The sequence below is a fragment of the Vulpes vulpes genome, unplaced genomic scaffold (assembly GCF_048418805.1).
Source record: "Vulpes vulpes isolate BD-2025 unplaced genomic scaffold, VulVul3 Bu000000624, whole genome shotgun sequence".
In the NCBI taxonomy this organism is placed as follows: Eukaryota; Metazoa; Chordata; class Mammalia; order Carnivora; family Canidae; genus Vulpes; species Vulpes vulpes.
The window spans coordinates 1-120,666 of NW_027325676.1; the positions used below are offsets into that span (position 1 = coordinate 1).

Genomic DNA, 120,666 nt, shown 5'->3' on the forward strand with positions numbered 1-120,666 from the left:
TAAGAACATTTTGTCATATTATTCGGGCCCCTAACTACACTGAAGTCCACAAATTCTGAGTTGGGCTGGGCTTGGAAGTCAGCATGCTGATGAGGACAGAATGGGAAAAATTAGGATTTGTTTCTAAAACAAAGGATGGATTTATATAGAGAGAACCAGTTCTGAGATTTCTGAGACCTATTATCTGGCCCATGAATGATAAATGAACTCATTTGAGGCACTGCAGATTAACTTTAGAGGGCCAGGAAAAAAGTTTCCTGTTTTCCAATCCATTTATCTCTTTGCCACTCTAGTCATTTGCAGTGACTTTGAATCCTGTTGCTCTTACTGGACTCTGTTTAACATCCTTCCAATGTCTAAATGGCTTAATTACTGGAATTAAGATTTTGAAGAATCCATTAAGAGTATCTTCTGGAGATAGGATACCCAATTAGGAAGCACTGAGAAGGCAGCTACTCTGCTCCCAGCATCCTTCATCTCAGTCCTAATGGAATTCTGCTTTTCCCTCCCAAATAAGAGTAAGTCTTTTGATCTCTGTGAAAGAAGCAAAGGTCAAGCTGATCCTCTGAATGAATATCCTCCTTCCTCTACTTCTTCAAAGATGTAGTTAAGTGTGAGTTGTACTTATTTTTTAAAAATGTTTTCCAATGCAATTACCAGACACAAAAGAAAATTACTTCATTATCATAACACAAAACACCATTTCTTTTTTCTTCTAGTTTTTTTATGTTACATTTTAAATCAATGAGAGTCTTGTAAATTTAATTTTTTTCTCTGACAGTTCACAGTAAGAGACTTTCATGGTAATGCCACAAATAGTTGCTTTTTTTTTTCTTGTGTAAGAACTGTTACCTCTAACACAAGTCGTTCGGAGCTGTTGGTTCATAATTTACTTTGGAAACATAATGATTTTTATTTCCCAGAACAGCAATTGAGAATGTTTAACAGACGAGATGATATAGTGGATAAAGCTGTGATCTACTTCTGACCCAGTATTTGCTATTTGTTTTCCGCAAGTGAAATCTGAATTCTGAGCCCCCAGTTTCATATCTGTCGAACAATATTTGTCCATGGTGCTATTTGGAGGAAGAATCAAATGTGGAAATACATATGTGCTGTTTTTAAACTGCCAAGGCTGCTACGATTAAGTTTTATTATTACCACGGTGCTAGAAGAAAAACGTGAAAGGGCTCATGAAGCATAGCAATAGTTAATCTCACGTTTTAGTGCTTACTTTATGCAGCTACTTGCATTCATTTGAATGCTTTCAAATGTCATTTCGAGAGTTTGAAATGCCCCTGATGCTGTATCAGTTCTGCTCTAAAAAAAATCCAGGAGATGACTGCTGAGATTCCAAATACAGAATGAAAGAGCAGCTCAGATCCACCCTTACCTAGCGACTCTCCATCAGTCTTGACATATGTATCAGGGTACAGGTTTAAAGACTTCAAGAAAATTTACTTCGAGCAATAATGACACAAATGATACACCATCCATGATGTGAATTCAGTGGCAAATGTGTATTAACATTTTGAGATCAGCCTGCCTCATAGACATTTGCTTTTTTCACTCATTGTCTCTTCCACCAAACCTACCATGCAGGAAAACCTCTGATACACAAAGCTGTTGGGAATTTGGTCTTTGTGGCTGTGTCATCTAGAGAGCTCTTTGAACTCCTGATTAGTTCAGAGGTTTTAGGTCTGTAGCAGATTGGAGACCCTTACAAAGCTGAAATCATATTGCATTTTATTTGGTGGAGTAAGGTGAAATGAAGTAGAGCTGAGTGAGGAAAAGAGGTAGAAAACAGAGCCTAATAGACAATGACACACCGTGATGGTTAATTTTATGTGTTATTGTGGTTATGCTATGGTGCCCAATAGTTTGGTCAAGAACTAGTGTAGACGTTACTGTGAATATATTAGATGTGAATAAGATTTAAATTAGTAGGCTTTGAGTAAAGCAGATTACATTCCGTAGTGTGTGTGTGTCGGTGGGGGGCATCATCCAAACAGTTGAAGGCCTTAAGAGCAAAGACCAGTTTCCAATAGAAGAAGGAATTCAGCCTCAAGACTGTGCCATAGAAACCTTGCCTGAATGTCTCATTTGCCTGTGCAATTTGGGCTCAAGACTATAACATCAATTCTTACCTGAATTTCTAGCCTGCAAGCTTGCCCTATAGATTTGAGACTTGCCAGACTCCACAATTGTGTGAGCCCATTTCCTCTTTTGAAATAAAGATTTTATTGAATGATTGATTGATTGATTGATTGAGAGCATGCAGGAGAAGGGGCAGAGGGAGAAGATAAAAAGTTTCTAGATAAAAATTGTGGTTGTTTTTCCCTCCAAATTCTAATCTTCTCTTAAGGATAATACTTTCTTCTTAAATTATAGCCATTTACAGATTTTCTTAACACCCATTAATGTGCTTTGGAAAGAAATCTAAAAGTTGCTGTCTGCAAAGAACCATTAATGCTATAAAATTTGTGTTCATTCTGGGAGGCCTGAGGCACCATTTTTTAAAGAAAATGTTAGAAGGGAACTAACATTTAGGAGATTGGCACAGAGATGTTTGAAAGATTAAGAGGAGTGATGACTATGGATGTAGTCTGCATGTTTGCACACAAACCAATCAAGAATAAGCTGACCCAATTATCTAGACATAACTGTGCCAGTCTCTTTGGGAGCAGAAGCCTGTGTTCTCCTAAGAGAGACAAAGCTAAAACATACTACACATTTATACCAATATTTTTGGGTTCACAAAACTTTTTGCTCAGATCCAAAAATGAAGTAATAAAGCAAAAAGTATAAAAAAAGAGTTGAGCTGCTTGTTCAAGGCTGTGGAGTGACCAGAGCAAGGCTCCACTGGTTTGCTTAAATTTCCCACTGCTCTAGCCCTGCTCTTGTACGTGCCATGTAGAACCACCTGAGAACCATTCAGCAGTCACATTTTCTATTTCCTCATATTCTAGAACCCGTGGATTACATATGTGTTATCCATAAAAAGCATTTGATGGGTAAACAGAGAATTGCTGAAAAAGATATAGATATACACACAGACAAGAGAGTAAAATTGAAATTTCAATTTCAGAAAATGTAAAATTACAAAATGAAACGTGCCTTAAAGACTACATGTCACAAAAATCACAGGAAAATGATTATAAGGTTACAGAAATTCACAAGAGAAAATGCCAACATGACTGAACAAATCAAGACAGACTTTGTTGGGAAGCTGACTCTATAGGTCGGACATGGATGGGAAGAGGACAAGAAGGGAACTGTCTAGGGATAGCAAGAGCATGAGCACAAGTGCTAGAGCAGAAATGACAAACTGAGAAATTAGGAAACTTGAGAATTTTCCACATCTTTGAGTCCTGACTTCTTTTTGCTTAATACCTTCATCAACTCATTTCTCTCTTCTTGCATTTTAGTATAAGCAGTCAGGAAGAAACAAGCTCCTTTAAAACTTTCCTGAGCAATCTACTCAGATAAATCTCTGATTTTATTGCTTCCAAGTTCAAACTTCCACAAAATACTAGAACACTCGTTAAGCCAAGTTTCTGCCATTTCATGACAAGGTTCTCCTTGTTTATGGTTTCCAATAACACGTTCCTTATTTCCATCTGAGATCTCACAGAAAGATCTTCAACATCCATGTTTTGAACAATCTGTTTCTGATTAGTTATGTATTCTCTAAAAGATACAGTCTATCCCTGAAGCTCTTGATTTTATTTCTGAACTCTTACCAGAATCGCCTTCAACATCTATTATTTCTACCAATAGTTCCTTCACAGCAATGGGGCTTTTCCCAGTGTGGCCCTCCAAACTTCTACAGCCTTCCCCCTTACCCAGTTCTAAAGCTGCTTTGGCATTTTTAGGTATTTGTCACAGTAAGACCTACTTCTTGGTACCAAAATCAGAGGGGAAAATGAATGAAATGAACTTTTTAAAGATTTTCATTTAATTAAGAGAGAGCACATGAGCAAGAGAGAGCAGGGAAGGAGAGAAGAAGAGAAGGTATCTCAAGCAGACTCCCCGCCCAGTGAGGAGCCCCATGTGGGGGCTCCATCTCATGACCTGAGCCAAAATCAAGAATTGTATACTCAACTGACTGAGCTACTCACATGCCCCTGAAATGATCTTTACTGAAAAAATATAAAATTGTATGAATAGGAAAAAGATCTGATTAGTAATCCCAGAAAACATATAGGTGTGGAGAAAAGAAAAAATAGGAAAGTAAAAGAATAAACTCTAGAATGACCAAGGTTAAGGAATTAATAAACTGGAAAAAAGAACTGAGAATTTTACCCAGGATGCAGTACAAAGAGAAAAAGTGAAAAGGTTGTTCGTATCGAGTGTTCTTTGAGAATCATTGTTTCAGAAAATTTTAATGGATTCTTGTAAAAGATAATAGAGGAATATTGGAACAAAGTGGTCAAAGACATAATAGCTGAGAAATTCTAATATAAATAAAAATTGACACAGAGGATACAAAAATATGATTTATGAATCTAACAAAACTTAGGAAAGAAGAAAAAAAGAACCAGGAGGAATCTTCAATGAAAAAGAAACACAAAATACGGTTTGTCAGTATAACTCGAAATACACTATAATGACAATAAATGTAATAGATTAAATCGCTTTAATAAACATCAGAAATTATCAGTGTGGGGATCCCTGGGTGGCGAAGTGGCTTGGCGCCTGCCTTTGGCCCAGGGCGCGGTCCTGGAGACCTGGGATCGAATCCCACATCGGGTTCCCGGTGCATGGAGCCTGCTTCTCTCTCTGCCTGTGTCTCTGCCTCTCTCTCTCTCTGTGACTATCATAAATAAAAAAAAAATAAATTATCAGTGTGGATATAAAAAAATCAGTTATATGCTGCTTACAGGAGACACTGCTACACACACAACCTAAAACAGAAAATATAAAAAGGGAAAAAAAGAAATAGACTAAGCATATATGAACCAAAAAAAAAAAAACAACAAAAAAAAAACGCTAGTGCAACAGTATCTGTCAAAGTCGAATATGAAGTTGAAGCATTAATGTGAATAAACCAAATAAGCTATAATATATAATTCATGAAAAGGCTATAGAAATTATAAATTTGTATGTGCCTAATAATATAGACTTAAACCATAAAACACCAAAAGCCAGCAACTACGACAACTCAGAATTACAAAATAAAAGTGAAAAGCTCAGAGAAGCATAGTGGCAAAATTTAACACCTCTCTCAGAAACTGCACATTCGGAGAATATATAGAGAATTTGAGTAACACGTATGACATAATTGTGAGTTTACATATCCCTGCACTCAAAAGAGGATACAACAGAGAATAGACATTCTCCTAAAGCATGCATGCAACATTTTAAATATTTATAAAATCAACTGTACACTCTCAGTCACAAAGAGTCATAGTTATTCAAACCATATTATCTGATTACAGTGCAGTTTAATTAGAAATGAACTATTACAACTAGTAATTAAAATCCTACAGGTTAGAAAATCTGAAAAAAAAAAAACCCAAATGCTTAAATAATGACTAGGTTAAAAAAGACTTCACAAGGAAAATCATAAACTGTAATGGCTTTATCAACAAACTAAAATATGAAAAATAAATTTGTGAGGTATAGCTAAAGCAATACTTAGAAGTTCTGAATAGTCTTAAATATATTTACTACAATCAGCTAGCATTTAATCCAAGAAGCTAGATGAAGAAATCAAAAGAGTAAGAAAGTTGAAGCAACAGAATTATAAAAACAAAACACAAAGAGCCTAGGAAAAACATTTATGGAGATGATTTAAAAAATCAATTTCTTTGAAAGCTAATAAACTAGGTAAGCCTCTAGAAAGTTTGACTAGATGTGCCCACACATAAATGTATCATCATATAATGGAATACTACTGTTCAGCCACTTGGACTGAGTGAACCAGATCATCAATACAGAGGAATCACAGACAAAATTGCTGAATGATCAGAAATTCTGTTTTTTAGGGACCTCTGGGTGACTCAGCGATTGAGCATCTGCCTGCCTTTGGCTCAGGGTGTGATCCTGGTCTGGGGATCGAGTCCCGCATCTGGCTGCCTGTGAGGAGCCTGCTTCTCCCTCTGTCTGTGTCTCTGCCTCTCTATCGGTCTCTTATGAATAAATACAAAATCTTAAAATTTCTGTCGTTTATTTACTTATTCATTAAACAGTATTTTGTATGTTTACATATACAATTCAATGTGTGCGTTTGTGTGTGCATGGGTATGTGGTAGATATTTATATGATCAAGTTACCTACAACATGTTCTTCATTAGTATGAAGCACATGGTGAAGTGTAAGCATTTTGAAATCTTCCAAGAATTTAAATTGATGTATGTGTGCTTGGAGTTTCTTTCTTTCTCCTTTCTCCTAATCCTGGTCTTTCCTTGCCCAGAGATAATTATTATCCTGAGGATGATGTTGCTTTGTTATGTTTTTTTTTTCCCCAACTAGTTTTACACTTTTACATTTTGGAAAACCTCCCATTCTTATAAAGCAGTTTCTCTTTATCCACTTTAAGAAATTACAATTTTCCTTTGGCAATTTGGTTTTTCTACTTGTTTCTTTTATTTGACAAAGGAATGACTTCATTCTTTAAAAGAGCAAGCCAACTAAATTAATACTGACATTGAGGCCCAAGACTACGAAGAAACCAATTTGTTCGTAGCACCAGTTATGCTATGGGTAAGTAAAACAAAACAAAACTGGAAAAGACTCACCATCCACTATAAATCTTCAGAGTATTTATTGGCCCATTCGACTAGCATAGAAAGAATTACAGAAAAATATAAAAGGCATTGTTCAGTGCTCTCTGAAAAAAAAAGCTGGTTTCTTGTACTGATATATATTCCATTCACCAAATTCTTACATGTTCCTCGTATGAATAAAAACTGAGTCTTATTAGAGAGAGAGAGAGAGAGAGAGAGAGAGAGAGAGAGAGATTCATCATGGTAATTGATCCACCAATTATGAGAATTAGCTTTCTTATACTGGTAGCCTGTGAGTAACTTTCTTTCTGGAATAAAGTCAGATAGTCATTCTAAGTACCTTTGTTTTACTTTTAGACATGTTAAACCTTAACTGTATCACTAAGTGCATATTAACTAATGATTACACACACCTTACTCCCAGGTATGGTAAAGGCCAATGGGGAACACCTAATTGCCTGTCATTCATTCTAGATTATGCAATTATCCTTTTACAGTTTATCAGTATTCTCAGGATCTTCTCTTCAAAATTAAGAAATGAATTGCTCAGTCCAAGTTAACTCTGTCCCCAGAATTTAGTTTCTGCTTTAGGATTCTGCATGATTTTATATTGGCTGATTTTTTGAAGATGCCTCTGTGACTGTCATTTAACATATTCTGTTAGGATTCATGGATTCATATTTGGCACAGGATGTGTCTTTAGTCTTAGGTAAGATGTTTTCAGTTGTTAGATTAGGTAGACTCAGTTGAAAGAGACTGGAGACTACTGTGAGTTCAGAAGGCAATGGGAAAATGTGAAGATGATTCATGCACAGAGTCCATTTTGACTGATCTGAACAGGCCTACGTGGGTCTCTGGAAAAAAGTGGAATGGACAAAAAGTTGTCCTGCTGTATTGGCCTCATGACTCTGCAATAGATAAATCAAATGACACTACCAAAGCTTCTCAGCCACAGCCAGGGGCTGTCTATAGGTTTCCCCATTTGGGGTAAGTTTGCATGAGAACACTTGGCCTCTCCGAGGTCCCCCTCCTCAGGAAGGCAATAAAAGACCAAACTGAGACCTACCAGAATTGGGAAGGGCAAGTTGTCATTACTACAGATATCCATGAGAGGGAACTCCAAAGCGCTGTCTGGGATCTGCAGAAGGCTCAGGTGTGCACTTGTTGTTGCAGCAAGTAGCACCGCAGCACCAAGAGGCTAACCTTCTGAAAAGACTTCTTTTAATGGTCTTCTGGCCTGAATCTAAGGAAGAAGGGAGGTTAGTGTATTTTCATTCACTTAGCCTTATTTTCACCATTGCCATTCTAGAGCGTGTTCATTGTAGTGGCTAGAGGAGGGAAACGGAGTCATTTGTTGGGTACAACTCTCCACGTTGTGCTGTTGGCTAATACCATCGTTATGGTGTTGAAGAGTTCTTCCTCATATCCTTCAGACTGATGGTTAAACCTAGAGACTCGATCAGATTGAAGGTCAGTATTTCCTGTGCCATCAGTTACTGTCTTTGCAATGCAACAGGAGACACTGAGCCTGGAGATGTTTGTTTTCTACTGGAGTGATCAGTGGGTTCAGGTGTCAGATCTGATTTTAAAGGCTAGAAGGATTTGGTACGAAGTCAAACTGAGTGTGGTGATCCTCTGCTTTCACAGCCAGTCTCCCCTCAGCCTCAGATTTCCTCTTTGGCTTTCTGAGTGCTCAAGTTCTACCATCCAAAGGATCTGCCTCTCTGGAAACAAACAAACTTGCTGACCCTACTTCTCTGTTCCTCTGCTCTGGGCCATCTTCAAGGATGACTTTCTGCAGTCAGGGTCCTTGGGAAGTAGTCATTACATGCTGGCTATGTGGTGGCTGTGTTCCCTTGTGATACCACTCCAACCCACCCAGAGATGATGTTTTCAGTTAAATAGGTTTAACATTTACTGAAAAGAGCCTAAACCACAATGAAGTGTGGAAACACTTCCTCACACACACACTCAAACATACATGTATATATACACCTACACACAAGCACAAGGCTTGAAAGAGAACATAGAATAAGGAAAATAAGGTATCCTGACTTTATGAATGCATTTATTGACCAACAGCTTCCAGAGATGATTTTTAATTACTCAACATTCCCTATTGAAGGAAGAACTTTCCAAAGAAAAGGTGATCAGCTGTGAGAAGCTGAGTTCAAAGTTTCTACTGCTCAGCTGTGAATGTTTCACTTTGAAGATACCTTAACATTGCTTAAATAACTGAATTCTTTAAGAGTCAGCAGATGAGCCAAGGTGTCAAAGGATAAACAGATGAGGAACATTTCACCAAATAACCATAAACACCTGGCCACTACTATGCACAAGGTAATAAATGTTCCCAGGATGATTAATTAAAGGGGTCACTTCAAAAGGGTGGAATAATGTCAAATATATGTGGAAGAAAACTGGGGCATTTGACTTCCAAAAGGAAAGTAAGAATTTCCTAGACCTGTTTAACAAGGGAACCGTTCCTGGGAAAGGGAAAACAACGCATGGATCATATATTCTATATGCACTGATGGCAATCTCCGTCTATACACTGGCATGACTCAGAAATGTACAGTTCTGTAGCTCTAAATAGCTCACTTGATGACTAGTTTGATTCTCTGTTCCAAGACTGATAGTGATTTAGGTTTTCTTAATTGCCCCCATGAGTGTGTCTATGTTCCGGAGTCTTCTGGTGCAGGACAGGTTGTAAAATGGTGAGGTGCCACTTATCTGGTTGCTCTGTGTCATTGATGTACACTAATAGCCGCTGAGGTGTCCAAACAGCTCTCTGGTCCTGGGAAATTGGTGTGTACTCCTGTTGCTGAGGCATGTCTCTCACACCCAGTGGCTTTCGATTTCTTCCAAGTATTCTGGGACTGATGGAGATACTTTTACTAACTGATCTGTTCCATGTTGAGGTATAAGAAACTGCATGGACATAGAGTGCCCCATCTTTCTTAGACATGTCAGCTTGCTATTCTGTGAGGAATTTCTGCTTCCTTTTGGTATCTATCCAGGGAAAGATGCAGATATCCCATATACCAACCTTGTGGTTTTGGCTTGTCCCATGAGATTGCCACCTAAATCTTCTACTCTATGCCACAAATCATTTTTGTTTCCTAGAAAGCTAAATCTGTAAATCTCATAAGCAACATGGGGATCCCTTTTCCCCATATTCTCCTCTTGCCTGTATGCCCTGAGGAGGTGATTCAGTTGCCTCTTAAGTCAGCTTAAGACAAGAAGAAGGATGAGGGAAGGAATACCTGAGGTAAAAAAATTAGTTAGTATTTCAAAGGTTCTTCTGACCCTACTTGGAATACCCCTTAGGAAATGCTGGTGCACAGAACTGAGAATGAGAAGCCAGTGAAGAAAAGGATATGTGTGGTAGTGGTGATGCCATGAGTTTTATGATGTGTGGTCTCAAGAAATAATGACCTCTCGACTTGTAAACCAACACCTTTGGCGTGGTCCTTTGCACAGTCCTCTCGCACATTAACTCTTGAAAAGTCCCTCTTGCTTCTGGGAACTCTTCCTCCACCATATGAAAGGAGAAGAAGCTACCTTATGGAAGACATGGGGACCAATTGAGAGCCAGCGCCAATACACAGACACCTAGGTTAGGTCGACAGGAGCTGCAGGCTACCTGCAAGTGCACAGGTGACCACACCTGAAACCAGAACTGTTCAAATGAGCTTCCACTGAAGTGTTATGTGAATCATAAACAAAGAAATGGTTGTCTAACCTACTGAGCTATGGAATGATTTTTATTATCCATATAAAAGTATACAACACAACACAGTACACTACAATTCAAAAAGTAGGTCATAGGATATGGTAGGCATTGAAGATAGAGGAGATAAATTGTGGGAAGATTTCTCCAATATGAATATATGGGACCAAGGAAAAAACTTTAAATGGAAATAGCTGGGTCTTGGAAGGGGTTCATTTCTCATTCATTGGAAAAACAGATAAAGAGGAAGTGTCAAGGGTCATTATGGAGTCCAGTCTTCAGTGCCTTACTAAACTGTAGACATGTAGGTGGATGGACCACATGGGGACTTGGTAGCATTCTGCAGTTGTGCTCTTCTGGAAATCACTATCACTCTCACTGGCTTGGATTCAACAGTTTGATTTTCTGTCACTGACGACATGAAAAACAAACACTTGTCTTGCACCAGCATATTCTCAGACATGGTACTAGACTCATCTTAATTCCTGATGACACGGATTATCCAAAAGCTTCCCTCAACACAATGAGGTATATGTCGTAAAACGAAGACATGTCAAAAGTATGGAGGGATTGATGATATGTGTTTCCAGGTTCTGAATCTAAACTTCATTTACAAAAAATGGGGTGATACCAGTGAGCTGTGATTTGCTAGGCTCCAATAATACTCGCACTAGTCTCAGGGGAACTTCTCCTAGTTCTATTAATTACGTTTTAGAAATGTGTTTTACACCCTTTATCTTATTGAAACTTGACAACATTTCTAAGATTTAGACATTATTTTTATCCACATTTTAGGCATGAATAAAGTGATACGGAGCTAGAGTAATTGGCCAAAGGTCCTATAGCTGATAAATGGGGGCACTGGAATTTGTACCGTGGGGAGGTTGTTTGACATCAAGTCAAGTCCTTTTCTCTCAATGATGCTGGTTCTTTTCAACTTATTTTAAAGAGCACTGGAATCCTGTGGTGCCTCAAGAGCCACTGATCATAAAGAGGATGGAGCAGGAATAAAAGTCCCGTGCTATGGTTTCAACTAGAGCACATTTATATATTATTACTAGAAATAAAGAATTATGCATTATATGCTTACCTACATATATAATACAATATAGATGTGGGATCCATTTAAAATTGTGTTTTAAAAAATCCCCAAACACTGTATCATACCATGCTATCTCCTAATACTGCCAAAAACGTCTTGGAGTTTCTATGCTTTCGTGGGTCTCCAGTGTGTGAAACCTCCCTTGACCTGCTAGCCAGCCTTCAGAAGAAGGAGCAGCTGGGAATCATTGCCCTGGGGATGCTCTGGGCTCCAGAACAGGGTTAAGTATCTGCCATGACCCATGGCAACCTTGCTGTCTGTGTCTCCCTAAAGCTTATTAAATTATCCACAGTACCTGCAGCCTTCTCATTGTAATGACAACTCTTTGAATTATCTCCCATGAGAGAAGTGATGTCTTCACCCAATATCGTCAGACAATTTTCATACAAAAATTGTATCAGAGAAGCCTGTAATGCAAAAAGAACACAATGGGGTGCTATTTTTCATATGGAAGAGTTATAAGTCACATTTTGTTTATAAACCTTGGATCTAACCAAAACTGTGAAAGACTTCTATGAAAAATTCAGAGTTGATAAAAATATATAGAAACCCAATTTCTCTAATAAAATAACATAGAGTGATACTTTCCATTGTTCTTTGAGTACAGATTTTAAAATACTACTAGTCAGTGGGCTAAAGTGCTAATTTGTGGCATAATTTAATAGCTAATATTGTGATACCAATGGTTACACCTTAAAACTAGGATAGCTTTCAAAGTAATCTACCTTCTGAAAGTTTACTTATTTTGTAAATATTTGCTTCCAGAAAATATTGGGATGTAACTTAGTATAATATATGATTAAAATGTATAGGGCAGAGACAAATTCCTATGAAATCCATTTCTTAAATAGGGCAGAATATTTTTTGGAAAGTGCATAGTCCTGTGGATTTTTTTTCTATGTTTTCTTTTGTTTTGTTTTTGAGTAAAACCTCACAGGGCTGGGGAGAAAACATGTCTGTCTCTCTAACCGAAGTCCCTTCTCATGTCTCGCTTTGCCTAAAGCTGGCTCTTGGCATGAGCTTGAGGAAAAGCTGTCATCTTATTAGGCATGTGTGGCTTCATTAGGATGTTCTGGAATATCTCTCTAGTTTCTGTCTGATGTAGCGGAGGCAAAACAGTAGCCAAGTATTTTTCTAAATGAGCCAAGACTTGCAGAGCAAAGCCAATGTGTTTGGAGCCATGGGTGCTCATAGTGCCCGAGGCACCTAGGATGTGCCAGTAAGGACCACGGAAGCCTGGGGTTGTTATCATTGTGTCATGAAGAAACCATGGCTTTGCCCAAGGTTACAAGCTCCCGCCTCAAGGATAAGGCTGAGATCTGACCTTGGCTTGTCAAACTCTGGAGCCCAGGTCTTTTCTACCATATTACATCATTCTTCTCTCTCTTTTGTTTAGTCAGTCTAGTATTGAATCTCCTGGATGGGAAAGAAGCAACTCAACTGCCCTGCGTTTCCCACTTTAACAACACCCCTTCCCAGATTCCACCAGAGAAGGATAACAAACTCTGCAATTCCAAGGAAGCATATGAAGATGTGCACTTCTCAGAACTGATCCATCCAATTGACTACTACACATTTCAGGTTCAAAGCATGGATTCTAAACCTCAGGGGACACATATGAGAGCTCTCCCTACCTTTTTTATGAAGTTCTCTTCCAATTCCAAGCTGCCACAATTAGGTGGACAAAGAATGCTTGGGGCTATACACACTGATAAATCATAAGCTGATATCTGGTTGGGTGAGGATTCTTGCTCAATGTTGCGTAGCACTCCGAAAAGGTATCGCAAGACAACAACATTCACATTTGGCAGCTGAGCTAGAAGCCTAAAGTCAGAAAGATGTACTTTTGAATAAGGCAAGTCATTGCACTTAGCAGCTGGAAGTATAGAGATGGAGAGCACAGAACATCTTTCTAGATCTAGTACACAGCCTGCTGTAGCAGAGTTCCAGGCATGAACGTATACAAAAATGTTTTACCGAATTCAATTTCTGAGATAACCCACTCTGTTTAAATCATTGACAAACTGAAGGTTATACCACAGACTGTTGATGCTCTGGCATCTCTTTTAGGCCACTGACTTTTGTTTACCAGTTTCATATATACAGAAGTTGTATAATGGCTAAGGAGTCCACCACGTTAATAAGGTCTGGAGAAGAGCAATAATAGCCATAAGGCATGCCTGTATTCTGAAACTGGCCTCCATGTGTGTGAAGAATTGAAACTATTTGGCATTGAATATTGTTTTAGTGGTCAAAGAGGCCAGAAGGAAGCCAATATTTTCCTAATAGTATATTGGCTGTATTTCTGAGCCATGACCAGAGTACAGTACTTATTGCATCATTACCTCTGGGCTGCATTTATTTTCTCCTCCTCGGTCATTTCGTCAAGAACACCAAGCCATTTTTCGTAGAGTTCCGATGAAAGTAAACTTCCTTCAATATTTTCAAGAAAATCCTTATGTGGATAGAAAAATAAATCAATACATGCAAACAGACACACTCACACAGACGCAGACACACACACACACACACAAATATATAGGTATATATGATACAAAATATATATTGGAAATATCACAGAGAAAACACTTAGTTCAAAACTTCAGTTCAGTCCCTAATTTCTTCCTAGATACCCGAACTGTGACCCACACGGAGTTCACCTCATACTCTCCATTGACTTGCACGTGCAAAAGCAGGTTGTGGATTTTCTCCAACAAAAACGAAAGCATCAAAGCAGAGCCTACGCTTCAGTGGAAAGGAAGACAAAGCTCCCTTCTATCATATGGCACTTACTCTCTTGTGTGCTTTTTTGCAAACTACTACAAAAGCTACTCTCATAATTGCTTCATTCTTCCTTTCCTTAACTATACAAAAGTAGATGGTCTAATGGCAAACTCATGATGTTCCTGTGGATGTATTCATTTCTAGTGTAGACCAATTCTCCAGATAGTTTGACATCATACTATTCAGGCCAAGGTTGCAGAGTCTGTTCCTCCACAAAGATTAGTCAACTTTAAGTAGGGAAAGCTTCAGAAATGTCTAAGAACTCTATGCACACGTGGTCACCATCCTCCTAGGCTGTGCCTATAACACGGAAATAGAAAAGACCCTACTAAACCTTGCTAGAAACATCAATTGCAGGTGTGCACCTTCAAGAGGGCAACACTTATCATGCTATTCGAGTACCTAATGTATCATCATTCTTTCTCCTGTGTCTTGATGCCTATATTTACTGGTGTGTTTTACTGTAGCCCGGTGTAGTAGTGGTCAGGGACTTTTGCTATTTATCATATAGTTGGACAGTAATGGGGGACAAGGAAAGACCACTTGTGACAAGGAAGGACCACATATGACCTTGGTTCTAAGAGTGCCATCATTACTGCCTTCACGTAGTTTTGTTCAGAGCTGTTAGCAAGTGCCAAGCTAGATGGATTAAATTCTTTGTTCTAGTTCTCACTTCTTTTTCCATTACCATTTTAGCAATAGAATGGGATATCTGTGATGTAGCTGTATAATTTCCAAATTAATCTAGTTCTTGAGGCATTCTACTGAATTTTCAGAATACCAAAGTACTTTTGTCTCCTGCACCTACTCCAAAAGTTAGATTTATCAAAAGAGGCATGTAGCTAGAGCTGGTTACCATGTCATTATAACCTTGGATGGTGGGCTAGACATCACAAATATTAACAAAAGGATACCTAAGATCTGGTGAAAGGAGACACAAATGGCGAAATCCTTCCTCCATGACTTATAAAGTAAAAGGCACTAAGAAACAGGAGACAATGATGGCTAAGAATGATTTGGTCGCCTCACTGAGCCTTTTTGTATTCCTCATAAAGTAAACTTTTGCTTACTATTGTGAACTTCTAGATCTATTCTCAAATTTTTCATGTGATTTTTCTTTTGGAAACTGCCTTCATTAGGAGTGTGGTGAGGTAATCATCAGGAACAGGATGTTTTCTTTGGTAAATGTTATGTGTCAATGTATATTTTGAAATTTCTTATTATTATAGTAGTCACATTAGTACTAGTATTTTGCATGGAGTCACCTGGTGGGAGGTGTGTGGTGAAAACAGAAAGTATCTCTAATGAAAGGGGCTTTTTCCTTCTACAGTATCTTCCTTAAATTTTTATTTCATGAAGTGTTTTCCATCTGACCAGTTCTTAATCAGTTATGCCTATGTTGGTTCTTGGGCAATCATAATGAAAGACACCATCACAGCTTGAGTAACTAATATGTGGAAAAAGCTAGAACTTTCCCCACCTTTAAAACACATGCTACCAGAAGATCAGATTCACTGTTCAAGTTCACTCTGTGCCTAGAATTTAGTTTCTCTTTTAGGATTCTGCATGATTTTATACTGGCTGATTGTCTGAAGATGCCTTCCATGAGTGGTCCTTTTTTTTTTTTTTTAATTAATTTTTATTGGTGTTCAATTTACCAACATACAGAAAAACACCCAGTGCTCATCCCGTCAAGTGTCCACCTCAGTGCCCGTCACCCATTCCCCTCCAACACCCGCCCTCCTCCCCCTCCACCACCCCTAGTTCGTTTCCCCGAGTTAGGAGTCTTTATGTTCTGTCTCCCTTCCTGATATTTCCCAACATTTCTTCTCCCTTCCTTTATATTCCCTTTCACTATTATTCATATTCCCCAAATGAATGAGAACATACACTGTTTGATTGATAAAGGAAAGCATATAATGTAGGAAAAAAAGAAGAGTATATGGCATTTCATATCTCAAGCCCAGAGCAAAAGCTTGCTTCCTTTTTGAAAGAGCTAGGCTATTGGATGGTATACAGTTTTAGAGCTGCAGAAGTAAAGTCAATTTAGATTCTTTAGTCAATGTGTCTCTATAGTTTCTACCCAAAATCCACGTTGCAGTCATACACTGAAACTTTTTAATCACTTATTTAAATCAGATTTTTTCATTGAATTTACTTTTAAATCAAGCTTCCGTGATTCAAGGTCTTGTGGAATCCTCACCGGTCTCCTACTTTATCAGTCTTTTTTCATTATTCCCTTCCATAGACGCACTTCCCCATATATGGAAATCTTTTCTATACTCATTTCCCATTAGTTGATTCATCTTTAAGTGATTGTATCCTCCAATCCTACTATCTCTATTTCCCTTCCTCTTTAAAAGAAAAGCTCAAATGCTCTCTTATTCTCTGATTACATTCCCTTCATGAGTCTTTCAACCGTCCTTTGCTCTATCTTCATGCCCTCTCCCTGCAGTGTAGAAAGATAATAAGGGCTGGAGTCAGATGGACCAAGGGTTCAGAAACCTACTCTGCTTCTGATCTATTGTGTGACCTGGGGCACATGCGAACTGTACTGAAAACTTTCTAATCCATTTATAATGTGTGGAGGATGACAGTTATAGCTACCCCCTAAAATTGCTGTGATGCAAGGACTGGGGTAGTAGCAAGCATGGAACTAACGTGGTTAATTTCTTCACACCTAGGATAACATTCCCAAATCTAGTGCAGGGTTGCAGAGGTCCTGGATACTCCGCAGTTTCCATACCGACAATTCAGTATACCGATTTCAGATAACACAGGCCAAACTCTGTGGCTGTCATTTAACATGCTCTTTTAGAATTAGCAGATTCATATATGCCTCAGGGTGAGTCTTTATGCTTAGGTAAGATGTTTTCAGTTGTTAGATTAAGTAGACTCCATTGAAGGAGACCTGAGACTACTGTGAGTTCAGGAAGACAACAGCAGAATGTGAAGATGATTCATGCACACAGAGTCCATTTTGACTGATCTGAACAGGCCTACATGGGTCTCTGTGGAAAGAAGTGGAATGGACAAAACGTCGTTCTGTGTATTGGCCTCATGACTCTGTAGGAGGTAAATCAAATGACACTAGCAAAGGTTCTCAGCCAAAGCCAGGTGCTGTCTAATGATTTCTCCATTTGTGGGTAGGTTTGCATGAGGACACTTGGCCTCGCCGAGGTCTCTCTCCTCAGGAAGGCAATAAAAGACCATACTGAGACCTACCAGTATTGGGAAGGGGAAGTTGTCCTTATGAAAGATATCCGTGAGGGAAACTCCAAAGAGCTGTCCTGGTTTTTCAGACAGTGCAGCTCTGCACTGGTTGTTCTGGCAAGTGCCAGCACAGTGGCAAAATGCCGAGTTCGTGAAAGCACTGCTTTCCTTGGTGTTCTGGTCTGAATCTAAGGAAGAAGGGAGATTAGTGTTTTTTTAATTCACTTAGACATATTTTCACCATTGCCATTATACAGCATGTTCATTGTATAGGCTAGAAGAGGGAAACTGAGTCATTTCTTGTGCAGAGCTCTCCACGTTCTGATATTGGCTAACAGCATCCTCATGGCATTGGTGAGTTCTTGCCAATAACATTCAGACTGATGGGTAAACCTGGGACTTGATCAGACTCAGGGTGATTATTTCCTTGGCCATCAGTTACTGCCATTACACTGATCTGGAGGCGCTGAAACTGTAGATGTTTGCTTTCTACTGGTGTGATCAGTGGGTTCAGGTATCAGACCTGATTTTATTTTTTTATTTTTTATTTTTTTCTGATTTTAAAAGCTATAAGTTTTTGGTATGCAAATCAAGCTGAGTTTGGTAATCCTGTGCTTTCACAGCCAGGCTCCCCTCAGCCTCAGATTCTCTCCTTGGCTTTCTGAGTGCTCAAGTTTCTACCATCCAAAGGAATTGCCTCTCAGGACACAATCTGCCTGACCCCTACTTCTCTGGTTCCTCTGCTCTGGGCCATCTTCAAGGACGACTTTCTGCAGTCAGGGTCCTTGGGAAGTAGTCATCACATGCTGGCTATGTGGTGGCTGTGTTCTCTTGTCATACCCCACCAACCCACCCATAGATGATGTTTTTGGTTAAATAGGTTTAACATTTACTGAAAAGAGCCTAAGCCACAATGAAGTGTGGAAACACACTTCCTCACACACACACTCAAACATACATGTATATATACACCTACACACAAGTACAAGGCTTGAAAGAAAACATAGAAAATGCAAAACAATAAGAGGTTAGGAATGCATTTATAGACCACCAGTTTCCAGAGATGATTTTCAACTACTCAACATTCCCTATTGAAGGAAGAACTTTCCAAAGAAAAGGAGATCAGCAGTGAAAAGCAGAGTTCAAATTTCTACTGCTCAGCAGTGAATGTTTCCCTTTGAAGATACCTTAACATTGCTTAAATAACCGATTGCTTTAAGAGTCAACAGATGAGCCAAGCTGTCGAAGGATAAAAAGATGAGGAACATTTCAACAAATAACCTTAAACACCGGGCAACTTGGCTTTTCTGGGATGTAGTACGTGCATCAGCACCTCCACTCATGTGGGGCCAGCACTGCACCAGAAGCATCCTGGTTCTGCCACTTAGCAAGCTCAGCATTTTAAAGCTTTGGTTTGCTCAACTTTAACGTAAATGATGCTGTCTACACCAAGTTAAACTAAATATATAAGATACTATTCGGCACAAGGCAATAAATGTTCCCAGGATCATTAAGGAATGGGGTCGCTTCAAAAGGGTCGAATAATGTGAAATATATGTGGAAGAAAACTGGGGCATTTGACTTCCAAAAGGAAAGTAAGAATTTCCTAGACCTATTTCACAAGGGAACCTTTCCTGGGAAAGGGAAAACAATGCATGGATCCTATATTCTATATGCACTGATAGCAATCTCCGTCTACACGCTGGCATGATTCAGAAATGTACAGTTCTGTAGTTCTAAATAGCTCACTTGATGCCTAGTTTGATTCTCTGTTCTGAGACTGGTAGTGATTTAGGTTTTCTTAATTGTCCCCATGAGTGTGTCTATGTTCCGGAGTCTTCTGGTGCAGGACAAGTTGTAAAATGGTGAAGTGCCACTTATCTAATTGCTCTGTGTCATTGATGTATATAAATAGGTGCTGAGGTGTCCAAACTGCTCTCTGGTCCTGGGAAAATGGCCTGTGCTCCTATTGCTGAGGCATGTCTTTCACACCCAGTGGCTTTTTATTTCTTCCATACTATTCTGGGACTGATGGAGATACATGTTCCATGTTGAGGTATTAGAAACTCTGCATGGACATAGAGGGCCCCATAGTTCTTAGACATGTCAGCTCACTATTCTGTGAGGATTTTCTGCTTCCATTTGGTTTCCATGCAGGAAATGGTGCAGATATCCCATGTACCTACCAAAGGTTTTAGGCTTTTTTCCCGTGAGATTGCCACCCAAATCTTCTACTCTATGCCATGAATCATTTCTGTTTCCTAGAAAGCTAACACTGTAAAACTCATAAGCAACATGAAGATCCCTTTTCCTCATATTCTCCTCTTGCTTCTATGCCGGGAGGAGGTGATTTAATTGTCTCTTAAGGCAGCTTAAGGTAGGAAGCAGGATGAGGGAAGGAATATCTCAGGTAAAAAAAAAAGTATTTCAAAGATTCTTACTACCCTACTTGGAATACCCTTTTGGAAATGCTGGTGTACAGAACTGAGGATGAAATCCCAGTGAAGGAAAGGATATGTGTTGTAGTGGTGCTGATGTGAATTTTATGATGTGTGGTCTCAAGAAATAATGCCTCCTTCTCTAGAAAACCACATCCTTTGGCGTGGTCCTTTGCACAGTCCTCTCCCACATTAACTCTTGAAAAGTCTCTCTTGCCTCTGGGAACTCTTCCTCCACCATATGAAAGGAGGAGAAGCTACCTTATGGAAGACATGGGGACCAATTGAGAGCCAGCGCCAATACACAGACACCTAGGTTAGCTCGATAGGAGCTGCAGGCTACCTGCAAGTGCACAGGTGACCTCAGCTGAAACCAGAACTGATCAAATGAACTTCCACTGAAGTGTTATGTGAATCATAAACAAAGAAATGGTTGTCTAACCTACTGAGTTATGGAATTATTTTTATTATCCATATAAAAGTATACAACACAACACAGTACACTACAATTCAAAAAGTAGGTCATAGGATATGGTAGGCATTGAAGATAGAGGAGATAAATTGTGGGAAGATTTCTCCAATATCAATATATGGGACCAAGGAAAAAACTTTAAATGGAAATAGCTGGGTCTTGGAAGGGGTTCATTTCTCATTCATTGGAAAAACAGATAAAGAGGAAGTGTCAAGGGTCATTATGGAGTCCAGTCTTCAGTGCCTTACTAAACTGTAGACATGTAGGTGGATGGACCACATGGGGACTTGGTAGCATTCTGCAGTTGTGCTCTTCTGGAAATCACTATCACTCTCACTGGCTTGGATTCAACAGTTTGATATTCTGTCACTGACGACATGAAAAACAAACACTTGTCTTGCACCAGCATATTATCAGACATGGTACTAGACTCATCTTAACTCCTGATGACACGGATTATCCAAAAGCTTCCCTAAACACAATGAGGTTTATGTCGTAAAACGAAGACATGTCAAAAGTATGGAGGGATTGATGATATGTGTCTCCAGGTTCTGAATCTAAACTCCATTTTACAAAAAATGGGGTGTTACCAGTGAGCTGTGATTTGCTAGGCGCCAATACTACTCGCACTAGTCTCAGGGGAACTTCTCCTAGTTCTATGAATTACGTTTTAGAAATGTGTTTTACACCCTTTGTGTTATTCAATCTTGACAAGATTTCTAAGATTTAGACATTATTTTTATCCACATTTTAGGCATGAATAAAGTGATACAGAGCTAGAGTAATTGGCCAAAGGTCCTATAGCTGATAAATGGGGGCACTGGAGTTTGTACTATGGAGAGGTTGTGTGACATCAAGTCAAGTCCTTTTCTCTCAATGATGCTGGTTCTTTTCAACTTATTTTAAAGAGCACTGGAATCCTGTGGTGCCTCAAGAGCCACTGATCATAAAGAGGATGGAGCAGGAATAAAAGTCCCATGCTATGGTTTCAACCAGAGCACATTTATATATTATTAGTAGAAATAAATAATTATGCATTATATGCTTACCTACATATATAATACAATATAGATGTGGGATCCATTTAAAATTGTGTTTAAAAAAATCCCCAAACACTGTATCATACCATGCTATCTCCTAATACTGCCAAAAACGTCTTGAAGTTTCTAAGCTTTCGTGGGTCTCCAACAGTGTGAAACCTCCCTTGACCTGCTAGCCAGCCTTTAGAAGAAGGAGCAGCTGGGAATCATTACCCTGGGGATGCTCTGGGCTCCAGAACAGGGCTAAGTATCTGCCATCACCCCTGGCAACCTTGCTGTCTGTGTCTCCCTAAAGCCTATTAAATTATCCACAGTACCTGCAGCCTTCCAATTGTAATGACAACTCTTTGAATTATCTCCCATGAGAGAACTGATGTCTTCGCCAAATATCTTCAGGCAATTTTCATACAAAAATTGTATAAGAGAAGCCTGTAATGCAAAAAGAACACAATGGGGTGCTCTTTTTCATATGGAAGAGTTATAAGTCACATTTTGTTTATAAACCTTGGATCTAACCAAAACTGTGAAAGACTTCTATGAAAAATTCAGAGTTGATAAAAATATATAGAAACCCAATTTCTCTAATAAAATAACATAGAGTGATACTATCCATTGTACTTTGAATACAGATTTTAAAATACTACTAGTCAGTGGGCTAAAGTCCTAATTTGTGGCATAATTTAATAGCTAATATTGTGATACCAAAGGTTACACCTTAAAACTAGGATAGCTTTCAAAGTAATCTACCTTCTGAAAGTTTACTTATTTTGTAAATATTTGCTTCCAGAAAATATTGGGATGTAACTTAGTATAATATATGATTAAAATGTATAAAGCAGAGACAAATTCCTATGAAATCCATTTCTTAAATAGGGCAGAATATTTTTTGGAAAGTGCATATTCCTGTGGATTTTTTTTTCTATGTTTTCTTTTGTTTTGTTTTTGAGTAAAACCTCACAGGGCTGGGGAGAAAACATGTCTGTCTCTCTAACTGAATTCCCTTCTCATGTCTCGCTTTGCCTAAAGCTGGCTCGTGGCATGAGCTTGGGGAAAAGCTGTCATCTTATTAGGCATGTGTGGTTTATTTAGGATGTTCTGGAATATCTCTCTAGTTTCTGTCTGATGTAGCGGAGGCAAAACAGTAGCCAAGTATTTTTCTAAATGAGCCACAACTTGCAGAGCAAAGTCAATGTGTTTGGAGCCATGGGTGCTCATAGAGCCTGAGGCACCTAGGATGTGCCAGTAAGGACCACGGAAGCTGGGGGTTGTTATCATTGTGTCATGAAGAAACCATGGCTTTGCCCAAGGTTACAAGCTCCCGCCTCAAGGATAAGGCTGACATCTGACCTTGGCTTGTCAAATTCTGGAGCCCAGGTCTTTTCTACCATATTACATCATTCTTCTCTCTCTTTTGTTTAGTCAGTCTAGTATTGAATCTCCTGGATGGGAAAGAAGCAACTCAACTGCCCTGCGTTTCCCACTTTAACAACACCCCTTCCCAGATTCCACCAGAGAAGGATAACAAACTCTGCAATTCCAAGGAAGCCTATGAAGATGTGCACTTCTCAGAACTGATCCATCCAATTGACTACTACACATTTCAGGTTCAAAGCATGGATTCTAAACCTCAGGGGACACATATGAGAGCTCTCCCTACCTTTTTTATGAAGTTCTCTTCCAATTCCAAGCTGCCACAATTAGGTGGACAAAGAATGCTTGGGGCTATACACACTGATAAATCATAAGCTGATATCTGGTTGGGTGAGGATTCTTGCTCAATGTTGCGTAGCACTCCGAAAAGGTATCGCAAGACAACCACATTCACATTTGGCAGCTGAGCTAGAAGCCTAAAGTCAGAAAGATGTACTTTTGAATAAGGCAAGTCATTGCACTTAGCAGCTGGAAGTATAGAGATGGAGAGCACAGAACATCTTTCTAGATCTAGTACACAGCCTGCTGTAGCAGAGTTCCAGGCATGAACGTATACAAAAATGTTTTACCGAATTCAATTTCTGAGATAACCCACTCTGTTTAAATCATTGACAAACTGAAGGTTATACCACAGACTGTTGATGCTCTGGCATCTCTTTTAGGCCACTGACTTTTGTTTACCAGTTTCATATATACAGAAGTTGTATAATGGCTAAGGAGTCCACCACGTTAATAAGGTCTGGAGAAGAGCAATAATAGCCATAAGGCATGCCTGTATTCTGAAACTGGCCTCCATGTGTGTGAAGAATTGAAACTATTTGGCATTGAATATTGTTTTAGTGGTCAAAGAGGCCAGAAGGAAGCCAATATTTTCCTAATAGTATATTGGCTGTATTTCTGAGCCATGACCAGAGTACAGTACTTATTGCATCATTACCTCTGGGCTGCATTTATTTTCTCCTCCTCGGTCATTTCGTCAAGAACACCAAGCCATTTTTCGTAGAGTTCCGATGAAAGTAAACTTCCTTCAATATTTTCAAGAAAATCCTTATGTGGATAGAAAAATAAATCAATACATGCAAACAGACACACTCACACAGACGCAGACACACACACACACACACAAATATATAGGTATATATGATACAAAATATATATTGGAAATATCACAGAGAAAACACTTAGTTCAAAACTTCAGTTCAGTCCCTAATTTCTTCCTAGATACCCGAACTGTGACCCACACGGAGTTCACCTCATACTCTCCATTGACTTGCACGTGCAAAAGCAGGTTGTGGATTTTCTCCAACAAAAACGAAAGCATCAAAGCAGAGCCTACGCTTCAGTGGAAAGGAAGACAAAGCTCCCTTCTATCATATGGCACTTACTCTCTTGTGTGCTTTTTTGCAAACTACTACAAAAGCTACTCTCATAATTGCTTCATTCTTCCTTTCCTTAACTATACAAAAGTAGATGGTCTAATGGCAAACTCATGATGTTCCTGTGGATGTATTCATTTCTAGTGTAGACCAATTCTCCAGATAGTTTGACATCATACTATTCAGGCCAAGGTTGCAGAGTCTGTTCCTCCACAAAGATTAGTCAACTTTAAGTAGGGAAAGCTTCAGAAATGTCTAAGAACTCTATGCACACGTGGTCACCATCCTCCTAGGCTGTGCCTATAACACGGAAATAGAAAAGACCCTACTAAACCTTGCTAGAAACATCAATTGCAGGTGTGCACCTTCAAGAGGGCAACACTTATCATGCTATTCGAGTACCTAATGTATCATCATTCTTTCTCCTGTGTCTTGATGCCTATATTTACTGGTGTGTTTTACTGTAGCCCGGTGTAGTAGTGGTCAGGGACTTTTGCTATTTATCATATAGTTGGACAGTAATGGGGGACAAGGAAAGACCACTTGTGACAAGGAAGGACCACATATGACCTTGGTTCTAAGAGTGCCATCATTACTGCCTTCACGTAGTTTTGTTCAGAGCTGTTAGCAAGTGCCAAGCTAGATGGATTAAATTCTTTGTTCTAGTTCTCACTTCTTTTTCCATTACCATTTTAGCAATAGAATGGGATATCTGTGATGTAGCTGTATAATTTCCAAATTAATCTAGTTCTTGAGGCATTCTACTGAATTTTCAGAATACCAAAGTACTTTTGTCTCCTGCACCTACTCCAAAAGTTAGATTTATCAAAAGAGGCATGTAGCTAGAGCTGGTTACCGTGTCATTATAACCTTGGATGGTGGCCTAGACATCACAAATATTAACAAAAGGATACCTAAGATCTGGTGAAAGGAGACACAAATGGCGAAATCCTTCCTCCATGACTTATAAAGTAAAAGGCACTAAGAAACAGGAGACAATGATGGCTAAGAATGATTTGGTCGCCTCACTGAGCCTTTTTGTATTCCTCATAAAGTAAACTTTTGCTTACTATTGTGAACTTCTAGATCTATTCTCAAATTTTTCATGTGATTTTTCTTTTGGAAACTGCCTTCATTAGGAGTGTGGTGAGGTAATCATCAGGAACAGGATGTTTTCTTTGGTAAACGTTATGTGTCAATGTATATTTTGAAATTTCTTATTATTATAGTAGTCACATTAGTACTAGTATTTTGCATGGAGTCACCCGGTGGGAGGTGTGTGGTGAAAACAGAAAGTATCTCTAATGAAAGGGGCTTTTTCCTTCTACAGTATCTTCCTTAAATTTTTATTTCATGAAGTGTTTTCCATCTGACCAGTTCTTAATCAGTTATGCCTATGTTGGTTCTTGGGCAATCATAATGAAAGACACCATCACAGCTTGAGTAACTCATATGTGGATAAAGCTAGAACTTTCCCCACCTTTAAAACACATGCTACCAGAAGATCAGATTCACTGTTCAAGTTCACTCTGTGCCTAGAATTTAGTTTCTCTTTTAGGATTCTGCATGATTTTATACTGGCTGATTGTCTGAAGATGCCTTCCATGAGTGGTCCTTTTTGATTGATAAAGGAAAGGATATAATGTAGGAAAAAAAGAAGAGTATATGGCATTTCATATCTCAACCCCAGAGCAAAAGCTTGCTTCCTTTTTGAAAGAGCTAGGCTATTGGATGGTATACAGTTTTAGAGCTGCAGAAGTAAAGTCAATTTAGATTCTTTAGTCAATGTGTCTCTATAGTTTCTACCCAAAATCCACGTTGCAGTCATACACTGAAACTTTTTAATCACTTATTTAAATCAGATTTTTTCATTGAATTTACTTTTAAATCAAGCTTCCGTGATTCAAGGTCTTGTGGAATCCTCACTGGTCTCCTACTTTATCAGTCTTTTTTCTTTATTCCCTTCCATAGACGCACTTCCCCATATCTGGAAATCTTTTCTATACTCATTTCCCATTAGTTGATTCATCTTTAAGTGATTGTATCCTCCAATCCTACTATCTCTATTTCCCTTCCTCTTTAAAAGAAAAGCTCAAATGCTCTCTTATTCTCTGATTACATTCCCTTCATGAGTCTTTCAACCGTCCTTTGCTCTATCTTCATGCCCTCTCCCTGCAGTGTAGAAAGATAATAAGGGCTGGAGTCAGATGGACCAAGGGTTCAGAAACCTACTCTGCTTCTGATCTATTGTGTGACCTGGGGCACATGCGAACTGTACTGAAAACTTTCTAATCCATTTATAATGTGTGGAGGATGACAGTTATAGCTACCCCCTAAAATTGCTGTGATGCAAGGACTGGGGTAGTAGCAAGCATGGAACTAACATGGTTAATTTCTTCACACCTAGGATAACATTCCCAAATCTAGTGCAGGGTTGCAGAGGTCCTGGATACTCCGCAGTTTCCATACCGACAATTCAGTATACCGATTTCAGATAACACAGGCCAAACTCTGTGGCTGTCATTTAACATGCTCTTTTAGAATTAGCAGATTCATATATGCCTCAGGGTGAGTCTTTATGCTTAGGTAAGATGTTTTCAGTTGTTAGATTAAATAGACTCCATTGAAGGAGACCTGAGACTAAGGTGAGTTCAGGAAGACAAGAGCAGAATGTGAAGATGATTCATGCACACAGAGTCCATTTTGACTGATCTGAACAGGCCTACATGGGTCTCTGTGGAAAGAAGTGGAATGGACAAAACGTCGTTCTGTGTATTGGCCTCATGACTCTGTAGGAGGTAAATCAAATGACACTAGCAAAGGTTCTCAGCCAAAGCCAGGTGCTGTCTAATGATTTCTCCATTTGTGGGTAGGTTTGCATGAGGACACTTGGCCTCTCCGAGGTCTCTCTCCTCAGGAAGGCAATAAAAGACCATACTGAGACCTACCAGTATTGGGAAGGGGAAGTTGTCCTTATGAAAGATATCCGTGAGGGAAACTCCAAAGAGCAGTCCTGGTTTTTCAGACAGTGCAGCTCTGCACTGGTTGTTCTGGCAAGTGCCAGCACAGTGGCAAAATGCCAAGTTCGTAAAAGCACGGCTTTCCTTGGTGTTCTGGTCTGAATCTAAGGAAGAAGGGAGATTAGTGTTTTTTTAATTCACTTAGACATATTTTCACCATTGCCATTATACAGCATGTTCATTGTATAGGCTAGAAGAGGGAAACTGAGTCATTTCTTGTGCAGAGCTCTCCACGTTCTGATATTGGCTAACAGCATCCTCATGGCATTGGTGAGTTCTTGCCAATAACATTCAGACTGATGGGTAAACCTGGGACTTGATCAGACTCAAGGTGATTATTTCCTTGGCCATCAGTTACTGCCATTACACTGATGTGGAGGCACTGAAACTGTAGATGTTTGCTTTCTACTGGTGTGATCAGTGGGTTCAGGTATCAGACCTGATTTTATTTTTTTATTTTTTATTTTTTTCTGATTTTAAAAGCTATAAGTTTTTGGTATGCAAATCAAGCTGAGTTTGGTAATCCTGTGCTTTCACAGCCAGGCTCCCCTCAGCCTCAGATTCTCTCCTTGGCTTTCTGAGTGCTCAAGTTTCTACCATCCAAAGGAATTGCCTCTCAGGACACAATCTGCCTGACCCCTACTTCTCTGGTTCCTCTGCTCTGGGCCATCTTCAAGGACGACTTTCTGCAGTCAGGGTCCTTGGGAAGTAGTCATCACATGCTGGCTATGTGGTGGCTGTGTTCTCTTGTCATACCCCACCAACCCACCCATAGATGATGTTTTTGGTTAAATAGGTTTAACATTTACTGCAAAGAGCCTAAGCCACAATGAAGTGTGGAAACACACTTCCTCACACACACACTCAAACATACATGTATATATACACCTACACACAAGTACAAGGCTTGAAAGAAAACATAGAAAATGCAAAACAATAAGAGGTTAGGAATGCATTTATAGACCACCAGTTTCCAGAGATGATTTTCAACTACTCAACATTCCCTATTGAAGGAAGAACTTTCCAAAGAAAAGGAGATCAGCAGTGAAAAGCAGAGTTCAAATTTCTACTGCTCAGCAGTGAATGTTTCCCTTTGAAGATACCTTAACATTGCTTAAATAACCGATTGCTTTAAGAGTCAACAGATGAGCCAAGCTGGGAATCATGGCACTGGGCATGCTCTGGGCTCCAGAACAGGGCTAAGTATCTGCCATGACCCCTGGCAACCTTGCTGCCTGTGTCTCCCTAAAGCCTATTAAATTATCCACAGTACCTGCAGCCTTCTCATTGTAATGACAATTCTTTGAATTCTCTCCCAAGAGAGAAGTGATGTCTTCGCCAAATATCTTCAGACAATTTTCAATCAAAAACTGTATGAGAGAAGCCTGTAATGCAAAAAGAACACAGTGGGGTGCTCTTTTTCATATGGAAGAGTTATAGGTCACATTTTGTTTATAAACCTTGGATCTAACCAAAACTGTGAAAGACTTCTATGAAAAATTCAGAGTTGATAAAAATATATAGAAACCCAAGTTCTCTAATAAGATAACTTAGAGTGATACTTTCCATTGTACTTTGGGTACAGATTTTAAAATACTAGTAGTCAGTGGACTAAACTCCTACTTTGTGGCCTAGTTTAATACCTAACATTGTGATACCAATGGTTTCATCGTTAAAACTAGGACAGCTTTCAAAGTAACCTGCCTTCTTAAACTTTACTTATTGTGTAAAATTTTGCTTCTAGAAAATATTGGGTTGTAACTTAGGATAATATCTCATTAAAATGTGTAAAACATACATGAAATCCTATGAAATCCATTTCTAAAATAGGGAAGAATGTTTTTTGGAAAGTGGATATTCCTGTGGATTTTTCTTTTTTGATGTTTTCTTTTGCTTGGTTTTTGAGTAAAAATCACAGGTCTGGAGAGAAAACATGTCTGTCTGTCTAACCACAGTCCCTACTCATGTCTTGCTTTGCCGAATGCTAGCTCTCAGCATGAGCTTGGGGAAAAGCTGTCATCTTATTAGGTATGTGTGGCTTCATTAGGATGTTTTGGAATATCTCACTAGTTTCTGTCGGATGTAGCAGAGGCAAAACTGTAGCCAAGTATTTTTCTAAAAGAGCCACAACTTGCAGAGCAAGGCCAATGTGTTTGGAGCCATGGGCACTCATAGTGCCCAAGTCACCTAGGATGTGCCAGTAAGAACCACAGGAGCTGGGGTTTGTTACCATGGTGTCATGAGGAAGCCATGGCTTTGCCCAAAGTTCCAATCTCTCTCCTCAAGGATCAGGCTGAGAGTTGAACCTTGGCTTGTCAAACTCCGGAGCCCAGGTCTTTTCTATCATATTATGCCACTCTTCTCTCTCTTTTGTTTAGTCAGTCTAGTATTGAATCTCTTGGATGGGAAAGAAGCAACTCAACTGCTCTGCATTTCGCAATTTAACAACACCCCTTCCCATATTCCACCAGAGTAGGATAAAGAAGTCTGCCATTCCAAGGAAGGCAATGAAGATGTGCACTTTTCAGAACTGTTCCTTCGAATTTACTACTACATATTTCAGACTCAAAGCATGGATTCTAAACCACAGGGGACACATATGAGAGATCTCTCTACCTTCTTAATCAAGTTGTCTTCCAATTCCAAGCTGCAGGAAACGGGTGGACAAAGCAGACTTGGAGCTATACACATTGATAAATCATAAGCTGTCATCTGATTGGATGAGGATTGTTGCTCAATGTTGTAGAGCACGCCGAAAAGGTATCGCAAGAGGACAACATTCGCTTTTGGCAGCTGTGTTAGAAGCCTAAATCAGAAAGATGCACTTTTGAATAAGGCAAGTCATTGCACTTAGCAGCTTGAAGTATAGAGACGGAGAGCAGAGAACATCTCTCTAGATCCAGTATACAACCTGCTGTAGCAGAGTTCCAGGCATTAACGTATAGAAATATGTTTTACCAAATTCAATTTCTGAGCTAACTCTCTCTGGTTAAATGTTTGACAAACTGAAGGTTATACCACAGGCTGTTGATGCTCTGGCATCTCTCTTAGGCCACTGACTTTTGTCTACCAGTTTCATATATAAGAGAAGTTGTACAATGGCTAAGGAGTCTACTTAATAAGGTCAGGAGAAGTACAATAATAGCCATAAGGCATGCCTGTATTCTGAAACTGGCCTCCATGGGTGAGAAGAATTGAAACCATTTGGCATTGTATGTTCTCATTGATTTGGGGAATATAAATAATAGTGAAAGGGAATATAAGGGAAGGTAGAAGAAATGTGTGGGAAATATCAGAAAGGGAGATAGAACATAAAGACTCTTAACTCTGGGAAATGAACTAGGGGTGATGGAAGGGGAGGAGGGTGGGGGGTAGGGGTGAATGGGTGACGGGCACTGAGGGGGGCACTTGATGGGATGAGCACTGGGTGTTATTCTGTATGTTGGCAAATTGAACACAAATAAATAACAATTAAATATATTATTAAAAAAAGAAACCATTTGGCATTGAATGTTATTTTAGTGGTCAAAGTGGCAAGAAGGAAGCCAATATTTTCCTAATAGTATATTGGCTGTATTTCTGAGCCATGACCAGAGTAGAGTAATTATTGCATCATTACCTCCGGGCTGCATTTATTTTTTCCTTCTCAGTGACTTCGTCAAGAACACAAAGCCATTTTTCGTAGAGGTCCGATGAAAGTAAACTTCCTTCGATATTTTCAAGAAAATCCTTATGTGGATAAAAAAACACACACACACACACAAATATACACAGAAACACACACACACACACATATGTATATTTAATACAAAATATATATTGGAAATATCACAGAGAAAACACTTAGGTGAAAACTTCAGTTGATTCCTACTTCCTTCATAGATACCCAAACTGTGACCCACATGGGGCTCAGCTCTGACTCTCCATTGACTTGCACGTGCAAAAGCAGGTGTGTGGCTTTTCTCTGACAAAAATGAAAGCATCAAAGCAGAGCATAGCCTTCAGTGGAAAGGAAGACAAAGCTCCCTTCTATCATAGGGCACTTGCTCTTTTGTGTGCTTTTCTGCAAACTACTACAAAAGCTACTCTCATAATTGCATCATTCTTCCTTTCCTGAACTATACAAAAGTAGAGAATCTAATGGCAAACTCATGATGTATTCATTTCTAGTGTAGGATGTATCCATTTCTAGTGTAGGTCAATTCTCCAGATAGTTTGACATGATACTATTCAGGCCAAGGTTGCAGATTCTGTTCCTCCACAAAGATTAGTCAACTTTAGGTAGGGAAAGCTTCAGAAATGTCTAAGAACTCTATGCACACGTGGTCACCATCTTCCTAGCCTGTGCCTATAACACGGGAATAGAAAAGACCCTACTAAGTCTTGCTAGAAACATCAATTCCATGTGTGCACCTTCAAGAGGGCAACACTTACCATGGTATTCAAGTACCTAATGGATTATCATTCTTTTCCTTGTGTCTTGAAGCCTATATATATATTTGCTGTGTGTTTTACTCTAGCCCAGTGTAGTAGTGGTCAGAGACTATTGGTATCTTTTGTGTAGTTAAACAGTAATGGGGGATAAGGAAAGACCAAATGTGGCAAGGAAGGACCACATATGACCTTGATTCTAAGAGTGTCATCATTACTGCCTTCACATAGTTTTGTTCAGAGCTGTTAGCAAGTGCCAAGCTAGATGGATTAAATTCTTTGTTCTAGTTCTCACTTCTTTCTCCATTCCCATTTTAGCAATAGAATGGGATATCTGTGATGTAGCTGTATAATTTCCAAATTAATCTAGTTCTTGAGTCCTTCTACTGAATTTTCAGAATACAAAAGTACTTTTGTCTCTTGCACCTACTCCAAAAGTTAGATTTATCAAAACAGGCATGTATCTAGAGCTGGTTACCATGTCGTTATAACCTTGGATGGTGGGATAGACATCTCAGACATTAACTAAAGGATGCCTAGGATGTGGTGAAAGGAGACACAAATGGCGAAATCCTTCCTCCATGACTTATAAAGTAAAAGGCACTAAGAAACAGGAGACAATGCGACAATGATAGTTAAGAATGATTGGTTGCCTCACTGAGCCTTTTTTAGATTCCTCATAAAATAAACATTTGCTTACTATTGTGAACTTCCATACCTATCTTCAAATGTTTAATATGATTTTTCTTTTGGAAACTGCCTTCATTAGGAGTGTGGTGAAGAAGTCATCAAAAGCAGGATGTTTGCTTTGGTAAACATTATGTATGTATCAGTGTATATTTTGAAATTTCTTATTATTACTAGTAATCATATTAGTATTAGTATTTTGCATGGAGTCTTCAGGGGCGTGGTGTGTGGTGAAAACAGAAAGTATTTCTAATGTATTGGGCTTTTAACTCCTACAGTAGATTCCTTAAATTTTGAATTCATGAAGTGTTTTCCGAATTGAGAAGTTCTCAATCAGTTCTGCCCATGTCGCTCCTTGGGCAATCATAATGAAAGACACCAATCACAGCTTGACTTACTCATGTGCGGATAAAGTTAGAACTTTCCCCACCTTTAAAACAAATGCTACCACATGAACAGATTTGCTGTAATGCCTCACTCTGTCTCCAGAATTTAGTTTCTTCCTTAGGATTCTGCATGCCTTTATACTACCTGGTTTTCTGAATATGCCTTCCGTGAGTGGTCCTTTCTCATTGATAAAGGACAGCATATCCTGAGAGAAAAAAAGAAGAGTATATGGCATTTCATATCCCAAGCCCAGAGTAAAAGCTTGCTACCTTTTTGAAAGAGCTAGGCGATGTGATGGTATACGGTGTTAGAGCTGGAAGGACTAAAGTCAATTTAGATTCTTTAATCAATGTCTCCCTATAGTTTCTACCCAAAATCCACCTGACAGTCATACGCTGAAACATTGTAATCACTTATTTTAATCAGATTTTTTTCTCATTGAATTTACCCTTTTAAATCGAACTCCCGTGTTTCAAGGCCTTGTGGAATCCTCGCCTGATTCCTTGTGGAATCAGTCTTGATTCCTTATTCCCTTACATAGATGCACTTCCCCAAGTATGGAAATCCTTTTGCCATACTCATTTCCCATTTGTTGTTTCTTCTTTAAGTGATTGTATCCTCCATTGCAACTATCTCTATTTCCCTTCTTCCTTAAAAAAAAAAAAAGCTCAAATGCTCTCTTCTTATTAACTGATTACATTTCCTTCATGAGTCTTTCACTGTCCTTTGCTCTATCTTCATGTCCTCTCCCTGCAGTGTAGAAAGATAATAAGGGCTAGAGTCTGATAGACCAAGGGATTGGAAACGTATTATGCTTCTGATCATTTGTGTGACCTGGGGCAAATGTGAACTGTACTGAAAGCTTTCAAATTCATTTGTAAAGTGTGGAGGATGATAGTTCTAGCTACCCCCTAAAATGGATGTGATGCAAGGACTGGGGTAGTAGCAAGCATGGAACTAACGTGGTCAATTTCTTCACACCTAGGATAACATTCCCAAATCTAGTGCAGGGTTGCAGAGGTCCTGGGTACTCAGGAAATTTCCACACTGACAATTCAGTACACCGATTTGAGATAACAAGGGCAAACTCTGTGGCTGTCATTTAACATCCTCTTTTAGAATTAGCAGATTCTTATATGCCTCAGGATGAGTCTTTATGCTTAGGTAAGATGTTTTCAGTTGTTAGATTAAGTAGACTCCGTTGAAGGAGACCTGAGACTACTGTGAGTTCAGGAAGACAACAGCAGAATGTGAAGATGATTCATGCACACAGAGTCCATTTTGACTGATCTGAACAGGCCTACATGGGTCTCAGTGGAAACAAGTGGAAGGGACAAAACGTTGTTCTGCTGTATTGGCCAAATGACTCTGCAGTAGGTAAATCAAATGACACTAGCAAAGCTTCTCAGCCAAAGCGAAGGACTGTCTAATGATTTATCCATTTGAGGGTTGGTTTGCATGAGAACACTTGGCCCCTCCGAGGTCCTTCTCCTCAGGAAGGTAAAAAAAAAAAAAAAAAAAAAGACCAAACTGAGACCTACCAGTATGGGTAAGGGCAAGATGTCCTTATCAAAGATATCCGTAAGGGAAACTCCAAAGAGCTGTCCTGGTTTTTCAGACAGCACAGCTGTGCACTGGTTGTTCTGGGATGGGCCAATGTGCTGGCAAGGGGCCGACTCTCTGAAAGCAGTGCTTTTCATCGTCTTCTGGTCTGAATCTAAGGAAGAATGGAGATTAGTGTGTTTTAATTCACTTAGCCTTATTTTCACCATTGCCATTATACAGCATGTTCATTGTAGGGGCTAGAAGAGGGAAACTGAGTCATTTATTGTGTAAAACTCTCCATGTTCTAATGTGGCTAAGAGGGTCCTCATGGCATTGATGAGTTCTTGCTCCTATCGTTCAGACTGATGGTTCAACCTTGGGACTTGATCAGATTGAAGGTCAGAATTTCCTGCCATCAGTTACTGTCTTTGCAATGCAACAGGAGACACTGAACATGTAGACGTTTGTTTTCTACTGGAGTGATCAGTGGGTTCAGCTGTCAGATATGATTTTAAAAGCCAGAAGGATTTGTATGCAAATCAGGCTGAGATTAGTAATCCTCTGGTTTCAAATCCAGTCTGAGACCAGAACTGCTCAGATGAGTCTCCACTGAAGTGTTATGTGAATCGTAACCAAAGAAATGGTTGTCTAACCTACTGAGCAATGGAATGATTTTTATTATCCATATAAAAGTATACAACACAACACAGTACAATACAATTCAAAAAGTAGGTCATAGGATATGGTAGGCAGTGAAAAGGGGAGATAATTTGTGGAAGATTCCTCAATATGAATATATGGGACCAAGGAAAAAACTTTAAATGGAAATAGCTGGGTCTTGGAAGGGGTTCATTCCTCATTCATTGGAAAAACAGAAAAAGAAGTGTCAAGGGTCATTATGGAGATTCCAGTCTTCAGTGCCTTACTAAACTGTAGACATGTAGGTGGATGGACCACATGGGGACTTGGTAGCATTCTGCAGTTGTGCTCTTCTGGAAATCACTATCACTCTCACTGGCTTGGATTCAACAGTTTGATTTTCTGTCACTGACGACATGAAAAACAAACACTTGTCTTGCACCAGCATATTCTCAGACATGGTACTAGACTCATCTTAATTCCTGATGACACGGATTATCCAAAAGCTTCCCTCAACACAATGAGGTATATGTCGTAAAACGAAGACATGTCAAAAGTATGGAGGGATTGATGATATGTGTCTCCAGGTTCTGAATCTAAACTCCAATTTACAAAAAATGGGGTGTTGCCAGGGAGCTGTGATTTGCTAGGCTCCAATAATACTTGCACTAGGCTCAGAGGAACTTCTCCTAGTTCTATTAATTGTGTTTTAGAAACGTTTTTACATCCTTTATGTTATTGAATCTTGACAACACTTCTAAGATTTAGGCATTATTTTTATACACATTTTAGGCATGAATAAAGTGATACCGAGCTAGAGTAATTGGTCAAAGGTCATGTAGATGATAAATGGGGGCACTGGAGTTTGTACTCTGGAGAGGTTGTTTGACATCAAGTCCAGTCCTTTTCTCTCAATGATGCTGGTTATTTTCAACTCATTTTAAAGAGCACTGGAATCCTGTGGTGCCTCAAGAGCCATTGATCAAAAAGAGAATGGAGCAGGAATTAAAGCCCCGTGCTATGGTTTCAACCAGAGCACATTTATATATTATAAGTAGAAATAAATAATTATGCATTATATGCTTACCCACATATAAAATATAATATAGATGCGGGATCCATTTAAAATTGTGTTTAAAAATATCCCCAAACACTGTATCATACCATGCTATCTCCTAATACTGCCAAAACGTCTTGAAGTTTCTATGCTTTCGTGGGTCTCCAACAGTGTGAAACCTCCCTTGACCTGCTAGCCAGCCTTCAGAAGAAGGAGCAGCTGGGAATCATTGCCCTGGGCATGCTCTGGGCTCCAGAACAGGGCTAAGTATCTGCCATGACCCCTGGCAACCTTGCTGCCTGTGTCTCCCTAAAGCCTATTAAATTATCCACAGTACCTGCAGCCTTCCCATTGTTATGACAACTCTTTGAATTCTCTCCCAAGAGAGAAGTGATGTCTTCGCCAAATATCTTCAGGCAATTTTCGATCAAAAACTGTATGAGAGAAGCCTGTAATGCAAAAAGAACACAGTGGGGTGCTCTTTTTCATATGGAAGAGTTATAGGTCACATTTTGTTTATAAACCTTGGATCTAACCAAAACTGTGAAAGACTTCTATGAAAAATTCAGAGTTGATAAAAATATATAGAAACCCAAGTTCTCTAATAAATAACATAGAGTGATGCTTTCCATTGTACTTTGAGTACAGATTTTAAAATACTACTAGACAGAGGGCTAAACTCCTACTTTGTGGCCTAATTTAATACCTAACATTGTGATACCAAAGGTTACATCTTTAAAACTAGGATAGTTTTCAAAGTAACCCACTTTCTAAAAGTTTACTTATTTTCTAAAATTTTGCTTCCAGAAAATATTGGGTTGTAACTTAGGAAAATAACTGATTTAGATGTATAAAGCAGTGACAAAATCCTATGATATCCATTTCTTAAATATGGACAAATATTTTTTGGAAAGTGGATATTCCTGTGGATTTTTTTTGAAGTTTTCTTTTGTTTTGTTTTTGAGTAAAAACTCACAGGGCTGGGGAGAAAACATGTTTGTCTAGCCGCAGTCCCTTCTCATGTCTTACTTTGAATAATGCTGGCTCTTGGCATGAGCTTGGGGAAGCTGTCATCTTATTAGGTATGTGTGGCTTCATCAGGATGTTTTGGAATATCTCACTAGTTTCTGTCTGATGTAGCGGAGGCAAAAGAGTAGTCAAGTGTTTTTCTAAATGAGCCACAACTTGCAGAGCAAAGCTATGTGTTTGGAGCCATGGGTGCTCTTAGTGCCCAAGCCACCTAGGATGTGCCAGTAACGACCACAGGAACTGGGGGTTGTTACCATTGTGTCATGAGGAAACCATGTCTTTGCACAAGGTTACAAGCTCTCCCTCAAGGATCAGGCTGAGATTTGAACCTTGGCTTGTCAAACTCTGGAGCCCAGGTCTTTTCTACCATATTACATCACTCCTCTCTCTTTTGTTTAGTCAGTCTAGTATTGAATCTCCTGGATGGGAAATAAGTGACTCAACTGCTCTGCGTTTCCCACGTTAAGACCCCTTCCCATATTCCACCAGAGAAGCATAACAAACCTGCCATTCCAAGAAAGCCTAGGAAGATGTGCACTTTTCAGAACTGATCCATCCAATTTACTACTACACATTTCAGATTCAAAGCCTGGATTATAAACCCGAGGGGACACATATGAGAGCTCTCCCTACCTTTTTTTTGAAGTTCTCTTCCAATTCCAACCTGCAGGAATTAGGTGGACAAAGAAGGCTTGGGGCTATACACACTGATAATTCATAAGCTGTCATCTGATTGGATGAGGATTGTTGCTCAATGTTGTAGAGCACTCCGAAAAGGTATCGCAAGAGAACAACGTTCACTTTTGGCAGCTGGGCTAGAAGCCTGAAGTCAGAAAGATGCACTTTTAAATAAGGCAAGTCACTGCACTTAGCAGCTGGAAGTATAGAGATGGAGAGCAGAGAACATCTTTCTAGATCTAGTATACAGCCTGCTGTAGCAGAGTTCCAGGCATGAACGTATACAAAAATGTTTTACCGAATTCAATTTCTGAGCTAACCCACTCCGTTTAAATGTTTGACAAACTTTAGGTTATGCCACTGGCTGTTGATGCACTGGCATCTCTTTGGCCACTGACTTTTGTCTACCAGTTTCATATATTCAGAAGTTATACAATGACTAATGAGTCAATGTTAATAAGGTCAGGAGAAGTACAATAATAGCCATAAGGCATGTCTGTATTCTGAAACTGCCCTCCATGGGTGACAAGAATTGAAACTATGTGGCATTGAATGTTATTTTAGTGGTCAAAGTGGCAAGAAGTAAACCAATATATTCCTAATAGTATATTGGCTGTATTTCTGAGCCATGACCAGAGTAGAGTAATTATTGCATCATTACCTCTGGGCTGCATTTATTTTTTTCTTCTCTGTCACTTCGTCAAGAACACGAAGCCATTTTTCATAGAGGTCCGATGAAAGTAAACTGCCTTCAATATTTTCAAGAAAATCCTTATGTGGATAAAAGAAAAATACACACAGACACACTCACATATACAAAATATATATTGGAAATATTACAGAGAAAACACTTAGTTGCAAACTTCAGTTCAGTCTTACTTCCGTCATAGATACCCAAACTGTGACCCACATGGAACTCTGCTCTGATTCTCCATTGACTTGTACGTGCAAAAGCAGGTGTGTGGATTTTCTCCAACAAACATGAAAGCATCAAAGCAGAGCCTAGGCTTCAGTGTAAATGAGGACAAAGCTCCCTTGTATCATATAGCACTTACTCTTTTGTGTGCTTTTCTGCAAACTACTACATAAGCTACTCTCATAATTGTATCATTCTTCCTTTCCTGAACTATACAAAAGTAGAGAGTCTAATGGCAAACTCGTGATGGTCCTGAGGATGTATTCATTTCTAGTGTAGGCCAATTCTCCAGATAGTTTGGCATGATACTATTCAGGCCAAGGTTGCAGAGTCTGATTCTCCACAAAGATTAGTCAACTTTAAGTAGGGAAAGCTTCAGGAATGTCTAAGAACTCTATGCACACGTGGTCACCATCTTCCTAGTCTGTGCCTATAACACGGGAATAGAAAAGACCCTATTAAACCTTGCTAGAAACATCAATTCCATGTGTGCACCTTCAAGAGGGCAACACTTATCATGCTATTCGAGTACCTAATGTATCATCATTCTTTCCCCTGTCTCTTGATGCCTATATATATATTTAGTGGTGTGTTTTACTGGACCTCAGTGTAGTAGTGGTCAGGGACTATTGGTATCTTTCATATAGTTGAACAGAAATGAGGGACAAGAAAAGACCAAATGTGACAAGGAAGGACCACATATGACCTTGATTGTAAGAGTGTCATCATTACTGCCTTAACTTAGTTTTGTTGAGAGCTGATAGCAAGTGCCAAGGTAGATGGATTAAATTCTCTATTCTAGTTCTCACTTCTTTCTCCATTCCCATTTTAGCAATAGAATGGGATATCTGTGATGTAGCTTCATAATTTCCAAATTAATATAGTTCTTGAGTTGATCTATTGAATTTTCAGAATTCCAATCTACTTTTGTCTGTTGCACCTACTCCAAAAGTTAGGTTTATCAAAACTGGCATGTAGCAAGAGCTGGCTAACATGTCGTTATAACCTTGGATGGTGGGCTAGACATCACAAATATTAACTAAAGGATGCCTAGGATGTGGTGAAAGGAGACACAAATGGCAAAATCATTCCTCCATGACTTATAAAGTAAAAGGCATCAAGAAACAGGAGACAATGCGACAATGATGGTTAAGAATGATTTGGTCACCTCACTGAGCCTTTTTGGATTCCTCATAAAGGAAACATTTGCTTACTATTGTGAAATTCCCTACCTATTCTCAAATTTTTCGTATGATTTTTCTTTTGGAAACTGCCTTCATTAGGATCGTGGTGAGGATGTCATCCAAAGCAGGATGTTTGCTTTGGTAAATATTATGTATGTGTGAGTGTATATTTTGAAATTTCTTAGTATTAATAGTATCATATTAGTATTAGTATTTTGCATGGAGTCCTCAGGTAGGCTGTTTGTGGTGAAAACAGAAAGTATTTCTAATGTATGGGGCTTTTAACTCCTACAGTAGCTTCCTTAAATTTGATTTCATGAAGTGTTTTCCAGTTTGACAAGTTCTTAATCAGTTATGCCTATGTTGGTTCCTGGGCAATCATAATGAAAGACACCATCACAGCTTCAGTTACCCATGTGTGGTAAAGCTAGAACTTTCCCCACCTTTAAAACACATGCTACCACATGAACAGATTTGCTGTAACAGTTAACTCTGTCCCCAGAATTTAGTTTCTCTTTTAGGATTCTGCAGGATTTTATACAGGCTGATTTTCTGAAGATGCCTTCCAGGAGTGGTCCTTTCCGATTGATCACGGAAAGCATATCCTGTAGGAAAAAAAGAAGAGCATATACATTTTGTATCCCAAGCCCAGAGCAGAAGCTTGCTTCCTTTTAGAAAGAGCTAGGCTATTGGATGGTGTACGGTTTTAGAGCTGGAAGGACTAAAGTCAATTTAGATTCTTTAGTCAATGTCTCTCTATAGTTTCTACCCAAAAATCCACTGTACAGTCATACACTGAAACATTGTAATCACTTATTTTAATCAGCTTTTTCATTGAATTTGCCCTTTTAAATCAAACTTCTGTGTTTCAAGGCCTTTGTGGAATCCTCGCCTGTCTCCTACTTTACCAGTCTTGGCTCCTTATTCTCTTACATAGATGCTCTTCCCCCAGTATGGAAATCTTTTTGCCATACTCATTTCCCATTTGTTGATTCCTCTTTAAGTGATTGTATCCTCCATTCCAACTGTCTCTATTTCCCTTCTTCCTTAAAAAAAAAAAAAAGCTCAAAAGCTCTCTTCTTATTATCTGATTACATTTCCTTCATGAGTCTTTCACTGTCCTTTGCTCTATCTTCATGTCCCCTCCCTGCAGTGTAGAAAGATAATAAGGGCTGGAGTGCAATAGACCAAGGGATCGGAAACCTATTATGCTTCTGATCATTTGTGTGACCTGGGGCAAATGTGAACTATACTGAAAGCTTATTCATTTGTAAAGTATGGAGGATGATAGTTCTAGCTACCCCCTAAAATTTATGTGATGCAAGGACGGGGTAGTAGCAAGCATGGAACTAACGTGGTTAATTTCTTCACACCTAGGATAACATTCCCAAATCTAGTGTAGGGTTGCAGAGGTCCTGGGTACTCAGGAAATTTCCACACTGACAATTCAGTACACCGATTTGAGATAACAAGGGCAAACTCTGTGGCTGTCATTTAACATCCTCTTTTAGAATTAGCAGATTCATATATGCCTCAGGATGAGTCTTTATGCTTAGGTAAGATGTTTTCAGTTGTTAGATTAAGTAGACTCCGTTGAAGGAGACCTGAGACTACTGTGAGTTCAGGAAGACAACAGCAGAATGTGAAGATGATTCATGCACACAGAGTCCATTTTGACTGATCTGAACAGGCCTACATGGGTCTCGGTGGAAACAAGTGGAATAGGCAAAACGTTGTTCTGCTGTATTGGCCAAATGACTCTTCAGTAGGTAAATCAAATGACACTAGCAAAGCTTCTCAGCCAAAGCCAGGGACTGTCTAATGATTTCTCCATTTGAGGGTAGGTTTGCATGAGAACACTTTGCCTCTCCAAGGTCCCTCTCCTCAGGAAGGTAAAAAAAAGACCAAACTGAGACCTACCAGTATTGGGAAGGGCAAGTTGTCCTTATCACATATATTTGTGAGTGAAACCCCAAAGAGCTGTTGTGGTATTGCCGATGGTGCAACTCTGCACTGGTTTTTCTGGCAAGTGCCAGAGCGCCGCCAAAAGGCCCAGTCTCTGAAAGCAGTGCTTTTCATGGTCTGGCCTGAATCTAAGGAAGAAGGGAGATTAGTGTATTTTAATTCACTTAGCATTATTTTCACCATTGCCATTTTGCAGCGTGTTCGTTGTAGTGGCTAGAAGAGTGAAACTGAGTCATTTGTTGTGTAGAACTCTCCACGTCCTGATGTTGGCTAACAGCATCCTCATGGCATTGATAAGTTCTTGGTCATATCCTTCAGACTGATGGTTAAACCTAGAGACTGGATCAGACTCAAGGTGAGTACTCCCTGTGTCATCAGTTACTGCCAGTTACAAGGCATCAGGAGGCACTGAACCTGTAGATGTGTTTTCTACTGGAGTGATCAGTGGGTTCAGGTGTCAGATCTGATTTTAAAAGCTAGAAGGATTTGGTATGCAAATCAGGCTGAGTTTGGTAATCCTCTGCTTTCACAGCCAGTCTCCCCTCAGCCCCAGATTTCCTCTTTGGTTTCTGAGTGCTCAAGTTTCTACCATCCAAAGGATCTGCTTCTCAGGACACAATCTGCCTGAGCCCTACTTCTATGTTCCTCTGCTCTGGGCCATCTTCAAGGATGACTTGCTGCAGTCAGGGTCCTTGGGATGTTGTCATTACATGCTGGCTATGTGGTGGCTGTGTTTTCTTGTCATATCCCACTAACCCACCCAGAGATGATGTTTTTGGTTAAATAGGTTTAACATTTACTGAAAGGAGCCTAAACCACAATGAAGTGTGGAAACCTACTTCCTCACACACACACTCAAACATATATGTAAATATACATCTACACACAAGTCCCAGGCTTGAAAGAAATCATAGAAGCGAAAAAAACAATGAGAGGTTATGAATGCACTTATAGAGGTTATGAATGCATATATATATTATATATATATACGAAGGCACCAGTTTCCAGAGATGATTTTTAATTACTCAACATTCCCTATGAAGGAAGAGCTTTCCAAAGAAAAGGTGACCAGCAGTGAAAAGCTGAGTTCAAAGTTTCTAGTGCTCAGCTGTGAATGTTTTCCTTTGAAGATTCCTTAACATTGCTTAAATAACTGATTTTTGAAGAGTCCAGAGATGAGCCAAGGTTTCGAAGGATAAGCACATGAGGAACATTTCACCAAATAACCTTGAACACCCGGCCACTTGGCTTTTCTGGGATGTAGTGAGTGCATCACCACCTCCACTCATGTGGGTGCCAGCACTGCACCAGAAGCATCCTGGTCCTGCCACTTATGAAGCTCAGCATTTTAAAGCTTCGGTTTGCTCAACTTTAACATAAATGATGCTACCTACAACTCGTTAAACTAAATATATGATATACTACTCAGCACAAGGCATGGCTCAGGGCAGCCTTGAAAGTGCTCTGAGGGTATAGAGAAAGACAGGAGTTAAAGGTCTTCCCAAAAGATTTAAAACAAGGAAACAACCTTCATAGAAATGAGTTGGGTCTTGATGTCAGACTTTTGAATTTTTCTAAGCTTGATTTTGGGTAGTTTTTGCATTCTTTCCTATACTGTTCCTCCTCATTGATGACAATAAGCTCACCCAGAAAGAATAAACTGTGTGTCTGAATTGTGTTTAAGCATGGAGACATGAGCCAAGGGAAGGCACTTGAAGAAAAGCAAGCGGCTCACCTCTCCCTTGCTTGTTCTGGGCTGGGTGCCTGGGCTTCAGTATGAAATGGATTTGCATCTCTGTGATCTTCTGCTCCAGAAGGAGGGACTCCTGAGTTGGGGAAGGAGAGATGGAGTCCTCTGCTTCCTTTGGCAGTGCTTTAGTAGATGGAAGATGGCTCATTTTAATTCCATAGGGATGTTCATGTCCTGTATGGAAAGAAACCTGAATATTTAGGATGATGGTGATGGCTGTCATCAAACTACCTGAGTGTAAGCATCACCCTATTTGTATATGTTGGTATTCTTGTCATCAAGAAAAAATTTGTATATGTTGGTATTTTTGTCATCAAACCAAACCTGAGTGTAAGCATCACCCTATTTGTATATGTTGGTATTTTTCTGGGACTTCTAGATAAAGAAGGCTGTGCCTCCTCAGTGAGCATCATATGCACCCTTGTGGGAACACCTTACAGAAAGCGTGTGCCCAAGGGAAAGATTTTAAGAAGAGAAAACAATTTAAAGCATGTTACTTTGCTTGAAATACATATATTCATGAGTGCAATAAACAATGCTGACTTTTGCTGGGTAACTATCTGAGAATGTTGAAGGTTTTCTAGTTTGTGCCTTGACACTAACTACATCTATACATCTTAGGCAAATTACTTGACCCCGTCGAGCCTTACACTAATTCTTTGAAATGCTTGTCCACACACAAACTTATCAGAGTGAATATATTAATAAGCATTGGTGGTTAATATTCTTATTTTTTACTTTTATTTTTTGGTTAATAAATTTTTAAATATTTGGAGTATATATATAAAGAATTGCTATCTTCACTATTCTCTCCAACAGAATGTCAGTCGAACAGATTTTGTGTTCATTTCCTTTTGTCAATTCTCCAGCCAGAGCTACTCTAGAGTAGTGGGATGGGTTGCCCTTATGCTTTATGGTTCCCTTCCACTGCTGCCCTCCCTCTATGGGGTGTCCTGCCAGGCAATGATCAGAAGGAAGGGTGTGCAGAGTGGGAAACCCAGAAGCAAACTGTAAAACGATGGTTAGAGAATAGAAAACCACACCCAGAGCTATCCAGAATTGCCTGCCAAGTGATTTGTTTTGCTCTTTTATGCTTTAAATTGTTTTTCCTCTCTAGAGAATTCTCAAAGACCCTATGAAATGATATGGATTTCATTTTTTAAGAATAGAATGAAAATTCTCATTCTGTCATTCCAGATTTATTACTGAATGTACCTAAAGGAGCTTTTGCTGTTCTTTTCATCCGTCATGAATGCAATGTTCACAAGAATCACAGGGACGTCGCTCCATTAAGGAAAAAGAAGCTTCTATGACAGCAATACAACCAAACCAAGATAACCAGGAGTTAATCCACAATTGAGAATTGAGAGTATGTTTTAAAAAATGCATTTTTGAATGCTGTAATGGATCATCATGAACGACAGGCTCTTCAGATTCCTTAGAGCTGCGTTCGTGTGTGAAGCTATTCAAATTCTCAAAAGTTACCATCTACATCATTTTATCTAAATTAATGCACTTTATTGAAACATATATAAGTATTTAACTTTTTTCCTTTTTACTGCTAACCAACTATTTTTTTAGATTTTATTTATTTATTCATGAGAAACAGAGAGAGAGAAAGAGGCAGAGACACAGGCAGAGGGAGAAGCAGGCTCCATGCAGGGAGCCCAACGTGGGAGTCGATCCCAGCTCTCCAGGATCCCACCCTGGGCTGAAGGCAGCGCTGAACCACTGAGCCGCCAGGGCTGCCCCTGTCCAACTTTTACAAAGATGTCAACATTAATTCAAAACAGGAAGTGGTACTGAGGGGTTTTGTTCTCAGTGATGAGCTTTGTGACTCTATAGTCTAAGACTGGGAATATATATTTTGCAGAAAGAAATTGGTTGTTTTTTAAAAAAAGGAAATTGGTTGTTTAGATTTCCAGATTATTTGAAAAAGAGTTATAGCTTCACAGGTTTATTAAAAGGATAAAAAAATTTCATGTAAGAAGGAATGCTTTAAGATTTCTAGAAGAGATTATTGTCACCATTACCATCCATTACTATACTTCAAGGCCTGCTACCAATCCTGTCTTCTTTTTCTTTTTTTTTAAACCCTTCCATTACTGGAAACATTAAACAATTTTGCTAATCCAAAGATTTTTTTTTCAGAGAACTTGTGCTAATAACTATTTTAGAAGAGGTGCAATCTGTTTATCAATAACCTTAAGAACAATGATGGAAAAAACCTGAGAAACAGCAAAGTGCAGGCGATTTCATCAGTGAAGATGAGAGGAGTTTAAATGTGATTATCTCATTTTCCTTATGATGCAGAGAAAACTGGGCACAGGGCAGGGGTGTTAAATACATATCTGTACCTGGATTCAGAGACATAACTGGATTTTAGAGAATTCTCACAAATAGAGGCTTCTTAGCAGTTAGGAACTAGAATTCAAAATTGACATATGAAAAATAAATGTATGGGAAAAATTCCAATCCATTTTGCTTTCATACCTAATGAGTAAATAAGTAAGTAAATAGTAAATAATCACACTTTTTCAAGACAGCTCTGTTTGTCAGGTAAAAAGAAGTAGAAACAAAAATTTACATTTCTCTCCCTCACTAAATCATAGCTGCTGAATGAAGAGATGTTATCAATGCCTGGGCAACAGTACCTGGTAATTCTTTATTAAACATGTGAGTGAATATTGCATGTGATTTTCACTTTTAAGGATTTTGAAGCTTAAGAAAGAACAACCATTATTTTGAAACTTAGAGTTACAATTTTGAACCTAATCAATCCCATCTTAGATTTTTCCCTGACACTTACCAATTAGTGGAAGTTTTTCCTTGCCAGAACTCGCCCACAGCTGGAAGTCGTTCTCAGAGCCCTTGGAAACAAAAAGAACTAGGTGTCAAAACATATCTTTCACAGTACTTGAAGAACACATTTCCTTAGCATATCTGTGTTTCCAAAAAGAAAGAATTGGGGCCAGGATAAATGGTATTTGGTCCATGGAGGTAGCTATAGTAGTTGTTAACTAGTTCCCCTCACAGCTTCCAATAGACTGTCCCAGATTCTTGTAATTTTTGATAAAGACCGGGAAACCACAGTACAGCCAGCCCCTCACTTTGTGGGTGGCCCATGGTGTAAGAAATGAGATTTGTGTCCCTTTACTATGGAGTAAAAGTCTCATCTCAGAGTCCTCTCTTCTGCTGTCTCTAGACTCCTTGGATAGCGTTGGCCTTTGTCTCCAAATGTCCCTGCCCAGAGATGCATGTTGTCCAGAGAGCCATATACTCTGCTATGACTAATCCTGAGCAAAGTAACTTGAGAGGCATCAATAGCTCAGCAGCCCTGAGCCAAAGGAGACAAATGCCCAAGAGACATTGAGGAGATAGTGGACGGAAGTCTGCCACTGGCTTTGGGGCAGGCAAACTCCACTTTAGGGAGAGAAAGGATGAGGACTCTAGGCAGCATGTCAGATGCAGAAAATGATTACTCCCAGCACAATTATTGCCCAGTAATACTGAAAATCCCAATTGTTTGAAACAAACAATTCTAAATTATAAAGATTGCTGAACTATTTTAAAGAGTCTTCCTGGAGACGAAAGCAAAAAAACGTTTGAAATGGAATTATTGGTAATAGTTATCATGTGCCCTTGACTCCTGATTAAAAATCATGGCCTTCACCTTATGAAGGAATGTCATAGGTATGGGCACAGACACAGATACACACACACACACACACACACACACACACACAGCTAAATCTGCTCAAGATTGTGTTGCAAATAAGAAGTAAGAGCTAATAAGGTAGGGTAGGGTTTGGAAATGCCATGCTGGAATCCTTTAAATCAGGTATACATAAAGCCAAATAAGCCCAGTTCTTCATTAAAATAGAAATTCTTTGCCTAGTGACATTGATCGCTTTAAGTAAAGAAAATCACAAACATGAAATAAAATGAGTTAAATCATTAGTCAATCTCCCCACCTTCATCCCTCAAACCACTCACTCTCTTTTCCAGGATTTAATTCTTACTTAGGGTTTCTATATCATACAGGTTAGAAACGTATGTAAAGATGTGCTTTAGTCAGTACATATAAATTCAATTTTATTTTGGATGTATTATTAAATGTTGTTTGTACAGAAATCATTGATTTCTTCTGCCAAATTCTCGTTGCTCTGAAATTTTAAAGGCCTTTATTATACCATTGGCTCAGATAGAATTTACAAACAATCTTATGATTATGTCACATCACATTTACAGAGGATTTTGGATAAGAAGCTGTGCTTTCCCAGTGCTCCCTTTGGTTCTCTCCATCTATCACTGTCCCTCTTTTTTCCCTTATAAAACCTCATCCTCAAATATCTTTCTCTTTCATAAAAAGAGATCAGCCCCAGATCCATGGTCTTATTCAGAACTTGTCTTTGTCTTTACCAGTTGCTAAAGGGTATGAGCTGCTTCATCCTCAGGATCTGCATCAAAAGGAGGTAGCTTGTAGCCATGTAGTCTTTATGTCAAAATGTACAACAGAACATGTAATTTAGGATTCATTAAACGGATTGAGTCCTTCCTTGTGTGATAACTAGGGTCAATAGGGATGGAGACGTATCAGAATTGAAAACACAGAAAGAAGAGTCCAATAGAGGAGGAAATATTTAGAAATTTAGAAACAACAATAAAAAAGAAACTTAGAAACATCTTTATTGTCTGTATTTAAAATATATACAGTAAACTGCATATTGTTATTAGCACTCTAAAATTATAGTCCAATTTTAGGCTATAACTTTGAATTTGCAGAAAATTTCAAATGGGAATATAAGAATAGCACTCATGTATAAGCTAATACTATAGCTTCGCTGCCTTCAATTTCTAAAGTTGGAAGGAAAAATATGAGTATGTTATCCACAATAATCAGCTGTCTTATGATGGGAGGTGCACAACACCTACACACACACACACACACACACACACACTCACAAAACTCAAAAGTCAAAGTTGGTTCGTAAACTAAAAATAGATAGTAGGCAACTTACGGTTATTCCCAGCATTGTTAGTAACATGTTGATAGTGTCATTTGCTGTGTCGGAATTTGTCACTGTTACAGTTACGGACTGTAAAAAATAAATAAGAAAAATTGCTACAATTTTTTTAAAATTTAAAGCATGTGACCAAATAATTGTCAAATTATTATCCATACTCCAAAAGTAAAGCTTGTTTCCAGGTAATGACAAAGTAAAGCACGTGTAGAACACGAACCCTTAATTATAATTTCATTTTTTTATATAACATGAAGCTAGTAGGAAACATGTCAGTAAAACATATATTTCCCTCCAAGAATTTGTGGCATACAAAATACAGCAGCTGAAGCAAGGAAGAGAAAAATTGAGAATTCTAAGAGGGCACATGGGGTGACCCTCAACTCCATAAGGCTATTTCCAAAATGGTGGGAGGGGGATAGTATTAAAGGAAGGCACTAGATACTTTCCTCTCTTACTGAGTTGTGTTTGTATAGTATGGCTTAGTTCCTTTGTTTGTTTGTTTCTGGTTTTTTTTTTTTTTTTGGCTTAGTTCCTTTGTAATTACATAGTCGGTTTCAGTAAAATCAGATAAGAACTGGCTATGAAAGACACTTTTTAAAAACTACTATTTAGTCCATATTTTCTTTGTCAGGCATCATGGTTAACTAAGACTTCCATTGTTGCAATCTCTTAAGACTGATGAATCTAGGAAATGAGACTGGAAATGTTAGAAGTTGATGTTCCATTCACAACTCTGCCAGCGAGTAGGTACTTCTAATAGCTCTCTATCAGACCATACATTGAGAAACTGCTCCATACAACTAGGAAAAGTTTAAAGAAAATTTTCTGAAAGGGGTTAATAGCAATCTGAGATGGATCTATAAGACTATCTGAATTACAAACTATCTATCTGAATTACAAAAATTACGAAAGTCATATAAGAGAATATGTAACCAGAACATTTACTATGCATACAGTTTTTATAACATGTTTAGGCAATGGGGCCTGTGTCCTTCGGGAAACAGTGCATAAAGAAGAAACAGCACAAGTGGACACCCACAGGCCTTGAAAATATTAAAAGCAAAGTTAAAAGAAACTCTTTCATAAATCACTCCTTGTCCTTTCATTGTATTTTTCTTCTTATGAATTGAATGCAATTGCTTGATATCACAGATGGTCCCAAAGTAATTCAATAATCATTCAAATAGCAATTCAAATAGTAATTTAAGGGATGTATGTATATTTTCCTGCATGTTGTAGGTTCTCCCAACAGACAAATTCCATTAGATAGAACTCTCTCTAAACAAATAACTTCAGAAAAATAAACTATTTTTTGAAATAATTCAAAAGAAAAAGAAAACTTAGGTTATGTTCATGAGTCAAAACTGTTACTTAATATATGAAGAACCAGGAAAATGAGATCAATTTTCAAGAGCTGAAGCCACACCTGAGATGATCTCGATGCTTAGACTATTAGCCAAACACAGCTATTACAATAATGCTCAATGATACAAATGAAAATATGTTCACGTTAAACAAAAATAGAGGCATCATAGTATAGAAATAAGAAGTATTAATGACTTTTCCTTATTTGAGAGGAAAAATATTTAACATAGAAATTTTTATCGGAAAAATATTTTTATTTATTTATTTTTTTTGAAAAATATTTTTAAAAAATTTATTGACTAGGCTACATTGCATAATGGAGATGATGAAAAGAAGTCAGTGATTTGAAAATAGATACTAGAAATTATCCAGTGTGAAGAAGAAAAGGGGGGAAAAGATTGAAAAAAAATTACAGAGCCTGAGGGATCTCTGAACAATGTGAAAGTGTCTGATATGGAAAGAATGGAACTGTCAGGAGGAGAGAAAGAGAAATAATGAGGAAGGAAATATTTGATGAAATAATGATTAAAATTTCCCAAATTTGGTGAAGACATAAATTTACAAATTCAAGAAATTCAGAATATGTCAAATAGGACAGATTCAAAGACAACCATGCTTAGGAACTTCATAGCCACTCTGCTAAAAACCAAAAATAAAGAGAAAACTTGAAAGCAGCTAGAGAAAAAAATGAGAAATCACCTACTGAGGATTAATGTTTAATCACAGACTACTCATCAGAAAGCATCAAGACCAAAAGACTGGAACATCTCTAAAGGACTAAAAGGAAAAAAATTTGCAAACAAAATTCTACACCCCCAAAAATATCCTTCAAGAGTCAGTGTGAAATAAAGCCATATTCAGATAAAAGAAATTAAGTAAATCTGTTTGCAGCAGTTCTGCACAGGGAATGCTAAGAATCATCTTTCTAGGATGAAGTGAAACAGTGCAGTGGGAAACTTGGATCTTTAAGAATGGGTGAAGAACATCAGAAATGTTTATTTCACCAAAACTATACCTCAATAAAGTTGATTTTTAAAAATCTCAAGGTAATTTTCCAAGGAAAGTTCTGAATGTAAACCACTGCCACAATTGATATCAAAGGCAGAGACAAGAATGTGCTCTGCTGCTAGAGAATTCTCTCTCCTTCATGCAGTGCATCTAGCTGGCACTTAACAACAGATCAAACTATTTGCATGGCTTTTGCTTTAGCCAGGAATACCTTTTTTGTTCCACCTTCAAATGCTGTTTTGTGTGATCTAGAGCTACTTCGAACTATAACAACAACCACAAAAAATACCATTTAAAGATACCCAAAGTATCTTGTTCATCACTGTAAATGTCTTGGTTACTGTACTACAATTTCAGAAATCAAATTTTACACACAAAACTGGGCCAATTGGTTTGATTTTTTCCTCCCCACAGTATAAAGAAATTGAAATAGAAATATGCTGATCCCTTAAAAGTGTCATCCCTCTTAGTTCAATTCAATCCTGATATTCCTTGGAACAAAAGACTTTTTGAAACTCCTCTGCATTTGACATAACTACTCAATAAAACACCTGATCCTTAAGTGGATCCTGTACTAGAAAGGAGACATTATTGAGGTCAACTGACAAAATGAGAATGGGAATGGCAGAGTAAAGTATTACGCCAAGGTTAAATTCACTAAAGGTGATAACTGTAGAATATCTTTATTCTTAAGAAATACTTAGGTTTAAGGAAAAAGGGCTATAGTATATGTATGACCCTCAAACATATGTATACACATACATGTAATAGACACAGAGAAAGAAAATAAATGATAAAGCAAATGGAATAAAGTGTTACCAATAGATGAATCTGGATAAAGAGTATACGGGGTGTTTTTTGTATTACTTTTATATTTACAACTTTTCTCTGAGTTTATAGTTATACTAAATAAAATATCTGGAGGGGAAAAAGGACTGTGGAGACAATCCAGACCATTCTGTATGTAAGTGGTGGCCCTTGGAAAAAATGATGGTTCCTTCTAAATCACTGTATTACAAGCCACTATAAGCAATTAGAAGGATCCAGAGAAATGTCATAGACACATAACATCCAATACTCTTTCCTTGCTTAAGCACTGTAGTATGTATTCCTCTTGCTTCATGTTACCTAGGACACAGTTTTTAGGTCTATAAAGAAGTACATGGAGAGGGGGAAAATACATTTTTCCTCATGGCACTTTTCTAAATATTCTCTCTCTCTTCCTACCTTTTGCTCTCTCCTTCCTCTCTCCCCAACTCACTGCTTCCTCCCTCTCTGTGTCTCCACCTCTATCCCATTTTTTCATTCAGTCAGAATTAGGAACTCAGAATTTAATTGTTGGTCTTAAAAATACTTACACAGGCACAGTTCTTGATGTTCTCAGTGAAGATTTTGAGGGGAATGCTTTTTGGCTGCTCCTTCTCTTTGGCTAGCATGATGTACCTAATCCAATTCGATAGTAACCCAAAAGAGAGTAGGATAAATTACCTTACTTTCAAATCAATTTATGTTGATCATATTTTCAACATACTTCGTTATTTTTAAATGCATATAAATAAGCTCAGCAAAAAAAAAAATTGGGGGTTGGAAGGAAACATGCAAAAATATTTCAGGAAAATAAGCTGTGACTAGGAAAACAATAGATCACTCTTGTCATGTGAGATTTGACCAGCAGATCCAGGCACCAAAGCTTTCCTGCCTAGACCGGAGGGCATACTAGCACCTTCAAATGTAGGAATGAGAAGTTGCTTTGAGCATTACTTGGTAGGGTAAACTGCACTTATGGAAATTTAATATATGTTTTGAGAATAATGTTAGCTATAATCATGAGGTTGGAAAGTGGGGGAAGATGAGAGTAATAACCAGAATTTCATAAAAAAAAATAAGCAATATATGGATGTAAAGGAGAGCAGGTTATTTGTAGTAATGGGCAGGGTACAATTAAATAAGAAATCATTGGAGGATAGTGTAACAATTCGTACTAAGGGGAGGGAACATAGTTTGGGGGCACTGCTTTGAAGAGATCTACATTTTTTTCATCATGGGTTAAAGACTTATAATATTACACTGACAAAATACCTTTGAAGGTAAGAACGCCATTTTTCCTTTTGTTCTGAAGAGCTGCAATTTAAAAAATGAGAAGAAAAAAATTGAGGAACGTACGATACTCCTACTAACATATTAAGATCACCACTCCAGACTAAAAATATGAGCAGCCAGTTGTTAAGGGATGTGGATGTGTAAATTGTACTCCCCTTAGAGTGGTTTTGATGGACTCCACTCTTCTGTGAGTGGTATTAAAGCAATGGGAAGTAGATCCTAAAGAGGGAGAAAAGTTTATTTCAAATCTGAAAACTTAATTGTGACTATGTGATGCAAGCTATGAGATCACGGGCATGTTGTTAACCACTCTGATATTTAGTTTCCAGAACTGGAAAGGGGTTAAATTATAGCTCAGAGTGTTCCTGCAGCTGCAAGGGCTATTCAGATATAAAGAATATTACCATTCAAATTAAATCACATTTAAGAAATTTAGCAATTTGATGGAACTGTCTTGGCTCAGAAACAAGAATATCTTTTTTGGAAAAAAACACCTGTTATAGTTTTATTTCCTTATGCATATGGCAGATTGTAATATGTTAAATTAGTTCCTAAAAACCTTATTCTTCATCACTGTGATCTTCTGAGAAAGATCAATCCCCTGACGCAAAATTACTAAAGATTAATATTTTCTCTGCTAAAATTTTCACAGCATTTAATATCCAAAGTTGCAAATGTCTTAAGGCTCATTCACACGTGGACTTATCACTTACCAGCATTCTTTTTTATTGTGGTAAATTACACATAAAAGAAAATTGACCATTAGTGACCTTTACTATATTCATCGTTCTGTGCAACGATCGTGACTGAACATGTTTATCACCCCAAAGCAAACATGTGTCTATTAAGCAGTCACTCTCCATTCCCTCCTGTCCCTAGCTCCTGTACCACATTTTGTATATTGTTGATAAAAACTTGGTTTCTTCTTTCTTTCTTTCTTTCTTTCTTTCTTTCTTTCTTTCTTTCTTTCTTTCTTTCTTTTGGGACAACTACAACAGAGTGAGGTTCAAGGTCTCCTCTCCAAGATCCTGCCCTCTGATTCCCAGGAGGTATCTGCATGTTTAAATCACCGGAATAGATTTCTTGAGCAAGTACTATTAAAGGGTCCCATTAAATTTGAGAAATTGCTTTTACACTCCCAAGTTAATTCCCTTAACAACAGTATGTAATTATACAAATAAATTGATCATGCCATTGAATACTAGGTTGCCTGAATTGCTGTGTACAGATTATCTTAGTTGGTAACGATCTGAAACAAAATATGATTCCATTGAGGCACTAAACTCAGATTATTCATTTGATTCCATTGAGTAGAGTTTAGTTGTGTAAGACACATTCTTAGGCTGACATGAGGATGGGAATGTGGCTCTCGACCCTGGATATCCTGAGCAGACACCTCTGAGTTTACAGGGATCATGCCACACTTGCATCTCTGTTTGAAACATCCACACCCCAAGCCTCATTCCTGTTTTACGCAGTTGCACTTAACACACTGCTTTCTTCTCCTCACCCCACTCCACCAAAATCTCGCAGGTCATCATAAAGGTAAGACAACAAAATTTGAAAAACCATTGATCAAAACCGAAGGAAATTACTCCAGTAGTTCCCACTATACATTATCTACTTGTTTCCTTGTGGATATAAGCACCTTCTTACGCAGAGTACAAGGCAAAACAAGTGTCATGGGAGGTCAAGAAGTGAGTCACCAGCTTGGTAGACAATAGATTACAATGTTATCCTTTTCAAGCCATGTAGATACAGGACACCAAGGCATCGGTCTTACCTGAAGGTGGCCACGAAGTTCACCGTGGGCCAGCCCAACACAAAGGACCTCCCAGAACGGATGTTGGCATCTCCCACTGTATCCATGCAGTTGGCAATCCACATGGTGTTCAGTGGTATTTTCTTTTTTATCTTAAAGTTTTTCTTATACCTAGAAAGATCCCAAACAAGACCTCTGTTAGTTCATTTCAAAAATGTTATGGGAGCAGCTGTGCTCTTTAGAGACCAGTTCTCACTGCTCCAGGGCAAATCATGTCTCCCGCATCTCTATTACCCTCTGTGCACACACAGAAAATGGTTAGATGGGCCTTTGCAATGTGTGTGTTGAGCAAACTCTGGCTTGGAAACCTGAAAACACTTCCTCTAAAGGCAGCAAATAGCCATATTTTTGAATGGTGAGTATTGAGTAACCACTGTATATTTTAGAGCTTTGTAGGAAAACCATTCATTCATTTTCTATTGCTGGATTTGTTACTTATTACAGATAATTTTTATGGCTAATATTGCAGTTAATTATTCATTTATGACTTGCATACTTCAAAAAGTGTTTGAGGGGCTGAAGAAAGGTACCTGATACATGACTTATAAAAACAGTTATATGCTTTTTTTTTTTTCTTAAGAGAGACAAACCAGGGGCACCTGGGTGGCTCTGTCAGTTAAGCATCCAACTCTTGGTTTTGGCTTGGGCCACGACCTCAGGCTCTTGAGATCATGCCCCTGTGTAGGGCTCCCCATTCAATGAGTCGGATTCCTCGCTCCCTCTGCCCTGCCCCCCACTCATGTTTACTCTCTCTCTAAAATAAATAAATAAATAAATAGATAGATAAATAAATAAATAAATAATCTTTTCAAGAGTGTGAGGAAGACAGATGAAATCGAAACAAAAACATAAGCTTGGATCAGAAAGATTTAAAAGTTACTTTCATCGTTAATTTACAAAATATTTTCTAGCCTTTGAAGCATAGGTTATTTTCAATTTCCCTTCTTAAAATTTTGTCCATACCATTTTCCCTTAGATTCTGGCTAAAACAAAAAAATTGTTAGCCTACAGACTGAGCCCAACTGAAAAATCATCCATCCATCCATCCATCCATCTGTCCATCAATCAATCCAAGATCAGTGGTCCGGAGGTCTTATATGTAAGTCATGGATACTTCCCGTTTCTCTGAGGAATAAGAAGGGGTGAAATGGGTTTTTGATAATTTCTACCTAATCCTCTTTGACCTCAAAGATGAAAACCACCATTGATTTATTTTGGCTGATTAATTGATTAATTTGGTTAATTCATAACTTTGACTCGCAGGTGGGCTTGAGATTTAAATAGTTACAAGTCCTATAAGGAATGCCTGGGGAACTTGGATCCTCCACTCTGGAACTCCTTACTATTCAGAAACACACGTGGAAAACACTGAACTAAACTGAGATGAAAGCCACCTCATGTGCAAAAATCCCTATGGCTCCACTGATTCATGGAACAATTAGAGCTAAACTCTTCAGTGGGATTTATGAAATAAAAAAAATCTTTTAGGAAGCCCACTTGAAGGATAATCTAGATTCAAACTTAGGACACAATGAATATAAATATGATGGATACCAACATCTTTCCACATTTTTTTATTTCAACATTACACCCAAGTGCCTGTATCTCTGTGCTTGAAGATTTTTATGGAACATAGTCAATTAACAGATAAAATCATTTTTCTAGATAGTAATTCCAAAGGCATTGTCATGTCAAAAATATATGGCCAAGGGGAATGATAGACAGGTATCTGCTTGTTCTTACACATTTTTTTCTTTCTAATATAGGTATCTGTGTATATACAGACCCCTAAGATCCTGTGTGGAAACTTCCAAATACATTGACCTGGAAAAATCCATCCAATAACCTTAGTTCAATAAGGCACCAGGATTAGTTGAACCAAGGAATTTTCCTAGAGCCCAGTGTGTGGTTTCTACTCTCCTACAACGTTTTGAACACTTATCATATGCCAAGCTCTGTTCTAAATATTTTATAAATATAAATATAAAAAATTTAATCCTCAAGCAACTACACTAGATGGTCTCTATTAGCTCCATTTTACAAATAAGGAAACTCACAGAAAGTTTAAATAAATTGTCAAATGCAGGAGACAGGGTTTGAACCCAGACAGCCTAACTCCTAAGCCCATGTTTGTAACCACTTGACCGTGAAGTAACCTTTTCATCTTTCCTACCCTCATCCTCATTTCTGTCCCCAGAGCCATCAGGCTTTCTCGTGGGATTTACACTGGGAGTGAGAGGATAAATCTCAAGGCATTATATCAATAAAACCAGTTGCTAGCTTGGAAATATTTACAACGTGTACAACAAAGTTTTATACTTCAATAGATTCTTCTAATGTCTTACTGTGTTTCTTTACTCTCAATCACTGACCCAATTGGATTATCTCAGCAGAAATTAGAAAGTGTTAATCTACTGTAAACTGACTCAAGAAGAAGAGGAGGAGAACTGCAGTTTTTATTTCTAAAAATAGTCATTTATTATAGTTGTATTAACATGATGTCCTTCTTGCTTTCCACTACCTTAATCTTTATGCCAGAAGGTAAGCCCCAGTGAACTGTGGAGTTTTGCAGTATTCTAGGGAGATTTCCTCTGTTCTAAGATAGAGGCATTCTCTTACAAATGTTGGGAGAAGGGGTCATAGTCTATTCTGTAACTATTCGTCATTTCACCGACAGTGAGTTAATAGTCATCTTCATCTTTTGACCAAATTAAATTCATTTTTTATTTCATTTCTACATTCCTTAATAACTAATGATGAGGAATGTGATGTATAAAAAGGGTGTGATCTAAGTTCAGTCCCTTTTTCTAAATTATTCACGGGTCTCTACTAGTACAAATATCTTAATATTTTATCAAATAGATACTATTCTCTCTTTCTTAAAGATTTCATTTATTTATTCATGAGAGACACACACAGAGAGAGAAGGCAAAGACATAGGCAGAGGGAAAAGCAGGCTCCCTCTGGGGAGCCTGGTGGGGGACTTGATCCCAGGACCCCGGGATCATGACCTAAGCCAAAGGCAGACACTCAACCACTGAGTCACCCAAGGGCCCCAAGTAGATACTGTTCTTAAAAATAAAATAATTTTTATTTCAATTTTTAAAGTACTTTAAAGTACTTTAATTTTTAAAGTAATTTTTATTTGAAAAATAACTTATTTAGCATTCTAATGAATATCAAAAGTGATAAGGAAGGTTCCATTTGACTTCAATTCTTGCAAACACAACTTTCTAGTGTATGAAAGAAGTGACAAAAATCCCCAAACAATTTTCACTATTATTAACATCTTGTACAACTAGAGAAATAGAATTTCTTTGTGAAGAAACAAACATTTAATTCCCCTCATTGTTACACACAAGCCAAAATTCACTAATTCTGACCGAAAAATTGGTAGAAATTAATCAACTATTTATTCAATTTCTGTTAAATTCTGTAGTGTCAACCTAAAGATGAGAGAGTCTCCAGCTGAAGCCTGAGGGTGAGCTGAGGTAAAATGGAACCTGGGTCACCCTACCCCCTTTTTATTGCTAATTGGAAAAATTAGGCACTAAACTCAGATTATTCATTTGAATAGATTGATTGAGGGTATTGATTCCTCCATGTAAGACCAAGGCATGACAGGGATTAAATATGTTGGTTATTTCAGGGGCTATTTCTTTTTAGTTTTTCCTTCTAGAAAAAAAGGTAAATTTTTTCATATTAACAGTGATCATAAATATACCCAAATATTTATTATGGGAATGATCTCATAGTAGTTTTCTAAAGATTGTGGCAGGCATTAAGTGCTGCCTGCTACTGCTATGGATGAAATGGTGTCTCCCTCCCACTGCTTTCCTGCCTTCTTACCATAAAGCCCTCTCTGCCAATATCATCATGTTTGGAGATAGAGCTTTTGAAGGTAATTAAGTTTAAATGGGATCATCAAGGTAAGGTCCTAATCCAGTAAGATGGATGGTCTTGTGAGAAGTGGGAGAGATCTGTATGTGTGTACATACATGCATTGAGGTAATGCCTTGGGGCACACAGTGAGAAGGCAGCCACGTGCAAGCAGAAAAAGAGCTCTCACCAGAACCTGACCATGATGATATCTCGAACTCGGAATTCTAAAATCTGTGTTCTCTCTATATCAAAGACCTTGGCTTAAATATGAAACTCAAATGCCTGTGATCACTTACATTTTCTAATATTACCAATGTATAATATAAAGTATATAAGATAAACTTTTGGGAACCGAGTCCCTTTCAAAGAACATTAACAAATAAATTGATAAAGATTTTGTCATATAAAAACCCTTGAGTAGACATAAGGACATATCTCAAAAGCAATATGTGAAAGATGAAAAATGTTCAACTTGTTTTGTCTTAATGAACTATTCGAAATAAAAATTCAGCCCTTCAATAGAGGCAACTCTCTAGTGGAAAAACAACACTATCTTTATATAAAAATCTTTTTAGCAGAATATCGTAGGCTCTGTAAAACCCGCTGAGAGGTAGGCAGCACCCAGGAGAAGAAATAGCTCTGGTAAGAAAAGGAAAGTCTTCTCCTCTCCCTAAAGGCTATAATACTTACAAAGATGAAAAAAAAAAAAAAGAACATATTCCCCTTACAAATTGAATATGAGTGGTCTGCAAGGTCCTAACAACCAGGAAATGAGTTTGCTATTTGTTAGCATGTCTCTTGGGCTAAGGATGGAAGGGTACAACATGGTATGTGAGGAAGAACATGGCCTTGTGATGAAGGCAGGCCTGGGTAGGAATCTCTTGCATGGTTTCCCTATGTATGACTGGACCATTTCTGAGACTTCCTCTGTCCCCATTTTCATCTCTGCAGCCTGTTGATGATAAAAAATATGGGCCTTGGAGTGCTGTGAGAAAAATTTTCTTTATGCATGAGAGATACACAGAGAAAGGCAGAGACATAGGCAGAGGGTGAAGCAGGCTCCCTGTGGGGAACCTGATGTGGGACACGATCCCAGGACCCAGGGATCACGACCTGAGCCAAAGGCAGATGCTCAATCACTGAGAAACCCAGGTGGGTGAGGCATCTGTGATGTTCCTAGTGTGGTTCCCAGCATGCATCCCGCATATTTTGGTCTCCCATACTCACTTTGGTTAAATAAAGAGAATGGTAACTAGTCTGCATTTTTAAAATAATGACATGGGCCTCTATCAAGAGGAAGAGAGTCTTTCATATGGACCTCATGCCAAGGCCTGGACATTCTTTTTCTCTTTGGCCTCCTTATGACATCACCACCCTCGAAGTTACATCTATGGGCAATTTCCCTAGTCTCAAATATATTTTACTACTATCTTTGCCTCTGATTTTTTGATAGCTATATTTCCTTCATTTTTCAATTCGCTAAGCGTTCTGATCTATTTGTTACCAAGCAGACTGGAGTTAGTTGTTCACTCAATGTAAAGGAAGGGTTGCTTTCAATAGTGAAAGAATCTAGGTGTTCATGGAATGTTGTATGAAATTCAGGAAAAAAGAGAGAATAGAAATGGTAGCACCACATAGTGAATAAAAGCCTGTGCTTTGAAATAAATAGACCTGATTTCAAATGTAGACTCTGTCCATTACTAATATGGTAACCTGGGCAGATCCATTAGACCTCTGAGCATCAAGGTTCTCCAATATAAAAATACTCCCATCTCACAGGGTCGTTGTAAGGTTGGACAAAATTAGGTACATAAAGTTTTTTAGCATAGTATCTGACATGTAGTAAGCCCCTGATAAATTACTATTAATGTAACTCAGATGAGTATAGCATTTTGCAAAATTATTACTAGCATGTCTTACCTATGACATGGCATAACTGGGATCTAGGGTGAAAGCAGTAAAAAAAAGAGGGAGTTAGTTTTTTCGCAAGACCATAGCTTCTTGATATTTTGTTTGTGGGAGTGTTCTTTGTCTTCCATGTTTTGTGAATAATGCAAACAGAGATGGAGTAAGTAAACAGGTGACCTTCCATGAACTGCTCCCAGACGTTTATTGAGCAATCATCATGTTCTAGACTGGATATTCGATGCATTTGTGTTCAGGGTTGAGAGGAAAGTGCACACAGTCGATTCTTTCTCCTAGATTCCATCTATCTGCTCCATGTTTTTTTTTTTTAAGATTTATGTATTTATTCATGAGAAACACAGAGAGGAGAGAGAGAAGTAGAGACACAGGCAGAGAGAGAAGCAGACTCCCTGCAGAGAGCCTGATGTGGGACTCAATCCTGGGTCTCCAGGATCACGCCCTGAGCTAAAGGCAAAGATAAACCCCTGAGCCACCCGGGTTAACCTGCTCCATCTTTCCTTTTTACTAAACTGCTAAGATAGAGCCCTGATACCATCCATCAGGACTATGGCCTCCCCTAACTACTCTCCCTGCTTCCACTCTTGCTTACCCATCCATCTATTATCTAGCAACAGTCAGAAAAATTTGCTAGAAATATAAATCAGATTTGGTCAGTCCCCTAGTTAAAAATCCTTTGGCAAAATATTTCCACTTTTTTACCATGGCCTGTGAAGACCCTGTGTGACTAGACCCCTGAGCATAGTATCATATCTGATAGCATGGCCTATGCTCTGGGCTCTAGTCAAATCAGGCTTCCCTGAGCCCCTCTCTCTGAGGGGTCAGATTGTACCCACGTAGGCCTGCAAGTCCCTCAGCCTCGACGGCTCAGGCACATTGTCTGGGAATGTGGCTGCTTCTCTTCTCATAGATTTGGTTTTAATGCTCCACCTCAGAGAAGCCCTCCTAGACTATTCCTCTCTAACACGTTCCCACCCTCTCCGCACAGCCCCCTATCCACCTTCTATCAGCAGCACTAATCATTATCATTCCCCCTCTTATTTTGCCATTTGTAAGTCCCAGGCAGGAGAGACATTGGCCTGTCACATTGGCAATTGTATTTGCTGCAGGGACATGACACAAAACAAGACCTCCAGAAGTACTCATGGAATGAAGGATTCAAGCATTGGCAAACACAAAAGGGAAAAAATGTAATGTTTTCGTATAGTAAGGGTTAATGGGAATGCAATTTTTTGGAGAATCACAAGAGCACCAAACATGGTACACCTACTTGGTATTAGACATCAGTAATAAATCGCTGTACAAGAAAAGCTGCCACTTCTTCCTCCTCCAGCCTTTCTTGAGCTCAACGGGACCATGGATGAGCAGGGTATGAGTGGCACCCTCAGATGATGTAGTGCTTTCGCTGTGGGTGTCCACCTCCACAGACGAGCTCTTCCTACAACACATCAAACACAGAGCAGCTAGTTACTGGTCAAATACACAATATAGTTTAATGCCAAGTTTCAAGGTTCACACAACACTAAAATGTAGTCTCAACCCCCAAAGCAGAGCTCCAGAGCTCAGAATCAGGGATTCCTGAGTTACCGAAAGCTATAGAAAGTGGTGAGGTCACTTGGGAAACTGATGCAGAGGGAGGACAGTTTCAAGGACAAAGCCCTTGGGCCTGCCAATACTTAGAGATGTGGTGGAGAAAGAAGCAAAGCTCATTGTGAGCCATTAGGTAGGCAAAAGCCAAGAAGCCAAAGGTAGAGCACATTACAAGAAGGTGAATGAACAACAACAATAAACAGGACAACTTGTGGCCTAATATAAAATAAAACAACGTGTGAAGAATCAATTACAAATTGCTTTTATGTTAAGATAAAATGAAGATAACTGAAGATCCTGGAAGTTGACCCCCATCTTATCTAATTCAATATTCAAAATTGGGGTAAAAATTCTCAAAGATCAGCAAAAATATTGGAAACCTCAGAAAGTTTCTGAACACAAGAGTTTAGCTATTCCTTGGCTGAGCTCTGACAGGAATTCCTGGTCAAAATAGGTACTAAAACAACACAATTGAACAGAATGTAAAAATTCTTTCATAACTAGGACAGGTATTTTCATAGACCCACTGAAAATTCTGTCTCATGGAGAGAGAGAGTTGGCTCTCTCGTGGAGCCAAGAAAGTGTCTCCGCCTCCCCCAAGGATGTATAAAGCCTGCTCCCTTCTGCTCAGCAGCACTGAATCTTAAGAACAGGAGCAGCTTTTCAGGAAGCTGGTGCTGAAGTGACTACTTAGTTTCTATGTATTAGAGGAAACAAAAGAAAACAACAGTTCCTGTTATTGCCGGTCTGTTTGGATGATCAGAAATAGTGTATCAGAAGACTACCTCATGCGCTGAAGCCTTGAATGACCATCTGTGAGCTCAGCATGCTTTCTGATTGACGGGAACATCCTTTTCTCTTCAATTCGTGGGACGGGAAATCAAGGGAGTCTACAGCACTTGGCAGAGTACTGTCAACTGCTTGAAGCCTCAAGATTCTGCAGCGGTCCGCGGTCACTGCCATTATGATGTCACAGATTCAAAGCTCATGCTGTAACTGCCAAACTGACATACTGGTTTCCTTTTCTTGGCCTCCAAGTTTTGATTTTTTAAAAGTAATCATTTTATTTTGAGATAACTGTAGATTCGTTTGCAGCTATAAGAAATAACACAGGGAGATGACATCAGTTTTTTTTTTACAGATGGAGTCTTCCAGAGACACTTCCATCACCACAAGGGTCCTTCCTATTCCCCATTTACAACCACACAAATTTCTTTCCCCCTCCACCACCTCCTTAATCCCGGGCAATCACAAAATCTGTTCTCCATGTGTAAAAGGTTGCCATGTCAAGAATGTTATACAGATGGGATCACATAGTTTATGACATTTGGGGATTTGCTTTTTCCCATTTGGTGTAACTGGAGATTCATCTAGATGGCTGCAAGGATTCACAGTTCATTTCTTGGTGTCCCTTAGTAGTACATTATGATATGGATGTATCACAGTTTGCGTAACTACCTGTTGAAGGAGTTCGAAGTGTCTGCAGGTTTTGGCTGTCACTAATAAAGCTACTATAAACATCTGTGTACAGGTTTTTGTGTCAGTGTGAAGTCTTCACTTCTCTGGGCTAAATGCCCAGGACGGGAAGAGCCAGGTCATATGCTAGCTATTTTGTTGTTGTTGTTGTTGTTGTTGTTGTTTTTATAGTTTTTTCTTAGGAACTGTCCAACTGGTTTCCAGAATGGCTGTGCCATTTCACATTCTCCCCAGTACTGTATGAGTCGTTCAGTTTCCCCCCATCCACACGAGCATTTGGTGTTGTCATTTTTTATTTTAGCTATTCTGATAGCTGTGTAGTGTGATATCTCACTGTGGATTTCACTTGCATTTCCCAAATGGTTAGTGATACTAACCATTGATTTGCCACCTGGACATCTCCTTCAGTGTCCAAGCACCTACAGGAGCCTGTTAAAAACATGTTACATGAAGACAGTGTTCCCTTTCCACTAGGAAACTGATGATTTTACAGATGATGAGGCTCCTGCGCATACAGGTTGGGCTCTGAATCCAAGCAGCCGTGACGTAACATGAAGGATTCAAATCCAGCTGACTCAGGAGGTCACGCAGCTTCCTGTGAGGACCCCCCACCCCCACTCTTCCCACATGGACAGTGTCTTTCTTTGACAACTGTGGAGGACTGAAATTTGATCCTACAGACAAAGTTTGTGGTTTCTCTTACAGGCTCCTGTAACAGGCATGTGAAAACCTATCTTTTATGCCCCACTAGACTCTAGGGACCTCAAGGAAGGAGTCTATGTCTGCTTTATCATTAAATTCTCACAAACATTGACGCATCAGAGGAATCAAAAAATTCTGTATTGAACAAGTGAATGAAATAGTTTTCTGGCAGGGATGGACAGGGGAAAAGGCATGACATAAAATAGTCTTTGTCTTATTTACTTTATTCATTCAACGGATAGTGTTTGAACCTGTACTAGGAGAAAGGCACTTGATAGGTCTGGGCAACAGGGAGCCAGGCCCAAGTCTCACAAAACCAGGATTTAAGTGAGGAGGGGGGAAGACAGATATTAAACAGAGAATGCCATCAAGAACTGCCTAACACAGCCTCTGGGAAGTACTGCAGAGGAAAATTAAAGAGTGAGATGAGAAATTTAGAGAGGGCCTTGACACCTGATTTCAATTATGGAGAGGAAGACTTCTTTGACGAGCTCATTTGAAATGACCTTTAAAGAATGACTTGGGACTACACAGAAGAGAGAAAGAGGAAGAAAGGGGCAAGGGAGGGAAGATACATTTGTCAGTTGAAGGGACAGAATGTGACTAACTGATGTTTCAGAAACATGGAAGACTTTGCTGGATTGGAGACACAGGCAGAAGGTACAGGAGAGTGAAATCGGCCTGTAAATTAGGTAGAGGTGAGAGCACAAGTCCTGGTAGTCCTTTTAGACTTTATTAAGGCTTCTCATCTTAAAACCAAACTAACACAGAAGTGGCATGTAGATAGTGGCCTCCAGGCTTCAAACCACTTTTATTAAATTTTTATTATTTATTTTTTTAAATAAGTTGATTTTTTATTGGTGTTCAATTTACCAACATACAGAATAACTATTTTATGTATTTGAGAGAGAGAGAGAGAGAAAGAGACAGTGTATGGGCACAAGAGGGGGAGCAGAGAAAGAAAGAGAGAGAGAGAGAGAGAGAGAGAGAGAAGCACAAATGGTGCTGAGTATGGAGTCTGACCTGGGGCTCTCTCTCATGATCCTGAGATCATAACCCTGAGCGGAAATCAAGAGTCAGAAACTTAACCAAGTAAGCCACCAGGCGCCCCTTCTCACCACTTTTAAAGGACAAGTGCTAGTCTGGCCATGCTTGACTGTATTCAGAACCATGGAGGCTCATTGGGCAACACTTTCTGGCCTCCCATCAAGCACCTGTCAAAATCTATTTCAGGTAAAAAATAATCTATTTCAGGTAAAAAAATATAGGCAGATTTCTCTCTGCACCTTCCCCAATTCTCAGAATATGTCCCATTCTCTGCGTCTCCCTTCAGAGAGGTTAGAGATTTAGAGGCCAGGAAAACTTCTCTCCTTTTAGAATCTCGTCCTGTTGATCAATTCTGATATGCATCAGACTCACTTGGGAGGCTTTTCAGGCACTCATTCTGAAACTGCCTCCCCCAGAGCTTCTGATTCATCAGATATGGAAAAAGCTCTTTGAGTGATTCTTACATGTAACCAGGATGGTGAGTCACTGGTTTTAAGGAATTAATTGAGAAAGATAGTTTTTGATAGCATCTTCTCCTTGTAGTAAAGCAAAGGAGAGAAAAGTTTGCCTGAGAAAGCTAAAGGGAGCTTTCTTTTACCATGTCACAGTTACCTTTGCAGTAATAAAGCTTAATTTCTTCCATAATACCATTGTGATTTATTTTAATTTGATGAATGAGCTCTAAAGAGAATAATAATGATGGGGTCTGTTTTCTTTTTTCAAGACTTTATTTATGTATTTATTCATGAGAGACACAGAATGAGAGAGAGAGAGAGAGAGGCAGAGACACAGGCAGAGGGAGAAGCAGGCTCCATGCAGGGAGCCTGACGTGGGACTCCATCCTGGGTCTCCAGGATCATGCCCTGGGCTGAAGGCAGCGCTAAACAACTGAGCCACCTGGGCTGCCCGGGTCTGTTTTCATCTATTTCACCGAACACCTATGTTTTCACCCTAAATATCAAATAGAAGAGATACTGTAAGGTGATCTTTATGCCCATAATACCGTATTATTGATCTATTGTCCATTTTTGTCAATACCATACTGTTTTGATTATTACAGCTTTGTAATATATCTTGTAATCTGGGACTGTGATACCTCCAGTTTTTTTCTTTTTCAAGATTGCTTTGGCTATTTGGGGTCTTTTGTGGTTCCATACATCCTTACGAATTACTTGTTTTAGTTCTGCGAAAAATACTATTAGTACTTTGATAGGGATTCCATCAAATCTGTAGATCATTTTGAGTATGGAACATTTTATTAATACTTGTTCTCTCATCAATAAGCATGGAATATTTTTCCATTTGTGTTGTCTTCAATTTTTTTCACCAATGTTTTATAGTTTTTCAGTGTGTATATATATATATAGGTCTTTCACTTCCTTGTTTAAGCTTATTTCTAGGTATCTTATTATTTTTGGTACAATTGTTAATGGGACTGTTTCTTAATTTCTTTTTTTGCTCTTCATTATTAGTGTATAGAAATGCAGTGGATTTCTGTATATTGGTTTGTATCCTGTGACTTTCCTGAACTCATTTATCAGTTCTAGTCCGTTTCTGGTAGAATCCTGAGGGTTTTCTACATATAGTATCATGGCACTTGCAAATAGTGAAAGTTTTACATCTTCCTTACCCATTTGGATGCCATTTATTGCTTTTTCTTGTCTGATTGCTGGGGCTAGGACTTCCAGTACTATGCTAAATAAAAGTAGTGAGAGTGGAAATCCTTGTTTTGTTCTTGACCTTGGGGAAAAGCTCTCACTTTTTCACCATTGAGTATGACATTAGCTGTAGTTTTTCACATATGGTCTTCATTCTGTTGAGGTATGTTCCCTCTAAACCTACTTTGTTGAGTTTGTATCATGAATGGATGTTGTACTTTTAAATGCTTTTCTGCACCTATTAAAATGATCATCGTTTTTACCCTTCTCTTGTTGATGAGATGTATTATGTTAATGGATTTGTGAATATTGAATCACATTTGCATACTAAGAATAAATCCCACTTGATCATGGTAAATGACTTTTTTAATGTATTGGTGGATTTGGTTGGCTAATACTTTGTTGAGGATTTTTGCATGTATGTTAATCAGAGATATTGGCCTGTAGTTCTCTCTCTCTCTCTCTCTCTTTCTCTCTCTCTCTCTCTCTGTAGTGTCTTCATCTGGTTTTGATATCAGGGTAATGCTGCCTTCACAGAATACATAGAAGCTTTCATTCTTTGTTTTTTGAAGTAGTTTGAGAAAAGTAGGTGTTAACTCTTCTTTATATGTTTGGTAAAAAAAAATTTTAAGTATTTTATTTATTTATCCATGACAGAAAAAGACAGAGGCAGAGACAGAGGCAGAAGGAGAAGCAAGATCTACTCAAGGAGCCCGATGTAGGCCTCAATCCCAGGACTCTAGGATCACAACCTAAAGGCAGATGATCAACTGTTGAACCACCCAGGCGTCCCTACATGTTTGCTGAAATTTACCTATGAAGCCATCTGGTCCTGTACTTTTGTTTTCTTGGGAGTTTTTTTATTACTGATTTGATTTCACTGCTGATAATCAGTCTTTCAAATTTTGTATTTTTTCCCAACTCAGCATTAAGACGTTATATGTTTCTAGGAATTTATCCATTTCTTCTAGGTTGCCCAATGACTTTGCATATAATTTTTTCATAATATTCTCTTAAAATCCTTTATATTTTTGTGGTATTGTTTGTTATTTCTCCTCTTTCATTTCTTTTTTTAAATAAATTTATTTTTATTGGTGTTCAATTTGCCAACATACAGAATAACACCCAGTGCTCATCCTGTCAAGTGCCCCCCTCAGTGCCCACCACCGAGTCACCCCCACCCCCCGACCACCTCCCCTTCCACCACCCCTATTCATTTCCCAGGGTTAGGAGTCTTCATGTTCTGCCTCCCTTTCTGATATTTCCTACCCATTTCTACTCCGTTCCATCCTAGTCCCTTTCACTGTTATTTATATTCCCCAAATGAATGAGACCATACAATGTTTGTCCTTCTCCAATTGACTTATTTCACTCAGCATAATACCCTCCAGTTCCATCCACGTCGAAGCAAATGGTGGGTATCTGTCATTTCTAATGGCTGAGTAGTATTCCATTGTATATATAAACCACATCTTCTTTATCCATTCATCTTTCGATGGACACCGAGGCTCCTTCCACAGTTTGGCTATTGTGGACATTGCTGCTAGAAACATCGGGGTGCAGGTGTCCCGGCATTTCATTCCATCTGCATCTTTGAGGTAAATCCCAGCAGCGCAATTGCTGGGTCGTAGGGCAGGTCTATTTTTAACTCTTTGAGGAACCTCCACACAGTTTTCCAGAGTGGCTTCACCATTTCACATTCCCACCAACAGTGTAAGAGGGTTCCCCTTTCTCCTCATCCTCTCCAACATTTGTGGTTTCCTGCCTTGTTAATTTTCCCCATTCTCACTGGTGTGAGGTGGTATCTCACTGTGGTTTTGATTGTATTTCCCTGATGGCGAGTGATGCAGAGCATTTTCTCATGTGCTTGTTGGCCATGTCTATCTCTTCCTCTGTGAGAATTCTCAGGTTGTACTACAAAGCTGTGGTCATCAAGACAGTGTGGTACTGGCACAAAAACAGACACATAGATCAATGGAACAGAATAGAGAATCTAGAAGTGGACCCTCAACTTTATGTTCAACTAATATTCGATAAAGGAGGAAAGACTATCCACTGGAAGAAAGACAGTCTCTTCAATTAATGGTGCTGGGAAAATTGGACATCCACAAGCAGAAGAATGAAACTAGACCAATCTCTTGTACCATACACAAAGATAAACTCAAAATGAATGAAAGATCTAAATGTGAGACAAGATTCCATCAAAATCCTAGAGGAGAACACAGGCAACACCCTTTTTGAACTCGGCCACAGTGGCTTCTTGCAAGATACATCCACGAAGGCAAAAGAAACAAAAGCAGAAATGAACTGTTGGGACTTCATCAAGATAAGAAGCTTTTGCACAGCAAAGGATACAGTCAACAAAACTAAAAGACAACCTACAGAGTGGGAAAAGATATTTGCAAATGACGTATCAGATAATGACAGGAAATTTGCATCAGCTCTCAATGTGGGTAGGAGACTCCTGATACTTTACAGAACCAGATCTTAGGTTTTAGACAGGCTGGGAGTAAGAGTCAGGACTGTGAAAGTCTAATGATTCCCCTCCTAATGTCCAGTGGTTCACATCTCTTTGATAGATACCAGGCTATGAATTTGTGGCTAAACATTTCCACTGCCTTCTAAGCTTGATACCCATCCTGGATCAGTATTATGAGTAATTTCTATCCTGATTCTGGCACTCTGGATTTTCGACTACCACTAATTGATCTCTATAAAGAGGGAAAAAAGGGAAGCCCAGGCCTTGGCAGTTGAGTGTTCACGCCACTACCCTTTGCTGCCCTCTACTGACCATATCTGGAAATTACTTTTAACCTTCCAGGTCCTTGTCCCAAAGCAGATAGAGATACTGCAGTGAGTGAAACCAGGCACACAAAATTTGAGATGCACCAAAAAACTAAGTAAAGAAGATATGATATTTTAATGTAATATTTTTAGAAGTCAATTTTCAAAAAATACATGATGAACAAAATACCGAAATGTACCCTAAAACAGTACTACTAGCTTATATGTACAAAGACCCTGCCATCCATTTTTCATTCAAGAAAAAGGTCTAATACCACAGTGGAAAATCATGCTACCAGCGCTGATGAACCTTTTTCATCACTCGCATATTTGGGAAAAAGACCCAGAAAATTTAGAATAAACCAAAAAAAAAAAAAAAAGGTGCAAGTGGAACAGATATTATAACAGTAGACTCCTGAGAAAAACAAGAGAACGGAAAAAAAAATTAAGAAAACAAAACCAACAAACATCTTTAGAGTCAAGAAGCCAAAAAAGAGGTGGCTACAAAATAAGAACAAAGGCAGATAAATATTTCTTGTATATTAAAGGTATCATCGACCAAATTGAATAGAAAGTCTTGAAGATTGAGTTCAAGGAATCCTATTTGACCTTGACACTTGGAACATTCATCTTTCAGTTTTCCTGACCTAAGGTTACCCTATTTTTTCCTCAATAACTAGACCTATTTAGTCCTTCAGTAAGGAGAAAATTAATCATTGGAATAACAGAAAAGCTATTTTAATTGGTAGAATCAACATACAAACAAAGCTTGGAAGACAACAAGTGTAAAAGAGAATCTGACTAATATTAACACTGATAATATGAAATACTGGAAGTCTGAATATTAAAGCAGCAGAGAGATATGGAAGATAATGTCACAGATTTTTCTCACCTATTTATTTATATAGCAAGAAATCAATTATATACCGTGTAAAATTGATGTAACAAAATAGAGTTTAAATATACTCTTTAAAATGATAATCACCAGAAATATCAAAGCAATGTAACTGGAAAAATGTAGACATGGATGGATCAAAGAAATAAGTTTCTCATCTTCCAATAGATGCTATCTAAGGTTGATAAACAAGATAAAAGGAGAAATCAAGTATTAACACATATTTCAGGGGTACTGTGATAACCACCAGGAGAACAGAAAGTACTTAAAAACAGGGAGCTGGAAATAAGTCGGGGAACAAGTTCAGGCTGAGAATTTACTTTTCTCTTGGTATCATTCTCTACTGCTTGATTTTTAAAACATGTGTATGTATTAAATTTAAGTTTAAAAGTTAGAAGAAACAAAACCAACTCGACTTTTTGCAGCTGCAGCTCTTGGCACCACTTCCTTCCCATCTGCAATCTCTCTCCTCACACCAGTAGTCCAATCCTATGGAGGCAGGAAGGAATAAGAGACTAGAAAAGTTCCTGTCCTGGGGATCCCTGGGTGGTGCAGCGGTTTAGCTCCTGCCATTGGCCCTGGGCATGATCCTGGAGACCTGGGATCGAGTCCCACGTCGGGCTCCCAGTGCACGGAGCCTGCTTCTCCCTCTGCCTGTGTCTGCCTCTCTCTCTCTCTCTCTCTCTCTCCCTCTCTCTCATAAATAAATAAAAATTTTTAAAAAGCTTCTAAAAAAAAGTTTCTGTCCTGAATTTAAGTTTTTTGGAATATTTTTGTTTTGTGCTTGGGTTCTATCTTTTCAATGTGCAACTCTTTGGAATACTAACTTTTGACTACTTTAATCTGTGATATCTAGATCCTCTTTAAAGTTTTGCTAAACTTTGTTATCCTTCTTTTACTTCTTGACAAAAGACTAATCTTGACTCATTGCCTCTTACTGTGATCACAGTATTTTATTTTCTTAGAATCTTGATTCTATCCAACTACTGCTTTGCCTGGCCGAACTCAACCTGCCTAGGTAGGAATGAAACATCTATGGAAGAGAGATGACAATTATCATTTTCAGAAAAAATAAAACTTCATATACTAGTAAAACATAGCACTAAGGGAGTAGGATGATGTTCATTATCCCATTCCTCATGCATTTTAAGAGGAGAGTGTACTTCCCTGTCCTAGAGAGAACAGACTTGGGAGAATGTGAGAGGAGAAATTCTCTCTAGACTTGTGGTCTCACAATCTTGTACCAAAGTAGCCAAAACACGAGACACAAGACACAAGGAAATGAAGAAACCAGAATACCTATCTACATTTTTGAAGAAGGCAATAATGTCTCAAATGTCACTCTCTGAGAGAAAGTAGGTAATATATATGGGAGACCACTGCACACATCACCAAAACAAAACAACAGCAAAAGCAAAGGAATACCTATATTAAACATGGGGAAGCACAACTATTGATGGGCACTTTCTGCTCAGTCATACAGATTCACAGGCCATGGATTCAGTGCTGGTGCAGCTGGCTGGCTTGCCACCGGACCTAGACCAGGTCCTCGCTGTCTCCAGCATAGGTGCTACTAAGTTATCTGCTGTGCTCCGATAGCAGTATCAGATGACATTACATAGTCACTTAATTGGGGTACCACAGTTTTGTTTGTGACAACTTCTATAGTGGACAGTTTCTTTTGTGACTGCTGACCCCTTGGAGACTAGAACTAATTAGAGATTTGAAGCAACTTTGAAGAGGCTGAAGAAGCTATACTCATTCCTGTGAAATCCCAGGACACAGCTGCAGCTATAGGAACCTCGGCTCTAAGTAAAAGCCTCTGGCTTACACTGAGCCAATTGTATAAAATGGAGAGTGAGAGCATTTGGACTTTAAATAAAAGCTCCATGAGCTTTTCCTTGCAAGGGGATTTAGTTTGTGGGGAAGTTGAGTAACAAAAATCAGTTTCATATTGTTCAAATTTGGGACATTTTCATATTGATATAGTTCTCTGTATTCATTTCATAAAATCTGGTGAGCTATTTTGGACAACATGACTGGGCATAATTAGTGATAAGAAATAGAATTAGAGAGTGAACTTTCAGCTTAGTACTATCTGACTCATGGTGCTAGTCTTTTACGGGCAAAAAGCAAAATGCCCTTCAAGAAGTCCCAGAAGGACTCTGTGTAGGGAGAAGCAGACATGGGGTCTGTGTGAGCACAGCAGCACTGTGAGCATGCACCACTCGGCTGAGAGGGACAGCTGCCTGGTCCCCTTCTGATGCCTGAGTACAAAGGGTTATGACATTGTTTCTCAGCCTTCCATCATGCGTACACCGCCTTCATGACTTTTCTACAAATACATGTTTTTAAGTATTCAGCATGGACTTTACAATCTTTGCTCAGGGTAATATGTGTTAAAACATGTTAGGAAAAAAAAAACAGGTATCTTTCTGACTACAGATGAAAATGCATACATAATTAATAAAACTGAAAAAAAAATGCCTGGGAGTATGCCTACTTAAAACAACTCACATGATGCCAGTGGAATCCACAATGTAATATATTTAAAAAATTAAAAAGCTGGCAAGCATTAGGAGGGATGCGTGTTATTCCCCTCTTCAGGATTCGACTCCAATCCTGATGACACAACATGGTGTTGGAGAAGAGATTTGGGGTCGCTCTCTTCACTTTCTCACACCATCCCAAGCAACGTAGAGCAGACCTTTTTAAGACCTATAGAAGCTGTGTAGAGCTTTTGTACTTAAAGAGTTTCTTGGTCCCCTATTGGAGTGGGCTTGAGTGAGGACAACTGCAGTTGTCTGGCCATCCCATGGCTTGTTTATGGAGATGCAGTAGCAAACCCTGTTTTTGCATGACGTCTAAGCCTCTACCCAGCTTTACTAGGGAACCCTATAATTTGGATGATAACATACATTTCAATTGCCTGCTGTGTCCCCTTTCTCGAACTGGTTCCAACCCGTAAAGAAGCCCAAATTCCAACACAGCATGTAGTTACATAAACAAGTGAAAGAATGAGAGAAGAAAACATTGATGGAAGAAAATGCATGCTGCTATTATACAGCAAAAATACTATGTATATATAAACATTTAATGATAGCTTATTTTGAAAAAGTGTTTTTTAAAAAATGAATGCAACTCAATACTCAAATAGTGTTGAGTTCTCCTTCCCCAACTTGCAGGTACAGTCATGTAGTATTCCAGTCTTTCTGGCTGAGTCCCTGCAGCTGGAGCAGGGCACCTTCCGCTGTTGCCGAGTTTCTGAAAAACAATGAGAAAGAATATTGGTTTAGGGTCAGGCCTGGGGCTAGATCCTGGATGTCTGAAGTTCAGCAAATTACCTGGCCTTCCTGAGTCTCAGGTTTTATACGTGTAAAATGGGAATAACCCCTCTAGATTTGCTGTGAGGATTAAGTAATAATGCATGTGAGTCAGTGACACTGCCGTTCAGAAAGAAATTCAGATCCATGTCTAGGTATCCACTGGGTATGTCCATAACTAGATAGTTTTGGAAGAGGTTTGAGATCTTTCCCTTGCATGGATAGTGGAGTATGTGTGGTCGTGCCTATAATCAGAGGCTTTTGTTAGCACAGATAAAATGCCAAAACAATAAAGATTTTGATGTCATGTGTTCCTTTGTGCAAACAAGCTTGCCTAGCAAAATGGTGCAGATAAACACAGATGAATGGAATTTATACAAATAAATTAAAATTATGTTTCTCTAGTATAAAAATAGATCAAATGGTAAGAGCACAAAAATAGGTGAAATGGTAACATAAACTGACTTTTGTAATCAGATCGTCAACTCTTGACATTTTCCTCTCTAAGCTTTTTCTGATAGTTTTGTTGCTAAGGCTACCATGTTTTTGACAGATTGGAAGAGGACTGTCAACTCTAATGAAGATTAAGTAGATTTCCCAACGAGATTTTTTAAAAATAAACATCAGTTAATGCTGCTGGCTTTCAAAGCCATATTCATGAAGAATGGAAAGATCTTTAAAGAGTTGCTCTTAGAGACTCCTAAATCTGGGAAATGAACAAGGGGTAGTGGAAGGGGAGGTGGGTGGGGGGATGGGGTGACTAGGTGACGGGCACTGAGGGGGACACTTGAAGGCATGAGGACTGGGTGTTATGCTCTATGTTGGCAAATTGAACTCCAGTAAAAAATAAATAAAAAATAAATAAAAAACAAAGATCTGCTCTAAGAAGGTGTAACTAATAAAATTTGAAATTTAGCAGCATTTCTATTCCATAGTTATTCCAACACACAAGTTTTTATCATGGTTACATTGTACAAAAATAACTTAAAACAGAGCTTTACATATTTAATAAAAAGATGAAGATATTATTATTTACAACTTTAGCCAAAAATTAATTCCCTAAAGAGTAAAAGGTTATTTAATGAACAATTCTTTTGACTGGTTGGGAAAGTGTTGCACAACGGTTCACAAATTCACACTTGATTTATTCTTTGAACGATATAGATAACTTACAGGATTCAGTCCTCTGTCTTTTGGTTCCTGCCATTAATTGGTTAAAGTCATCTGAGGACAGTGTAATTACAACGCTCCCAAAGAAACCTGGAGTTTTGTAAATACAGTAAATGGAAAGTAATGTGTTATGGACATTCAATTGCTAAAAGGATGTAAAAGGGTAGGAGCCATTAGGAAAGGTGAATACACACTTCTCTTGATGTGCTTGCTGAGGAGCCAAATGAGCTTCTTGATCATGGACAGAAGAGACCACCTAAAGTTTAAAAAATGTAGAGCTGTTTGTGTGTCCATTGATCCTGCAATTCTACTTGTGCACTAAAGCAGGAAAATTAAATGAAAAATTACCTAGCCAATACACGTGCTGTGTTTTCTTCCTCTGATGTCTTTATATCTTTGTAGCCAGAAATCCCAATGTTAATTTCGAATAGGAAAGGCTGAATACTAAAGTTAAAAGTTCACCTTAATTTGAATATTGTAGCATTAGTGACATCTGATGGAAAACGAGTTACAGGGTAGCATTATTTAGGTATCCTGATCTTTCTATCACTTTCATCAGATTTTCGCACAGCCCTCTCCCCACGTCCATGGGAAGAGTGTACTTTCTGGCCCCATTGAAGTTTGGCTTAGCCTTAAGACTTACCTGCATCAGTGGAATATGGGCAAAAATGTCAGTGTGAAAGTTCTGAAGATAAGCTTTAGGAGTCCTGGTGAGCCATTGCCCCTTCAATAATAGAAGGAGACACGTGCCCTGCAGATTTGCAGGGGCAAAGAAGAAGACAAGCACTCCAGATAACCCACAGACTACACGGGAAAAAATTGTTATTCTATGGTTGTTTGTGCAAAAGCCAATTAATACATGAGACTATTACACACCTCTGTGTGAACTCCCATGGAAGCTTGACTCCTCTCTCCAATTGATGACACTGGGAGAAGATTCCTGGAGACGTGTGGTTCAGTCCCTTCTGGGGCTCTATTTCAGACCCGGATAGGCCCAGTCGGAACATGTTTCCATTCCTCTACCTATGGTAAGCAAAACTGAGTCAAGAGTCCAGGGCAGGCCCATTAGGTTCTCTTAGAATCTTGGGTTCACTGTATAACATGGTGTGGAAGTCATGTAGGGCTTTTTTTTTTCTTCCAAACATTTATTTAAATTTTAATTAACATATAGTGTAATATTGGTTTCAGGAGTATAATTTAGTGATTCATCACTTACATATAATACCCACTGTTCATAGGTCATTTGCAATTCTTACATCTGTTGATTTAAATATCTTCCTCTTAAGGTGGACTTCAAGGTATAGGAAAAGAGGGCAGGACAAGTTTAGATGGAGCCATAGGCTAAAGCTTTTCCGGTTGAGCTTTGCCAATAAAGCTTGTAGCTTGGCTCCCACTCAACTCTAATATATGTACTAGTAGGAGTCAGTAGTGGTATAAGCCACGAAGTATAAGTGGTAATATTAGGACTTTTTAATTTGGCGAATAAAAACAACTGACAGAAATTTAAGTATTGTCCGTGATCTATTAAGAAAGTTGCTACTGGTGAATATTTTTCAGGGAATGACCACATTATTTCTGGTTATTTAGCAGAGGCATTTAGTGTTTCCTAAAGCAGTTACTGCTTTCTAAAAAGAATTTCAAACTTTTGTCCCAAAAGTAGGACCAGATTTTTTAACTCTTCATATTTTTACTGAACTTCCAGTTCTGCTTTCCGTCTCAACCTAATGTTTCATGTTTAGGGGTTACAAACAGCACAGAATTTAAATGCTTTAATCTTACTAGTGTCCACTTTGTAACATACCTCATGTTTGGAAAACCAGACTCTTGACCACACCTTAATTCAACATCATTTTCCTTTCTGCAGAACTGCTTTTCTTATTCAGGAAAAGGACATATGTGGGTGGACCTCAATTAGATAGCTTCAACAATTCTCCAGGCAATGGGCTTTCACAATAGCATTCACTATACCTGTCATCAAATACTGGCACTTATTTGTCTTGCAATGAGAGAATTGCCTTTTATTCTTAACAAGCAGGCAACTGGATCAAAGAGATTAGATTACTCAGGTGAAAAAACAAATACATAATGAGATAAACCTGTGTAGTAACTGCCTGGAAGCTTGCCATCTATTTTCCTCTCCATATCTCAAGCTTCAGAAAGACCAAGACTTTGTTTCATTCATCCTAATACTTGGAACTTTAACAGGTGCTCACTTTGTCATTTCTGAATGAGTGATACAGGCTATGTGTTTTTACTTTATAGTGAAGGTTAATGAGTTAATTCATATAAAAAGCTTAGAACGGTGTCTGATACTAAGCACTTAATTACAAAACAAGGTAACATTTAGAATAGAGATTAGAAAAGACGTCAGAAGTTTGCCTTAAACTGACCCTTAAAAAATAAGGAAAACTAGGCTGGCAATAAAGCTAAGAGGATAGAAAAGTTCTCCAGTCCACTACATGCTAAAATGAATTAATTCCAAATGACATGTATTATTTTATACAGAGAATGATGCTTATTTTAAGTCTAAGGTTATAAGATTAAAGGGATATAATCAAAGCTTGTTCGTTAAATTGAAAGTACCTCCAGATTTATTCAAGTTGGTATCCTTAGGCCTCAGTAGGCACAAGATATTATTTGCTATACTGAATCCATTCTATTATATGTGTTAATACCACACCAATATAAACATATTTAAGACAAATTTTAAACATACATATTTAACTTTATTTCATCATCATTTAAAGCTTGATTTTATAAAACAAAAAAATTAAGAGTTCTGTATCACAGGAATTTAAACAGTGGCAATACACATAGCTTTGTAGGTTCGAGTTCTACAACAAATCAAAATCAAATAATTGGAAGTGTTTTCAATATGGAAAATATACAAATGAAATAAATGGCAGAGACCTATTATGAGCAATGTTTCATTACTTGCAGGTTGTCATTAGATAATTTCAGAATCTAAACAAAGACTCTCAATATTCATACTTCTGTTGCTGTATTTTACATTTAATATCTCCCTACCTATAATCCAGAGGCAAAGTCCTTGACCAAAAGGTCTGATTTAAGAAGGCATTTAGTTTTATGGCAAAAGTTATCCATCTACAGTTACCACTTTCAAGGAATTGACAACAATGCTGATGTGATCTGCTAGTTCCCTTTTGAACAATGTGCAATAATTTATGCCAACCCTGTATCAAGTCATACAGGTAACAAAAAATGGGACAATTATGCACAGTTCAATAGATGTATAATGTTAAGTTTCCCCAGTCTAAAAATTAACCAGTGATACAAAATTTATCAACTATAGTTGACTTGGTTTCAGGAAAACCGCATCTGAGAACTACAAGTACATCACTGTCCTAATCTCATCCTCAGTCACTGGTCGGAATTTTATAGGCCACCATGCTATTTACTTTGTGGATAGTAGTAGTAAATGAATGAAGACAGACTTCCTCAGAATTGGTAATAAACTGTGGTCCCGACTCTTCCCATTATTCAAGGACAACCAAATCTTTGTATAAATCAGTAGGTCAAATGAACCTAAATTGGGGATAAGATCATTAAAGTACAATTAGTTTTTGAAAGGTACAACTATCCTTCCTGTCTCCCTCACATGTGAGCCACCTATCATGTCAGAAAAGCTAGTTTGGCTTGATCTCTAATCAGTTATATTAGCTAATTGCTTTTCTTCAATGGAAATTTTAGTACAGAAAATACTGTACTCCTTTTTACTTAATGAAAAACTCGATTGTTTTTTTTTCTTCAAAGAGAAAAGCCATTAAAGATATTTGCAGAAAGTATATAATTGATCACGAGACAGCATGAATCTAAGCCAGAGAAAAAGAACATCTTGGTTTTGTGACCGCTGTATCCCAATGCCCAGAACCATGGAAGGCATACAGTAGGCATTTAGGGTATATCTGATGAATGAAGGAGTAACTAAGCCAGAAAAGAAAGACACAGTTATACCTGTCTAAGTCTTAATTATATACAAGGAAATGTGTATAAAATAAAAGTAATGGAAGAAATTACGTCAAAATATTCAGGAGTACTGAATGAAAACTTTCATTCTTTCCCTATTCGGCACTTGTAAATAAAACACAACCAGCATCGCTTTAGATTCATGACGTTTTTCTCACTTATATACCATGACATGGATAATTAAGAAAAAACTCAACAAAACTGTTAATTCTTAAAGTAATAGCTTAATCTTTCCACAACAAATCTGAACCATCATGAAGTCATATAATACTTACAAGAGACTTCCAACAGCGGCAGAAACGTCACGGTAGCTGTGATCTGTCGGATTACGGAGAGGATCTCATCCTGGATGGCCTTCTGAGACTTTCCTCTGGGTGTGCTACTGAAGAAACCAAATGAGTTGATTCATTTTAAGTTTTAACAAGTTATTTAAAACACTGGTAAGATTATTTGTTTGATTAAATGCTTCAAAACTCAAATTAAGGAATGCATTCAAAAGGAGTTTTTAAAAAACAATTATAATTTCACTTATTATTCCAGTGATTAAGGCTGATCTTAGTATCAGGTCATTAAATAACAGATGACCAGAAAACCTGCCAAGTGCTTCAAGTCAGGAAACATTCAGCATATTGTAAAATAAAGATAACAATTAGTATCTAAGATCTTTAATTGGCATAATCATTTTGGCATTTTTAGGAATACATAAATGTCTAATTCTGTAGTGCTTCAAAGAAGATGTTATATCAAGTTGTTTTTATTATTAAACATTTTCCAGGGGAGGGGCAAGATGGCGGAAGAGTAGGGTCCCCAAATCACCTGTCCCCACCAATTACCTAGATAATCTTGAAATCATCCTGAAAATCTATGAATTCGGCCTGAGATTTAAAGAGAGAACAGCTGGAATGCTACAGTGAGAAGAGTTCGCACTTCTATCAAGGTAGGAAGACGGGGAAAAAAGAAATAAAGAAACAAAAGGCATCCAAGGGGGAGGGGCCCCGCAAGGAGCCAGGCGAAGGCCAGGGCGAGTGTCCCCAGGACAGGAGAGCCCAGGCCCAGAGAAGCAGGAGCTTCACCAATCTTCCTGGGCAGAAAGGCCTCGCAGGGAGTTGGAGCAGGACCCCAGAAAGGCGGGGATGCCCGCAGGCTCCGTGGGACACTACCAGAGCAACTGCGCCCCGGGGAGAGTGTGCTGAGCTCCATAAAAGGGCTGCAGCGCAGACACAGCTCGACCCGGGAGCAGCTCACAGGGGCTAGGGCCACAGTTCCGCAGAGAGGCGGCTGTGTGGTGGGAGCACAAATCCAACAGCACAGGCCCAGGAGCACAGGGCGCCAGGGACACAGCCCAGGATCCGGCCTCCTCCCGGGACAGGCAGAGGCCAGGAGGGTCCAGGATGGGAAGGACGCTCCTGCCCCAAGCTGAGCAGATCAGCGGCCCCGACCCCGGAGCATCCAGGCCCCAGCAGATGGAGAGCTCCGTAGTTACTTCAGGAGCTGACTCCAGGGCTCCAGAGCAGGCCGCTGCCACTGCAGGTGTTTCTTCTGGGGCCTCAAGGGGTAAACAAGCCCCTCTGAGCCCTGCACCAGGCAGGGGGTAGAGCAGCTCCCCCAAGCGCTAACACCTGAAAATCAGCACAACAAGCCCGTCCCCCAGAGACCAACTAGACGGACAAGTTCCAGGGGAAGTCAAGGGACTTAAAGTATACAGAATCAGAAGATACTTCCCTGTGTTTTTGTTTGTTTGTTTGTTTGTTTTTGTTTTTGTTTTTGTTTTTGTTTTGCTTTTTGAATTTTATTTGTTTCCCTTGGCCTTTTTTTCCCTTCTTTTTCTTTCTCTTTTTCCTCTTTTTTTCTTCCTTTTTTCGTTTTTCTTTTTCTCTTTTCTTTCCTCCTTTCTCTCTTCTCAATTTCTCCTTTTCCCAATACACCTTGTTTTTGGCCACTCTGCACTGAGCAAAATGACTAGAAGGAAAACCTCACCTCAAAAGAAAGAATCAGAAACAGTCCTCTCTCCCACAGAGTTACAAAATCTGGATTAGAATTCAATGTCAGAAAGCCAATTCAGAAGCACTATTATACAGCTACTGGTGGCTCTAGAAAAAAGCATAAATGACTCAAGAGACTTCATGACTGCAGAATTTAGACCTAATCAGGGAGAAATTAAAAATCAATTGAATGAGATGCAATCCAAACTAGAAGTCCTCACGACGAGGATTCAGAGCTGGAAGAACGAGTGGGTGACATAGAAGACAACAAAGAGGGAAACAGAGGAAAAAAGAGACAAACAATTAAAAGACCATGAAGATAGATAAACGGAAATAAACGACAGCCTGAGGAAGAAAAACCTACGTATAATTGGGGTTCCCGAGGGCGCCGAAAGGGACAGAGGGCCAGAATATGTATTTTAACCATCATAGCTGAAAACTTTCCTAATCTGGGAAGGGAAACAGGCATTCAAATCCAGGAGATAGAGAGATAGAGAGATCTCCCCCTAAAATCAATAAGAACAGTTCAACACCTCGACACTTAATAGTTAAGCTTGCAAATTCCAAAGATAAAGAGAAGATCCTTAAAGCAGCAAGAGACAAGAAATCCCTGACTATTATGGGGAAGAGTATTAGGGTTACAGCAGACCTCTCTACAGAGACCTGGCAGGCCAGAAACGGCTGGCAGGATATATTCAGGGTCCTAAATGAGAAGAACATGCAACCAAGAATACTTTATCCGGCAAGGATCTCATTCAGAATAGAAGGAGAGATAAAGAGCTTCCAAGACAGGCAGGCACTGAGAGAATATATGACTTCCAAACCAGCTCTGCAAGAAATTTTAAGGGGGACTCTTAAAATTCCCCTTTAAGAAGAAGTTCAGTGGAACAATCCACAAAACAAGGACTGAATAGATATCATGATTACACTAAACTCCTATCTTTCAATAGTAACTCTGAACGTGAATGGGCTTAATGACCCCATCAAAAGGCACAGGGTTTCAGACTGGATAAAAAAGCAGGACCCACCTATTTGCTGTCTACAAGAGACTCAGACAGAAAGACACCTACAACCTGAAAATAAAAGGTTGGAGAACCATGTACTACTCAAAGGGTCCTCAAAAGAAAGCAGGGGTAGCCATCCTTATATCAGATAAACTAAAGTTTTTCCCAAAGACGGTAGTGAGAGTTGAAGAGGGACACTATATCATACTTAAAGGATCTATCCAAGAAGAGGACTTAACAATCCTCAATATATATGCCCCGAATGTGGGAGCTGACAAAACTATCAATTAATAACATAAATTAAGACATATTTAGATAATAATATACTTGGTGACTTCGATTTAAGGCTTTCTCCACTGGATAGGTCATCTAAGCACAACATCTCCAAAGAAACAAGAGCTTTAAATGATACACTGGACCAGATGGATTTCACAGATATCTACAGAACTTTACATCCAAACTCAACTGAATACACATTCTTCTCAAGTGCACATGGAACTTTCTCCAGAATAGACCACATACTGGGTCACAAATCGGGTCTGAACCAATACCAAAAGATTGGGATCGTCCCCTGTATAATCTCAGACCATAATGCCTTGAAATTAGAACTAAATCACAACAAGAAGTTTGCAAGGACCTCAAACACGTGGAGGTTAAGGACCATCCTGCTAAAAGATGAAAAGGTCAACCAGGAAATTAAGGAAGAATTAAAAAGATTCATGGAACCTAATGAGAATGAAGATACAATCGTTCAAAATCTTTGGGATGCAGCAAAAGCAGTCCTGAGGGGGAAATACATCACAATACAAGCATCCATTCAAAAACTGGAAGGAATTCAAATACAAAAGCTAACCTTACACATAAAGGAGCTAGAGAAAAAACAGCGAATAGATCCTACACCCAGCAGAAGAGAGTTAATAAAGATTCGAGCAGAACTCAATGAAATTGAGAACAAAAGAACTGTGGAACAGATCAACAAAACCAGGAGTTGGTTCTATGAAAGAATTAATTAAGATAGATAAACTATTAGCTAGACCTATTAAAAAGAAGAGAGAGAAGACTCAAATTAATAAAATCATGAATGAGAAAGGAGAGATCACTACCAAAACCAAGGAATTAGAAACGATTTTAAAAACATATTATGAACAGCTATACGCCAATAAATTAGGCAAACTGGAACAAATGGACGCATTCCTGGGAAGCCACAAACTACCAAAACTGGAACAGGAAGAAATAGAAAACCTAAACAGGCCAATAACCAGGGAGGAAATTGAAGCAGTCATCAAAAACCTCCAAAGACACAAAAGTCCAGGGCCAGATGGCTTCCCAGGGGAATTCTATCAAATGTTTAAAGAAGAAACCATACCGGGGATCCCTGGGTGGCGCAGCGGTTTGGCGCCTGCCTTTGGCCCAGGGCGCGATCCTGGAGACCCGGGATCGAATCCCACATCAGGCTCCCGGTGCATGGAGCCTGCTTCTCCCTCCGCCTGTGTCTCTGCCTCTCTCTCTCTCTCTGTGACTATCATAAATAAATAAAAAATTTAAAAAAAGATTAAAAAAAAGATTAAAAAAAAAAAAAAAAAGAAACCATACCTATTCTACTAAAGCTGTTTGATAGAAAGAGATGGAGTACTTCCAAATTCGTTCTATGTGGCCAGCATCACCTTAATTCCAAAAGCAGACAAAGATCCCACCAAAAAGGAGAGTTCCAGACCAATATCCGTGATGAACATGGAAGCAAAAATTCTCAACAAGATACTAGCCAATAGGATCCAACAGCACATTAAGAAAATTATTCACCATGACCAAGTAGGATTTTTCCCCGGGACAGAAGGCTGATTCAACATTCATAAAACAATCAATGTGTTTCATCATATCAGCAAGAGAAAAACCAAGAACCATATGATACTCTCATTAGATGCAGAGAAAGCATTTGACAAAATACAGCGTCTATTCCTGATCAAAACTCTTCAGAGTGTAGGAATAGAGGAAACAGTCCTCAACATCTTAAAAGCCATCTACGAAAAGCCCACGGCAAATATAATTCTCAATGGGGAAGCACTGGGAGCCTTTCCCCTAAGATCCGGAACAAGACAGGGATGTCCACTCTCACCACTGCTATTCAACATAGTACTGGAAGTCCTAGCCTCAGCAGTCAGACAAAAAAAAGGCATTAAAGACATTCAAATTGGCAAAGAAGAAGTGAAACTCTCCCTCTTCGCCAATGACATGATACCCTACGTAGAAAAACCAAAAGCCTCCACCCCAAGGTTGCTAGAACTCATACAGCAATTTGGTAGTGTGGCAGGATACAAAATCAATGCCCAGAATTCAGTGGCATTTCTATACACTAACAATGAGACTAAATAAGGAGAAATTAAGGAGTCAATCCCATTTACAATTGCACCCAAAAGCATAAGATACCTAGGAAGAAACCTAACCAAAGAGGTAAAAGATCTATACCCTAAAAACTATAGAACACTTCTGAAAGAAATTGAGGAAGACACAAAGAGATGGAAAAATAGTCCATGCTCATGGATTGGCAGAATTAATATTGTGAAAATGTCAATGGTACCAGGGCAATTTACACGTTTAATGCAATCCCTATCAAAATACCATGGACGTTCTTCAGAGAGTTAGAATAAATTATATTAAGATTTGTGTGGAATCAGAAAAGACCTCATATGGCCAGGGGAATTTTAAAAAAGAAAACCATAGCGGGGGGCATCACAATGCCAGATTTCAGTTTGTACTACAAAGCTGTGGTCATCAGGACAGTGTGGTACCGGCACAAAAACAGACACATAGATCAATGGAACAGAATAGAGAACCCAGAAGTGGACCCTGAACGTTATGGTCAACTAATATTCGATAAAGGAGGAAAGACTATCCATTGGAAGAAAGCCAGTCTCTTCAATAAATGGTGTTGGGAAAATTGGACATCCACATGCAGAAGAATGAAACTAGACCACTCTCTTGCACCACACACAAAGATAAACTCAAAATGGATGAAAGATCTAAATGTGAGGCAAGATTCCTTCAAAATCCTAGAGGACAACATAGGCAACACCCTTTTTTTTAACTCAGCCACGGTAACTCCTTGCAAGATACATCCACGAAGGCAAAAGAAACAAAAGCAAAAGTGAACTATTGGGACTTCATCAAGATAAGAAGCTTTTGCACAGCAAAGGATACAGTCAACAAAACTAAAAGACAAGCTACAGATGGGAGAAGATATTTGCAAATGACGTATCAGATAAAGGGCTAGCATCCAAGATCTGTAAAGAACTTCTTAAACTCAACACCAAAGAAACAAACAATCCAATCATGAAATGGGCAAAAGACATGAACAGAAATCTCACAGAGGAAGACCTGGACATGGCCAACATGCACATGAGAAAATGCTCCGCATCACTTGCCATCAGGGAAGTACAAATCAAAACCACAATGAGATACCACCTCACACCAGTGAGAATGGGGAAAATTAACAAGGCAGGAATCCACAAATATTGGAGAGGATGTGGAGAAAAGGGAACCCTCTTACACTGTTGGTGGGAATGTGAACTGGTGCAGCCACTCTGGAAAACTGTGTGGAGGTTCCTCAAAGAGTTAAAAATAGAGCTGCCCTATGACCCAGCAATTGCACTGCTGGGGATTTACCCCAAAAATTCAGATGCAATGAAATGCCGGGACACCTGCACCCCAATGTTTCTAGCAGCGATATCCACAATAGCTAATCTGTGGAAGGAGCCTTGGTGTCCATCGAAAGATGAATGGATAAAGATGTGGTTTATGTATACAATGGAATATTACTCCGCCAATAGAAATGACAAACACCCACCATTTGCTTCAACGTGGATTGAAGTGGAGGGTATTATGCTGAGTGAAGTAAGTCAATCGGAGAAGGATAAACATTATATGTTCTCATTCATTTGGGGAATATAGATAAGAGTGAAAGGGAATATAAGGGAAGGGTCAATAAATGTGTGGGAAATATCAGAAAGGGAGACAGAACTTACCTACTCCTAACTCTGGGAAACGAACTAGGGGCGGTGGAATGGGAGGAGGGCGGGGGGGCGTGACTGGGTGGTGGGCACTGAGGGGGGCACTTGACGGTATGAGCACTGGGTGTTATTCTGTATGTTGGTAAATTGAACACCAATAAAAATAAATTATTTAAAATAATAAAATAAACATTTTCTAAAATAGACCAAAGGCTTCAGGAACAAAGTACATTTCATTATGAGAGAGAGTTCTGAGTTTACAGGTAAGCATGCCTTGGACAATGCTAAGAATTAGCATATAATGAGGGGGCATTTCCCATCCAGAGGATCTAAGAACTTCAGTTCAGAGTGTCTTAGGAAATTCATAGCATTAAATGAAATACAGTAGAGCTGCATATCAAGCTAGGAGAACGTCTAGGATAATACTTCATGGTTAAAAGTACCTTGACACAATCCATTAAATGGGCCACCTAATACATCCTAATACACCTAATACATAGCTTACATATAGCACCATAAATACTAACGGTTGAAATTCATGGATTTTAGACTAAGGGCAGTTATGTTAAAAGTACACAAGTCCATAATAGGCATGACTCTTTTGTGAGCACAGTTTGTGAGTCTTATTCTTCTCCACAGGAGATCTAACATAATTAGAAACAAACTACCTTATACGAAGCTAGTTCAATATAGTTAGAACTCATTTAGTCAAGAAAACAAGTTTTGGGAAAAAAATCATGAAAATGGAAGCAGTTTAATTCATACTTACCTGTCATCTTTTGCAGTCTTGTCGCACTCAATATCAACCTGCCACCTTTCAAGGACTTCACTGCTTTCATTATTTGAGATGAATACCACCAGTTTCTGAACTGAACACTTGTATAACCAATCTGCAATATAGAACAAGGCATCTGTTTTGATTCACTGCATTACAAAGTAACTCTTCCCAGGTCTCACTTTCTACCCTTAGCAAATCCTACCACTGGTATTTTGGAACTCCTCCAACCTGTACAGAAAACTTGCCTCACGATAACCTAGCTCCCGTTTTCCAATTCTCAGTATCCATAGCAGATGTAGTTATTACTGAATGCTAAGCACAGAGTAGTGAACATGCAGTATACTGTAATCCAAGGTAAATTGCAGAAGATGAGCATTAATCTAATCATTACAGCAATGAATGTAAATTTTTAATTGTAATAAGTGCTAAGAAGGTGCAGTATGTGATCCAATGAGAGAATATAGGAAAATTTGACTCAGGGAATTCTCACTTGACTTCAGTTCTACTAGTAAATACCATTAAATATGCAAAAGGTTACAGAAAAGGGTACAGGTCTAAAATACTGGAAAGCAAAAAGTATCTGACCAGAGGAATGAAAGGGTAATACAGATACAGTTAAGAAAGGGAGAATGGGGGATCCCTGGGTGGCGCAGCAGTTTGGCGCCTGCCTTTGGTCCGGGGCGCGATCCTGGAGACCCGGGATCAGATCCCACATCAGGCTCCCCGTGCATGGAGCCTGCTTCTCCCTCTGCCTGTGTCTCTGCCTCTCTCTCTCTGTGTGACTATCATAAATAAAAAATAAATAAATAAAAAATTTAAGAATTATTAGATATGCCACAAAAAGCCAAAACAGAAAAAAAATCATTTGGATTTCATCAAAATTAATAACTTTAAAAAAAAAAAAAGAAAGGGAGAATGAACAAGGTCGGTTTGTGCAAGATACATAGGGGTCAGACCACACAAGGTCACATGGGCTAAATTAAAGAACTTATACTTCAAGAACCAGGGAAGTCATTACTGTGTCTGAAGCAGGGTGTGATGTGATTAAACTTATATTTCAGAACTATCCTTTTGGCTGTGATGTGTGGAAAGTAGAGTGGAAGTAAAGAGAGGATCTAGGGATGCTAATTGATTAGTAATTCAAGCAAGAGGTACTGAAGGCTTGTAGAAGGATAAATTGGGAGAGATGGATCAGTATAGGTAGAGTGAAGAGATTTCGTGGTTAAAATTGTTAAGATTTATTGGATACTTATGAGACTAAGGAAGAGGAAATACTCAGGGATAGTTCCCAACTTTCTGGTTTATACCACTGGTTGGAAGGTTGATCCATTCATTGAGAGAAAGAGAATGGGAATGAGACATGATGCTTACAATTTTATAAGGTTCTATTTTTCTTCTTTTTTAAAGATTTTATTTATTTATTCATGACAGAGAGAGAGAGAGGCATAGAGAGAGAGGCAGAGACACAGGCAGAGGGAGAAGCAGGCTCCATGCAGGGAGCCTGATGTGGGACTCGATCCCAGGTCTCCAGGATCATGCCCTGGGCTGAAGGCAGTGCTAAACTGCTGAGCCATCCAGGCTGCCCTAAGGTTTTATTTCTAAGTAATCTCCACACCCAATGTGGGGCTGGAACTTACAACCCAAGATCAAGAGTTGCATGCTCTACTGACTGAGCCAGCCAGGACCCCCTTAAATTTAGTTTTCAAGTATCACTAGGATAGCCACATGTGGATATCAAGGGAGCCACTTACTATATGAGCAAAGAGAAGACTTGGGTTGGATGTATGTTTGTGAATCAACTACACAAAGATTGTTAGTAAAGTTATGTATGTGTCAGAAGTCATCTTAGAGATTATAATAAGGGGGCCTCATAATGAGCCCTGAATTAATCTTGGAACTTGGGATAATATACTCAAGAATACACAGTTGTTGTTTTCTTTCAAGAGACACAAACAATCTTGTAATATTTAGGACTTGTGGGCCCCCTAGGTCTCTTGCGTAGTCTTTTAAAAACTAGCCTTTCAAAATCTGAAAACACTCAGTTTGCAGGTAGTACAAAAATAGGCCACTTGTTGGATATGTGCCCTCAGGCTTGCCGACCCCTCGACAAAAAACAACCTTTTCTCAATTTTGCTCTGAAAAGGAAGAGATTGGGTAGTCACTTAAAGATCTGGGGTGGGTGGACATTTTTTTCTTTTAAAACTGAAGACAAATGAAACCAATGAAAATATCTCAAAAGAAAGAAGTCAGAAATACCAGAGAAGAACTAGGGTAGAGTCCTTAAGAAGGCTAGAGGGATGGGGATTCAAAGAGATTGAACAATTTGCCTCTAAGAAGAGCAATTCCTCCATTCTAACTAAAATAAAAGGGACAAATTAAATAGGAAGGTGTACATACAACCGAGGTGAAATGTCATCAGTGTAGTCTTAAAGGAGACAACCTAAAAGCCAGTAACTTAGGCAGGGTTTGCTTCTTCATCAAATTAAGGTGACATAGATTCTTAGTTACTTCTATGTTGCAGGCTAAGTAATCTGAGTATCGCCCTGGGTGATTTAGCCCTGAAGATGATAAAAATATAATTAATAGAATTTTAAAAATAAAGCCTCTTGAAACAATATATATATATATATATATATATATATATATATATATATATATATATATGACTTAGGAATAAAAAAATACTATAATGTTTTTTTTGTTTTTTTTTTTTTTGGAACTAGCTTTGGAAGGTCAAATGAGGAGCCAGGGAGAAACATCCTATAACACAGAAAAATTAGAAGTGAGAATCCTAAGTAGAGAAAAACATGGGGGAAAAAGAGACAGAATAGATGGAGAACAAGTATTCAGGAATTTCTTGAGCTACAGAAAAACAAGGAGTGTTCAGATAGAAACGGCTAACTTACAGGCAGGATTTTAACAAAGACAAATGAAGAAAGTAAGACATTAAAATACTTTATTGGGTACTCTATTAGTAGTATTTTTTTAAGTTTAGTTCCCAGGCTGGATCCAATTTCATTTTCTTTTATCTTAAAATAATGACGGTTTTAAACTCTAGGCAGCTATAGAAAATATGTCATGTAAAAATATATAGTGGATTTCTCTCCAATAATAAACATCATCATAGTTATGTAAAATTCCAACTTGTTCCACCTGGCTACACGAACTGCAAAAATCACTTCAAAAAGAGTTGATAGAGATTGTTTTGTGAAGCCAGATCAGATTCCTAACATCAACGTATTTAACCCACTCAAAATGTGGTAGGGAAGAGTGGAGTTTCTTTCACTTTATTATTTGCTTCCTTCCGATGGAGAATCGCTATATTTGAGATTGCAGTGTTTTACACCTCTTTGTATAGAGCTGAAAAATGAACACCAAGATGCCAGAAAGTAGGGTCCAAGAAGGCCTGCGAAACTCAAATTGGTTTTCAACAATTAAATACCTTTCACTTGTTCCACTACATTACTGAGTTATTTTATGAGCTCAGGATCTGTTGTTATAAGCAAGGTGAATCCGTATTTCTGCACTCTGGTAGAGGTTTCAGGTGGCCACGCTGATATAAAATGCTGTTGATGCCAAATGCTGAAAACAAAAGGAATGTCAAAGTTATTTCCACTTTGTAACTCTGGAAAATAAAACCTATTTAGATGTGGCTTCGGTTTCATTCATGGCATCAAACTGAAAAAGCCTAAATGTGCGTTTGTGGGTGTCTCGCTGAAAGCAGAGTAGGTGAAAAGTGCCACTGAAAATCCTTAAAAATGTTGCTTCTAAATCAAAAGAACACGATACGTGCTTTTATGCGGAAAGAAAAATGCCAAACTGCATTAACCTAGCGTCAAAGTAGAACTACAAGCTCACGGTAATGCAAGCCCCAATTCAGGTTATGTGATCACAGGGTGTCCAAATAGGCTTTTGTGTCTGGATTAGCAATTGACTGATTAACCGGTCCAATGCTCCAGAGCAAGCCTCTCCCTCACTTTTCCCTCCTCTTCTCCTGCCAGAGTCTATTAGAGGGTGCAAACATGGCCTGGTCCAGGACAGAGTTTCCTAAATCCAGTCCATCGCCCTCAGTGCCGGAATCAAAGCTTGGTGGATGGGCTGTGCAAAATGTACTGGGGCTCCACCCGCTCGGGGCGGTGCCGGCCGGCCGGGCTGGGAAGCCTGTGGGATCCGCAGTTTAAAGCAAGGCTGCTGGGAGGGGCCGGCGCGAGGCAGGCCTGGGCAGCACCTGGGCTTCCCGCTGCCCCAGGAGCAAGGCGCCTCGATTAGATTCTCCAGCCAGGCGGGCGCTGGAGCAGAGCCGCCCCACCGCCACCCCCGCCCCCGCCTCCGTGGCCCCGGGCCTCCAGGGCCGCCGGGCCTCAGCTCTCCCCGCCCTCTGGCCTGCGGGAGCGGGACTTGCAGAAGAACTCGGCCACGATGTCCGCGCTCCCGCGCAGGGCGATGCCTTGCTCGCGGGACAGCTGCAGCGCCATGGCCAGGCCTAGGGACGAGGGAGCGCGCTGCTACCCGGCAGGCGGCGACCGCACAGCCTCCAACGGTTCCCTCCACTCGTTTGGAAAGTAACGACGCTGCTCCCCGGGGCCTTCCGCGCAGGCGCGACGAGCCTCTCAGCCCGCCCAGCGCCAGTCTCCCTGCTCGCCAGAGGGGGGGCGCCTCGCGCAGGCGCAGTGGGTAGGCGTGGTCAGGCACTTCCGGGTTGTGGGGCTCCGAAGGGTCCTGGTGGGCCCCTGTAATTGTGGTCGCGGGCAGCAGCTGAGGCGAGAGGACTGCAAAACCTGCTTTGACGCCCGCTCCCGAGGCCTGCGGACTGAGCGGCCCAGGATCCCAGCTCGTCAGTGCCAAAGCGATTGTTTCTTTTTTTTTTCTTTTTTTTTTTAATTTTTATTTATTTATGACAGTCACAGAGAGAGAGAGAGAGAAGCAGAGACACAGGCAGAGGGAGAAGCAGGCTCCATGCACCGGGAGCCCGATGTGGGATTCGATCCCGGGTCTCCAGGATCGCGCCCTGGGCCAAAGACAGGCTCTAAACCGCTGTACCACCCAGGCATCCCTCTTTTTTTTTTTTTTTTTCAAAGCTATTTTCAAAGTGATGTGAACCGCGCGGGTTGCATCTTAACGTGCCCCAGGGACCCCCGCCACCTCCCCAAACTTCTGCTTAGATGCTTCCGGAGTCAGTGAAGAACCCGCCTGCGTGGCTGCCCAGCCGCAGCTTGAGAGGTCCTGGTGACTGGATGCGGGCACAGCTTTTAAGAAATTGGGGGCGGCCTGGGTGGCCCAGCGGTTGAGGCGCCTTCAGCCTGGGCCTGACCCTGGAGCCCTGGGGTGGAGTCCCGCGTGGGGCTCCCTGCATGGAGCCTGCTTCTGCCTCCGCCGGGTCTCTGCCTCGCTCTCTTTCTCTGTGTGTCTATCATGAATAAATAAATTCTTCAAAAACAAGGGAATTGGGTTGGGCTTAAAGGGTTGAGCCGCAGCCCGTGTCCTGTGCTGTCAGCCGGTAGCCCCAGGGGCTGCCTCTGTGCGGGGAATAAGTTCCTCGGGAATAAGTTCCCCCCCAATCAGGCCCAGACACGCGGAAGAAGTTGTCCTGGAATTCTGACCCACGAATTCACTGAGTTTATTGATAGGAAAAGTCCTGTGAGCAATGTAGGTTTACCAAAGCTTGTGAAACAACTCCAGAGAAATTGAAGAAGGTAACTGTAGAGGTTTTTTTCAAGTAAAAAAAAAAAAAAAACTTCTAAATTTCCTAACGTTTTTGTAAGTGTAATCAAAATTTGTTGCCATAAATAACAAAGAATTATAATGTACCCCGTTTTCTATTTATCTGGATCCTTCTCTAAACCTCGTGTAATAAACAACAGATACCAAATTTTTCATTGGATTCCCATTGAACGTAGATTCAAAATAAATTCCTTGCCATGGTTAAAAGGCCCATCAGTTTGCTCTCCAACTTCATCTGCCTCCCTTCTTTCTCACTATGCTCCGGCTCCACTTGCCTTCTTACCTCCCCTAATACCCAGGCTCTTTCCCACCTACAGGCATTTTTTTTTTGTAAATTTATTTTTTATTGGAGTTCAATTTGCCAACATATAGAATAACACCCAGTGCTCTTCCCATCAAGTGCCCCCCTCAGTGCCCGTCACCAGTCACCCCCGCCCTCCTCCCTTTCCCCCACCCCTAGTTCGTTTCGCAGAGTTAAGAGTCTCTCATGCTGTCTCCCTTTCTGATATTTCCTACTCACATTTTCTCCTTTCCCCTTATTCCCTGTCACTACTTTTTATATTCCCCAAATGAATGAGACCATATAATGTTTGTCCTCATCCTATTGACTTATTTCACTCAGCATAATACCCTCCAGTCTTGATTTATGCTGTTCCCTGAGCCTGGAATGTTCTCTTCCCCATGGCTGACTCCTCCTCATCTTTTAGGTTCCTTAAAGCTACTTTTTCAGAGACTTCTACCTTAAGTATCCTTTCATGCCTCCCCGTCCTCCTTTTTTAAATTATTCACAGGCTTTATCATAAAATGCAATTAGGTATTTATTCAGGTTTCTTTGTTCAATGTCTGTACCCCACAGGAATGGGACTTCCGTGAGCACAGAGGACATAGTGTCTTCTTCACTGTCTCATTTCAGTGTTCAGCACAGGGACTAGGTCGAAGGGCTAACATCAGCTTTCATTATGTGCCAGGAACCATTCTTTGCAACTCACAATCATTAACTTGTGCAATCCTCACGTCGTCCTTTTAGACACATACTAGTATTATGAACCCCATCTTACAGAAGGAAACCGACACATTCACTTCAGTGTCTCAAGCAGGTTTCCCGAGGTCACAGAACTAAGAAGTGGTCTCCAGGACTTAAACCCATGCAGTCTGGGTTCATAGTTTTTACGACCCCAAGGACAGACCATTATTAAAGACTCGAACTTCAAATAAAGAAAGCTATGTGAGTTGACATTTGCATGGCTGACACCATTTTTAAGAAATAAAAATCTCTGAAAAAATAAAGGAGGTTCTCAGTTCAGCTCCCCAGTGCTGAACTCACAAGTTCAAGTTCATTTACATGGTCACCAAGGGGAAATCACAGCAGCAGCAAGCTGGAGAAATGCAAAGGAAGTTGAGCAAAACGCTGAAGTCATTGATAATGACTCTGAATTAAGAAGTCCTAGAAGCTCCACATAGGAACTGGGATGAGAACAACCCAAGAGATTGTTGAATGAGGGTCAGGTAGAGAATTAAATGTCAGGAGAAGTAGCTGATGTCACATTTGTGAACGTGACTACCTACACATCACGTTTTCATGAACTTAAATGTAGTCATTAAGAAACTTGAAACAGATGTTTTGCATAAACCAGTGAAATGCGAGGACATTCATGGTCTTTTAAAATTACTGGAGAGCAAGAAAGAATCCAAGAGTGCAACGTGGATGCTTCCTTTTCTTTTTTTCCACCTGAAGTGCTTAGCCAACCCTTCAACCTACTTCAAATTAGTATTAATTTACATGCCAAAGAATAGGGAAATATTTATTCTTTCTCTATGGCAGCAGTAAACTGATTTTGTTTTAAAGTGAAGTGAAACAACACATTTAACAAAGAATCTTGAGAAATAATATTAGAATTCTATACAAAAATCTTCAGTTAATATTTATCAATCACATAGAGTGTGCCTGCCGCTTCAGTTAGCAACAGAATGACAAAGCATTCTGTCCTGCCCTGTGGAGTCCAGTACTAAAAAGAAATATTTTCAATGCCATGAACATAATGCTAGGAGAAGGAGCAGATAAGAATGCAATCCAGTCCTCCTGGATGTATGGGTGTTCTCATGTCATAAGGTGGGGAATGATATCCCATGGAGAGGGAGGAGAATGCGCAAAGGTAGGGAGGTATGACAAGCAAGGCTCATGTGGGGAACTGAAAACAGTTTACTAAGGCTAAAGAAACATATTATTAGAGCAACAAATTTAAATAAATTTAAATAAGGGGAATAACTTGAAAAAGAAGTTAAAATTGAAGCTGGAGCCAAACCCTGATGATCTCGGTAATTATAAGAAGAAACTGGAAGCATCTTCTGCAAGTAGTGGGAATTAATTAAAGGATTCTAAGTAGAGGCTAAAGCTAAAATATCATTTAGTCAGCAAGCTGGAGAATATGAAACTGGAGTCAGCAAGGCCAATACGATTATTCCACTCCAAGATATAAACAATTTGAATATGAATTAAGATAGTGCTCACTGATTCATGCTTTTCAAAATATTCACTAAATGTTCTTATCTGCCAGGCAAGGTTCTAGACCTGGGGACACAGCAATTGACAATAAGAAAAAAAAAAATAAACTGTCATCACAGAACCTATAATACATGATAAATAATTAAACAAGCAAATATGTGAGATTTCAGGTGGATGTAAGTGCCATGAAGGAGAAGAAGAATATGGGGTGGGGGTTAAGAAAGTAATGGAAATAAGAAAGAGAAGAGTTTGAGCAGAGAACTGAAATAAGTATAGGAGAAAGCCATAAAGGAACCTGTGAAGGGGGTCCCAGGCCAGAGAAGCTGCCAAAACAAAACAAACAAACAAACAAAAGCCCCTATTCATTGGAAATTACTTAGTGTGTCTGAAAAACAGCATGGAAGTGATGTGGCCAGACTGAGGTGGACATGGATGTGAAGTCACAATGGTTGGGGTACGAGAATGGGGGTGCAGACCTGTAGGGACTTTTGGAGCATAGTAAAACTTTGGTTTTCACTCTAAATGGGATGAACAGTCATTGGAGGGTTTCAGCAAATGAGTAAAATATAATACATATACAACCTACACCTAAAATATATAAAATCTGACTCAGGGGTGGGCAGCTTAGGACAGACTGTGAGGAGCAATGGTAGGAGACGGATAAATTAAGAAACTACTGCATTATTGCAGGACACTCAGCTGATTGCTGGGGAGATGTGAAAAACGTTCAGATTCTCAGCTTATTTTATTATTTTATTTTATTTTTTCAAGATGGAGAATCCTGTCTTTTATTTTATTTGTTTCATAATTAACATTTTATTTATTTTCTTATAAATTTATTTTTATTGGTGTTCAATTTGCCAACATATAGAATAACACCCAGTGCTGATCCCATCAAGTGCCTCCCTCAGTGCCAGTCACCTAGTCACCTAGTCACCCCCACCCCCCCGCCCACCTCCCCTTCCACCACCCCTAGTTCGTGTCCCAGAGTTAGGAGTCTCTCATGTTCTGTCTCCCTCCTTGATATTTCTCAGCTTATTTTATTTATTTTTTTTTTCTCAGCTTATTTTAAATGAAAGGCCAATCAGAGTTGCTACTAGATTGGATGTCAGAATGAGAAAAAGAGGAGTGAAGGTGGCGATGGTAATTTCAAGAGGAGAGACGCCTCGGTGGCTTTGTGGTTGAGCAACTACCTTTGGCTCAGGTTGTGATCCTGGAATCTGGGATCGAGTCCCGCATTGGGCTTCCTGTGAGGAGGCTGCTTCTCCCTCTGCTTCTGTCTCTGCCTCTCTCTGTGTGTGTGTGTGTGTCTCTCATGAATAATAAATCTTTATTTTTTAAAAGGAAATTTAGAGAGGATAATAAGTTTGAGAAATATACAGAATGAAGACTGTCAGGAATTACTGGGAGTGAATGGGGGCTACTTGGCTTTGAATCCTAGAATCCTGACTTGGCCAGTTGTAAGTGGTGGAGAAGGGGCAAGTCACTCAACTTCAGTGAGCCTCAGTTGCTTCAGAAAGTAGAAACATCTGGATATCTCTGGGATGTAGTGAGGATCAGAGAAAATATATACGAACTGGATCACTAGATCTTTCCCACAATAGAAGCTCAACTAGATGATGCTGTTGGTCATGGCTTAGGGAAAAAGTGTCTGGCATGATGCTCAGAGCTTTAGTTTGAGTTATTTGGACATGGTGGAGCCTAGAGAGAGATATATAGGTAAAGGGATTGTCTTCAGTGACTGACAAGACTGGGGGAGATACTGATTTCAATCTAGAACACAGGAGAGATGTGTGACAGGCAGCTCAAAAAATATGCCTCAAAAATTTTCAGAAGAGAGATCTAGGCAGGAGAAAGAGAGATCTGGAAGTCATCACCATAGGGATAAGAGCAAAGATACTAGAAGTTCAATAGCTATGGCATGCCGGGGGAGCTTCATGGCATGGTCATCCCATGACCATGCCTAAGGGCCTAGTGTTAATGAGTGAAGTGGCATTTGAGCAAAGTTGTAAAGAACCCAGATCAACATACATCATTTTTTTTTTTGCAATTTTGCCATGCCACTCAAGTGTAACTCAAATATCGTGTGTATGCATGTGTGTGTGCGCGTAAACACACGAGCGTTCGTGTGTGTGTGTGTGTGTGTGTGTGTGTAAATGCTAGGCAGTGGGAACAAGGGATGCAGAGGAAGTAGTGTATGAAACCACACAGAACAAGGGACAGAGATGCAGATCAGCACCAAGGGATGCTTCAGGAAACTGACTCCTCTGACCACTTACAAAAGACAATTGTCACCAAAGGCTCTACTCATTGATCTCCGAAGAGAACCAAAATCCTTCACTGCTTGAACATTAGAAGCAGTAAGTGCCACAGGAGCTGACCTGGACCAGATCGAGGCCTTATCTCAACTGAGCGCCCACAGACTGACTTCGAGTTTGGTTGGTTAGCTTCCTGTATCCTTATGTTTTCCTGTTTGTGGTGTGTTTGGCTTGTCTTCTGTCCTGATTTGTGTGCTGTGTAAGGAGCCAATTTTATTTTATTTTATTTTTAAAGATTTATTTATTTACTTATTCGAGAGAGAGAGAGAGAGAGAGAGAGAGAGAGAGAGAGAGAAGGAGGCAGAAACACAGGAGGAGGGAGAAGCAGGCTCCATGCTGGGAGCCCGACATGGGACTCGATCCCGGGACTCCAGGATCGCACCCTGGGCCAAAGGCAGGTGCTAAACCACGGAGCCACCCAGGGATCCCCAAGAAGCCAATTTTAATCACATGGTAAATTGTCACCGGATCTGGAATCCTGAACCTGCTTTATAATTGTGATTTAACTTTGCTTTATGATTGGATAGAGCTGACACTGGAAAGACACACCTCGTATTTGTGCCTTCATAGAGTGTTGGTGGCAGCCAACAAATCAGATAACTTGGATGAAATGGACATGTTCTTAGGAGCACACAAATAACCAAAACTGATTCAAAAAGAAATAGAAAAATTCCAGAGACAGTAACAAGTAAAGAGATTGTGTCAAGGAAAAAAACTTCCCAACAAAGAAAACCCTGAAACTAGAGAGTTTCACTGATAAATTCCACCATTTAAAGCTGAATTAACAGTAATCCCCTCAAATTTTCCCAAAAAATAGAAGAGGAAACACTTCCTATTTTATTCTGTGAAGGCACCATTACCTCAATACCAAAGCCAGACAAAAATATTATAAGGCCAATCTAGAAAGAAAATATCGAATAAATAAATAAATAAATAAATAAATAAATATCAATATTCCTTTTGAATAAAGATGTAAAAATCTTCAAATAAAAAACAAAAACTCTTGTTCTAAAGTATATTAAAAGGATTACAAGTCATGACCAAATGACATTTATCCAGACTGCAATGGTAATTTCACTGGTAATTTTTATAAAATCAAACAATGTAATATACTGCATTAATAAAACAAAAGATAAAAAAAATCATCTCCGTTGATGATGCAAAACCTTTGACAAAATCCAATGCCCCGTTTTTATAAAAATACTCAGAAAACTAGGATAGAAGGGAACTTCCTTAACATAACAAAGGGTATTTATGAAAAACTCACACCTAACATCACATTGCATGGTGAAAAATAGAAAAGTAATGCAAAGAATGGACCTCAACTTCACACTATATACAAAACATTAACTTAAAGTAGGTCAAAGACTTAAATGTGAAACTATCAAACTTAGAAAAAAAAAAAACCATGAGAGTAAATCTTCATGAACTTAAAATTGGCAATTCTTAGATCTGACACCAAAAGTATGCTGAGAAAAAGAAAAGAAAAAACCAGATAAATTGGATGTCAACATTAAAAAGTTTTTTTTAAGATGCTATTTTTTTAAAATAATCTCTGCATCCAACTTAGGTGCTCAAACTCACAACCCCCAGACCAAGTTTCGTGTTCTACTGACTAAGCCAGCCAGGTGCCCTTAACATTGAAAAGTTTTGTGCATCAGAGGATATTATTTAAAAAGGGAAAAGACAACTTATAGAATGCAAGAAGATATTTGTATATCATATATCTGGTAAGAGCCTAGTATCTAGAATATACAAAGAACTCTTCACATTCAACCACTTACAATACCAATAAAACAAAAGACAAATATAACAACAACAACAACAAAAAAGACAAACAACAAACTTTTAAATGGGAAGAGGTGCTGAACAGACATTTCTCCAGAGAAGATACAAATACCAACAAGCAAGTACATAGAAAGATGCTCAATATTATTAATACTTTGGGAACTTTTAAAGTTTTGATTTAATCAAAACTACAAGGAGATATCATTTCACTCACCCTAAGGTGACTGTAATTTAAAAAGGCAGAAAATTACAAACATTGACAAAGATGTGAAAAAACTGGCAGTTGCAGGCACTCCTGGCCAGAATATAAAATGGTGTAGCTATTACGAAAAATAGTAAAGCAATTCCTTGAAAAGTCATCACCATATGACACAAGCAATTCTACTCCTCGGGATATACCTCAAAGAATTGAAAATAGGTACTTAAACACTTGTATGCACCTGTTAGTCTCAAAGCAATTCACAATAGTCAAAAGGGAGAAACAACCCAAATGTTCTCAATAATGAATAAACAGGGATCCCTGGGTGGCCCAGGGGTTTGGCGCCTGCCTTTGGCCCAGGGCGCGATCCTGGAGACCCGGAATCGAATCCCACGTCGGGCTCCCAGTGCATGGAGCCTGCTTCTCCCTCTGCCTCTGTCTGCCTCTCTCTCACTGTGTGCCTATCATAAATAAATAAAATTAAAAAAAATAAGAATATTTTAAAAAATGAATAAACAAATTGTGGTATATCCATACAACAGAATATCATTCAGCCAAAGAGGAATGATGTATTGACACATGCTACAATGTAGATAAACTTTGAAAACATGCTAAGTAAAAGGACCCAGTCACAAAGGTCACATATTGTATGATTCATTTACATGAAATATCCAGAATAGGTAAACCTGTAGAAATGGAAGATTAGTATTGTCAGGATCTGTGTAGAGTGGGGAATGATTCCTAAAATTGGCCTGGGATTTTATTTGGGAATAGTAATGTCTGGACATGAGATAAAGGAGATGGTTGCATATTGTTAATGTACTCAATGCCAATTAACTGTTCACTTTTTTAAATATTTTATTTATTGGAGAGAGAAGGAGAGAGAGAGAATGCACAGGCATGTGAGCACGAACATGGGGAGGGGCAGAGGGAGAAGCAGACTACTCTCTATGCAGGAGCCCATTGTAGGCCTCGATCCCAGGACCCTGGTGTCATGACCCGAGCCGAAGGCAGATCCTTAACTGACTGAGCCACCAGGTGCCCCTGCATTGTTCACTTTACAATGATTGATGTTATGTGAATTTCATCTCAATTTTTAAAAAAATCATTACCTTGGGAGTGTGAAGAACACATATATTGGAGATGGACTGTAATAAAACACAGGGAGGGTGCGGCCTATGCACTGCTAGTGGGAGTAGAAACTGAGAGGAAGTAATGGAGTTGAATGTTACTTAGGAAGGAGACATACTGGGAGTGAGTGAGAAAGGATGACTTCTATCCAGAATGAGTAAATTAAGAGCATAAAATTTTGGAACAAAGACAGCCAGTTCTCTACTGAGCAGGCTGCATTTCAGAGAGGTTTTGAAGGCATTAAATTTAAAGCTCTACTCAATGGACCAGTTTGAACCACAGAAAAGGATCAGAGAGTTCTGAAAATGTGATAGAAATAAATGAGATAGAAGTAAATAGAAAAAAATTGGGCAGTCTGGGTAGCTCAGTGGTTTAGCGCCACCATCAGCCCAGGGCATGATCCTGGGGTCCCAGGATCAAGTCCCACTTCAGGCTCTCTGCATGGAGCCTGCTTCTACCTCTGCCTGTGTCTCTGTTTCTCTCTCTGTCTCTCATAAATAAATAAATAAAATCTTAAAAAGGAAAGAAAAAATCATGCCTGTAACATTAGAGGTTTTTTCAGTTCTTTTTGTTTTAGTTTTAGTTTAGTTTTTTTTTTTTTTAATAACATTATGGTCCACTTTAGCTTAGGAAGTAGTCAACAAAAATATTTAGCGTAAATGAAAGTTGAGTCAAATGTGATGGTAGGAAGGTGTCCATACAAAGTTCGTATTATTTTCTATCTCCCGTCAGTTATTTGTGTAGCTGTACAATTAAGTGATTTAAACAGGTTCTGTCTATAATAAAAAAAATGTTTCCAATAAAAGCACCAATGAATTAAACCAACAAATTATTAAGCTGGGGCTCGCTCTACCTCCAGTTCAGGATTGAGCTCTACATGTGTACATTTCTTTCTCCACAAGTACTTCTTGCCTTAAAGAAGTTCACTGCTCATATAGGTATTTTTATCAGTAGGCTCACTGGGAGTACATTGTTGCCTTATCCTTACCACCAAAGTTTCATGGAAGGACAAGGAAAACATCTTGTGTACGTGGATTGCTTACCCCATACCTCTTCTGTTGGGATATGCCAATGGAACTAAGTACGGAGTTTCCCTCTACATTTTATTTTTTTTAATTACAAAAAAGGATTTATTAGACAAACACATCAATATATGGAGTCTAAGGATTTGGTTGGAAAGCCACTGGGCCTTTCAAAGCAGAAGTCCAAAGTCACATACTTGGAGCATTACTCTGCTACACTTTGTAGAAACAAGAAAAGTGAGGAATGACAGCACTCCACGCTAGTCCACAGACAGATAAGCCTCACACCTCCCTCCCTAGTCCGTTTCTGTTCAACTGGCATCTTCTGTGACTCTGGTACCTGAGAGAGATGGAATGTTTCCCACATCTTACAGAAATTTAGTTTCTGGTTACAGATCTTGCCTCTGTGCACCTGAACTTCCTGTTCATGACACATGGGTTGTTGCTTTTCAAAATCCAATGAGCAGTTATTGAGGGAGTGCTTCTCAATAGGAAAAGTGAATAAAACGTTCTCATCTATAGTAACTGCATTTTTAATCTCATCTGGTATCAACTGTCTTCTAGAAAGTTACAATGTGTTGTTTAGGGACACTATTCTTTAACATAGAAGGAAAGGAGTAATTAGTACAGGATATGTAATTACATGATACCCATTCTGAAATCTTGTAAGAGTGCTGTGAATGGGAAGTCATCATTTAATTTATCAGAAGGAGGGGGGGGGGAATCTTCTATCATTCCTGATTATACCAGAACTAGACATTTTGAAATTATAATATCATCATATGTTCATGACACCAAACTGGGTTTGCTTTATGAGAAACCTTTGATCATTAAATTTAATTGTTAATGGCACAGGCTATCAATAAAGAGCAAGCAGTATGATATCTGTGTAGGTGTCAGTGGGCCTCAAATAGCAAAGGTGAGAATGAGATAGACGTGACCTGGTTTGGCACATTGGGGTTTCTGAGATGTGAGCTCCAAACATAATACATAGAAAACTAAGGGCAGTATTCCAAACAGATCTGGCATGAGAATTTTATAAAACAGCTAGTTTTTTCAGGGACATAATAAAAGGAGCAGTTTCAACGAAGGGCCATGCATTAAATTCCCATTGTTGGATCCAAGATGGAAATGTTTTTGCTTCCAAGGCCCTCCTGCAGCCCAAGAACTACTTCTTTCACATCCTTGAGAATCTTTTGTATGTCATGGCATCCTAGAGTCTGTTTGGAACAAGGAATGCTCTAGATGAAGCTCTAAAAATGTTGAGTTTGTGCCTTTAAGAAACAGTCCGATTCATGACTTTCGTGTGCAGCAGGAGAGCTGTGCTCTCTCAGCACGGTTCGCCATTTGGGAGCCGAGGCAACGCCAGGACAGATGTATGAAAAGTATCAAATACTGCAAATCAAATACTGCAAAGCAAAACAGGCAGCCCGAGGCATAGACTTCAAGATTTTGGTTGAACCACTAGTCCGTTCATTAACATCTTTAAGCAACTGAGGCCATGGCCTGGTTGGTCAAAGCTGCTCTCAAAATCTGCGGGACAGTGGAACCGCATGTGCCTGAGCAGGTAACTCTAGCCAGGAACTTATGAACATTTCCTAGCAGAAGCTTCTGGTCTTCTCAGAAAAGTAAAATACCTATTGTCTCAGGAACAGCCTGTGGGGAATCTGTTTGGATCAAGAATTGCGCTCAAGTCCCAATCTTAAATGAAGACCTAAAAGTGTGCAGTTTTGTGCACTTAAAAATAGTCCATTTCACAGGGGCCGTGTGTGCTCCTGGACCCAGCTCGTTCAGTGTCTGGGAGGAATCGCTGGGTTTGGGCCAAACATCCAGTATGGAAAGGGAAATGATCCGCTTGGGCAGGGGGGAGGCTGCTTACCCTCCGAGAGAGCTAGAATGTTGGAAGAAGATTCCATCCTAGGGTGAGCGACGGGCGGCAGGAGGAAGTCCTGGCTCCCCGGAATCTCCCCCCGCAGCAGCCACAGCAGCCCCGCTGGGACACCCAGACCCCAGAGCTGAATGGAGCCTGAGGAGGGAGGAGAGCCAGGTGCGGAAGCGGGAAGCGCAGAGGACAGCCGGGGTGCCGGCCCCTCCTTGACCCCCTCTGTGGCCCGCGTGCATTAGGGGGGGAGCCAGGGGGGAAAGGCCAGAGTGGGCAGGCGGCCGTGCCCCCTGCTGGCGCCCCGCGACAGCCCGGAGGGAAGGGGGCGCAGAGGCCGCTCACCCCGAGGGGGCGGCCCTGCGCGTGGGCGCCCCTGGGTGGAACCGGGAGCCGCCGACCCCGCCAGTCACTGGTGAGTTCAAGCCGGTGGACCCCGACAGGCGCCGGTTCCTAGGCGTAGAAAGGGGTCAGGTAGGAGGGCCCCAGGAAGGATGCAGAGGGGCCCCCCGCGGCTGTGGCCTCGGCCTCAGCGGGAAGGAGCTGGAGGCGGCAGGAGGACGTGGGCCTCCGAGGAGGGGAAGTCTGCAGGGGCCACGCAGCCAGCAGGGCGCTCCCGGGCTGCCCCCGGCCGCTCCCCGCCTGAGCCGCCCCGTGGGCGCCGGGCTTCTGCTTCTTCCCCTGGGTCCTCCGCTTCTGGGACCAGATCGGGGCCTGCGTCTCCGTGAAGCCGAGCGACAGTGGGAGGTTCAGGCGCTCGCACGCCCACAGGGAGCGCGGGGCTGAGCTCGCTCTCCGGGGCCACCAGCTGCTCCCGGTGAAGGCGGCGCGGCCTTGGCTTGGGGCAGCGGGGCTCGCCCCGGGGCCGCGGGAGCAGGGTGCGCCCGGGGAGCTCTCGAATTCATGAGCCCTAGAGAGGGAGGGAGGGACACAGGCAGAGGGAGAAGCAGGCTCCATGCAGGGAGCCCGACGAGGGCTGATCCTGGGTCTGCAGGATCACACCCCAGCTGCAGGAGGCGCTAAACCGCTGCGCCCCGGGGCTGCCCCTCCCTCCACATTTTAAGGAGAATTCTCTACTGTGCAATTTCACACACTACAACGTTAATGTTTCTTCTTCTGCTGACTACATTAATACTCTTTTTGCTATTTTTGTGCTAGAAATAAGTGTCCAAATGTTTTCCCTAAAGTGGTGTCAGTCTTCTGTCCACTGTCCATCTTACACAGAATTGTGACACTGTTCATCGAGAAACCAATTCTTTCCTTAATTAACACTCAGATTGATTTTACTGACAGTGCTTGTATTTTTCCTTTCATAAATAGTGTAAACTATGTTGATAATTTCATTTCGATTCAAATGTCACAAGCAGAAAATCTAAACAATTAGCAATATTTTTTAAACAAAGGAGTTTATGTTTTAGAAATTCATGGTTAGGCTATAACAAAATAAATAACAGCTCTGATCAGTTACATCTCTGGTTTAGCTGTCATTAACCTGTCAAAGATCTGGGTGGACACATGAAAGCTGCCTTGAGTCATCACGCACTTACACCTTGTGAGAACATCACAATTACATTAAAAAAAGGTTGCAAGCAAGCCCTAAAAAAATCCGTTTATTTGCTGCAGTAAACTAGGATGAACAGAATTACTACAAAGTGGTTACATGGATTACACAATCAAAAGATATAAGCAGCACAAGGCATGAATAGAATGACCAGCACTGCAAAACACACACACAATCATACACATACACATAGTGGCACAGACCCAGACACACCCGCTACACACACATCTGTTACTGGAGGGCACTGGGGAGAGAAAAGAGAAACCAAACTCCCATGACACTGCAAAGGGTTTTCTCCGGTATGCGTCCTCTTGTGCTCATCCAGGCCTTGCTTCTGGCTGAAGGCTTTGCTGTACTTGGAGCACTTGCATGGCTTCTGCAGTCAACGAAAAGAGATCGCCATGAATCTGGGTGAACTCAGAGCCCTCCTCACTAAGGTATACGCGTGGGGATATTTTCCCGAGCTTCTGTAGGGTGCTGCAGCAAATCCAGAGCTGTGCCATGAGTTATTTTATTTTAATTTTTCAGGAGAAACAGCAACACTCAGTGTCTGCCTGACAAACTGAACTACTTGCTCATGATAGTTCATAGTTCCAGCATGTACTGTAGTTCTCTTATTTTTTATTTTATTTTTATTGGTTGATTTGAGAGAGACCGAGACAGAGAGAGAGCAAGAGAATGGGAGAGTATAAGCAGGAGGACAAGCAGAGGGAGAGGGAAAAGCAGACTGCCCGCAGAGCAGGAGCCTGATTTGGGGCTCCATCTCAAAACCCTGGGATAGTGACTGAGCCAAAGGCAGACACCTAACCCGTTGGGCACCTAACCAGGCACCCTTGCAGTTCTTTTAACTAAGTCATAGTTAGCTTTGCAAAGCTAGGTTGTGAATGTCTGACATGATCTAACTACTAAAAGAACTGAACTCTAGGTCTTCTTTTGGTCTTGGTGGGCCACAAAAATTTACTGACACTAAGGAAGGGCATCATGGACCAAGAGAGTTTGGGAACGCTGATCTAGATGGTGCAAACTGCTTACTATCTCAGAGAATGAAAACTTCAGGAAAAAATTTCTATCAGATATTGGGGATAAGTATAAAAAGCAATACAGCTCAACTGTGGTTTAAGTATTTTCATCTCTATTGCCCAATCTTCCTTTCTTATGTAGAGTGTTCTTTTCTAAAATCTAAACAACTTTCTTAAATGAAGCATATTTACAAATTGTCACAGACTCTTAAGGAAAAAGAAAAAATTCCTACAGGAAGAAAAAACGGTCCACATTCCCTAGCCACCTTTGATACTAGGAACTTACATTACCATCCATTTTACTCGGAAAGAATTGCAAAATAAATTAAAATTATTCCATTAAAACACCTCCTCAAAACAAACAAACAAACCCAGCTGGCCATCACTAAACAGTGCGTAAATAAAAAAGATTTGAGGAAAAATAAACTATTTGTTTGAAGTAAACTTGCAGTGAAATTTTTTCCAGATACATCTTCAAAAATATTACAGTTTTTTAGATTGAGATAGTATTTAATTTCCTGTTCTGTAGATAAATTCCATGCATATTTTCTCCTTAGTATTTGAGAGTATTACAAAAATGTCCAGATCTACAAAACCAAACTGACATGTGTGTGCCTACCAACTAGCTCTTAAGGAATCAAACATGCCCAGTGCAGCTGTGACTCTCAACCACCCCCACCCCGCTCCCTAACTGCAGTACCTCAGCACCTTGTCTGTACACTTCCCCAGAGGTGACTACTAGTGCTGGGTATGGAGCTTATCATTCCCTGGCTTTTCTCTATATTTTTACTGCCCATGTATGGAAGGATCTCTAAGTAAGACATAGTACTATATCGCTTTTTACACGTACTTAAATAGTATCATACTGTATGTAAACTTTGTGAGTTCTCTTGAAATTGATGTATTTTTGCTGAGCATTATCTTTATGAGCTTCTAGTCCTCAATTTCATTTTGTGAACACATGTAGTTCATACTCATTCATTGTTAATACCATATCATATTACATTCAGTGGCTATACCCCAATTTGCTTATATATATATAGTATCTAGTGATGGGTAGTTCATATTTTTCCAATTTTTCACTCTTACAAATAATGTTGCTTTGGCTTTTTTGTACACTGTCTACTTGAATGCAGGTAAGTGTAATTTCCATGGTATGTGTATCTAGAAGGGGGATTGCAACTTCCACTCTTCTAGGAATGGCCAAACTCTACAAAGTAGATAAGCCCTTCTACACTGCAACATCCAGTACGTTCTTATAATTCTATCACTGTATTTTACCAATTCTGAGACTTAGGAGGGACATGATGAGTGTACATAAGTTTAAAAGTATTATGTTCCTAGAAAATAGGACCTCTTATCAATTCGAAGTGATCTTTATCTGTGAGAATTTTTTTTATTTTGAAATTAATTAAGTCTTCATATAGCTATAAAAGCTTTTTAAAATATGTCAGGGGTGGGGAAATAAGGGGGATGTTGAATAAATGGCAGAAGACAAGCATCCTCTGGAGAGCTAATGCACAGCACTGTGATTTCTAGCGAACAACACTGTAGTATTATTTCACAGGTGCTACGAGACGAGATCTTAAATGTTCTCAACATACACGTGCACATACACACAGTCATAAAGGAAATTATATAACATGATGGAGATTTAGATAACACTATGGTGGTAATCATATTGCAATATATAAATGTATCAAATAAATACCTTCCACTTTAAATGTATATAATGTTATATGCCAATTATACCTTAGTTTAAAAGAAGGAAGAAAAAATAAATAAAATAAGCATTTGCCTGGTATATTCATCTTTGTACTTTTAAACAGTCTATTCTTAGGTATGAGGAGTATCCCCATAAAAAGTACCCCAACTGGATTTTCTTAACCTTCCCTTATATCACCTTTTTAAAAGACAAGTTCTGATTCTTGATATTCATTGCTATTTTTTATAGTTTAACGACCATTATGATATACTAGTATATTTATCTATTAACATTTGTTGTTACTAATTATATATTTAATATATACACTTAAAAACATATGTGAATATATTTCATCATTTTATTTTGGGCATTGCCTTTTATCTTGCTTCTCATTTCCCTCCCTATATTTTCTTACATGTTTTGATTTAATGATTTTCCCCTCGTGTCATCATAGAAGGTATGAATACTATTTCTATCCCCTTAGTGGTTATCCTTAACAGTTCTATCACGTACAATGAACACAATCGAAAGTTTATCTGTATGTTTTCCCTCCTACTGAATAACGAGTCCTGCAGAATCTCCTGTCTCACATGTTATGTGTAAGTCTTTTATTTGTGTCTTGACTTTTAAAGCCTGATATGGAATCATTATTATTTAACACATCAGTGTGGTTTAGTTTTATACATTCTTTTTTTTTTTTTTTTTTTTTAGTAAATTTTTTTTTTTATTTACGATAGTCACAGAGAGGGAGAGAGAGAGAGAGAGGCAGAGACACAGGCAGAGGGAGAAGCAGGCTCCATGCACCGGGAGCCCGACGTGGGATTCGATCCCGGGTCTCCAGGATCGCGCCCTGAGCCAAAGGCAGGCGCCAAACCACTGCGCCACCCAGGGATCCCAGTTTTATACATTCTTAATGATTACTTGACTTTTCATGCTTTCTGACCTTCAGAGGATCTGATGATGGTAAATTCTTCTTTTATATTTGATTGAAGATGACTTTATTTTTCATTTGTTATTAAGTGAAAGTGTACAAATCCAATTAGATGTATATAACAGACTATTTTTCACATCTCTTAGCCATTTCCATCTCTCTGTATTGCACCATTTGCAAGTTCTTTAGAATCAGCTATCAATTATCTTCAGTAGGAACCTGTTAATAGGACCATTTCAGTTTTTAATTTCCATTAATATTTTAAGCTTTTGTAAGTTTTTATTTGGTTCTTTTCAATTATGCTTAGTTTTTGATAAAATCTTATTTTTTCCTCATGGTGCTTAGGTCTATTTAAAAAATACTCCTGCTTTCTTTTAGAGGCCGATTTGAATGGTAAATGGTTCTCCAACCTTTTATTTCCAGGTGGTAGGTGTCCTTCTGTCTAAAATGAGTCTCTTGTAGACAGAAATAGATGGGTCCTGCTTTTTTATCCAGTCTGAAACCCTGCGCCTTTCGATGGGGTCATTAAGTCCGTTCACGTTCAGAGTTACTATTGAGACAGAAGTTGCACTGTTGGGTATTTACCCCAAAGATTCAGATGCAATGAAACGCCGGGACACCTGCACCCCAATGTTTCTAGCAGCAATGTCCCCAATAGCCAAACTGTGGAAGGAGCCTCGGTGTCCATCGAAAGATGAAAGGATAAAGAAGATGTGGTCTATGTATACAATGGAATATTACTCAGCCACTAGAAACGACAAATACCCACCATTTGCTTCAACGTGGATGGAACTGGAGGGTATTATGCTGAGTGAAGTAAGTCACTCAGAGACGGACAAACGGTGTATGTTCTCATTCATTTGGGGAATATAAATAATAGTGAAAGGGAATATAAGGGAAGGGAGAAGAAATGTGTGGGAAATATCAGAAAGGGAGACAGAACTTACATACTCCTAACTCTGGGAAACGAACTAGGGGTGGTGGAAGGGGAGGCGGGTGGGGGGTTGGGGTGAGTGGGTGACAGGCACTGAGGGGGACACTTGACAGGATGAGCACTGGGTGTTATTCTGTGTGTTGGTAAATTGAACACAAATAAAAATTAATTAATTAAAAAATACTCTAGATATTTATATAATTTACCTTATCTGATAAATCATTATCTTAAGTTTTTTTTTGAAATCTAATGCTGTTATTTGTGCTTCCTCCTGTCTCCTGCTCATGGCTCTTGTTTCTTTGGAGTTATGGGCTCATGTTTGGTGGTCTTTATCTGTTAAAATCCGGTGACCCTTAGGTTGAGGGTATGTCCCTCCAGACAGCATTTGTGTTTGCTTCTGCCAGGCATTCTGGGATGCTATCAATCAAAGGCCATTTTAAGTTTATTTCTTGCTTTAGGGTTTTCTGGTCAGGGAAGTATTTTAGGTCTGAACTCTAAACACACTTGAGGGAAAGACTGTGGTTACAAACTCGAAGGAGAACTCTTTCTCTCTAGCCAGCAATTACTCTGAGACAGTCCAATGTCCTAAGCATCTTCGTCTGCCAAAGGTAGATTATTTCCAGTCCCTGATTTAATTTTGAGTATCACTTTTCTAGGGCCCCAGCACTGTGGTGGGATGTGGTTCCATCTTGTCCTATAACCTAAATCCAGAGCTTGCCTCCCTTTCCATCACCACTGAAAACCAAACCTTGAATTTATGGATACTGGCAAACACCCTGAAGGTGTTCTCATTCTCAACTTAACCTTATCACTCTGGCCTTCGGCTTCAGTTTGCTTTGTTGGATTCTGGGGATTATTGTTACTTTTTTCCCCATAAGTTCAGATATTTGCTATTTGCTTTATTATATCCAGCATGGGTATGTGTTTTGTATAGGACCTCTGTATTTTAAATGACTGTTCAAAGTAACAGAAAAACACTGCATTTTCTTGGCAGTCCAAAAAATAGGATGTTTACTGCTTTTTTCATCTAGTCTAAATCAACAAAATCTCTTTTCACATATCACATGACCTTTGGTGCCTATTATTTCTGCAAACATTGCCCAGTTTAAAAAAAAAAAACTCGAAAATGTAGTTGTAGGTATTTAAATCAGAAATTTCTTGGAGTTGCTGGGACTTTTATTATATCCAAATGTTTTACTTAAACTTGTATTTTAAAAACATATAAGGATATATCAATATGATGTATATGAAAAGGAAAAAGGGAAGGTTTTCTCCCTACAATCTATCTATAAAACAAGATCTTGTGAAGAAGTCAATCACCATGGCAGCTGCAGTGACAGCTAAGTGTCTGGCAGAGAACAACCGAAGACAAGACCAAGTATCTGGATGACTTCCTAAGAGAATGATAGAAGTTTCCAGGAACAAAAGGCAATGAGAAACAAGGTCTGTGCATCACTGATTAACAACACCCCTCTAAGTCCTAAATTTCTTCTTAGCAGGTACTGTCTAGGTAGGCATCCTACAGTGCCCCATGGATACTATGAAAGGTTCTGAGCCAGTGTATGGAGATTATGGCAAAAGCATAAGGGTTTTATAGTTATCACAAGTTTTCAAAAACCCAAATGTGTATTATTCACTGGCTTGGATGGAATAAATAATGTTTTACACACACATTCACACACTCATATATTGATATTTTTCAAATGTTTATAAATACTACTGGTGATTATTTCAATACACTTTATTTACAAATGTCACTGAAATTTTATTACCTTCGCTTATTTATTTTCTCCTATAAAAGACATTAAAAATACAACTATCATGTGTTTCTGTGTGTGTGTGGGCAGGAAAGATGGGCTGAAATTTATGTTAGAAAGGTTCCTCCAATCCAAAAAGTTTGAGAATTATAGTTGTAAAAGGGACTCATTTAAAGAAGTAGTTCTCTGCCTGGACTCCATCCTTTGTATCAAGAACCATTTGAAGCTGAGGATTCCTTGGGGTTTTGTCCTAAGATTATCAGCTCACACGCTCTACAATCACCCTTCTATGTCAGTCTAGAAAGAAAGGTCCTCTGAGTTCTTTAGGCTATAGCAAAGTATAGTAAGAAGCCATGTTTGCCTTTCATGTCTGTCCATCTCTTTTATCCCTAAATCTTAAAAAATATACAATTTTCTTGATATTGCAAGGAAGGATATAATTTCTGACATATTTGGTCACAATGCCATATAGCGCTCCTTGGAAAGAACTTTAATGTGCACCCTTGCAGGATCCCTGGGTGGCCAGCGGTTTAGCGCCTGCCTTTGGCCCAGGGCGCGATCCTGGAGACCCGGGATCGAATCCCACGTCGGGCTCCCAGTGCATGGACCCTGCTTCTCCCTCTGCCTCTGTTTCTACCTCTATCACTCTGTGTGTCTCTATGAATAAATAAATCAAATGTTTAAAAAAATAAAAAAAAAAAACAAGCTCTGTTCCCAGGCCCTTTGCTTTCCAAGGAGGTCTTTGGTCCCGCTGGGGCATAGAGACCTCAACTCTATGGCCTGTGCAGCCGAGATGCCCAAGCGTGGGGTTCGATGCAACTTGTCACAAAGTTAGATGCAACAGTGCACAGGCTGGACCCCCTCCCTCGCCCCGCCCCCCACCCCCCTGCCCTGGAGATCCCCGAGGGCAAGATTGTTCAGACACCCCCGCTCAGAGGCCTTCCCCGGGCCCCCCTCTAGCCTCCAGGGCCCCCTAAATCTTAGCGACCCCCATCCGTGTTGGAGCCCTTCCCTGCAGCTCCTCTGGGAGCACCATTTCCAGCCTGGTCGCAGCAGCTCCGGTCAGCCCCAGGCCCCTCGTCGGCCCTCCGCGGGGCAGGGAAGCCGGCGGGGGAGAGCGCGGGGAGCCAGAGACAGCCGCAGGTGGGCGTCCTCCCGGGTGAGTGGGGTCGCCTCTGGCCCCCGCAGTCCCTCCCGGGCTCCGCGCTTCCTTCCACTCTCCCCGGCTGCGCCCAGGGCTCCGCGGCGCACACGGAGGCGCTGGGGAGGGCGGCGGCGGCGGCGGAGGTCAGCGTGGGGCTGGCGGGTCCCGCGCGGCCTAGTGAGCCCCGAGGCCTGCTCCTCCCCGTCGGAGCCCAGCGCTGGGGAGGCGGCGGCGGAGGGCGGGGAGGAGGCCCCCGGGGAGCGCTGCGCGCGCGGGAAACGCTCGCCACTGTGCCCGGAGGGATTGGGGCTGGGGCGGCGCAGGGCGGGGCGGCGCGGGCGGCGGGGTCGGTGAGCCAGCGAGCAGGCTTCAGGGGCCGCCTCACCTGGGCTCGTCGTCGCTCCTGGCGCCCCGGAGCCCAGGGCCTGCAGAGGCCGAGGGGGCTGCCCCTCCAATGTCCCGTGTTCGCTGTGTTGCCCTTTGGAGACCAAACAAGGTAGTTTGCTGAGCATCCCCCCTTCCCACTTCCATTGGGGGCGCGGGGCTGGGTGCGGGGTGGGGGCGTCGGGGTCACGCCCGCGGGGGTGTGTGTTTTCTAAATAACACACCTGTTAGAATTCTATCAGTCTTTAATCCTGAACTCCATCTTTTCATTCTTACTTGCTACTCTGCATGGTTTTATAATCTCTGGGTCTGCGCTAATATTTCAGGGCATCGTTTAGTTAAAAGGCAAAGGAAAGATGGGTGTAAAAATAAGAAAAGCAGCCGATTTCAAGTAGAAGTAAGCATCTGCTTGTTCTCAAAGATGCTTCTGGTTTTTAATCAGCTCTGAAGTCTGGAAAACCCTTGTAAACAAGAAAACAAGCTATTTCATCGGCTTTGGTTTCCATTTCACCGCCAAGAAGGATGATGGATTGTGAGTTTGACCTGTCACGTATGGAAATTAGCTTGCTTTATTCAGTCACCCAGGCAATGTTTGGATTTATGGACTCGTCTACTCTTAATTATACATGGCCTTTTGTTTCTTCTATTGTAGATGGATCTATAGTTAAGTATGCAATGTTCGAGAGCTTTTATGGGTCATAGAAAGCCTATCGTGATAGGACTGCAACTATACTAAATACTCAACTGTCACTCATACACAAGTAAGCAATAAGTACCATGTTAGGTGAGTACACACATGCGCATTTGCTAACCACTGCTAATTTGATTTGCTAATCACTTTTGGGTTCAAAATTTACTTTTTAAAATTTATAACAATATACCTCACCTTCCTGAGCAGAACACGATAATAAAAGGTCTTTCTTGACTCCTTGACATAAGCTCATCATGCACTTTATTATATATACTACACCAAATGGTGATGTTCACAGGAATCATTGAGCTGCCACGTGAAGGGCTCCAAAATGTGCCACGGTGAAGTAAGGACTATTCTGGGCTGAAGATAGCTGTGAATCCACAGTACAGGGAGAACTTTCTCTGAAGTCCCCTTATCCATCTAAAGATAGATCCTCCCCCTAGGAAACCTCAATTGTCTTAAATCCTCTCCCCAAAAGTCTCACCCCCCAGGGAAGACCGATTCATCACAAGGCCGCAGAAAGGTAGGCACTACACTCAGACAGACATGGGCACAACCCATCATGTCTTCCATCTGTTCCCCTAAGGACTCACTTGTCTTTCCAAAAATTCATTTACTCTCCCTTCAGTGGCCTTTCTCCCTGCTCCTTTCCCTTTTTAAAATGCTCTATCTGCTCTCAAATCTCACCACATCTCTGGGTATTTAGTTCTTGTCGTGAGGTCCCTTTACATGTAAAATTAAAATTTTATAAACGTGGATGCCTTTACTCCTGTAATTTTGTCTGTTGTCAGTTTTGTTCACAGGCCCCCAGGTACTGAACTGAGGAGGTCAGGAGCAAGTTTCTCCTCCCCTGAGCAGCATTTCTGGCCACTGTCTATGTGGCCCAAACTGCTTTACTCATTTCATTTAAGGTCTTACTCTGTTAATTCCTTAGATGTTTCTGTTTTCCTTCCATCCCTCTTTCCTTCCTCCCTTCCTTCCTTTCCACCTTCCTTTTCCATTTTCTTCCTTCTTTCTTTTTATTTCTCTTTTTTTTCTTTTTTTTTCTTTTTTTTCTTTTTTTTCTTCCTTCTTTCTATTCCTCAGTTCTCTTTCCCTTCCTCTGTCTCTGCCTCTGCGTTTCTTTCTCTTGCATTAAGCTTCTATTTCATCTGCCAGAGTTCCTTTCACTTCTTGCCGTTAAGAGTGTAATCGCCTCCACTCTAATCTTCCATGGGAAGAGAAAATAAATGCCCATATGTTTTAGAGTTATTTCTAAAAGCAGGTCGAGCAGGATTCACCTGAAGACTTTTTATAATAAATTTATTTTTTATTGGTGTTCAATTTGCCAACATACAGAGTAACACCCAGTGCTCATCCCGTGAATGGGTGATGGGCACTGACGGGGGCACTTGACGGGATGAAGACTCTTAATATAAAACTCTTCCTTCAGTGAAGTGCATGACTTTAGTGTATAGGCCTCGTAATGTCTATTTTAATTCCTCAAAAGAGATTCTTCTTTCCTTCTAGATTTGGTCAGTTGCAGATAACTTACGTAGCTACAAATATTTTCTAGATATATGAAGCATTGTGTATGAAACATACATGTGCATTACGACGAAAAAAGTTAAAATTTCATTTTCATGTAATTAGAAATGTATACACCTTCTTGCACATACATATTCATATGTATTGTATATATTTGTATATGTGTATGTAACAAACTGCACATTTACACAAATTAGTGCATCAGTTTCTTTTGAGTTGTTTTGTTTTGTTTTAAGATTTTTTTAAGTAATCTCTACATCCAACCTGGGGCTCGAACTCACAATCCTGAGATGAAGGGTCACACACTCCACCGACTGAGCCAACCAGGCATCCCTCTTTTGGCATTTCTATTCGAATCTAATCACATGTATATTCTTAGTCTCATTCCTTTATATTAGTTTATAGTTCATGATAGATTTTTGTATCAATTAAACTACAACCAAATTACCTACCAATGAAAAAAAACACCATATCCCGATTTTACACTAAAAATTATTTTACGGATAGCCTTTTTCTCAGCTTATATAAAGTACTTTTCAATGAGAAAAGATTTTTGCGTCTACTAGGTTCTAGACATTGCTCTAGCTAGGAGTCACGGGGAGAGTGAAGGGAGATGAACTGATAAGGCTTCTGAACTACAGGTGTTATTTGGGTGTTAGAAGTGAGGAAAACTATATAAAGGCAGGAACTTTTAAATATCTGTGGATATTTTAAATATCTGTGGATCAAGGGCATTGTTGACCACTCATTCCAACAAAGGCAAGCAGCAATGGAAACAATAGTACCAAGGACTCAGGTAAGAAACACATGACACCTTTTTGGAATTGTAAGTAGTTCAGTAAAATTCAAAATTTTCTCTCTCTCTCTCTCTCTCTCTCTCTCGTAAGTAAATGTGTGAAAGCAGATTGTCTTTGCTTCTCTGCCTATTTGGTTAATATTCTTGGGAATAACTGTTATTGTTATTGTTATGTATCTGTACAAAGACTGAGTCACAAAAAGGACATTTGTGAATAAAAATGACCTTAATTACGTGGCATCATGGAGCAAATGAGTATCCATGGAGATTATGTAGCTAATTCCCCACTCAGAATATTTTCACATTGTGAAGATGTTTGGCTTTTGTTTTGTTCCATTTCGATGTGTGGAATGTATTTATTTGCTAGCCCTATACTTATTTTGTTATAGCTTTTATTTCAAAGAGGCTATCATCTGGTGTATACTCTTAGCATTTAAGGAAAAAAAACCCACATCACATACATCCTAGAGATTGCTATTCAAATCTTCCCTCTATCACTAACTAGCTGTGAGACACTAGGCAATTCTTTCAAGCTTGTTGGGCCTCAGTGGCCTCATTTGTATAAATTGAGGGTTTGAGTCAATGACCTCCTATGACTGCCTGAATTAAAGTGATTATTACCTCTGCTTCTCTGAAGTCCAAATTGACATTCAAGTAAAAAGTTCCTCAGCTACCAACCCTGTACTTTACAGCAGTGAAATGTAGAAAGATTTGTGCTTCTTTATGTCTTTCCCTCTTGAAGCCTGCATGCATTAGCTCTTCCTTGAGTGTTAATGAAAATGTAAATTCATGCTGAGGTAGCTTTCTAATTAGATTTGTTTATAGAGTGATTTCAATTGTAACTTTCCTGAAAAGTAGAAAAGGAAAATGATCACTTATTGAAATCACTGAATTTACCATACATTTTAATTAAGCAAGGTAGGTAATTGTGTTCTCATTTCACAAGTGAGAAAAATGAGTTAAAAGAGCTTTTAGGTTTATATTATGTGCATTTTATCACATAAATAATTTTTTAAAGAATTGTTAAATGTCTAAGATAGTGAAGTACCTGAATATATATACATACATATATAACTTTGACCCAGATCTGTACCAGGCCAGGTCTATATTATATCATGAAGGTTTTGTATTAAGAATCAGGGTTGGGGATCCCTGGGTGGCTCAGCAGTTTGGCACCTGCCTTCGGCCCAGCGTGTGATCCTGGAGACCTGGGATCGAGTCCCACGTTGGGCTCCTTGCATGGAGCCAGCTCCTCCCTCTGCCTGTCTCTCTCTCTCTCTCTCTCTTCGTGTCTCTCATGAATACATGAATAAATCTTAAAAAAAAGAATCAGGGTCAATTACACATCTTTTAAACTCTTTGCTATCTCTGATTTTGGGGAGGCCTTCTATCCCATCCATCTTCCATTTTTGACCCTAAGTTCTCTATTTTCTAGCTTTTATTACTTTTTTTCATCCTCCAGGACACTTTCATCAACCTTGTAATGACTGATAAAAAAGGAAAAGCTGAGACGCCTGGGATGTGCAGTTGGTTAAGTGTTGGACTCTTGGTTTCAGCTCAGGTGGTGATCTCAGGCTTGTGAGGTGGAGTGGCACAAAGGGCTCTGCACTCATTGCAGAGTCTGCTTAAGACTTTTTCCTCCCTCCACCTCTGTCCCTCCCCACTGCACTCTCTCTCTTTCTTTCACTCTAAATAAGTGAACATCTTTTTAAAACATATTTTTTTATTCATTCACGAGAGACACACAGACAGAGGCAGAGACACAGGCAGGGGGAGAAACAGGCTCCCTGAAGGGAACCCGATGTGGGACTCGATTCCAGGACCCCAGGGTCACATCCTGAGGTGCCCCTAAGTATGTCAAGAAAGAAAGAAGAAGGAAAAGCAAAATCTTTGTTGGCCTTACACTACTTCAATCACTGAAATGCAGAGAAATATGAAGTAGCAGAGTGGTAAAGTGCACGCACTATGAAATGGACATTTTTGGGTTTGAATACAGGTTCCAAGGCTTTATTAAGTTTGTAATCTGTGCAAGTTACATGGATTCTCTGTGCCTTGATTTCCTTGCTGGTGGAGTGGGGTTAGTAGGGATAGTATTCAACTGAAGGGTTGATGGTTGGATAAAATGGGCTAATTTTATGAGAAGAAAGCATTATGATATGAAAAGCTAAGTAATAATCCTAGGCATTCTCCTTACATCATTGGAAGCCTATACTACTGGAGTCTTTAAGCTATTCCATTTAATTGGAGGTTCTTGTACTCATCTTAATAACAATTCATACATTTGAGTGATTTATGTGACTTCCAAATTCTTTTTTTCCAGTTTTTTTTAACTTCATCCCTCAATTCCACATTAGTTCCGATTCTAATCTCAGCATCTTTGACCCCAAATTATAATCAAACCTATACCTGAATTGCTTCCTTTCCTAGCATTGGCCTAAAGTTCTTGAGGCCTGGACTGTGCCAAATATCTTAGTCGCCCAGTCATGATTGCTTTGAAGGAAATACCTGAGCCATTTCCTCTGTCCCAGATGACTTTATCATATTGATCACATTCACAACTAGAGAAGGGAACTCTGAAAAAGTTGAGCCTGGAAAGGAAAGTAGGGTACAGAATATAGATTATTTCTCAGTAGAAATGGATGGACCTTTTGTTCAGAATGTGGAGGATGGAGGTACAGTGTGCTGGGTTGATGGGAAATTCATCCACAAGATGGTGCACACTGCTTATCTTTGCTTATAGACATTCCATCTTAAACAAAAATGTCAGATATTATATTTTCACAGAAAAGATAGAATAACAGCTTTTGTTTGACAGACAGCTTTTGTTTGTCATGTGTTATAATCTGTCATACTTTGTATTTCAAACTCTGTTTTGCTTTGGACATTTACGGTATGGATGTGTGTGTAGGTGTTTGTTTCTACGTGAGAATTGACCCATATGACCCATTATTTAGTCTTCACTAAATAATGTAGACCCAGAAAATTTTGAAGACTGGGGTAGGGTTAGGGGGAGATGGATTCTATAAGAAGGGGAGACTTGTTTTTTGTGAGTATTTTGCCAAAAATAGAACAATAAGGATATATTGACTATTTTGAAACACTACTTCTATGCAAAGAAAAATGCATGCATTTCTATATTATTCATCGTTTTAATTGCATAGTTCTTCATAAATCACTGCGTGTGACTTTTGCTTCCTTTGTAATTCTCTCACAAGTTTTGTATATTTGCGTTCCATGGTTATCATTCAGTTGTGATTGATAACTTAAGATTGGCAATAGCTACAGCTAAAAACGGGAAAGAATTACAGGTGACATAGGAACCAGTTACAAAAGAGCATGTAATATAGCAGAAACAGCAGCCACAGAAATGGCGCCAGTTGCTCATGCATTTAGAATGTCCTTGAGCCTGATCTCATGCATACCACTCTACTAGATGCAGTGTTGCTGAGCATGCCCAACATCACATCTTTGTAGATCATACATCACTCATAGAGGGAGGTCAGGTCACATGATAATTTGATGGCCCGTAGAAAGCTTTCCACCTTTTCTAAGATCATATAAATCAGAAATTGCTTTTTCATAGAAGAGATGAAGAGAGAGAATAGAATATCACGGTTGCCCAATCCTAAAGACCTATGCTATGATGACCCTATAGGGGCCCATCAAAGTCTCCATGCGGCATCCCTATTCAATATATAGACTTCAAAAATTATCATTATCTTCAAAGTCCATTTATTGCTTCTCAATAACTAACCAAATCTGCTCAAAGGTGATGGTATTTTCAAAAGGATATAAATTAAGAAAAAAATAGTTAAAATAGTTAAAATCTCACAAAGCAGGATTTGCACTATGAGCTCATGACTGCTTAACTCTGGTGCTAAATTTGGGTAAACAAATTTTCTCTCCCTACACAGCAGATTCCTATTTTGAGCCTCTGATTGGGTTGAATTATGTGCAAGATTCCGTGGCCCTAATTCTGGACAATAGACAGTACAGATATTATAGAAATATTACAGAGAAAATGACAATGTTTTCATGTTTGATGTTATCTCCCTATTAGAGTTGAAGAAATAAGTATCTGTAGGTTAACTTACATTTGGTTGAACTTAATATTAGGTTAAGGAAATCATAAACAGTAGGTGGAGGTATAAAATAACAATACTCCTTACAACATACGATTTTATTTCCCTATCATAAAAAAAAGGTTACACAAGGCAGGAAACCACAAATGTTGGAGAGGATGTGGAGAAAAGGGAACCCTCTTACACTGTTGGTGGGAATGTGAACTGGTGCAGCCACTCTGGAAAACTGTGTGGAGGTTCCTCGGTTCCTCAAAGAGTTAAAAATCAACCTGCCCCACGACCCAGCAACTGCAGTGTTGGGGATTTACCCCAAAGGTACAGATGCAATGAAACGCTGGGACACCTGCACCCCGATGTTTCTAGCAGCAATGTCCACAATAGCCAAACTGTGGAAGGAGCCTTGGTGTCCAGCGAAAGATGAATGGATAAAGAAGAT

The 120,666-nt window shown here is 39.6% G+C and overlaps 2 protein-coding genes and 1 pseudogene across 2 annotated transcripts; all 3 read right to left on the reverse strand.

Moving 5' to 3' along the window:
- Nucleotides 1-4,488: 4,488 nt before the first annotated feature.
- LOC140596548 (rho GTPase-activating protein 20-like) lies at nucleotides 4,489-14,016 on the reverse strand. Its single transcript, XM_072745115.1, has 5 exons — nucleotides 13,912-14,016; nucleotides 13,201-13,390; nucleotides 11,862-11,973; nucleotides 7,798-7,974; nucleotides 4,489-4,816 (listed from the first exon to the last, which is right to left on the reverse strand). Exons 1-4 carry the CDS (start codon nucleotides 13,944-13,946, stop codon nucleotides 7,826-7,828), a joined length of 486 nt encoding a protein of 161 aa, XP_072601216.1. The 5' UTR covers nucleotides 13,947-14,016; the 3' UTR covers nucleotides 4,489-4,816; nucleotides 7,798-7,825.
- A 7,814-nt stretch (nucleotides 14,017-21,830) lies between these two features.
- LOC140596549 (rho GTPase-activating protein 20-like) lies at nucleotides 21,831-74,151 on the reverse strand. The gene is made up of 22 exons (XM_072745116.1): nucleotides 74,037-74,151; nucleotides 63,111-63,420; nucleotides 62,006-62,173; nucleotides 54,892-55,041; nucleotides 53,088-53,129; nucleotides 52,367-52,451; nucleotides 48,630-48,707; nucleotides 46,418-46,478; nucleotides 43,594-43,782; nucleotides 41,814-41,986; nucleotides 40,337-40,498; nucleotides 38,455-38,564; nucleotides 37,749-37,938; nucleotides 36,424-36,535; nucleotides 34,387-34,562; nucleotides 30,960-33,050; nucleotides 29,957-30,146; nucleotides 28,614-28,725; nucleotides 27,269-27,444; nucleotides 23,882-23,991; nucleotides 23,171-23,360; nucleotides 21,831-21,942 (listed from the first exon to the last, which is right to left on the reverse strand). Exons 2-16 carry the CDS (start codon nucleotides 63,173-63,175, stop codon nucleotides 32,853-32,855), a joined length of 1,959 nt encoding a protein of 652 aa, XP_072601217.1. The 5' UTR covers nucleotides 63,176-63,420; nucleotides 74,037-74,151; the 3' UTR covers nucleotides 21,831-21,942; nucleotides 23,171-23,360; nucleotides 23,882-23,991; nucleotides 27,269-27,444; nucleotides 28,614-28,725; nucleotides 29,957-30,146; nucleotides 30,960-32,852.
- A 4,491-nt stretch (nucleotides 74,152-78,642) lies between these two features.
- Nucleotides 78,643-91,711, reverse strand: LOC140596550 (mitotic spindle assembly checkpoint protein MAD2A-like; annotated as a pseudogene).
- Nucleotides 91,712-120,666: the final 28,955 nt, after the last annotated feature.

Coding starts and splice junctions, on each gene's coding strand:
- LOC140596548 (XM_072745115.1), bottom strand. CDS start 13,946: ATGACCGAGGAGGAGAAAATAAATGCAGCCCAGAG. Junction 13,391..13,911: donor AAAATAAATGCAGCCCAGAG/GTAATGATGCAA, acceptor TTCTGACTTTAG/GCTTCTAGCTCAGCTGCCAA. Junction 7,975..11,861: donor TTACAATGAGAAGGCTGCAG/GTACTGTGGATA, acceptor CTTCTTCCTTAG/ATTCAGGCCAGAAGACCATT.
- LOC140596549 (XM_072745116.1), bottom strand. CDS start 63,175: ATGTTCCCGTCAATCAGAAAGCATGCTGAGCTCACAGATGGTCATTCA. Junction 48,708..52,366: donor ACATCAAGAACTGTGCCTGT/GTAAGTATTTTT, acceptor TATTTTTTACAG/TCCGTAACTGTAACAGTGAC. Junction 34,563..36,423: donor TAACAATGGGAAGGCTGCAG/GTACTGTGGATA, acceptor ATTCTTCCTTAG/ATTCAGACCAGAAGACGATG.